Genomic DNA, 134,399 nt, shown 5'->3' on the forward strand with positions numbered 1-134,399 from the left:
GAGTGTGTGTGTGCGGCTGCACAGAGAGTAGCCTACTGGTGCTGAAAAGGTGAATAGATTGTAGAATAGCCAAAGAAGATGTAGCATTGTAATAAAACCTTTAACATCTCTAAACAATCACAAGTAGGGCAGTTCATCACAGTTCATCCATTGCAACTGGATTGATGAAAGGTCACTTACACCTGTAGGCTACATTGTATTTGGGAAAAGCAAAAGGTATCAGCATGTTATTTATTTATTTATTTATTTATTTATTTATTTATTTATTTATTTATTTATAAACAAAAACATCTCTGTCAGTTCTGTGCCGTTTTCAACAGCTATCAAAAACAAAGGTAATTTTTGGATGGATGGATTTTTTGTGAATGTTTCTTCTTCTACATAAGATGTTAGTCATCTTTAGTTCATGTAATACTTTATTGTCAATGCAGAAATTAAGTAACAGTAGTCTGAAACGTTATTATTAATGCACAAATTAAGTAAAACGAAATGCTGTTTTATATCTAGTGGTGCAAATAACTGACATGTCCAAATGGGCCTTGATGAAATGCGTCGCTAGACTGTTCATACACATTTTAACGGGCCAAAGTTGAAGAGCTGTTGTCCGTTATTGTTCGTGCAAATATAGGCTGATTCATGTTCCCTTGCATTGTGTAACTGAGGTCCATGGCTAGTCTTTCACCAGACCAACCTCAATCTTTTAAGAAATCAAAAAATAAATAGCGGGCAGATCAGGCTGGGTTCACCAAGCCTAGTCCATAGGCACCCGATATTGTTCACGCTCTGGCTATTCTAAATGCAAAAATGCATCAGGGAGTTATGACAAAACTGTAACTAACACACTAGATCAGGGGTCTCAAACTCAAATGAGCTGGGGGCCAATTCTGCCAACGTCATCTGATTGGAGGGCCGGCTATATCTGAAAATACAATGTTCTTTTTTTCAAATACCACACAAAACTGCAAACAGAAAGTGCAAGTGTTTTTATCTAGTTTTAGACACCTGTGCTAGCAACCGTAGCTTATAAATAAAATAATGATAAAATAAATATTAATACAAATTATAAAATAAATGAAAAACATAAAAACAGGTATGTGTGTGTGTGTGTGTTTCACACCAAATAAAAATATTTCCTCTCATAACTTTTTTAAACCTGGCAAACTAGGCATCAGGGTTAAGAAAGCAACACCATTGGATTTTTATATAAAAATTTCAAAAGGCCATGGCTTGAAAGTGGTCAGAGATGAAGTCCTACTGTAAATGTAAAAATCTTTGAGTAAAACAAAAGTTTATGAAGGGGGTAAATTTACCCATGTAATTTGTCACTGGATGGCAAGCACCTCAAATTATGCACCTTTCAGTAAATACTGGATGAACATATTTAAGCAGGTTTACTTTCCTTTTTTCATATTACCCACATAACAAATTAACAGGAAAACACCTAAGATGTATACCAACACCTAATATGTTGTGGTTTAGTAATAGATTACTACAATATAGGCCTACAATAAAGTATTCTGGTCAAACAGTTCCTATCGCGGGTAATCTGCAGTACCCAGAAGTTTGCATCATATTGCGGTTGACTTTGTAGTTCTTTAGAGCCCTATTTCTACTAGCCCTGCTGTCTGTACCACATCCATTACGGACACTATCATCACGATTACCATTGCAACCTCCAAGCTATGTTGGGCAGAGGGTCGAAACAAGCATGGGATGCTTAGTGGACACCGTTGTATACACGCACCTCCATTCACAGACGCACCGTGACTCACTGTCATAGACGATCGATCATAATCTCCAAAAGGATATTCTCCTAAACGATTAGGCTAAACGCTTAGTCGGAGCGATTAGACTAAACGATTTAGTCGGAGTGTCATTCTCAATTTCATAACGCAACTCATTTGAACCAGACCACCGTCTCAGATAGGCTATCTGGAACCATAGGCTGAGGATAGCTACAGATCAATTCACACAATCATTGAAGTAGGCTGTATTATGGGTCATAACTCATGGGTTTGTCAATAAACATAGAAGAGGCGAACAGCAAACAGGATTTTTTCAGCACGTATCAAACCACGCCTATGTAAATAGACAAAACACTCGCATCAAAGCAGGGTGAGTTCTTCGGACTTGCGAGTGCTGTCAAATCGATCGTATGCAGTTTGCTCATATAGTCTAGTGGTATGGTGGTGAAGTGCAGTCATGCTTTGTTCAAGAGGGTAGGTCTATGTCCAGTAGTAGCCTATATTTTAATTTAACGTCTTTGGTAAGAGACAGGGACATCACTATGATTGAAAGACAGTGGGGGCTTAGCCCCCAGGGTTGTAAATCACACCTTAAAAGGGCTTCAATGAATTAGGTACCCTTTGAGGCCTAGGCCATTTTCAGTGTAGGCCTAATTTTACTAGTAAACTCAATGTAAGGGCCATCTGTTATACTAGGCTATATAGTTTTCAAGTCAGTATAGGCTACCCATATCTGGGAAAGTATATGATGTGATCATGCATGTATTAATATAATATACAATACAAAACACTAAAAGATTTCTATAGTTATTTTTTTGTAAGGGGTTATTCATAAGTGAAGTGAAACCTGACCAGGGCCGGCGCTAGCCAGTTAACATGGGTGCCAGTTGCCATGTAACACCGGCACTGAACCTGACTAAGAGAACACTGACTAGACTTGCACAATAATCCTCTCTTGAACCATCGCTGACTGGATGTGAAAGTTGCAGAATACCATGGAATTATGAAAGTAGATGTACAGATTGAGAAATTACACACTGCCTTTTCTCTCCGCCCTTCCTCTCCTGTAGCATTTGACAGAATGGAACTTTTTCTCTGGGCAAAAGTTAGTGATACACAACCCAAATGCATTGCTTTCAAGGCACCCATAGCCCATTAATTGAAGGTGATGACGTCCAAATGTTTATCCCGAGACGAACGCTCACACCTGTGCACTTGACAGAGGTGCATGACGATGTTTATTCTACAGGCTATTTTAATGTCATATTTTGGGTGTTGTATGGTGCACTTTGGCAGAAGAGACGTTCTCCTTACACGGTCTTTAAACATCAAAATATTCGGAATGCCATGACGTGAGTCATTACGATTGGCCTTCCTTTTCATTCTCAAAGTAGGTTAAAATTTCATGTTCATCAGCCCGATTTTCAAAATCTCTCGGGGGAGAAACCCCCGAACCCCCGGACAAAAAAAGACTAACTTCTGGGCTCTAGCCCCGAATGTTTTAAATAGCTAGCGACGCCCCTGGACATAGGTGTTGATGAACAGCATATTTGACCCTGAATCAGAGGAAGAATCTGAAATAGAGGAGCAACCAATCGCCCATAGATTGGAAATGACTACTTCAGAGTGGTAAGTTTTGTCATTTACTTGAGTTTGCCACACGTAGCCCAGTTAGCTAGCTGTAATACTAGTGCAATACTCGCTAGTAGTGTGGTAGACTAAGCTAAACATTGGATTAGGATCGTTCAACAGAAGTTATTATTTTGCACACAAACAAATGTTTTACAACTTGTACCCTTGTGCAATGTTTGTCAAGATGTCCAGTTAGAAGGTAGCTGAAAAGTTCGTAGCCAGTCGTGGGCAGTTCAGGCTATTCTGTAGTGAAAGGAGTGCTGCTTGCAAGGAAAGTACTCGTTTTAGTCAGTAGGGCCAATCTCAATTCTCTATTTTACCTCTTCCCCTTCCCCCTAGTTTTGCGCGTGCACGTGAGACGAAGGGCTATCTCAATTCTCATTTCGATCGAGTGGTAGGGATAAGGGCAAGGGGTAGATACCCCTTAAAACTAAGGGCCCGTCCCAATACCTCCCCTACCCCTAGATTTTTGCCCTAACCCTCGTTTTTGCGCGTGCACGTGTAGGGCTAGGGTGTCCCATTACTTTAGGGAGCAAGGGGAAGTGCTATTTTCCCCTTAAAATCAACCCTCAAAATATAGCCAGGACCGATGCAGGCTTAAAACGAAGTGGGAGATGAAATTACCCAGGATACCGTGCGAGCTCAGCGAGCTGGCCACATTTTTTATATATTTTCGCAAATAAGCATATTAAAATTTCGAAATATGTTGGAATATGTTAGTTTGATGCACATCTGATGGACTGTTGAGTTTTGAACACTAATGTTAGAAAATATCTCACAAAGCTATCTGACGATGTTCAAGACATCTGCTGAGTGCTTTGAGAGAGTCTGCCCATCAAATAACGTTATAGGCTATATCTGATCTGGGTAGATTCGTCAATATTTAAGGTGTGTGTTCTGGCATTCATATGAACACAAATATCTTTGTTGATTAACCAGACGTAGATAAACCAGCACAGCCCACACAACAATGACCGCTGGGCATGTTCCTGAATGAAAATAGTAGCAGGCTACTACCGGTAGACACGTCGGCGCTGCGCGTGACGTAGGTGAGCACGTTCGCTATGCTAATTTGCATATAGTGGTGTCCCAATTCATAGGGAAAGATCTTACCCTCCACTTCCCTTGTCGAGGGGGCTTTAATGTTGAGGGCAATCAAAACTAAGTGGAAGTTTTAAGGGGGGAGAAATGGGACGGGCCCCAAGTAAGATCGGGAGCTTACTTGAAACCGAGGGGTAAGAGAAATACCCAACATACACCGCTCACACCGGAAAAATAAGCACACCGAGAGATTCATTGACATGAAATGTTGGCATTAATAAGGATTATAAAATTAAAATGGTAATTGTTTTATGTTGCATTCAATCTTGTGACCATATATTGAAGGTCCTGTTCTTCACGAGGAAGTTTTCAAAATATCGCTGTTTTGTGAATGTTAACAGCACATCATTATTTGCGCGAATGTCTCGCCTTTTACATATTTCCATGTCTACCCCGCGAATTGGCAGCATACCATGTCAGAAATGTAAAGTCCAACAGCAGCTAAATTCGCTGAACTTTTTTACCGCTCGTCTGATATGAATGCTGCATAGGCCTACTGCTGCCGACTCCTCGCATAGGCTATTACAGGTAGCGATTGCTTCTGATGTCAAGTAACGACCATTTGGATATTATTGTAAAATATCAAAGGAGTTGTGGGATGTTTACATAGCAAACTGCATGTTTATTTTGTCCCCCATCCCTGTTTCATTCACCCGGACCAACCCAGACAGCAAACGGACTACGAAACGCATCCGCCGCGGAGGTACGGTGAACTCCGGAACGGATCCAGAAATCGGATCCGAAACTGTGTCCACTTGCACACCGCAGCGTATCCGCCGCGATGCCGGCTCGCGGATCCGATCAGACACCGCGGCGGTCCCATTGCGTATCCGTACATAAATGGATACATCCGCCCCGGTTTCGCTTTAGATCCGCGAATGAGCCACAGATCCGCTCCGGGTCCGTTTTGGACCCGGTCATATGAGAGGCATCCGCCGCGGAATCATTTCGGACCCGTTAATCATCCGTCCTGGATACGTTTAGGATCCGTTCATTTCATGGCCAAAAACTAGCTACTAGGCCTACTACAGAAATATATAGCTTAACCTATCTGGCCAACACCTAGACTGCACTACAAAAAATAGGTTTTAATGTAAAGTATTGTACCAACCAATATGACAAATATAATACAAATGACTTAATGCATTCAGCTTAAGACATGAAGTCAAAATCTATCATGTGAAGCACATTGTGATTTTACAGCCAAATGCCTTCATTGTGAAACAGCAAGTATGAAAATAGGGGTTTTACTAGCAGTAGGCTACATCAATTCAGCTCTGCTACACTACAATAGCCTACAAGTTATCCATCAGTTACAAACTGTAAATCCTTTATGCAACTGCTAACTGTCCAATTGTGGAAACTTGTCTCAATGCTCCTCACCGCACCTCAATGCTCAATGAAAGAGGTCATCGAGAGACACTAAATACATTGAACAGGTATTAGAGGTAAAATGAAATGCAACCATAAAGTGTCAAACTTTTTTTTATTATTTAATGAATATTAAGAACATGTTCCAAAACACAGATAACCTTCATACCAGACCACTGTTTTTCTTAGTGGGCAATAACAGTAGCCTGATTTTTTTGGGTAGAGTTGCTGACAGTTAAGACTCCGACTTGAGCTTTTCCTGTTTGTTGGCTGGTTGAACCACTGACTCTCTCACAGCATCTGTAATCATAGAAGCATAACAAAATGAGTTGTTATACATAACTACCTACTTTTAAACGGAATGTCTGCTACATGAATATAAAGCCACCGCCGCCAGCAGGCTGCTATCGGCTCTGTCTAACTGTGACAAAATCTACCACCTGTAAGGCCTGGGCTACACCGAGTCCGCAAGTGAAGCACTCGGTTCGCAGAGCGTAAAAATAGTTTAAGAAGACTAATCCAATGTTTTTAAACATACTGTACGCCATCACGTCTGGTGTAACCAGTTCCATTGACTACAGTGGAAGCCAATTGTTGCAACAGATGCTCTGCAAACTGAATGCTTCAGTTACGTGCGCAGTGTAACAGTGTAACATTTTGGCAAAGACCTGTTCCCTTAAAATACAAAAAAGGCATCAGAAAAGCAGTTCCCAGACACAACTACTTGTTAGTTACACAGTCCAGCATTTGGGGGTACTAGAAATGAGGTATTTATCAAAGCTGACAAAAGCATTTTATATGTTGAGATTGCAGAGGTCTGTAGTTATTTCTCTTCTAAAACAAAAATATGTGCATTTCATTAGAGAGCATTTGAAGTAGGTGGATTTTATTACAGAAGACAAGCATATTTTTGTATGTTGAGATTTACTGTACATTGAATTCATCCTGAACTGATAAAGGCAGTTACAAAAGTATGTGGTCATTTTATTATTATTATTTATTTATTTATTTATTTTTTTTTAAGTGTGGACCAAAAGTCAAATAAATCAAATGCAAAACTGTATAGCTTACTTTACTTGGCTGGCAGGCCAGGATGAGAAAGGGTAGACCCCCAAACCAGACTGGAGCCACTGGTGAATGACCTGTAACACAGATGTAGAACATAAACAAACATACATTACTTTTATCATCAGAAAGAAACTGCCAAATATGTAACATTACCAATCTTACACTCCATTAAAAACTGAGCTTTATATCGGGATCCAGAGAATGGGATGCTTATCATTTTAGCTCACGCATGCCACAATGAAGCATGTACAGATGTGAAAAAGCAGTTTTAAGAGGCAAAAACACAGTCAAAGTCTGCCCTTTCTCGTTAAATCTTACTCCAAGAAACATTCCTCATCACTCAATGAACTCGTTGACAGCGGTATGTCCACATAAAACAAGTAGCTTCGGGATTTGTGGCCTTATATTAGATAAAAGTTAGCAAAAGCCCGGTTTTGGAACCAGGAAACGTCTGCAAAAACTGACTTTTTATATTGGCTGATCGAAAATCCTTCCCTGCTTATTTTGTGCAGCCACATAGCAGAGCCCATAGTAGGCCAGTTAGCCGACTTCTCGCTAACTTTTACAAAATATAAGGGCACTAATCCCGAAGCAGTTTGTTTTAAGTATAAATATTGTCAACAAAGTTCAAAACGTCCATTTTTGGAACCAACAAACACATCTGAGCATGCACGACTCACATCGGGCTATGACAGGGAATATCATTATAACGTTAATTAGCTTATCAGCTGCTAACCTTCAAGTTATCCAAGACAGGTAACATTAACCAATGTGAAATCAGCCCCCTACCAGAACGAAATGAGGATCTTAAGGATAGCGCCCGAGTCCATGATCAATAAGAAAAAACGAGTTTTCCTGTTAACATTATCTTTAGCCAACAAGCTCACGCAAGCCAACTTTTGTTGTTTGCAGGCAAACACATGAAGTTAGCTTAGCTCATTTTAAACGCAATTTTGAGTTAAGTTATGAAACGTTAACAAAGCTCAAGTTAGACAGGATTTAGCCCTGTGAAAGGTGAGCTAAATTAACGTGCGCAACCTAGAAACTAGCTGGTGTGTAACTTGGCAGCTAATATGAGCTAGCACTAGAAGCTACAGCCATCAAGCTGGCCATTAACGTTACGTTATAACAAATTTCTAATTAGATTATATCAGCAAGCAAAGCTAGATAAGTAAGTAACTTGTGTTATGGAAGTACATTTTCACTGGATAGACTAGGTAACTTAAAAAAATAAAGCATATAGGAGCATACTTACAGTGAGCCTTCAGACGCCGCCGTATTCCACTCCATTAGCGAGAAAACTGAGGAAAGAGCCGTTAGCAGACTTGAGAGGGCTGCTCGATATGCGCGCGATTCAAGACGGGTCCGCCACGGACCCACGGTTTGAGGGCGCCCTGGCGGAGTCTGATTGTGTTCTGTGCCCATAGCCAAATCGGAGGTTGACTGTCCGGCGGATCTGGCGGCTTGAGGGCGGGTCCGCCACAGACACCTTTGCTGTGTGGGAAGGTAGGCTCCGAACGAACATAGGCACGTTCAGCTGTTGTTGAAATAATTCCTGAACGGTTTTATTCCGAGCTGAAAATGCAATTATAGCCTATTTGACAGAAGACAGGTTGCTAGTGACAAAATATTAGCTTTCAGTGTGGTACGATCTCTAAATTACGTTAATTCAAGTGTTTCAATCATCCAGCTCTCCCTTAGGCCTATGGTTTGGCTAGTGGTATCTCATTTCCAAGGGGAATATTCTTCACCCCTATGTCTTGCCACTCGGTTTCGAGGGACAAGGGCTAGGGGTAAGATGAAGGGATAGGGGAAGGCGTAAAACAGAGAATTGAGATTGGCCCTAAGTATATTCTCCTGCTGAATAGGTCATCTGATTAGGAGGTACATACATTATTGTAGTGGTAATATGCGATCTTACAACAGGACGTCCAGTTAGCTGGGCAGGAGCTCTGTGCAGTTCGTAGGCTATATGGCTGAAGTGAAACGAGTAGCCTACTGCTTCGCCAATGAAAATATTACGCTTGTGTCAGTAGGTCTAATGTACTCGTGTAACTACTATCCTGCTGATTAAGTCATCTGATTATCGAGATTTTTACTTTCTTTCCATGTAGTAATGTATGATCTTACAACGGGACGTCCAGTTAGCTGGGCAGGAGCTCTGTGCAGTTTGTAGCCTATGGCTGAAGTGAAACGAGGTCAACGAAAATATTACTAGGCCTACTCTTGTTTGTGTCAATTCAAAAACACTTTTATTTATCCCCAAGGGGCAATTTACATAGTACCATGGAGTACCAAAAATCCTATAAATATCACTGCTTAAAATACAGTAGGTACAGTCAGTAGGTCTAATGTAATCTTGTAGCTATCCTGCTGACATGGTTGAGATTATTACCTTCTTTCCATGTGATCTTACAACTCTGGAGACATTTACTTAAGCTACTTTGTGCTTCCTGCTCATTCAAAATTACGAAATAACAGCAGGGACATTATGTTTGTTTTTACAGGTTATGAAAAGAAGGTTCCTGAGGAGCTGACCTGAATGACCATCATGGCCTCGATCTGTTGTGCCTATATATTTATTCTTTGCAAAATGCAATGAATATTTACAGAGCTGACCATGGCCGTTTGAGAATCAGAGGGATGGAAAGGTGAGGACAAACTGATACAAGTGTTAGCAGTTACAGTATATAAATAAAATATTTTTAATCAATACACATTCATTATTGGTTCAGCATATTGCAAAAACACAGTTTGATCAACACCACAAAATGACAAACTTTTTTTTTTTTTTTCAACAATCGTCCAGTGATACTCTAATGTAAAAGATTAAAAAATAAATAGTAAAAAATGTGCTTTTCCACCCTGTTCTCGTTGCAGGCAATGAAGTGACTTGGCCTACAGGTCTTTTGTGAGCAGATGCTTGGGTTTCCTTAGAAGAAGCATCCGTGTCATGATCCCCTCGTGTGTGGTGCTACGCATATGGAGGGAGCATCCGGATACTTCAGGGCAGTATTCAGACCCCTTGTCGACTGAACCGTGACTCATGTTCAGCAACAGCATCCTCTATGGAAGGTCTGTCAAGCTGAGCACACAAGTCCTGGGGCACAGGAATCCGCTGGACGGCATCCCAATCAGGTAGAGGGTCTTTGATGATCCCTGTCTTTGAGGACAAGAAAGAGGACTTTTGGATATTGGATACTGTAATACAGTGCATTGTAGGCTGTATACTGTACAATAAACAAATTGTATGGCCCTGAACATTGTGTTTTGTTTACAGTACTGATGTGACACAAGTAGCATCAGGTCTAAGTCAGCCTGTTGTGTGTGAATCGATAAGTTCTTTTTAGTGCCTATACTGTTACACATTTTGACTTGTTGTTTGTAATAAAAAAGTATATTTTATTAAACTTACAAATTGTTTGGCAAGTCTGTACATAGTTTCTCCTTGGCTGTCTTCTGTTGTGGGGACTCAGCATTCGCATTGAAGTGCATGGCTGCAAGATAAAACCTAAACCAAACAACAGAAATGTTGTAACACAAGTGAAAGTCACTTTTGCATGCACACACCAAGCTGTTAACTCACAGCAAAAGCATTTGCTAATATTCTAAGCCCAGCAAGATGCCACACTTGGAGCATCTGTTTGGCATGCTGCGTTTGTCATGTTGTCGTTCTTGTAATGGTCTAAAATAAGAACGTGCAAATAAACCCATTGTATTTAGACAACACGGTTTTCAACATATCGACTAGATATCATTTGAATTGATAACGTGAAGTTATTTCCACTTCTGACGTCAAAAACGTATGTGGGTTATATTACAGCTTAGCAACCAAACTATCGTGTTACTCAGCTTCAGTTAGCTATCTTGCTGAGAACATAACCTGTCAGAGATCTCGACAAACATGCATAGTAAAATGTTGGTTAACATGACAACACAGGTTTTATCCGAATGACACACAGGAAAATTAAATAGCCTTGCCAATGAACTAAATCACACATTCTACTTGCTAGATACACGTTAGCATGGCTAATAACTGCTTAGCGACAAAATAATACTTACAGCATGCGGTTGTGATGACCTTACGGTCGGAACAGCCCCTCGTTTCAGTAACAGCAGCGTAGCAAATCCTGCTTTAAACTGTCCAAGGTTTTGAAAACTGCCTTCGGTGAAATGTTTTGCAAATTAATAACGGAGTGTCAAACTTTGCAGGGATCTTCTGGTAGAAAAACATTATCCATGTCCCTCGAACTTTTGAATCCTTGGGAAGACTATGGAAAGTCTCCGCTTTCTTTGTAGCCTAAGTTTCAGCATGCAACACTGCATTTACGACCGTGGCTCATTTTCGACATCCTTGAAGAACTGTCTGCTTTATAATTTCTGTGGAAGTAAACGAGCAGGCAGTATAGTATACGCACACACTCATCCCGGCGCAGTGAGCTGCCTGCATCAACAGCGGCGCTCGGGGAGCAGTGAGGGGTTAGGTGCCTTGCTCAAGGGCACTTCAGCCGTGCCTACTGGTCGGGGTCTTCACATGTATAGAAACAGCCAGGAGCAAAGTGTGTGCTTGTGTGTGTGTGTGTGTGTTTGTGTGTGTCTGTCTGTAACTACATTATTTGATATTCTTACAGTTTTTGTAGTTCATACATATTTGAATTGAGTGAGTGATGTAGACAGGGAAATGTACATTGAAACAAAAATGTGTGGTGTGTGTGTGAGTGTGAATCTATGTCCATATAAGTAATTATATAAATATATATTATAGTAATTAGTATAAAGCTGTCTGCTGCCTAAATGCACATTTGAATGCTGAGTGAATGCGTTGGCACACGAATGCACCATAAAGGGAGAGGGGAGGGGTGTAGAAGCATGCTAAGGTGTAGAATAAGTAGTAGGAGGAGTGGAAGTAGGAGGAGCAGCAGAGGGAACTCAGGGCCACACTTGACAACGTGACAGAGAAGAAGAGACCTAGGTGGACAAGAGTGTGTTTGGGTGTGGGGGCAACGGGAGACCTAGCGAAGATGAGAATTTCCAAAGTTTGTTCCCTGCTTCTACTGGCCATATCTGTGGTAAGTACACACACACACACACACACACACACACACACAAGACCAGACAAAGTTGCTTTGGACACAAGTGTAACCCAAATACCATAAACATAAATGTAAAATCAGGGGGTTAAAGGTCAGTCGTGGATTGCACAGTTAGTTGTGTTTGTTTGTGTCTTTTCATAGTTATGCCAATGCCAATCCCTGAATCACTTAAATTCTTCACTTTAAGTTTCGCTTCACTTAGAGTTTTGTCTACAATCTTATCAGTGACCTGAAAATGGATGCATTGGTACACCTTATACTGTATGGCAGGGTTTTTTTCCCAGTCACATACTGTATTATACAACCCCAAAACAGAAAAAGTTGGGATGTTGTGTAAAATGTGAATAAAAACAGAATGTAATAATCTGCAAATCTCTCAAACTACTATAGTTAGGTGGGCTTAACATAATGATTGATGGCAGAGTTGCAACGGTTTGGCTTGAATTCCCTGCTACTTGAAATCAAATAAGATGGATGTTGCTGTTGGCGAACAGTCAGAGGTGGAAAAAGTATGAAAATATTGTACTCAAGTAAAAGTACCAATACTTTGATTAAATATTACTCAAGTACAAGTTAAAATACCGATCTGAAACTGTACTCAAGTAAAAGTAAAAAGTAGTTCATTTAAAATGTACTTTAAGTAAAAGTTACTTAGTTACTTTTTTTTTTTTGGGGGGGGGGGGGGGGGGTACCAGAACAACCAGTTTTACCAGAGACTTTCTAATGAGGAGATATAGCACTCAAAAAATCCTCCATAGTAATGCATGGGGTTAGTTTGTAACGCCAATATGGCAGTTGTCTACACATATCACAACCCTTCCACGGCAAAACGTCGACATGTGAATACATTGAGCCAATCATGTGGTGTGTTGTAAAATACATTGAGCCAATCATGTGGTGTGCTGTGAAGACATCGTGCCAATCATCTGTTGTGATCTTGCCGCTGGAGCAAGATTGGTGTCGTGAAGCCTTACGCACACGCATTTCTGCTGAAATAGATGCACGATAAGTGCCCAAAAAGCGTTGCAATATGGCCTGCCGAGTGGAGGGACTTGCCTAAAAGGACTTTGGTCTTAGCTCGAGTTGCTGCAGCCAGCAGCTAAGGCAGCAATGTTCATGCTCCCAGTGTGTAGCGCTGTAGCTGGAGCAACTCGAGCTAGGTAAAACCGATTGTTTCAGTTTTGTTCATACCGACAGTACTCAGTGATGTTGAGAAATGGAGATCTTTGTGAAAAAATGTGAAAGAGTTCTCCTTTAAGTTTGAGCAGTAGTTGATTTTCAAAGTTAGTTGCACTCATCCTTGATCGCTTTGCAGTGAACAGTAATCCAGCACAACTGAAATGCCTCTCACAGGCAGCTGAGGCAGGCAGGCCAATGTTGAGTTGCAGAGAGTTTTTTTAGATTTGGAAACGAGCAGAAGGTTCAGCACATTAAAGGGCGACTTGGGGAAAGTGGGAAATATAGGGCCCCAATGGAGGAGAGGGCATTTGAAAAGTGGAATACGGGGGGCACAACATTTTCACCAGACATTAGCAATAACTTAGGTAATCCACACATAAAAAATCCAAACAACTCCATAAGTAGAGTCGTGTAATGAAGTGGAATAACACAGGGAAAAAGTATTGAACACGCTAAGAAAAAGCACTAAGGAAAGGGAAGGAACGAGCTGGAATCTGTAAGTAGTTAGAGAGTAGTTATCCTTTCTATCTGTGCAAATTAATATAAGCTTGGTTAGTAGCCTACATATTGATGGGCTATAAAAAGGTTTTTCATTACCAAGGTGTCACACAAGAAACATTTCATGATGGATAAAAGCAAAAAGCTCTCCCAAGACCTTTGCAACCTTATTGTTGCAAAACATATCAATGAAACTGGTTACAGATGCATTTCAAAACTTCAGAATCTTCTAGTAAGCAGCATGGGAGCCATTATCTGCAAGTGGAAGGAACATCACTGCATCATCAACCGGCCATGCACAGGATCTCCTCACAATATTTCTGACCAGGGAGTCAGAAGGATAGTCAATTCCAAGGGCCAAGGACCACTCTGAGAAAGCTCCAGAAAGACTTGAAGGCAGCCAATTCAATTAAATTAAATTAGACAGTTCTGGAAGTAACTAAAGATCAGGATTCACAAGAGGGACCCCTGGAATCTGTTTAGAACAATGGGCCAAAATCACACCTGATACTGCGACTAATAAGTTTTGTCATACAGGAAATGTCTTGAAGCTGTCATTACAAACAAAGGCTTTTCCCCCAAGTATTGAAGAAATTTCAGTAGGCACGTTCAATACTTTTTTCCTGTGTCATTCCACTTTATTACACATAACTGTTATGTTTGGATTTTTTATATGTGTTAATATAATGTGTGGTGAAAAATTTGAATAGACTCACTAACCCTAACCCTAACCCTATGAAGTTCAGGCTAATTACTGAAAAAAAAATAAGTGTTCAATACTTATTTCCACCATTTTACCTGAATATTTTAACTTCCAAATGAAATGTCAAAATGACAGGACTGACTGGATTTTGTATACAAAACATAGTGAAAACTGTCTAAGGTCACTCTCCCTTGCTAAAGAGCTAAATGGTTTAGTCCGCCTGCACGATAATCTATCTTTTGTTTATTTAGTTGAGCATCGCTAGTAGTGGACCGCTAATTGCTACTGGTGCAATGTATTTCTCCAAGAAAGCCAAGCCAGGTTACCAAAAACAAAGGCCGAAACAGGAAAAATAGACATCAAAATGAGGGGAAACAACTAATAAACTTCTTTCCAAAGAAAGGTGAGCACAAACGCCAAAACACAAAAATCCCATAGTGTTTGCTTGAATAGGCTATCTCCAAGAATCATTAGTGCTAAAACGAACTGAGACAACCCATTGAAATAGCGGAAAATACTGTACACTTTCATAGGTTAGGCCATCACTTTCCATCACAGTCACTCCATCACTTTCAGAAAGACTGCATGGCGCCAGCTTGATTCCTGTCCTGTTGTAGGGCGCGATTTTTTTTCTCTCCCTTTCTGTTTTCGTTAGTCTTAACTTTTTTTTTTACTCAAGTAACGGATGGGATTTTTGATGTAGCGAAGTACAATACTTCACTCAAAATGTAATCAAGTAAAATACCAATTTTATAAACTACTTAAAAAATACAAAATACACAGAAAAACTACTCAATACAGTAACGTGAGTTAATGTATTTCGTTACTTTCCACCTCTGCGAACAGTGTGACACGAGTTAACCTTTTATTAAGTTGGCAAACGTTTGAACTAGCCAAATAGCTCCGCTGGTGGGAAACACATGGGACTCATAGCGCTGCCGCTGTCCTATTACGTCCAGAGGGAATTTGAAAGACAACTGATTATCCCGCCCCTCGGACTGAGCACTGCGAACACATTTTAATGTGGGTCTGGCTCGTCAGGCTAGGTGACCAGATGAGATTGGCTGAATTCGGGACACTTTTTTTTTCGGGGTTCACCCTTTATTACGACATCCCGTTATTACGACAACCCTCTATTACGACATACTGTTATTACGACATGCCTCTACTCTATTTTTTTAACGTGACTCACGTTTTTTACGTGACCTTGTGTCGGAATGGCAGGACGTTTGAAAAAAAGGTCAAGTGTCGCTACTCCGACAATGGGGAAAAGAAAATGTCGCAGTAGTGGGACGCTTGAAAATTAATGTTAATGCCGCCACTTCGACAATTAGACGCCAATGTCTAAGTAGCGGCATGTCGGAATAGCAGCATGTAACCTGGTCACCCATATGGTCCCATATATAGTTATAACTCGAACTATACTTTGCAGTAATAGCTACTAAACTGAATGCATTCCAACACACCTAAGGCAGAGGTTCTCAACCTGTTTTGTTTGACCTTTGAAGGCACATCAAAGGTCAAACCAAATTGCCAAGTCATAACGACTTATGGTTACTGATCATGATGAAGGTCACACACATTATTATGGGCTACAACAGTCGGGTGTTCATTCTCATATGCCCATATTTTTTTATCATATTAAATATGAGCGTTAGTGAGCTGAGCACAAAAGAAAGGCAAGTTATGACATTATTCACAGATTGGGAAAGGTGGTTTTATTTAGTTGCTGACAAAGTTTAGAGAATCCTCACGTGATTGTTTTGATGCTCCAGCAGGCAGTTGAAACATTTGAAAAAATAGCAATTGGAATATATCCTTCACTGACTCACAGCACACCAATGTGTGTCTGCCCACAACGATACTGTTATCATCAAAGGAAATGGCCATACATCTGCTTATATGCTAGGGGCATAGGCCTCTTTACTACATTGACCTTGGAAACTAGACTAAAGGGGTTTAGAGATCAAAGGTTTTTTTTTTTATTGTTAAATTTTGATACTGAAATAAGAAAAGTGTTTCAGTGCTTATTGAGCCTATTTTAATGTGAGAAAAGGTTACAAAGGAGTCGCATATGAGTATGGTTGTTGGTTCAATTCCCAACTTCCACCTTAATACAAGTTGCTTTGGATAAAAAAACGTCTGCTAAATGAATAAATGTAAATGTATGGAAGTGCAGAGTAAGAGCAATATCTCTTAGTGGTCACCATAGAATGAGACTAAATGGCATCACATCAGCGGAGGTGACTTCTGTGTCTTCAGCATGATGGTTAAATCAGGGAGCAGTATAGAGCTGCACATACCGGCGCCGACATGAGTGTGCTGTGTCTTGCCACGCACATCAGTGCTGATGTTTTTAACTGGGAAACCCTGGACAATGAATTTTATCGAGCAACGCCAACAAAATAGCACAATGGTTGGCCTAAGTGCAAGATGGTACCAGCATAAAGCCTAGTAAAGGTAGGTAGACTGCTGAGTCTGTGAATCTGGCACACGGTTTTTCATATTTGAACCAAAAAAGCCAAATAAATCAATTTCCCCTGTTTGCTCTCCTGAAGCAATGTGTTCACTAACTGTAGTTGTTAGAGGCTGAAATTCCATGGTTGTTGATGGCAGAATTTTCTTAACATGTTACAAAATGGGAAGATTATCAGAGAGGGAAAATGAGAAACAATAATGGTTCCCATGGGTCCTTAAAATCCTGGAAAGTCTGTGAATTTGAGAAATATAATATACCGTAAAACTTCAAATAATCGCTGAGTTCCTAAGAGACGCCTGTGTCTCTTTTAAACGCCTGGCGTGGCTACAGGTTTGGGTTAAAGGCCGGTCTCCAGTAGAGGCCTGGTCTGTTTTTTAGTTTCAGGTTATATTTAATCTTCTAAAACCCGTCAGATCGTCTGTTTAAAGATTCGCAATGACACGAAACCGTTACAGAAAGGAGGTTACAGCAGTGTGAATTAGATGTTGCACGCCGTTACAAGCCGCCGCAAAGCATTCACATGTCTGGTCACAGTTGCAAGGTTTTACAATGTTGCATCAAGTTGCTGCTCATCTCAAGGCGAATCTTGGGTGTGATTTAGGCTTAAGTATGATGCAGACTGGGCGACGCTATGATTAGATGGCATTAAAAGACTGGCGGTGGGGAAAAGCTAGAGTTCCAAATTGTATAACTTTTTTTCCAATATGAAATATGCCTATATGGTCGACTTCATCATCGTTCAATTCATCCCTTGTGTTTAAAATTTGCGGATAGGCCGATGGTAAGCTTGTTTTTATGCTGGCAACAAAACCAGAACGGTTCGCGAACGTTATTCTTTATTCTAAATGCCTTTGCGATAAAGAGAAAGAAGTCAGAAAAGGAATTTACCTTAGACTAGGCTATATCAGAGCCCGTCTATGGACATTCTCTGGCTATATAACCTACTGAAATAGGTTAATGATGTAAAGGCGCGCGCTTCTATGGGACTGTGTGTGCGCAAGACAGTTTTTATTGATGAGTCGAATGGCAAGTGCTGCGCATAGTTGCAGTGGAATGTGGCTGCCTGCCCAGGGCATTATAAAACTTCTCACTCTTAGACCTACTCATACACGGCGGTGAAATGGAGTATTTAGCTGTCTATATTCGAATCATATGCTGGGGGAGAAATCGTCGGACATCCATGATTATTTTGTTATTCAGCACCCCTGGTCAAAAATATGTTCCCGCGAGCCTGGAGTAGGCTATGAATGTAGACTGTTGTCAAATTTGGCAAATACAAAACGGGAGAAACAATATGGTTCATGCTCTCATGCTGTTTCATTCGTGCCGAAATGGAGGGAGAATGAAACATTAAGCACGTTCCACTTTTGCATAAATAATTCCTGAACGGTTTTGGTCAGGGCTGATAATGCAACTGTATTTGACAAAGGACCGATATAGGCTATTTGCTAGAGACAAAATATGAGCTTTCAGTGTGATACGATCTCTTTGTAGATTGCGTTTAATTAAAACGTGTTTCATCTGTTATGGCTATCCCTGCTATTTGGATCTTACTGTATCTCACTCAATGAACAACATCTCAACACTAAATGAATGATGATCCTTAATTGTCATCAGATAGCCTAGTCATATAGGTAGACATTCAGTGTGTTTGAAATAATTAATTCGATAATATTTTCCATCTTTGCAGAGGAAAAGTTTTGTGTAAAGGGAATTAAAGGCCTGTCTCATATAGACGCCTGTCTCTAATACTAGCCGGTGCAGTTTGGCGATTTGGGAAAATAAAAGCCCGGGCTATTATTTGGAGTTTTACGGTATTCCTGAAATAAACAGGAGTCATTGAAAAAGCAGGAGACCACATAGGATAGATAGATAGATAGATAGATCACATCTGATTTTTTTTCTTGTGTCTATACATTGTAACAATCAGATTTTTAGATTCTAACTATTACCATTTAAACACGAGTACAAATTGAATTGGCTCTAGATAAATAATAATGCTTTTCACTGACATCGGGAAAGACACCACAAATACAGTTAACAGGTAGATTTTATGTGAGCAGAAATACGCTTGAAAACCAACAAACACTTTTTTCCACAGTTTATATCGCAAGCAACGCAACCAAAGTGTCCACGCGGCCTACGCACTTCATGCGCTCTCACAGTCCATCCAAACGAAAACGAACTCCACGAAATAAATCCACCGAAAAGAAGAAAACAGTCTGAATAATCCACGTCCAGTGCAACCCATATAATCCACAAAGAAAACGTTGAATCCGACGAGGCTTTCGGTGACGAACAAAAAATAGGATCCTTCTTACCGGATACCAGCGACTCGACAACGGAGATCTCCGAGCTCAGTGCTGTCTCTCCGGTATGTCTGTGGTTCCGAGCTAAAACCACCTTTAGTTGGGAAATCCACACAGTTTGTCCAGGTCTCACGTAGACTCCCTGGGTAGGCCTACTGTTCTAAAACCCCCCGGCTCCTGGCGCACTTCCGCGTTTAAACTTTAATCATATCAGCTGACGCTTGACAGGTCCCTTGCGTCACCTGACACTTACAATCAGCTGATCAGAGCTAAGACGTAGACAACAGAATAATGGTGTTCACTATAGGGCTACAGACTTACATAATATGGAGAACTAAAATGTAGAACACTTTTATGTTGGTTATCATTTCATAACACAGTCTTAAGAAAGAATCCTACAATTATGTGGCAGTGCTACAACATTTCAACTCCATTTGTGAAAATATAAATTCATGGAATAAGACTCATGCAGTAACTGGGTCACATCGCTGTTCAGATATGTTGTATTGTGTTCACACATTCAAGCAGCTCTCTCTCTTTGTCTTTGTTGTTTGATTGTGAGCTTTTTTAAAACATAATGAAAGCCTAAGCCTTCTCATTAGAAAAGATCATCTGTATTGTACAGTGGTGGAGGAAGTACTGAAACTCAGTACTTAAGTAAAAGTACAAATACACAGAGAAATATTTACTTTAGTAAAAGTAAAAGTACCACAATGACAACCCTACTTAAGTAAAAGTAAAAAGTACCTGCTTTTAAATGTACTTTAAGTATTAAAAGTAAAAGTATTTGCATAATGATTTATTCTCTTAATATCTATATTCTAAAAGGAAAAATCAGTATGGGCTGTGGCATTTTAATCTAGTTCGTTTCTAAGCTAATTTTAGGTTATACTCGACTAGTAGTAAGTTAATGCAACTGTGCTTACCATCTGTGGCCCATTACATTCTGACCTACAATTCTAGAGACTGTAATTCTGGTTATCTACTAGGGTGATCTGCTGAGTAATATCATTCAGCAAAACACGAGAGCCTGAAGTTTAACGGGGTAGACAGGGGAAACGTCGGGTGGATCGTAATGCCAATTATGCTGATTGAACAGAAACGTTGCTGAGAAAGGTGTCTTTATGATTAAATTCAGTTTCACTTGCGCAGACGCATAGACATTGAATGAGCGCTGACGTTACGCCACAATTGTAGGCTATGCATCTTTATTTAATCACACACAATTAAGGAATATTTCCTAATCTGGAAAATGTTACGTCTTTTCCGGCCACCGGTTCATTAATAGTCTACCATTCATTTGTGCCGCAAATGATCAGACGTGTGACAGAAGCATGTGCATAGCCTGTAACTTCGCTGATCCGCGGATAGCAATCTCATCGGAGAGGAGGCCCTAACGCTGCAGATAACAGACAGAGAAAGGCCCAGAACACAGTTGCATGTACAGTGTAGCCATGGGTCTGGTGAATATAGCCTACCGAATGCAGATGGCTACAAGCTCACGCTTTGCCTGGTCTAGACTAGAAGCTTATGTTTCTAAGAATGCACGTAGCGCTCCAGAATCTTTGGTAGCAACCCCCCCGGTAAAACAAACGTGTTTATCAGAGAGAGAAAAAAACAACTGATCATAAAATGTATCGTAAAAAGTAACGATGGTGTTGTAGAAATGTAGCGGAGTAAAAGTACAGATAATTGCTGTAAAATGTAACGAAGTAAAAGTCAAAAGTATGCACTATAAATTGTACTTAAGTAAAAGTACAAATACACAGAGAAATATTTACTTTAGTAAAAGTAAAAGTACCACAATGACAACCCTACTTAAGTAAAAAAGTAAAAGTACCTGCTTTTAAATGTACTTTAAGTATTAAAAAGTAAAAGTATTTGCATAATGATTTATTCTCTTAATATCTAAATTCTAAAAGGAAAAATCAGTATGGGCTGTGGCATTTAATCTAGTTCGTTTCTAAGCTAATTTTAGGTTATACTCGACTAGTAGTAAGTTAATGCAACTGTGCTTACCATCTGTGGCCCATTACATTCTGACCTACAATTCTAGAGACTGTAATTCTGGTTATCTACTAGGGTGATCTGCTGAGTAATATCATTCAGCAAAACACGAGAGCCTGAAGTTTAACGGGGTAGACAGGGGAAACGTCGGGTGGATCGTAATGCCAATTATGCTGATTGAACAGAAACGTTGCTGAGAAAGGTGTCTTTATGATTAAATTCAGTTTCACTTGCGCAGACGCATAGACATTGAATGAGCGCTGACGTTACGCCACAATTGTAGGCTATGCATCTTTATTTAATCACACACAATTAAGGAATATTTCCTAATCTGGAAAATGTTACGTCTTTTCCGGCCACCGGTTCATTAATAGTCTACCATTCATTTGTGCCGCAAATGATCAGACGTGTGACAGAAGCATGTGCATAGCCTGTAACTTCGCTGATCCGCGGATAGCAATCTCATCGGAGAGGAGGCCCTAACGCTGCAGATAACAGACAGAGAAAGGCCCAGAACACAGTTGCATGTACAGTGTAGCCATGGGTCTGGTGAATATAGCCTACCGAATGCAGATGGCTACAAGCTCACGCTTTGCCTGGTCTAGACTAGAAGCTTATGTTTCTAAGAATGCACGTAGCGCTCAGAATCTTTGGTAGTAACCCCGGTAAAAACAAACGTGTTTATCAGAGAGAGAAAAAAACAACTGATCATAAAATGTATCGTAAAAAGTAACGATGGTGTTGTAGAAATGTAGCGGAGTAAAAGTACAGATAATTGCTGTAAAATGTAACGAAGTAAAAGTCAAAAGTATGCACTATAAATTGTACTTAAGTAAAGTACAAATACGTGGAAAATTTACTTAAGTACAGTAACGAAGTATTTGTACTTCGTTACATTCCACCACTGGTATTGTAACAGTAATACAGTAATTAACCTTGATATCTCACACTATGCTGTGTTGGCTCCTTGAGTTTGAGCATTGGGCCTAGAAAGTTCTTTGAAAAGTCCTTGAATTCCATGTTTAAGAAGGCCTGGGAGAGCTGAACTAACCTAACATGGATTGTCTTCTTAAAGGTCTGTATGATGTCAGCAGAAGCAAACAGCCACAGACGGCACAAGCGAGAATGGATCATAGCACCCACAAAACTGGAGGAGAATGTTGACTACACGAAACGAGAGTACATTGCCAAGGTTTGTTTTATGTGACAACCTAAGTCCTTGCACTTTAACAACAAACAATCTGAACACGTCTGGAAAGCAATGGTGATGATATGGTCTTTCAACAGGCCCCAGGGCAATACACTTATTTTGTTCTTGGGCTTATATGCAAATATGAAATACAGGTCCAACAGGTTTCTGTGGTGTCTGTGAACGTAAAAAGAATTCAGATGATACATTTGAAGAGATGAAACTTGTGGACCATCCCAACTAGCACTGAATGAAAAAAAAACTGTCTCCTCACTAGTCCTGCTGCTCGTTAAACTGTAAGCTCTTTTTATGAGTGTGTTATCACTAAAATATGCAGTCCTCAAAACTGTTGAAAGGTACTGACATTTAAGCTCATCACCACTTACTGCACACAAGGGCAACAACTTGTTTACAGTTGGTTTTATGCCCATGCCACTTGTTTCCCATTTACAGAGCAAGGACCAACACTGTATAGTCCTGGTTATTTAACACCTTAAACACACACACATACAAACACACACACAGACACACACAAACAAACAAACACTGGACTGACAACTGGAGAGATACAGTATGATGAGTTGTCCTTCATTTGACAAAAGTGTAATTGATTATGAATAAGGCCTGAATCTCTAAATTCATAATGTTGTTTTTGTTTGATTAATTAGATTCGCTCAGACCTTGATGAGGAGAAAAGAGTGAAATACAGCCTGAATGGACCAGGAGCCAGTGGGCCTCCTGTCAATCGCTTTATCATTGACCCTGACACTGGCTTTGTCAAAGTCACTGAAATTTTGGACAGAGAGGAAATCCATCAGTATAATGTGAGTCTCTCTCCAAGTCTTGAAAACAACACAGTGTAATAGTCTGAAGCGTTAGTGTAGGCTACAGAATCTGCATTTCACCTAAACGCTTACACATAAAATATGTCCTGGCAGCTGCACCTTGAAATGAGCTTGCTACTTCACATAGTAATACGCTGCATATGGTAAGTCCCTGCCCATTCTCATTCACATTTTAGTTCTTGACTGCCCCCTTGAGGCACAAATTGGAGTAATGTGAATGATATGGTTGACAGGTCAACCCTTCCAACTTAGAATAAAAAGGTTCTCTATATATTTTTTGTGTGTGAGTTTGTATATAAAGCAACATCAGGCACCAACAATCATCAACAAAAATCATTTAAAAAAAAGCTGTTTCCTCAAACAGCTTACTGGAATTGCCACGTTCCTTGGCGGCACTGAGGCAGAGGAAGCTATTGAGCTTACTGTCATTGTCGTTGACCAAAATGACAACCCTCCAAAGTTCGAAATCCAGAGCGGCACTGTCAGAGAATGCAGCACAGTCGGTATGGAAACAGTCTGGTCTATTTGAAAACTAGAAACTCTTGAGTATCTCCTCTGTTCTCTAAGATGTAATATGTAGAATCTGTTTTTTGGAACGTTGCATTATTCCTGATAAAACAGGGCGTAAGTGCATACGACATCACATCAAAATGGTAATTTCTTAACATTCAGTTGCTATTTTGAGTCAATATTTGAATATTTTCAGGAAAAAATCTAATTTGTTAAACCATTTCATGTTTACAAATGTAACATGTTTGTTGTAAAATTAATTCTGTTCCACTTGACAGAATGGTCCTCTTCTAACAATCTGTGCGCTAGCAGTCTCTGTTCCGAAATGCTTTTTCTCTTTTGACTCGATTGTGTTTCACTAGGAACTGTTATAATGAACGTGACCGCCCACGACGAAGACCAGAAAGGGACAGTTAATTCAAAAATCGCCTACAGCATCATCAAGCAAGAGCCTCCAGGTTCTGGAATGCTGTTTTCCATCAACAGGGACACAGGACAGCTATTTGTGAAAGAGCCAACTCTGGACCGTGAGGTGAGGCTGGCTCAGCATTCTGCAAGGTTTTTCACTGGTTATCTGTGGATCACCCTGGCACTGTGGTGTACGGAGAGATTGTTGCTCATTAAAGCGATGGTTTGGAGTAATTTCACCCTAGGGTCCATTGCACCATGACCCCGAGCCAAACACCCTCCCAGAACCTTTTTGAAGAAGTGAAAATTGAACAATATGAACTATGAATATTGAACAACTTGAAGCTACATCTATCAAGTGTGAACATGTTTAACAAAATATGGGAACAAAACAAATATAATCAGTGGGAGCCCTGGGGGTGATGGAAGATAGTGACACCCTCAGTGTGTTTGAAATGTCCAGTCGATTTGGTCTTAGTTGCAGTCATTGCCAAAAACCCGGCCTCGCATAGATAGGCCTACGTGGTGGGAAATGGTAGCAACGTTTTCAGCGCTTTTACGGCTATCTCGGGATATTCTGCTTTGGTTTTGATCCAAAAACCCGCCAGAGAGGTTTCCTCATACACACTCTTAAGACCACCGTCATTTGCAATTTCGATCAATTGCTCTTCCTCCTGCGCTGACAAGTTAGGACTATTCGGGATATTGACAAATGGGTTGCGGACCCACTCATTGGTTTGCCGTGGATCTTTGGAGGATGGGAAGTAACGCTCAAACTCATTTGAAAGCGCTACAAGGTGATCACAAGCACCAGCTAAGTAGAGAAAGGGCCCTGCCTCAGTCTCTCCCAAAACCCCTACTACTGTTTGGAACATATCAAATACACCCCGGTCCACTCGTCGTCCCCACATATCAAGCTTGGCTTTAAAAGCGACTTTATCTGCCAGTTTAAAGACAGTTGTCATTCTCCCCTGGAGTGACAGGTTGAGGTCATTAAGCAAATATGTATATATAATAACCGAATATGTCACACAGGTAAGCGAGTTTTGACACCCAGTCCTCATCACTAAAATGTGCAGCTAACGGTGACTTTTTTTCTGTAAGAAATCTCTGCAGTGGCTCTCGCAACTCAAACACTCTGGCCAGTGACCTGCTAAAGATGCTTGTTTTTTGTTGCTTATTCTAGCAATTTAGCTAACTTTGTGTGACACTACCGTTCGCCAAGAACTGATCAAGTGAAGTGAGCTGACCTGAGGCTGCGCAGCGCCGAAGGCAATATGTAAAGTGTTGAAGACAGGACAGACAGACGTAAGAAAATAGACCTTGCAAAATGCAAACATGCGTGCAATCAAACAACAATATAGGCCTATGTCATGTAAAAACGTGACATTATTGCGAATTAAATTGAGTTTAGTTTGCATGCATTTTTTTTTAAACTCATGTCGTAGGCTACGGCCCGGTTGTTGGGGACCGCTGGCATAGACCTCTCCAGAATAAGTCCTGCCTCCGTAACTTCCGTATCCATCCAACCTTCGGTCGTCAAATGTCTATGGGAAATAACATGGCGTTTTGAAAGATTGTACCTGTCAAACTCTGTAGGTGACAAAGTAGAAAAAGCTGGTGGGCATACTACTTAAACGGCACCAACAATCAAAAAATCCAGTGGAAACTAGATGGCAGAAGTGTGTAGGCCAATCTGCCCAGCAGCTTTTTCTACTTTGTCAGGGTAAAATTACTCCGAACCATCGCTTTAAGACTACTGCAAAGCTTCAACACTGTCCCTGTCCCCAACCACAACAAACCTATTCACTCACTTTGGAAATGATGATTGTTCAACCAACATAATTGTCAAAAAGTAGCTTTCTTTAACACAGAATCCCCACCTCTTGCAAACCAGAGTCTTCACAGTCAAGACAATTTTTGTGCAGTTTAGAGTGTAGTTCAAAAAACATGATAAAAACATTATGTTAACAACATTCTATCCACTAGACCCACGATTACTATGAACTGACTGTCCAAGGAGTGGATATGGATGGGGCTCCGAATGGAAACACTGCAACTGGTACAGTGAAGATTACTCTACAAGATATCAACGACAACGTCCCTACTCTCGAGAAGGAGGTGTGGTAAAATTAGACTGTTACCCTTTGGCCTGTAATAGAGATACTGTATATAGAAACTGAAAGGGGAACTTGCATATCTCTGACACTATTTAATTGGGTGCAGAGGTATTAGAATATATAATATGTACTGTATACAACCAACAGACTGTCACTGTTGCCAAAATCAGACTTAACAGTAGTTTATGACTACTATGATATTTCAAATTTCCTTTCAGTCAAATATTATACAGGTGGGAGATTTATGACATAATTTAGAGCTGATGTTTTCTTTTTTGTTTACGTTCATGGCGGTACCCCACAGGTGTTCCGAATTAAGCACAGATAGCTACAACATGTCCTGATCAACACTTCATATTATTACTCTGTGGACAAATGCTTAAAGACATGCAATATTGCACCTCTCTCCAGTACACTGGCATTGTGGACGAAGGAGCTGTGGACGTGGTGGTGATGAGAATCAAAGCTTTCGATATGGATTTAAAGGACAGTGATAACTGGCTGGCTATTTTCAATATTGTTTCTGGGAATGAAGAAGATCTCTTCACAATCCACACAGATCCAAAGACCAATGAAGGTATCCTGAAGCTGGTTAAGGTAGGTTTACAGTGGTTCTCTCCACATCTGTTTTAGTAGGCTTCAGTACCTGTGTGTTTCTAATTATCAGATCCTTTTCACCTTATTCCCACCTTCTCAATATGTCACCTTTGATTTTGTGTTAAGCCTGTGGACTATGAGAAGATCAAAAAGCTGAACCTTGAGTTGGAGCTGAAGAATGTCGCTCCATTCGTCAATGGCACAGCCTTGGCTCTTGGATTGGGATTTGAGTGGCCAGATCAGGACTTAGAGGCAGAACCTGGCCCTGGTGCTGCAGTTCCTATTGCCATTGATGTTGGTGGAGGTGGAGGTGGTGGTGGTGGAGGTGGAGGTGGTGGTGGTGGAGGAGGGGGAGGTGGTGGCGGAGGTGGTGGTGGTGGTGGCGGTGGCAATCCAAACGTTGATATCTCCCCTGATGGTAAACCTGTTAAGCCAGGTACCAAACCAGGAGGGCAGCCAGGTACCAAACCTGGAGGGAAACCAGGTACCAAACCTGGAGGGAAGCCAGGGCCCAAGCCATCCAAACCAGGGAAAAAGCCACCTAAAAGTTATCCTATTTCAATTGCGGTCAAAAACATGCCTGATGGACCTAGTTTTGAACCGGGGGTAAAAGACGTGCCACTGTCAGAAAACCCAGAAGAGATTGAACTTCACTCAGTCATAGCTGTTTACCCAGCTGTGGATGGGGATACTGGAGAACACCTAGATGATGTCAAGTAAGAATACTTCAGTATTAGAAAAGCATCATCATGCATAATGACATTCCCCATAATGATTAAATTATACACATTCCTAAAACAATTGAATACCGGTAATTAAACAACTCAATCATTAAACATTTTTTTAACTGTACAGTGTTCTTTTTCTGTGTCAATTGACTAAATGTGTAGGTATGCTGAAGGATTTGACCCTGACAACTGGTTGACCATTGATGAAGACACCGCAGAGATCAGACTGAACAAGATGCCAGATCGAGAATCTCCATTCCTAAAGAATGGCACATACTATGCTGAGGTCCTCTGTCTATCCCAAGGTGACTATGAGACCTCAGAAGCCTCACTTATGCTCTATCAGTTTACATGTATTGACATTTACATTTATTCATTTAGCAGATGCTTTTTATCCAAAGCGACTTACATCAATTATACTACAAGGGCCGTTCTCCCCAGAGCCATTCAGGGTTAAGTGCCTTGCTCAAGGGCACAACAGTGGAAACTGAGAATTAAACCCATAACTTTTTTGGCTACTGCATGCTAACCCAGCTCCTTAGCCACTATGCTACCACTACCCACACTCTACAGAGATTAGTCATCATGTTGTTGGATGCCTGAATTGATTTCTTTACTGTCTGAAAAACATATAAAGTATGGCAATTTCATTTTCAGTTGGGTTTGTCCATTGACTTCATGATTAACTCTTAATGTTTCACACAGATGGATCAGGAAGAACCGCCACTGGAACCATTGCCATTAATGTACAGGATTCAAATGACAACTGCCCGAAACTGACGAGCACATACCAGAATATCTGCACAGATTCTAAAGTTGTGTACATGTCTGCCATTGATGAAGATTTCAGCCCCAATGGAGAACCACTTCACTTCTCCATCATTTCAGAGCAGACCACAGGACCATGGGAGACGGAGAAGCTCAATGGTGAGGAGCATTTCAAATCCTTTACAAAAGTTCTTACAAGCATACTGTATCTTAAAGGAGAATTCCGGTGTGATATTGACCTAAAGTGTATTGAAACATGATACCGAGTGTGAACGTATGTCTCATAGCCCATCTCAGCTTGTCCCCTGCACTCCAAAATCTGGCGCTAGTTAGCCGATGCTACCAACAGCTTTTTCAATAGTGGTGCTTCGGCATCGGGCTAGCCATGCAAATAAATCACTGTTTTACACCCATTTACGAGGCTCAATGTATCTCCACACTTCATTGGTAGACTTCCGAGGGCCCTGACATTTAAAACGAGACATTGAGAACTGAAAAGCACTGGTAGTTTACTTACAAGATGATTTATACAGACAGTATCTTCACAAAGTTTAGCGTTTGCAGCCATCTTGAATTTAGTCACGATAAGTCGAGCAACGAGTAAGAATGAACAGGTATGATAAGGGATCAGATTCCAAAAATAATTCAGTGGAAATGCATGGATTCCAGTTGCTGCTACTCGGTATCATGTTTCAATACACTTTAGGTCAATATCACACTGGAATTCTCCTTTAATTTAAGCATATCTGAGGTGACACTTTTAGTCATTAGAAATCATAGCCGGTCATGAAGACGTTTTAGAGGCTACCAGAGGTGGGACAAAGTCATTGTTGGCCAGGCAGTGAGTCTTAATTTCTAATGTTAAAGCACTGAGTCAAGTATCAAGACAAGAGATACGAGCCCTAAGCGATGTGACCAAGCCCACATCTGTTCGAGGTTTCTTGTGATGGCTGTTCTTCTGATGGTTCCCCCTTAAAGGTGCCATGTGTAAGAATTGAGGTAAAAATATCCAAAAAATGAGCTACACGCATCAAAAGAATGAGAAGAAATAAGGGCGATGATGTCATTAAAAAAATGACAAGGTATAGTGCTGCAGAGAAATCAACCTAAATTAGCATGCTAAATTACTAGCCACAGCCCGACAGGTGTCATAATACCAGTTTCGGCCATGGGAGGCGGTATGCGGGCAACATAACCGCCAGCCAAACTGCAATACACGTGTCTCGGTTGTTACTCTAGGGTAGACCAACTCACTTTCTGGAGGTATACTGCCCCATCTTTTATGGAATGTGGAGTATGAATTGATTTTTTGGCGGACATTACACATGGCACCTTTAAGGTACATTTCACAGGAAGTGAAAAGCGGATGCTTTTGTCCAAAACAGCGTAGATTATATTTGAACCAAGGACCAAATGAAAAGTGCTTGATCTAAGGTGATTTCAATTATTATTGGTGCTGCATTCATCAAATAAATACGTTTGAACAGACTTGCAAGCCTGCTTTTTTTGAGATGATTAAGCTGTGATCAAATGGCCAACCTGTAGACATGTCTGTGTTCCCTGGCATTTGACAGGCACAGCAGTGGCCCTGCATCCAGTGGAGCCCTTGTGGCCAGGAGTCTACACAATCACGGTGGAGGTAACCGATGCTCAGGGTCTGTCCTGCCCAGACAAGCAGACGCTGGAGCTGGAGGTCTGCACTTGCACAGATGGATATGGCTGCAGTCTCAGAGGATATAGGGGTGCTGATGGCTCCTCCCCCAGTTCTGTCAGTTTTGGAGCACCAGCTATTGGTGTTGTGTTGGCAGGACTGGCCGTCTTATTGGGTGAGTCAATACACACAGATACATGTTGAAGGAACACGACAACATTTTAGGGAATTAGCTTATTCGCTGTCTCTCCCATAGTTAGATAAGATGATACATACCCTTCTCATCTCGATCGAACTAGCCTATAGCTCCCAAAACATACAAAATAACTCCAACATTTTCCTATTAACATATTGTAACTACTATAATTACAATGTGTAGAAATACTGAGGCAATATTATTATTATTATATATTATAAATATTATATATTATAAATACAATCCTTAGCGAAAAGAAGTTTATGGAAATGTACTGTTGGTCTACTTATTTTGAACTAAGTATATGTATAGCTTACTTTCTGTGTACTGATCAGAGATACACTAAATTGAATAATACTTGGCTTATACTGGTAAGTATATGTAGCCCTCTAGCTCTCCATCCGCGCACGCCGCCGGCTTCCAGCACCTCCACTGCTAGTTGTGTTATTATTGTGAACGTGAGGGTGCATCCGGTATGAAGGGAGACACGGACGGGATCGTGGCAGACCATAGTTTACTGGGCTTCATAAACAGCATCTATAAGGTTGATGGTATATACTCCATTTATAACCAGTATGAAAAAATCCTAATGCACTTCAGTTGTACATTCAAACGTTAATGAATCCCCATATTACATTGAACGCTAACGCATACCAAAACACTAACTAACTAGCACAGTTACACATAGCTTAGCACTGTATTAGTGGCCACATTACACTCGATCTTATAACGAAAATAAAAAGTGCTTTTTCTCAAAATGACTCATTTAAGTCTTCAATAACTAGGTATAAACAATAGCTCAACAAAACGAACTTTCTAAGTAGTATTACCCAAGATAATTTCTATTTTATAAACTCATGAAAATAACGTCACTTACCTATAAGAAAAGATGGCGTTCTAGGCTAAACACGCATCAACCCTACGGTGTATCAAAAGGAACAGAGTTAAACTAACGAAAATATAAATAATACATGGTCCTGCAGTGACACCTAGTGGCGCTACACATACACTGCCTTACATATACATAATGGTTTAAGTATATATAGCCTATACTTGGTACTTATACTTAAATATACGTTATATACTTACCGGTATACTGATGGAAAAGTCTTAATATATATATATATATATATATATATATATATATATATATATATATATATAGAGCAGTCAGTCTCTTTAATTCTCCTTTAATATCATTTAACCAAACGTGACAGTACAACAAATCCTTGCGATACTGGGTTGGAGGAGCTGGTAGGGGTGCAGTTGGTAAGTGTTGGTAACTTAACAGTCTCATGTAATAAACTCTGGGTTCGCTAACTACGTTGTTGGTGCTTCGTTTTACGTGTAGGTACCCTGAGCAATACTGGTTAAAAATGCTATTTGGGAAGCGTTTGCTCACCGCCCTTAGCTAATCCACTGTTTAGGATTTGGGGCTATAGCGTATACCGGGGTAAGCTCTGTAGTGGTTGATCGATGAAAAGTACTGTCTCCATAGCTTATTTGATATGTTTTAATGCAGAAAAACACCCTGGGGTCAATTTTCGCCGGAGTTACACTTAACCTTAAAAGTACTCCCGATGTGCTGGTTGGCGGCTTGCATGGGGGCCTATGCCATTGGTGTGTTTGTGTGTGCGTGCGTGTGTATGTGTGTGTAACATAAAGGCAGTATAAATAAGCAATATAAATGTTGTTTATTAGTAAACATTTGTAGTGCACCTAAAGGTTTACTACTTGTACACCTTAAAAATACGTAACAGAACTAAAATGTGTACTAGAAGTATATAAATAGTAAAGTCAGAAAAGGAATTTACCTTAGACTAGGCTATATCAGAGCCCGCCTACGGACATTCTCTGAAATAGGTTAATGATGTAAAGTCAAGTGCGCTTCTATGGGACTGGTGTGTGCGCGCACAGTTTTTATTGATGAGTCGGAGTGGCAAGTGCTGCGCATAGTTGCAGAGGAATGTGGCTGCCCAGGGCATTATAAAACTTCTCACTCTTAGACCTACTCATACTCGGCGCTGAAATGGTGTATTTAGCTGACTAAATTCGAATCATATGCTGGGGAGAAATCGTCGGACATCCATGATTATTTTGTTTTTCAGCACCCCTGGTCAAAAATATGTTCCCGCGCACCTGGAAGTAGGCTATGATTTGAAACTCTGGGGGAGACTGAGAATAACTTAATTTCCAAATATGTTGGTGTGTTCCTTTAATCACAAACCCACACAGAGTTAAAGCTCTAGCTATGCACAGTGTGCCTTTAAAGGTTTGACAGTGAAGTCTCAGCCACCACTAAACTCAAAGTATCTCTGACACTCAAAACCTGATGGTTAGGCAAATCTTGGTGACTATTCAAATTCATTTTTAAATCTCTTTGTCCTCTCTGTTTCTGTGTGCTGTTGTGGTGTTGTGTGTGTTAAGTGGTCCCCCTACTGCTGCTGTTCTGCCAGTGTGGATCTGTAGCCGGCATGGCTGACCGTTTCATGGACTTGCCTTTTGATGTTAAAGAGTACCTGATGCCATATCACACTGAGGGCAAGGGTGAAGACAAGGTAATGCATCTATGTATCCCCAACAGTTAGGTCCAGTTGAACAATTTATTAATTTAGAATTGGACAAGCTGCATTCCCAGAGTGGGGATATCCTAGCCTGGGAATACACATACGAACCTTTGGCAAATTTGGAATTTGCTCTGCAGGTCTGTCTGGCCAAGAGGCTGTTGAAGGCCATTTCCAATATCTCTAAAACACTGGCACGCAAATACAATTGCTAAATAATACGGCATGGACGTATATTTCTTTGGAATTGAGTAAACACCTACATTTAAAACCTTTGTTTACAACATTGCTGCACTTCTGAAATTATTTGGTAAGAGTTTAATGCACCAATTTAAGTTTCATTTCACTGCTAGTTACGCCCTGCTGGAAGTCGTAAGTCAGTGATCCTTTGACAGACCCATTCTCAATCTTAATTGAGAAGGATCTGGTGTCAACGAAGCTAGGGATATCCTAGATTCTTTACCGCTAGTAATTACTCCACGCATTAATTATCTGACATTAACATTCCATTTATGGAGACAAGGAGAGAAGGTTAATTAAGTAGATTAACATATAACATGAAGACAGCCAAATGTACTAGCCTCTCACCCAACTTTGTTACAGTGACAATGTTCATTGCTTGGCACCACCAGACACTATAAATTCACACAAGAGTTACTGTATTTTGGGGGGGAGACCTATGGCCAAATCACTGCCGTGAGGATATCCTTTACCGACACTCTCACTAGTACCATATTGCTTACTGTATTTCCTAAATATTAACCAAGGTTTACACATTTTGATGTTTGATTTTGCAAACATTTCTTCAGCTATGAGGTAGCTACACTGGGGTGGGCTATACAGTACATGGGAATATGTTTATTTTCTTCATTCTTCTTTATGATTCTGATTCTGATATAAAATCTGATTCTGATTCACTGGGCTATTGGGCACTGTGGTCAATACATAGTTTAGTTTCTTTTTAATTTGCATAAAACACTTGACACGATCGTCAAGATTGCAATACAGTATATTTGTTTTGTTTGTCTCTTTGCTTTTAGGGGGTCCCTACCTACCTGCTGCCAGTTACTATAAAAGAGGCAGCACCTGTGGCCCTCAATTCTGCAGTGGAGCAGCAAACCACTCAAATGTCCAGCAGCACCTACAGCCAGATGATACAGATGAGCCAGTTTGAGCCAAGTAACACGCTCAGTGCTCATCAGAGAAGCTCAACGTACCGCGCCGTCACCCGGCAGGAGAGCAGGCAGGCAGGCTTGGCAGACCTCTATGAAGATATTGCTCTACCTGATGATTTACTGATGAAGTACTTCGCCCAGGTGAGAGGCAGAGACTGGGAACGGCAGTGCCAGGTGGTTGCCGGTCTCACAGTCCATAATGAACGCATTATGTATGTAAAGCAGGTAGTACTTCTGTATGTACAGAAGGTAGTATGCAAGTAGTACTTATTGCTGCATGAATATGTCCTAGTTACACTGTGCCTTGATTGTCCCTTTTTGTAAGTCGCTTTGGATAAAAGCATCAGCTAAATGAAGAAATAAATGTAAATGTAAATGTTGGTGACAGAAAATTAGATGAGGGACAGGAAGAAGCCTATGAGATCCATAGTGTCTGTTCTTGGAGGTTTGTTGCCTCACAAACCACCATACAAATCGTCTATCTGTAATCTGTAACTCAGCTTCATCTTAATGTTGCTTCAACTCAACTCTTTACCACCTTTTGTGACAATTTCCTCCAGAATGCTACTTGACCTTTCTTCATCCTCACTATTTACACAAAACCTATTTGATCTTCCTTCATTTTCAATATTTACACTGGTAATGATAGTCAGTGTGCCACTCAGCAGTGTGAGAGATACAGCTGGATTGAATAAAAAAAGCCTTGGCCAGGAAATCCCTCTTTTTAAGAAGTTACAGTTTTAGTTTTGTCTTATGTAAATGGAACACATGACAAGGGTGTCTTTGTGTGTGTTACAGAAGTCAGCATGCATAGCTGTGCAGGTTCCTCAGAAGGACACGTTGCTGGATTATGGCTATGAAGGGCAGGGATCACCTGCTGGCTCTGTGGGCTGCTGCAGCCTCCTGGGGTCTGATGATGACCTTCAGTTCCTGGATGACCTGGGGTCAGAGTTCTCCACCCTGGCCCAGATCTGCAAGCCACTAAAACTGATTCTGGAACAAAGTGAGACGTCGCTGCAAGCAAAAACAGAGCGAGAAAGTTCTATGTCTGTCAGCACTGTGATGGTTTCCGAGGCTGTTCCTCCTCCTTCTCCTGTCCACACTGAAACCACAGAGATCTGCAGGACCATCAGCAACTCCTCTACTCTTCCCAGGATTCAGTTGTGTGAAGCCGTTTCCGTGCCGACCCAGACTGTGCTGGTGCAGCAGCAGCAGCCCCTGTACTACATGGTGGAGCCGCAGCAGGTCCAGAGCACAGTGCTGCTGGCTGAGAGGCCCCAAGTGGGTCTGGGTCAGGGAATGATCCTGGTCAACGCGAGTCAGACAGCCACAGAGGGGATGCTGCTGCAGGGGGGAGACCTGGTGCAGGGAGCCCAGGGGCTGGTGATGGCCCAGGGGGGTCAGGGATTGGTGTTACAGCAGGGTGGGCACATTCAGATTGGTCAGGGTTTGGTGTTACAGCAGGATGGGCATGTTCAGGGTGGTCAGGGTTTGGTGTTACAGCAGGGTGGGCATGTTCAGGGTGGTCAAGGTTTGGTGTTACAGCAGGGTGGGCATGTTCAGGGTGGTCAGGGTTTGGTGTTGCAGCAGGAAGGCCACGTTCACAGGATGGGCATGTTCAGGGTGGTCAAGGTTTGGTGTTACAGCAGGATGGGCATGTTCAGGGTGGTCAGGGTTTGGTGTTACAGCAGGATGGGCATGTTCAGGGTGGTCAGGTTTGGTGTTACAGCAGGATGGGCATGTTCAGGGTGGTCAAGGTTTGGTGTTACAGCAGGATGGGCATGTTCAGGGTGGTCAGGTTTGGTGTTACAGCAGGGTGGGCACATTCAGATTGGTCAGGGTTTGGTGTTACAGCAGGGTGGGCACATTCAGATTGGTCAGGGTTTGGTGTTACAGCAGGATGGGCATGTTCAGGGTGGTCAAGGTTTGGTGTTACAGCAGGATGGGCATGTTCAGGGTGGTCAAGGTTTGGTGTTACAGCAGGATGGGCATGTTCAGGGTGGTCAAGGTTTGGTGTTACAGCAGGATGGGCATGTTCAGGGTGGTCAGGTTTGGTGTTACAGCAGGGTGGGCACATTCAGATTGGTCAGGGTTTGGTGTTACAGCAGGGTGGGCACATTCAGATTGGTCAGGGTTTGGTGTTACAGCAGGATGGGCATGTTCAGGGTGGTCAAGGTTTGGTGTTACAGCAGGATGGGCATGTTCAGGGTGGTCAAGGTTTGGTGTTACAGCAGGGTGGGCACATTCAGATTGGTCAGGGTTTGGTGTTACAGCAGGGTGGGCACATTCAGATTGGTCAGGGTTTGGTGTTACAGCAGGATGGGCATGTTCAGGGTGGTCAGGTTTGGTGTTACAGCAGGGTGGGCACATTCAGATTGGTCAGGGTTTGGTGTTACAGCAGGGTGGGCATGTTCAGGGTGGTCAGGTTTGGTGTTACAGCAGGATGGGCATGTTCAGGGTGGTCAAGGTTTGGTGTTACAGCAGGATGGGCATGTTCAGGGTGGTCAGGTTTGGTGTTACAGCAGGGTGGGCATGTTCAGGGTGGTCAAGGTTTGGTGTTACAGCAGGGTGGGCACATTCAGATTGGTCAGGGTTTGGTGTTACTAAATGGTGGCAAAGTGGTCAGGGTTTGGTGTTGCAGCTGGTGTCTTAATGGAATTGAAATTAAACATTAAAGATCGCTGACTAGTGTGTTGAGGAGACTTCTTTATACTAAAGATTAGGGAGACAGGCAAGTGAGGACTTTTGATGAGTTGAGCTGTCAGAGAGGAGGTGGTCGGACATATACCTGTAGCTTAATCTAGCTTCCCCCATGGTCACACAGCAAAGCAGAATATTCAGTCTGATGATGCCTCATTGGAAACTCGGTAATACTGATGCAAAAAATGTTAATGAAATGTAATGAAATACAACCCCATTTCCAAAAAAAGGTTTAAGATAAATGTGTATATTTTTCATACAGCAGGGTGGGCACATTCAGATTGGTCAGGGTTTGGTGTTACAGCAGGATGGGCATGTTCAGGGTGGTCAGGTTTGGTGTTACAGCAGGGTGGGCATGTTCAGGGTGGTCAAGGTTTGGTGTTACAGCAGGGTGGGCACATTCAGATTGGTCAGGGTTTGGTGTTACAGCAGGATGGGCATGTTCAGGGTGGTCAAGGTTTGGTGTTACAGCAGGATGGGCATGTTCAGGGTGGTCAAGGTTTGGTGTTACAGCAGGATGGGCATGTTCAGGGTGGTCAAGGTTTGGTGTTACAGCAGGGTGGGCACATTCAGATTGGTCAGGGTTTGGTGTTACAGCAGGATGGGCATGTTCAGGGTGGTCAAGGTTTGGTGTTACAGCAGGGTGGGCATGTTCAGGGTGGTCAGGTTTGGTGTTACAGCAGGGTGGGCACATTCAGATTGGTCAGGGTTTGGTGTTACAGCAGGGTGGGCACATTCAGATTGGTCAGGGTTTGGTGTTGTTTGGTGACAACAATATGAATTTTGCCTTTTTAAACTAATTATATATAAAAATAATGGATGCGTCTCTTCTATAAAATCATGTACTAATAATACGATTGTTTGATGTATTTTAGAAGTCACGTTTCATATAAATACGGGTAAATCAATGTAGTGTTGATTGTGTACTTGATTGATGTATTGATTGAGTGATCTGTTAAAATTCTTTACTCTCTGTACTGAGTAAATATTTAGAGCCAACTCCTGGCAGCGGCTGAATACAGGGCCTACAATGATAGAGTGAGGTGGGAGAATTCAATTTCAATTTCAATCTCAATTTAATATCACTTATAGAGCGCCAAAACATTACACATGTCTCATGGTGCTTTACAGAGTGTTAAAATAAAAATCAGAGAGAGCCCATGAGTGACAGGGGCGAGAAAAAACTCCCTAGAATTGGAGATACATATAGGAAGAAACTTTGAGCAGATCCACAACTCAAGGGCCTGACCCATCTGCCTAGGGTCAGTTACATGGCAGCAAGGTCTGTATACATGATAAGTGAGGTTAGTTAGGTGTAAAGAATAGAACATGGTGTTTAAAGCCACCTGAGGTGTATGTTACAAAGAGGTGGGAGGGTTACATATCCAGTATGATAATGCATGAATCCTATTTAGTGTCAGAGAGTTCAAATAGTCCAGTGTAGGGAATTAATTGTCCATAGGGATTAGGAGTTGTCGTAGGACAAGTAGTGGGTCACTAGGCTGCGCGGGCCAGGAGTCCGGGTAAGGGGACAGCAACAGGCGATGGTAGGTCAGTCACAGGGATGGGACTTCAGGTGAGATGAGGGCCAAACACAAGGATGGCTGATGACTGGTAATGGTTTGGAGGGAAGAAAGATATATAGAGTGAGTTAGTATTATTATAAGTCATGATGGTTATGGTTAAGTATATGACTATATAGTGTACTAAAGAGAGAAAAGGCAAGAGAGGAAGAGTTGAGAGAGAGAGGCGGAGAAGAGGGAGTTGAACGGCAAGACAGAGAGAAGAGGTAGGAAGGAGAGTTGAGAGAGAGATAGGGAGGGGGAGAGAAGAGGGTTGTACGGCGTGACACATGAAAAGTCCATGACAGCTCTATGCTATAGCAGCATAGCTAAGGCATGGTGGGGGGTAGTCAGCACCAGTGCAGGTATGGTAAGTGACCACCATTGGACGCATGACTGGGGTGCCAGTCACACGACGACACAGCAGAGTGGTCCATTCCAAAAAACCCTGAGGTGGTTGAAGTTCCACACTGCACCATACCTAACTATGGGAAGCACTAAAGAGGTATGCGCGGTAGCAGAAAGCTCTGCCTCCTACAGAATGGGTGGAATGAATAGGCATGTATGGGCGAGAATGTGTGAGTGAACTTTTGAATGCATGAGTGTCAGGTAGTGGATGAGTGGGGGTTGGAATGGCTGAACGTGTCTGAGAATGTGTCTTATGGGAGAGGTTTTTGAGTCTCAAAGACCCTTCTCAATCTCAGATGTAGATAATTAAGTAATATGGCACAAGTAAGAGTGGTGTTGGTAAAGGATATCGCCACAGCTGTGATTTACAGCCATTTACATCTACAGTACATGTATTAATTTAGCAGACACCTTTATCCATAGGTCTCTATAAAAACTGCAGGGGGATCTTCAATAAAAAGCTAGCTTTGAATAGATGTTTTTTTTTCCCAAGGAGAGCAGACAACGCCCAATAAACCCCACCATTCTAAAGTTGGCAGTTCTTTAGTGTTTGTTGGGGCAGTGTGCAAGCACCAGCAAAGGAATCTGTATCTGTTTTCAGTCGCTCAAGGGTATTTTTTCTGTTTGTCAGAAAAGTGCTCATCCCTGAAAGAATATCACAAAACATAACAGACATTGTGAGTGTTAAACAAACAACAACAGCAATGTTTTACTCTGAGAGTTGCCCAACCAGAAATGACCACAGATACAGAGAGTTCATCAGCAGCAGAATTCCTGACATTCCTGGAGATCTCTGGGAAACTCACACCATGTGACCTGACTGAGATATGGCTTGGTAAGGAGTGCCCCCTACTGGGACATCGGTGATAGCATATATATATATATATATATATACACACACAGGTGATAGTGTCAATGCATCCAACACTACAAAGACGAAGGCAAGTTTTAAAAGCAAATATATTGCTGTGATCACAAACGTGACGTGTGTGTTCCCTTCAGACACACCTGTGTTCTCTTACAGACACACACATTTTTGATCAAACACCCATGAAACCCATTTGTTTTAAGCAGTGTTGCTGGGCAGCCACATAACCAGCTCCATGAAACGTTCTGATTGGATGATCATGAAAAGTTGCCTACTGATGGTTGAAGTTCTTTAGAAAAAATATATTGATCAATGGAACTTGCCAGAACCACAATATTTAGGATACTTGCCCAGCAACATTGCTCAAAAAATTTGCCTTGTGTATCATCAGCATAAGTGTGTCTGTTTGGACACAAAGTACATTCATGCCCTTTCACTATTCCTCCCATTCACAATACACACAATATTCAAAGCTTTTTTAAGTCAAGTTCCTGCACAAATAGTCTAGCTGTACACCCCTGTGTTATCTACAAATGCCACCGCATCAAATATGAATGGCAAACATTCATGTTGTTGTTTGCATAGTAACACAGAGAAAGGATAAGATAACACAGAAGGGAAGACTAAAGGAAAGGAAGTGGTAGTGGTGGAGAACTAGAGCAAACACAGCCATGTGAGAGACCATAGGCTGACTATTAAAGGTTGGGTAGGCGGAGGCTGATTTATGGCCCATGGTATTTGGCTGGCTTTGCTGTGCCTCTGGAAAGGCTAGAAGAAAGGAGCAAAGGAGAGGAGAAAGGACAAGAGGTGGAAGGGGGTCTGGAGCAATTGCGATGGGAGCAGAAGAGAAGCTGGAGGGGAGGAGTGCACAACGTGCTGAGCCGGTCAAAGTCTAGTAGTATCAACACGTTCTGTGCCAGTCAGTCTCTCAGAGAGCACACACTGTTCTTGTGTCTTTTGTCTTCTCTCTGCTGCTGCCAGGTTCAGTGCCTAAGGCATGTGATTCAAACAAAACACACAAACACTTAGTCCCCCCCCACCAACACACACACACGTATGTAACACATAAGACAACAAAAACTCACATACATACCCATATATGTTCTCTCTTTAACTGTCACACACACACCCCTAATCCCCCCACCAACATACACACACACACGTATAACATAAGACAACAAAAACTGACATGCATACCCATACAAGTCTCACTCTCTCACACATACACAAGTTATCTCACTCTCTCACACATACACAAATGAATATGAAGTAGGCCTACTTTTCAAAAATATTAGACACGTTTGAACCGTTGCTGTAAAATGAGCATGCTTTCAGAATGACATGAATATTTTTACTTATCAATCAACCACAAACAAAACACACCCAAAAGAATGTTTTGAAATTCATGGACAAACATGGGTACACTAATGCAAAAGGAAAAAATACATATACAGAATAACTGTGTTAAAACAAATTTCTACTCTGACGCCCTGCACACGCTCCTGTTGCTATATATATATATATAAACACAGACTCAAAAACCAGTCAGACAACTCAGTTATGATTATCAGTCAGCATCTGATGACAGTGGAGGTTTCAAAAGTCAACAACAGAGATAGAGAGATAGATGGAAAAGAGAAGGAGGGAAAGTGAAAGGAGAGAGAGGAGAGGAGGGAGGGAGAGAGAAAGGTAAAGAGAACGGAGGAGTGGGACGGGGCAGTGGGTGTGTGAGAGCGGCTGAAGAGGGTGTGTCACTGGGTGTCTGCAGAGAACACCCAACCCACACACATACAAATGTTTTTCACACTAGGGTGTGTTCATATGCAGCCCCTCCTGAAACCCCCAACATACAGACACACAGAAGAGCAAAGAAACAACCAGAAAGCAGGGAAAGAGGGAGAGAGAGAGAGTTAGACACCTTTTCCCAGAGCTCTGCCTTAGGCTGCCATGGCTCCATGTGGGCTTGCTGGGATTTGCAGTCTCCTGCTGTTGAGCCTGAGCCTGACTGTGGTGAGTCCCTTCCTTCCATAACAGTGAATCGGTGTTTTGTGGCAGAGAGAATGCGTGCAAGCTATGTGTTTTGTGCATATTTGTGAGTTGGTGAATTATGGCCTCCTGTCTGAACTACACTGGCTTTTGCAGAGCAGACTTAGTAGACATCCTGGATTCACTTTCTTTACTTTGGGAAAGTTTCTGTGTCATCATGTGCATTCTAAGCAGCATGCTTTTCTGCACGTGGTCCACCATCTACAAACAGACATCTAGTCTGAATTTCTGGCTCTGGTTACATGTGGTTAACCCCAGGGACACAAATGCACTTGCTGTTAGCCACTCATCCGTATGAACATTAACAGATGGTAGAATCAAAAAGGCTTATGGTTTGGATGCCCTTTTTATTATTTACAAAAACTGTAGGATAACAATGTGAGACGATATTGGCACAACCTCCCAAGCAGTTCTTGCTTTAGCAACAGTTTTGTACATTCATCCAAACATATGATTTATGTTTGTTAAATATATGCTGCCTCCACACCATACTAATATATATATATATATATATATATGATTAATATCTATGGCTAGAATAATAGCATATATGTTTAATATCTATTACAGGCCTGTGAAATATAGTAGCCATGTGTATAATGTCACTGAGGTGTGTGTGTGTGTGTGTGTGTGTATAAGAGGTTGTAAGTGACAGAGTGTGTGAGGGTTAGGCGAGAGTGGGCAATCTTCCTCAACTCTAACCCTGGTCTGCCAGGGAGATCAATGATAGCAGGAATGGCCTGCAGGCAGAAGTCATATTCCAACATACAGTCATAGCTGGCCCAGACTCAGTCACCAGTGGGGGGGGGGGACTCCTCAGAGAGCAGGGGTCTATTGCTCTAAGCAAATGTAAAGCTTTTAAAGCTTTAAAAACCGTTTTACACAAATAGCACACATCTATGAATGGGGGTCGGTTTGACGCAAGATCTTTTCTAGTCTCTATGAATATTTTTTCCCATCACCATCAGCTTAATCAGTAAGAGATGAGTTAAAGAGTGGTCTTCAATTATTTAATTAAAATGTGGGCAACCCAGTCACATGCGTTTCATTTCCTCAATGTCTGATAAAAAAAAAAAGAATTTTATTCTTTTTGTTGTTTCATTTGCTTGATATTGTTTTTTTCCCCGATGGATGTCCCTTTGGCATGTTGTTGAAGACTGTTGCGTATATAGGTAGACAACAGCTACAGCTAGCAGGCAGGTACAGTGCTACACTCTGGGGGCTTGAACATGGGGGCTCATGAACATGCCCCCAGATTGTAGCTCTGTAGCTGCCTGGCTGCAGCAACCCAAGCTAGGTAGAACTGATTGTTTTCATTTTTTTAACAGTACTCTGTAACTTCGAGAAACAGAGATTTATGTGAAAAATTGCCGGAATACTCCTTTAAGTTGGTCGATGCCTGAGAAAACCACCCGCACATATGGACAAATTGTTCCCTCTGCCTGTCTGCACCCATTTGCTGGAAGATTCATGACATGCCAACACAAAGGCTCTTTTGTTGGCAAGCATGATGAACTAGTGGTACAGTCAACTCAATCTAAATTGATCAGTGCATGACTTCTGACGGAGAAAAGATTAATCACTAACCACCAACTCGCACACACACTTTACAGTAATTGGCTTGTTGTTTTGAAAATAACTGGCAAGTAGTATATTTGCTTCACTGAAAATGAGGACTACCCTCAATGAACCTCCAAGAATAAAAGTTGAATAAATGAATGAAAAAAAGTAGTGTGATGAGGCTGTTATCCCATAACTGAATGATGGAGCAGTAAGGCTGTCATCATGACTCCAGTCCTCTGTGACATTTTGAGTAGTGAGCATGTAGTCAAGGCAGGTGTAGCATGTGGCAAAGTCATACTTTTAATGAAACTATTTATACATTTGTAGTCCATTTAAACTTTTTGTAATCACGAAGATGACGAGACATTGGCCTACTTGTATACAAATACATTTTCCTGACATCCATAAGCAGAAAACACAACGGTGGTTCCCGCTTTGGTTATTAGTCAACAAAAACTCATTTAGAGAGACATACATAAGTAGTAGTTTGCAATAACTATCTGTAAGTGGGATAACGATAATGTTAGCTTTACTGTACATGCCAGAAAGGGGTAATGTTAATGTTATGTGTTAAGATATAACTGCAAATAAACCTGGCATGGGTTTATCATAAACTTTATTGTTAATTAGGCCATGACCCATCATTGAATTATGCCTATATTTTGCTGGTGCTAGCTAAACTCAAACTGACTTTCACAGTGACAGCCATACAATTTTTTATGCCAGAGAGGCAGCTAAGTCAGTCATGACAAACGGAGGATGCTAACGTTAAATTTATTACACTTTCATGTTTTATTTTGTCATTTTCTTACATCAATATGATCGTCACTTACATCATTAAAGGGATATTCCACCATTTGCATGATCCATAATTTTCTACTGTCTTAGATTTTAGTTTCACATTGCAAGTACTGTAACGCTTAACATGACCAATAGGGCTACAAATTGTGGTTAACTAGTGTCGATAGCATATTGCGAGTAGTTGTCAACCATAGGAACTTTAATCGTAGCCTATATAGCCAAATTGAAATAAATGCGAATTTATGATGATAAGCCTGTCAGTTCGACTGGCGACCCAAGCGGCAACATTCTAATCTGAAGTTCTGAACAATGAAGCCTACCCGGAAGTTCGAAAAACTGCAATACATCGCAAATCCGCTAGGGACTGGTCCCAAAAGCGAGCAAATGTCCATAGACTCCCATGTTAAAATGTCCGTTTTCACAGCCGTAAATACATGTTTTAAAGCCTGGTCCCATGGACTTTTATTGTACTTTTCGGTAGTTTCCCAGTGCCTGACAACTGTGAGGGGGGTGAATTTTTTTCTAACTCATTAGTTTAGATCACATTTAGATATAAAATATATGAATAATTAAAGGCGTGGTCGGCTTGATTGACGGCTGACGTCGAGGTATACAGCAGCAGACGTTGCCAGCTGAGTGGAAACCCTGAAACTTTGACGTCTCAACCATGATTATACACAAAGTTACCACATCCTTTCTGAACATCTTTATTCAAAAAGCTGACATAAAATGGTTTGCTAAGCTATTAATTGAAGCCTACTAACCGACACTTTCAGAAGACTTCGTTCCAGTTTTTTCAGGTAAGTGACATTCATTCCACTACTATTTCACGTAGCACTAGATGTTAGCATTATTTAGCATCGAGTGGGCACTAACGTTAGGCTACGTTAGCGTCATATCGCCTCAAATAAGTTAATGTCGAAAATGATGACCGAATGGCAGAAGCACACACATACATTTAGTTAACTTGAATAAAGTTAACGTTAGTGAAAACCATTGTGCTCCCGTTATGAGTTAGCTTAACGTTGGTCATACTAGCCAGGTGTGAGTCAATGAACAGACAGCTCTAAAGTTAACGTTAGTTCACAAACATACTGGGGCAACAAAGCATGTTCTCGTCAAAAACCTTTTGTAAATACGGCTCTGTGGGAATGCTTAGTCCATTGACAATTTATACAGTCTTTGGGTTGTCACGTTTAAGATAAAAAAAACTTCAGCCGAAGCATTAAAAGGCTTGTTGTCGGCTAGCTGAGGCAAAATTGTGAACCGCTATGAACCATTGACCGTATACTTTGAACATGGAGCTGTGATAACAAGCGATAGTTATAACTGACGTTTGAAACTCTTATTGATGCCATTTATTTGTTAAACACAAATTTGAACGAACACTTCTTGTCTATGCAAAGTTTCCCTGTAGGTAATCCAGACAGGCTGGGTGCTGGAGAGGGCTCTGGACTCCTAACTTCAATTCTCGTCTGTGCAGTCGACACTCAGAAGCATCACTTCAGCACTGATTCCATGGTACTTTGACATTTTTCATACATTTAATTGGAGCAACCTACTGGTTGTATATTCCAGACATCGTTACCATATACTGAACAAACATGAATGCATTTCAGACATTTAGAGTGGCCTTTTATTTTGAGCAGTCCAGGGCACATCTGTGCAATAACTATCAAAATAATTTATCATTAGCATCTTTTGATAAGTCACACACAGAAAGTAGTTGCATTATGCCTTCAAATCAGCAGGTTTTGGTTGGACACAGATTGCATAATTAAACAATATGGCACCAGTGGCTGGCTATTGTTTGACTGGACCTTGGCCTAACTATTAATAACTACCTTAATAGGGTGTAGATATGAGCTTATACTGTTTCACTGAAAACACAAGAAATATTTATTCTACATTACTTTAAATACACCACATTTGTTTTTGCTTATTGCCCGCATAAACAGGGCATGTGCAATAGTTGAATACGCGTGTCCTGTCCCCATTCAGCTAAGTGTTCTGTGAGTTTGTTGTTCATTATAAATATTGGGAGTGAGTCTGCAAATCTTACTTCGTTGTTGTCATATATTTTTAGCTTAATTTGTGAGCACTTGTTCATAGTTTACAGTAAGTTCAAGGATGTGACATACCAATATTTCTGTTTTTCAGATCTGGAACATTTTGAAATCCTACCAGATGGGGCAGAAGTCATTGAGCAGTGGCATCTTCTGATTTCAAGGACTTTGTTCACCTTTATTTACAGCATTTGCATCTGTGTCTTTAAAGTGATCTAATATGTATTGACTATGTACTAGCTTAGTACATATTAGTTTTTGTTATTTTAGTTTCACAAATTCAGTGGTTACCTGTAATGCTCAAGATATACAAGTAAAAAATCACCTTTACTTCTGCATCTGGGTCTTCAATTCAACCTACTGACTGAAGCTGGACGGATTTGTATAAATGTTTTTTGAAAGCACAGGCAAATTGGTTTGGCATGAGTTTTAATGTAATTCACAGTTCAGAAAAGTTCCATAAACATTTCCAAGTGCAAGTTCAGTACCATCAACAGTAAGTTTGCTTTCTGATATTTAAAGAACAGAAATGGGTTTGGCATAAGTAAAGGGTAGGTGTAACAGTCCATCAATAGACATAAAGTGAAATGTACTGTATAGTCTCAATGGGTTCAATATCACCACACCCCAGCCAAACCACTTCACCTGGACCTCTAGTCCCAGGTTAGAGCCCATGGACCTCCTTGCCGCCTCCTCCCCATGGCGAACTGCCAAAATAGAAAGGTAAACTTTTCATTAGTACCTATATATCTTACAAGATAATACAATAATGCAAACCAACACTACTTGTTGTAATCAACAAAAGTACAGTTATTGTACAATGCTGTAGTACTATTGTGCGATTTGAAATGGGTCTTCAGTGACAAACTACACTAATATTGGCATTGTTATGCCAAACACCGGACACTGTAACTGGATTTAACGTTTTGATAATAGCCTGACAAGGGGAAATAAGGCAAGCTAACCGAACATGAACGCTGGATCGTGAAATGGCCACCGATGAGAAATTTCGATGTCATCTTAGACCAAGCTACCACTGACAACTTTAGAGCAATATAGCGATTTCAAAACGTGATATTAAGAGTTAATCAAAATGAATTCATGATGTACAAGTTAACTAATACCCTACTACGATTTGTTATCAATTCACACCACACGTTGACAGAATACAGCGAGCTGGCTGATGTTATCGTAAATTAATTAACGTTACAATGATGGCTGCCACTGAGGATATGAGATGCTAACGTTAATCACAAAACAATAAAGGCAAAGATACATTTTTGTCAGTATGAGTTGCTGAACCTGTAACGCTAAACTACTCTACGTTATTTTACCGTAACTTCAGCAAGGGAGGGATAGCTAACGTTAGTTTATTTTACCTAGAAGCTAGAATCTGCAAACTCAACTCTTCATTCTCAACTTTTCAACCGTTCACCCGAATACCTTTCAGCATACAAAATTAAAAAGTGTCTGAACATGGAATTAAGAAACATACATGAACTTCACGTTAGCAGATCAAACTTACCAGCAAATTATGTTACAGCAAAGTCTGTGCCAGTCCATCTTGTAGGCCTAACGTTACAGATAGTAAAGGTGTTTAAGTCGTGATTCACTCGGATCTTTCACCCGTGTCTTTAAATTAACCCATGAGTCGCGAGTCTCTAGTATCATTAACTCGGATCAGTTGAGTCCTACTACAATTCAATCTAAAACGATAAACAGCGCCACACACAAACCTCTTGCAACATTAGCTAGCCTCCTAGCCCTAGCCATCGTAGCTGCCAAAAATGTAACAATTTCGTAGGTAACCACAACTCCACAAATTAACTCAAGCGACTGAGTGAGCAGGCAGTCCGAGATAACTGGTTTATATGGCTCTGGGTTTCGCGATTTGATTTCAGCATACGCTCATTTTTAAAAGATGCATTTAATCCGAAGTCATGTCAGCTCTCTATGCAGGGAGTAGGGCTGTCACTTTTATTCGAACATGACGTGAAATATCCGTAGTCGAACTATAAATAAACTATTCGGTTTTTAGTGCTGTGTAGCGCATTTCCCGGTGTTGACAGGCGAGTTTCGAGATTTGAGTTTTTCATTGTTCAGGTGTAGGCCTAGGCTAGGTGATAATGATTGCACCTGGGAGAGGTAGGCTACATTCCCTTTATTATTATAATCACTATTGATAACGCATTATATATGTAACAGGCGAGAATGCATCTCGATCAGCAAGTGTTACTGGGTTTCGCCTGAGCGTTGTAGACAGATACCTTTATATGGCTCTGGGTTTCGCGATTTGATTTCAGCATACGCTCATTTTTAAAAGATGCATTTAATCCGAAGTACTCTCTATGCAGGGAGTAAGGCTGTCACTGTCTATGATTAGTTTTATTTTATTGTTTACCATCTCATTCAGTGCTATATGATCCAGGGCTCATGACCAAATCAAGCCAATATAATAGCCAGTAGCCACAATGAGCCCATGCAGCCACCCTGTTTCGACAATCAAAGGTAACGCACAGAACGGCCAGCAGACAGATAATTACATCCCCAACTCATCTAAAATGTGGTGTCTTGAAATACTTTGGGTTCTACACCATAGATGGTAAAGTGACCGTTAAATATAATGTTAAAGAATGTATCTGTGGATTGTGGCTTTACATCGGTCGAAGTTGACTCCATGTCGTGGTGTCTCACGTAACTCAAAGCCAGGCAAGCTGAGGACAGGCGCTCTGTTCCATCGTCGTTATGGTAACCAAACAAGTCTTCTTCTGTCTAGGTTTGTTTCTACGTTTAAGTGTTGTTCTTCTATGTGGTCCACCTACTGGAGGGGAGTGTTTACAGCAGTTCCGTTTCACACATGCGCAGTCTACGCGTCAAAGTGATGCGCGGTCTCAACTTTCGGTCGACTCAAAGACGCGACGCATGCTGTAAAAATGACGCAATTCTCGTCACGCGCTCACCAGTGCCGCGTGCGCGTGACGCAGACGCGGGACCATACTTTAGGCTTTAGAGCTGGCCCAGCACGCTATTCTATTCAGCGCATGAGCGCAGCCCAGGGCAACGCAGCCCATCAAGTTGCTACATACTGTACATCGGTAACACTTCAAATCCCAAAATGCGTTGCATCGTTAATGTCGCCTTTTCTGTTCATAAACAAAACACGTATCCATGCAACCAGACAAACTATCAACGAAAATGGCGAAGCGAAAGATTGATAATCGGAGCTTTCAAGATAGGTGGGAAAACGATTATACGTTCATATTATTCAAGGACAAACCCGTTTGCTTGGTATGTGGATTCACCGTAGCTGTCACTAAAGAGTACAACATAAAACGGCACTACGAAACTAAACATGAAGACAAATACAAAGATCTGGATGCGAAGCTTAAGCTACAGAAGGTGGGAGAATTGAAAGCAAGTCTGCTTTCAAGGCAGACTACCCAAGCCAAGTTACAAGTGATGATGCTGCAAAAGCGAGTTTTACTGTTGCACAGGATATCGCGCAAACAGCACGGCCATTCTCAGAGGGAGAGTTTGTTAACTGTTAATAGTTACAATTACAATTTTGATAATTGTTAAATGTTATTTACAATTTTTATAGTTCACCTGCAAAAAATAGGCCAATATATTTTTTTCTATTCAGATATTCAATATATTTTTTCTATTAGGCTATATTCAGAAATGCCTGCATTCTATTTTTTTCTTGTGTGTATATAGTTTTAATTCAATAAAAACATCGGTTATTCAATAAATGTTGCGCTTGGCCCGCGACATACTCCCAGTTCTTAATTTTGGCCCCATGTGAATTTGAGTTTGACACCCCTGCCCTAGACCATTTCAATCTGTTCCTGGAGGGTATCTGATTGAAACGTTCAAAACCAATGCAGATAGCCTACTTTGAAATAATGGACTTTAGCATAATATTCTGCAAAAAGTTGACTCTCTTGAAACTCTATTTTACATTTTTGTTTGTCCCCAAGTTACTATTAGCTCAATGTTGTTTTCTGTGCCATGCACCAGAAATGCCTTAAAAACACACCTGTCTGTTTATGCAGTTGAATCATAATCACAGAGCTCATGGATCAGTGACTTCTCCAACGAAAACGGTGACAAGGCGGAAGTAAATAGGAACTGAATGTTTCGAGTTGGCAGAGGCTGGTGGGACTGCAACTTCAGCAGGTCCAGTCAACAGCACTGTGATGTTAGATGTGTGAAGCCCATGCAGTATGTGTGAACACACTGTGGTTATTGTATTGTCCAGATACACTGACTGAGCACCGCATTCAGACAGGCAGACGAGGGTATTTATATATAGGCTACTGATGATGAGTCTGCCTTACGAAAACATGATCTTCTCTCCAGCACAAGTGCCAGTAATATTTCTGACAGCCGGTGAATCATTCTCTCTCAGTAAAGAAAGATTTCATCTTGAACTGTGACACAGGTACATACCAGCATAATATCACATGTCTGTAGGTACAGTATATACAACACGTGCATTTGACCAACCACAGTAGAATCCAACATTACATAACTTTATTTTGAATTCATCCAATCTGATTTACACTATAATCTGGCTAACAGTACAGATTTTCTTTCTTTCACATGTGCAACATGGGTATAAAAACCTCATGATTGAGGCACTGTTGGGAAAGAAAAGGGACACACACACACAATCTCCACAAACACGTGAACACAGAAATACTAAATCAGCATTCCAGCCTGAACACACACACACACACCTGGAACAGGTGTGGCCATGCTGAATCGAATGAAAACAAACGTGTACCTGCACTTTGCAGACAAGATTATCCTTGTTTTAACAAATCACTCAAGTACTATATACATATGGATTATATGCTCCATTAAAATGCATTATTGCAAAAAGCTCCCAAAGTATATACTTTTAAAATAACTTATTCAAGACCCATCTTGGACCAAAATAGTCTAAGAATTACTGCCTACTGGTGACAGACATTATAAATGACAAGCACATCTGTTTCACCCCTGAAGTTTTTCCGAGTAGAAGCAATAGCTGGGAAGAATGCCACACTCCGGCGGCAGAAGAGAGAATGGATCATCCCTCCAACCAAACTGATGGAGAATGTTGACCACACCCACAAAGAGCATATTGCGAAAGTAAGGACTCTTGAGCTATGAGAATTTGTATGGGGGCTTTCCTTTGTGAAGCAACCTGTCTGTGTTGTGACTTTGGTGCCTGTTACAATATATTTCAATTGCATACAATATTGAAAATGATACATTTTTTCCCTGTGAATGTAGAAATTAATTAGTCTACTACCTAGTCATTAGTCAACCATATATGAATGTCTGTATACACATGGGTGTTGGTTACCAACATTGTTTGTGATCAGTTGAGACAACAGGGCCAAAACAACAATATCTCTATTGAAAACATCAGAACCACTAAACATCAGAACATCAGAACCATTAAAACTAAATTTTCACCAGATTCGCTCAGACTTGGACTCGAAAAACCGTGTTAAGTACAGCTTGTCTGGAAGAGGGGCAGACCAACCACCAGTAAACCTCTTCATTGTAAACCAAGACACCGGCTATGTTACAGTCACAGGAATTCTGGACAGAGAAGAATATAAGCAGTTTGATGTAAGTGGTTTATGGTTTTAAGGTAACTTTTTTATACCAGTTACTAGAAGAAAGGAGAAAGTAACATGTTTTTTTCCCTCCCACAGCTGACAGCATATGCAAGGTTGCCTGATGGGTCCTTGGCAGAAAATAAGATTGATTTAAAGATCACGGTCCTAGATCAAAATGACAATCCACCTGTATTTCAGCCCCTATCAGCATCAGTAAGAGAATGCAGCCAAGTCGGTAAGAAGGATTCATTGCTCTTAAATCTTAAAATACATGTACAGTTTATCAAAATGCTTGATTTCTCACCCATCCCGGTGTGTCATTGATGGTGCACTTACCACATGACTCATACTGAACGCTCCAGGCACCTATGTTGCGACAATGATGGCCATGGACGCTGACGAGGAAGGAACCCTCAACTCACAGATTGCCTACAGCATCCTGAGTCAAGAACCTGCAGGGTCGGAGCATGTGTTCACTATTGATAAAATGACCGGAGCAATCACTGTGATGAAACCCATCCTGGACCGAGAGGTAAGAACGAGCTAAACACACTAAGGACACAATTAAGTATAAGTAAGTATATATACTCTTTTGATCCCGTGAGGGAAATTTGGTCTCTGCATTTATCCCAATCTGTGAATTAGTGAAACACACACAGCACGTGTACATACAGTGAGGTGAAGCACACACTAATCCCAGCGCAGTGAGCTGCTTGCATCAATAGCGGCGCTCGGGGAGCAGTGAGGGATTAGGTGCCTTACTCAAGGGCACTTCAGCCGTGCCTACTGGTCGGGGTTCGAACCAGCAACCCTCCGGTTACAGGTCCGAAGTGCTAACCAGTAGGCCACGGCTGCCCCCGTTTGGCAGCAGCCATCAGGGGATGTTCTGCAGGAATGGGGTCAGTAAATCTGTTTACGACCGTGCAGTTCTGCGGGAAAAATTCCAGTTCCCCAAGAGATATCTCATAAAGACCACCCATCAAATCAGTGACTGACAATATGAATGACAATATGACAGTATGAATATGAACTGACAATATGGCCTTTCCAGGTCATTGATTTGTACACAGTCGTTATCCAGGGAGTGGATGGTTTTGGAGCTCCAGGTGGAAACACAGGAACTGGGACGGTACGCATAGAGGTCCGAGACATCAACGACAATGTCCCTACGCTGGAGAAGGACTTGGTGAGAGGACAGATGCATGTGGAAAAGGAAAGAATAATGACGACATACAGTATAGATTAGATTCTTGTAGATTCAACTTTATTTTTTTCTTTTTTATTTATTTATTTATTTATTTTTATTGGTATCCAGAGCATTACAGAAAATATTCAGCATTAAAGTAGATTCAACTTTATTGTCATTGTGCAGAGTACAAGTACAAAGCCAACGAAATGCAGTTTGCATCTAACCAGAAGTGCAAAAAAGCAGAAAAGTGCAATGTGATATACAAAGTATAGAAAAGTGGTGCATAGGCAGGTAAAGAAATGTAGTGCGGTATAGACAGTAGTATGCAGTTGGTTTACAGAAGATGGTTTAGAGTAATATAAATTAGATATAAATATGTGCAGTGTATTTAGCAGTTACTTTATAAGAGCAGAATACATATGGCTGTGATATGAACAATGTATGAACAACATGTACAGATATGTGCAATGTAGTAGCAGTAACAATATAATAGTAGTAAGAATAATATAGATATATGCAGTCTATTAACAGAATATAATATATAATATAATATAATATAATATAATATAATATAAAACAGAATAAATATGGATATTCAGTATGAACCATATAGACAGATATGTACAGCTATGTGCAGTTTAACAGTACCATTGTAGTGCAGATATAGTAAGATTATAAGAGTATTAAGAATAAGTGTATGTGCAGGATGGATAAGAGTAATTACAGTGTGTACATCTGTAAATAAATAACACTATGTGGGTGAGATGAGGGTAATGCAAACTGTCCGGGGGGCAGGTACGTTGCTGGGGATGTCCGCCTCCTTGTTGTCCCTGTCAAGGTTGCCAAGTTGTGGACACCTCAACAGGCACAGGCAAGGAGGCATCGGGGGGTGGTGGGGTGGTGTTGAGGGTCCAAGAGAGGTCCTCAGAGATGTGGACACCCAGGAACTTCAAGCTGGTGACACGCTCCACCTCCCGTTGATGAGAATGGAGGTGTGTGTGCCTTTAGACTTCCTGAAGTCCAAAATGAGCTCTTTGGTCTTTTTGGAGTTGAGAGCCAGGTTGTTGTCAGTGCACCATGATGTAAGGTGCTGGACCTCCTCCCTGTAGGCCGTTTCATCGTTGTTGCTGATGAGACCAATCACCATAGTGTCGTCTGCAAACTTGACAATGGTGTTAGAGCCATGTACAGGTGTACAGTCATAGGTGAAGAGGGAGTAAAGGAGAGGGCTGAGCACACATCCCTGTGGTACGCTGGTGTTCAGGGTGATGGTTGAGGAGGTGTGGTTATCTAACCTAACAGATTGAGGTCTGATGGTTAGCAAGTCCAGAATCCAGTTACAGAGGGAGGTATTGATGCCCAGTTCACTGAGTTTGGTGATCAGTTTGGAGGAGATGATGGTGTTGAATGCTGAACTAAAGTCAATGAACAGCATTCTCATATAGGTGTTGTTATTGTGGGAAAAGGCTTGGAAGAGCGAGTCGATGTGGAGTTAGCTTTAGCCTCGCTCAAACTCCTCCACAAGGTATAAGAGATCTGTTTGATAGACACAACACATTTTGTTCCCAAGTGCACAAAAAGATTGTAGTATAAGTATATATACTCTTTTGATCCCGTGAGGGAAATTTGGTCTTTGCATTTATCCCAATTTGTGAATTAGTGAAACACACTCAGCACACAGGTGAAGCACACACTAATTCCGGCGGAGTGAGCTGCCTGCAACAACGGCGGCGCTCGGGGAGCAGTGAGGGGTTAGGTGCCTTGCTCAAGGGCACTTCAGCCCTGCCTACTGGTCGGGGTTCGAACCGGCAACCCTCCGGTTACAAGTCCGAAGCACTAACCAGTAGGCCATGGCTGCCCAATAATTGAGGCTAAAACGTGGTAAAAGAGTGATTCAGTTATCTCGTGAGGTTAAGATACTAGGAGAAAACTCACATGCTTTAATGTTTTTAAGAAAAAGCATTCCTCAACAAGTCTGTTCATATTTCCTCCCAAGTTACATATTATGGCAACGATCAAAGTGCACACTCAAATGAAAGTATACCTCTGTATTAATGATTGTCATGGGGAATGCTCAGGGGCCCTGTCAGTTAAATGTGACGCTGAGGATCTGAGAGACAGCGGATTCACTCTGAGTAATGCACTGCATACATAACCCTGCTGCTTTATCACCTGATATGTGTCCTTTCTCCGTATTCATCCTCAGTACTCTGGAAATGTGGATGAAGGAACAGAAGACGTGGTGGTGGTGATGAGAATCAAAGCTCTCGATGTGGATTTAGAGAACAGCGATAACTGGCTGGCAGTGTTTCACCTTGTGTCCGGGAACGAGGAAGGCCTGTTCACCATCGAAACTGACCCACTGACTAACGAGGGCATCCTGAAGCTGGTTAAGGTATGCAATTTCAGACTTGCATGCTCTGAAATGTCATTGGGGAAGCATTTCACAACAGGATGAAATGCAAGCTTCAAAACAAGCGGTTTCCTTTTGTTTTTGATGAGCATCCTCTCCATCTAATATTGTCACATTTTTCCCACAAGAATCTAAGCTGAATCAGGTAGCACTAGGCTGGCATTCAGCTGTTCAAATGGTGAACTTTTAACAAATGTAATGGAAAAAAATGTTAAACAAGTCATTAAAGACATTCTGTATTTGATTACTTGTATTTTTTTACGTACCACATTACTTGTTAACTCGAGTGAGCTGCAAAGTTGAAGCTACTGTTAGTGTCTTATGTATCTTCTCCTTTCCCCTTTCCCCTATGTGTCATGAACAACTCCAAATAATCCCCAATGCCTCAAACAGCCAGTGGATTATGAGAAAATCAAGAAAATCGACCTGGATATGCTGGTTGAGAATGTTGCTCCTTTTGTCAATGGAACTGCTGTAGCTTTGGGCTTGGAGATAGATTTAGCTGGACCAGGAATAAGCCCTTCAGGAGGTGGAGGAGGAGGTGGTGGTGGGGGTGGAGGAGGAGGTGGAGGAGGAGGTGGTGGTGGGGGTGGAGGAGGAGGTGGTGGAGGAGGAGGTGGTGGCGGTGGAGGAGGAGGTGGTGGCGGTGGAGGAGGAGGTGGTGGTGGTGGAGGGGGTGGAGGAGGAGGAGGTGGTGGAGGAGGAGGTGGTGGTGGTGGAGGAGGAGGGGGTCCTGGTGTAGTCCCTATTGGACCCGGGGGAGCTGGAGGGACTGGTATAGTCCCTATTGGACCTGATGGCCCAGCTAAGCCTGGCACAAAACCAGGCATCAGCCCTGGGGTAAAACCAGGAACCAAACCAGGCACCAAACCCAGTCCAGGGCCAGGTAAAAAACCTGGGAAAAGTTACCCAATAAAGATTGCAGTGAACAACAAGCCAGATGGCCCAGGCTTCCACCCAGAAGTGAAGGAGATATCAGTGCCAGAGGACCCAGAGGTGGTGAAAGTCCCCATGGTGATCGCCACCTACCCTGCCACAGATGGAGATACTGGAGAGGTGGCCGAAAATGTAAGGTCTGTACAACAAACAACACAAACAATAACTTTGCTTTTCACTATATCAGGAAAGATTTTCTATATAAACACTGTATAACATCTAAAATTATGCAGATAAAAATAATCGTTGAATAACAATTATTATTTTTTGTAATCAGATATGCTAAAGGTCATGATCCTGATAATTGGTTCACCATTGACGAGACAACAGCGGCGATTAAACTAAACAAGGTGCCAGATCGAGAGTCTCCATTCGTGGTCAACGGGACTTACAAAGCCTTGATCCTTTGCATGACAGATGGCAAGTTAAGCATAAGTTATATCAAGTCAAATGATTTCTGAATGGATAAGAGGTATATAATGTATGGGGATATTCCTTACCTTACCCTACTCATACTTCATGAGTCATATTGGTGGCCTACATGCAGAAACTGTCGTTGGCATGAACAATGTGGAATGGCAGACAACACTTAATGTTTAGAATCATAAACATAATGTCTGAAAACATTGTGGCTGTTTTTGTTTTTAGATATGCCAAGTAAAACTGTCACTGGAACTATAGTCCTAACTGTGGAGGATTCAAATGACCACTGCCCCATGCTGACAAGCACTTACCAGAGTGCCTGCACCGATGCCAAAGTTGTGAATATTTCTGCTTTCGATGCAGACGACAATGCAAACCCTCTGTCCTTTAGGCTCATTGAAAAGGAAACCAAAGGAGCATGGGAAATGAAGTCGGTCGATGGTAAGAGTAACATTTCTCAGGGCTCACAAGATTTCTTTTGGGAACAATATCTTCCATATATCTTATCTAAAATCTAAATACCATGTAGTCTTTTTTATTTTTGCCTAGACCAAAAAACCTCTAGCTAAAATGTAAGCATACTTTCAATAAGGCTAGCCAAAACATGGCTCATCATTCTATTGTAAAAGAGCTCCGTTTCTTCTCCTTGGCAGACACCACAGCTGCTTTCTGGGCCAAGGAGCCCTTGTGGCCAGGGATGTACCGTATAACAGTGGAGGTGTCTGATGCCCAGGGTTCAACTTGCCCAGACAGACAGACCATGGAGGTGGTAGTGTGCACATGTGACGAGGGAGGAGGATGTGGCTTCAAGGCAGCAGCAAACAAGCAAACCAGCTCCTCAGTCAACGTGGGGATGACCACTATTGGTCTAATGATTCTTGGACTGGCGCTCATATTGTGTAAATAGACACATACACACACACACACATCTTACACGCTAGTACGCACACAAACACAAATATCCTTGCACACAGGACGTAGCACATAACTCGCATGTGGCATTTGATGTAGGACCACCGGTAAACACCTTTTTTTTTTATTCCACAAGCCCCCAAGCAAAACTGAACACATACAATTATCCTGTGGCAATTGTTTGTCCTAGTTTTCCACTCCGGGCCTGCACTAGCACTAGGGCTTTCAGACATATGTGTAAGGCCGGAGGTTCTGCAGATGTTAAACGGTTGGGCCTTATATCTGAACAACATAAACGGTCATATGGAAGTCCGAACTTAGCCAGCTGTTCTACTTCTCCCCTCCTAGTATTTCCTCCGGACATTATGTAAATGAGCTATGTCTGAACGAAGCAAAGAACATGCGGTTAAGATTCACACCACATGAGGGCGTGTCAATGTCCATGTTGCGGGAGCACTTAAATGCCAGGGTCATGATGGAGTGGCATAGTACTGTCTATGAGGGCAGACAGCGTCGTGAACACATGAAGGGAACGGCAAGAGACACATTGATGTAGGCCTACAACCGCATCGCAAGGAATTCAAAAGACTAAATCATCATAAGCAGAAGGCGCTAAAAAGGCAGTACAACGACGTCGTTGACGACAATAACAGGAGTATTTTATAAATTGTTAGCCAACACGGTCGGTTTTCTGTTCATTGATAGCCTTCTCATCTCACTGCTGTGCCAGATATTTGTTGAGAATGAATAATGCCTAGCTAGAGAAAATGAAAACGAAGAAAACCCAACTTAAATGCAATAAACACATACAGGGCTATATCTTGCACTTTAACGCAATTGACTTCGTGCAAATCGCTTTGTGGGCGGATCTTGGGCGCTGTTTCTATTTTACCGGCGGAAAATTGACTGTTGCGCCCGACGCAAATCTAAAATGGGGTGGTCTGTAGCAGCTACATTATTCATGGGTGTGGTTTGGGCGTAACGTGCAATAAACCAATCAGAGCGTCATCTCACATTCCCTTTAACAACAGGCACGCTTGTTCCATAGCGGATTGCTATTATGATGGCGGATTAGCCAGGCGCAACCAGGAACGGTTCACAGTGCTATAGTCAGTTGTGAACAGTTTGCTATTGATTTTTCCTCTTGACAAAATGTAATACAGAAATGTCACTTTCCGATGTTTTGGGATCACTCTCACTCAATCGCGAGCTTATGAATGCATGGTGATATTTTTGCAATGTAATCTAACATTACCTCACTATAGACAATGCAGATCTGTCAGATAAGCTCTCCTCTCCCGTGCTGCTGCTGGGGCATTTGGGTTAAATGGAATCGCATGCAATTAGGTCTCATTAAGTCCTCTAATATTTCCTAATTTATGTCATCAACACATCCGTGATTCGTGGAAATGTGTTCGCAACACAGGCCTAAGCAAGCAAGCTCCTGCAGGTGTAAGCTACGGCTGTACCTTACCAACAGGCAACGAGAAACACTTCCCAAGTTGACCTAACTTTCCAACTCTGCACAGTATCCCATTAACTGCATGACAGTGGGCTATTTACAATATTTATTTTATGTAAAGTGGAGTTTGTAAACACGTTATCATCAACTTAATGCACGCACAACTTTTGTTTGAGCAGGAGAGAGAATAACAATGAATGGACGCAGCAACTACAGAAATTGTAGCGAAGGCTACTTGCTGCTTTCTTTTACTGTCTATGGTTGCTGGTTAACAGCACATAATAAGCTTATTTAAGCGAATTTACAAACTCAAGACTTCAAGGCGAATTATTTCAGATGGGCTACAACAAGGTAGGCAAATTTGTGGTGCTTGTCAAAACCTTAGCGCAGCTGGAATAATGCTTATAGGCTGATGTTAAAGCGCACATGATGTTTAAAGCCATACACAACGGTAAATTGGAACAAAACTAAAGGTAAGTTTAGCCTTTATAGGGCTGTATAAAGTTGTCAGCTTCAAGTATGCGCACTTACGTGACTACTTCTACGCACAATAGATTTTTCTTCTTCAGACTAAATAATGCATAGATTTTGTAGGCCTAAACAAAAACCGCAGCTGTGACAGCGGCCGCATATATTCTGCGTCATATCACGCCTCTTGCGAACTCTGTAAGCCCCCACCCCTCACTCGAAAACCACACAGAAATTCTGTAATGTGCATGTATGTCGTTCGTTCACACATAGGTCAGTATAAGGTCAGTAGGTTAGCATCTTATCTGAATCACCAGAAGGATAGGACCTCTGTTTGACAAACCTCCGCATATACTCCGGAGGTTATGTCTGAAAGCCCTAACAATGAATATGTGTTGCACAATGCTTGCCCACAGTCACAGTTCTATCTACCGTTTTGTTTCCGCTGTTTCTCATTAGGTAAAATTAAATCCAAAATGTTCCCACACACCAGACTTATGCGCATCCTCCAACTCCGGGCTACCTTCATTATCTCTTCCCACTCCACACGTGACCCGCAGCACTCCACACCTCCGCTTTCAGGCAAAAGGGGAAAAAATGTCTGAGGTCACATATGGGCATGAGGCTACATTGCACATGCACACGATGCACACATGCCCCGAACCGAGACAAGCGAACCGAACATATAAGATTTTTTTAAAGAACCACCCCTAAGTTAACAGAATTTTCTTTTCTGTGTGTGCTTCTGTGTAGTGGTCCCTCTTCTGCTACTGTTCTGCCAGTGTGGAGCAGCGGCTGCACATTTCACTGAAATCCCCTTCAATGCTAAAGAGTACCTCATTCCATATCACATTGAATCAAATGGAGAGGACAAGGTAACATAATGGAGTGCACTAGATTCATACAGAACATCAATTCTCTTGTCTTTGTTAGATGTAACATTCTAAAACAAGTGGTTATGTATTCAAATCAACTAATTGTTTTGACATTACAACAGTACGTAGGACCCATATAATCCTTTGATTAGACACTAACAAAGTTCTTCATTCTAGTTGAGGATTCTAAATTTTTGAAATCTGTAATTTTCTCCTTTAGTCTTGAGTTATGTTCTATTGACATTAACTATTGGTTAATGTCTTTTTACGTGTAGGAGGTCCCTCTCTTCAGCAGCCCAGTCACCCTTGCCAATGCAGGCCAACCTGTAAGTGCTGTGAATGTCGCTAATGTTGCCACCAAGTCCTCAACGGGTCTGCTCGGTAAAAGCTCAGGAAGCTTCTATGGAGAAGCCGGAGGGACATTTCATCAGGAGATGATGGGCGGTATGCAGGAGACAGACTACCATGGATTCCATCAGAATTCGTTTGGCTCAGGGAGGAGGCAGGAACTTTATACTTCTCATACCCACATGGAGAGAGACATCTTTGAAGGGATTACACTACCTGATGATTTACTTCATGGATATTATTCTCAGGTGAGAAAGAATTCACAGCCTTAGTATGAATTCACAGTCTTAGTATATGTAGGATCGGATCAATGAGACTGTGAAGATGCTACTGGAAGTTAAACCTTAGGGCCTGTGTCCACTAATCTCGTTTTTGTGGTGACAGCGACCTCAACCTAATTTTCAGAGCGCTTCGGTCAAGTGTTTATTGTTGCTATGTTACCAAAACTGTCTGCCTAGCTAACTAGCTAACTGAAATGGCAGCAATCGTTCAGGACTCAGCTCACTAAATATGACTTTGACAGACAAAAGAAGTTCATTTGGCATTACAATAGAATAGGTCATCCCTCTAGGCTTTGTAATTTGCGTTTGGTTTGCAGCAGTGGTTTAATATTTAGTCACATAGGACTTGGCTGATTGAGTTTTCCTCTGCCACTACAAACATTGTTGACAGTGTAGGTCCCGCCCCTTCCTAGATTTCAATTGGCTAGCATGAGAGAAGTGACATTGACGAGCCCAGCGTTGTTCTAAAAGTTGAACAGATTTATACTTTCAGCGCTCTGCAGAAAAAAAACGGTCAGCGCCGAGGGCTTTTTTCCGCCGAGGGCGCTGAGCGCTGTGAATGCTGAACTTCATAGGAATTGTATAGAAAATAGCCGCCGTCGGCACAAAAAATATGATTGGTGGACACAGGCCCTTAACCGTGAATATGTCGGCAAATAAAATATATTTTGTATTGCTTCCACAGAAGGCGATGCATGAAACTCAAAACAAATTAAATGACTGTCTGCTGGTGTACAACTACGAGGGGCAGGGATCTCCTGCTGGCTCCGTGGGATGCTGTAGCCTCCTTGGGTCTGATGATGACCTCGCCTTCCTTGACAATCTGGGGCCAAAGTTCACCACCCTTGCCCAGATCTGCAAACCCCCAAAACCTATTGCTGTAAGCAAGGTTGCATCTCTGCAAACCGATGTCAAGAGAGAAAGCTCCATCTCTACCACCACGACAAAGGTTGCCCAGAGTCCTCCCCCACTGCCTCCTATCCAACCAACAGTCACTGATACCACCAGGACCATCAGCAGCTCTGCTACACTTCCCAGAATGCACCTGAGTCAAACTGTGCCTACCCAGACTGTGTTAGTGCAGCAGCAGCCCCTGTACTACTTAGTGGAGCCACAGGTTCAGCACAGAGTAGTACTGGCTAAGAGACCTCCCGTGGGACTAGGTCAGGGTGTACTTCTGGTCAACAGTGGGCCTGTGATACAGGGAGTTATTCCTTCCCAAACAACCACCCCAACTAGCCCCACACTACTGCTTCAGGGTGGTCAGACCCTTGTTCAACACAGCACTCTCCCAAGGGTGACTACTGCTGGGTCACATCGTGTGGTGCTGGTGCAAAGGCAGCCAGGGGACGTGGCAGTGGCGCAGGGCCAAACATTCACCCATGCTCCCCAGCAGATATATACCCCCGCACAAGAGAGGGTGGTCCTACTGGACAGGCAGGTAGGAAAGAAGCCAGATGCCCCCGAAAGCATCAGGACACTGTGGCCAACAGGTCAGTTCAAAAGTCCAGCAATACCAACCTATGAAAGTGGTCAGCTGAGCAGCGAGAGAGTTAACATGGTGCAGAGCAACATCACCCATGTTTCAAGGCCACAATCCCAGCAATCACTTTTCAGCACAAGGTTCACTGAGGGCGTCAGCAGCCCTGGTCTGGCCCCTGCAGGATTACCCATGAGCCCTTTCCCAAGCATGGGAGTAGAGGAGACCTTTTCTGTTTCTACCATTCCCCAAGTTCCTCCTATAGCAACTGGAACTGTGAAGGAGTTATTTGAGGGACCCAGTGTGCCTGCTGTGGATGATCTGGTCACATACACAACCCAACAAGAGGAGGTCTCAGAGGAGATACAAGGGATTGATTTGGCAGAGGAGCATGTGGCAGTGGTGGTTGAATCTGACAAAGCTGAATTTCAACTGGAGATAGACAGCACTGAGAAAGTCACAGTTATGTCTGAAGATGTGTCTAATGAACTTGGTGGTCCAGAGGTGGAAGCCATTGTGGACCATAAGGAAAGCCTACCTGTCTCCTCGCAGGCCTTAGATGTGACCGCATCACCAGAAATGTCAGAGACTGAGAAGGACATTACCCACCACATAGTCCCTGAAGTGACAGCGGGGAATTTAATAGAAACTATACTTGAAGAAACAGATGCGGGGTGGACAGTGGATGAGTATGCATCTGACACAGTTCTTCTCTCTAAAATATCACCAGGGGACACTGACATCATTGATCTGGTAGCAGACCAGATCAGTGCTTCACACTTACTGCAAAGTGAGTCAAAGGAGGTATCTGCAACCCAGGGCACACATGCTGAGGAGATTGAAGATGAGGTATCCAGCATGACACTGGAAGACAATATTGAAGCAGAAGAATCAGGCCCTGGGGATGGAAAAGCAAGCTATGTCGATGGACACTCAGAATTTACTCCTTCAACAAACATTACCATTTCACATCAAGAGACAACTGCTGTTTCAGAGACTGAAATAGAGCTGGATACAGCCAAGAGCCCTGGCCCAGTGGCATCACTGGATATGTTTCAGGGCACTGAACCAGCAGAGATAGAGGCTTTGGAGATTACTCACCTACAAATGCAGCAGGTTACAAGAAGCCAAGTGCTGGTGAAGACCGCACTGGAGGAAGCCAAAGATGTGGCCACAGAGAGTGATGGTGTAATTTTGACTCAAGTAGTATCATCTGAGATGGAGGGGGTCACTGCAGAAAAATCTCTGGAGTCCAATGCTGCCTCTCTGGAGGAAGAGAGGGAAGTGGAAGAGATAATTGAATACATTGGACTAATGCCAGAGAGTGAAACATCAAGACATGATGAGGAGGAGCATCAAGACCTACTGATTGAGGAAGGCTCTAAAGTGGAAGACGTAGAAGCAGAGAAGTCAATGCAAGAAGAGAAGGATCTCTCTAGTCATGAACAGCTGTTGAGAGAAGAGGAACTTGGTTCCACACTGGATGTAGAGATATCTAATATACCTTTGAGTGAAGGTGAGCAAGACTTAAAGGGGGAATCTTTGGATGCATCTGAAGACCGAACAGAAAAGAATGAAGATACACAGGAGCCCATTGATGAAGAATCTCTGGAGCCCAATGTTGTGGAGATGCAGATAGTAGATCCAGCCTCTGTGGAAGAAGAACGTGAGGTGGAAGAGGTAAAGAAATACACCGGACAAATGCCAGAGGCTGAAACATCTAGTCAAGATGTGGAGGAGCATCAAGACCTACAGATTGAGGAAGACTCTAATGTGGATTTCCCAGAAGCAGAGAAGCCAATGCAAGAGAAGGATCCCTCTAGTCATGAACAGCTGTTGAGGGAAGAGGTGGTTGGTTCCACACTGGATGTAGAGATGCCCAATGTAACTTTAAGGGTAGCTGAGCAGGACTTACAGGGTGGGTCTTTGGATGCATCTGAAGACCAATCAGAAAGAAATGAAGAAGAACAAGAGCCCATAGATGATGGGGACATGTCTGACTCAGGGAGTATGTCGGTACAGTGCTCCACAGCCTATTCAGAACAAACAGATGATTTGAGTGAGTCAGAGTGCGTAGAGGAAGATGGATATGATGAAGCAGTATTAGATGCAAATGTCACACCAGTTAAGTCAGAGGGGGTGCAACCATGTGACGATGAGGACATGATGCTGGTGTCCGTGGATGCACAGCCTGCTGCTCCTATTGAATCTGAGATGTCCATGCCAACTGTGAAAATACAGGCAGAATCAGTGGTTGAAGAATCACCTGAGCATCCTGTGCCAGATGTAGCAGGAGTAGAGGAGGCTGGAGCTTCCTTAGTGGCTGAAGGAGAATTAGTAGAGGCTACATTTGGACTTGACAAAGTCACAGAAGCAGGGATTGATTTAGAGGTGGCAACAGCAGAACAGTCAGACCATCAGACAGGCACAGAGGGAGAAGAGGTTCAGACTGAGTCTGAAGGTGTGGCGGCAGAGACATATGAGTCTGAGGTGAGCACAGAATCAGATAATGGTGATGCCGATGTAGAAAGAGAACAAGCAGAGAGAATAGTGACCACAGCAGTATCTGATGAAGCAGAGGAGCCAGTTGGCTTGGAAATAGCAGCGGAAAAGCCTGAGACAGAAGCTGCACTAGAGACAGAGCAGGCCAACCCAGAGTCAGTAAGTGTAGAAGCAGAGCAACAGCGAGCTGAACCACAACCAAGGAGAATAGAGATGGAGATTGAGGAATCAGAGAAGACTCTGGAGATTCTACAGACACTGGAAGTGACAGAAGACCTAGATTTACAAACAGAAACAGGGGAAGTTAGCAGTGCCTATCTGTCTGCTGAGGTAGGTGAGGTTTTGCACAGTGTAGCATCTTCAGAAGAGATGGAAGCTGATTCCCCCATAGCTGAGAAACCAGAGGAGGAAGAGGGGCAGGGGACACTACCCCAGGGGCAGGAACTGGGGGCTACAGCTGAAGTCAGTTCCAGCAGTGTGGGTAAAAAGCAGAAAAAAGCCAGCAAGAAGGCATTAAAGGGACCCAAAAGCCCAAAGAGTCCTATGGGGAAATGCAAACAACAGTAAGCAATACAGCAGAGAGCCTAGCTTTGATCCATTTGATGGCTCGTATGCCAGGATAGTTAGATGGTTTTTATGTTTTCTGCTAGCCATTTTGATCACCTGAGCCTCAACATTACATCGATTCAATGGTAAATACTGCCTACTCGTCTAGTTTTGGGTACATTTTTAAAAATGGGTTTTTTGCTAATGCTAATGTTAGGTTGAGTCATTTTCTATATCTAACCCCTAGAATTTCAGAGGTTTAAATGTTTCTGAATGCTTGTATAAGCTTTGAGAATTCTTCAGATATAATGTGGTGTATGGACACTCTTTCCATGACAATGTGATATTTAAAGTTAGGCAAGCACTCACTTGTAATTGGGGTTCTGTAAAATGGGTTTTAGACATGAGCTTCAGATTTTTTATCAGTTGAACGCCTATTTTTTATGAGCGTTCTGCTTTTTGTCTGGGAAATACATTTCCTTTTGTTTGCTTGAATCTGAATAAAAAATATATTGCACTCAATAAAAAAACATAAAACCAGTGGTCACTGCATTTTATATTTACGTGTTAATGGGGTAAAATAATAAAACCTTGAATGTAAGTTTAGTTAAATAATTGAAGAACTTTCTCATGATAAAATATCCAGGTAAGCCACAAGAGGTCATCATAGCACAGTGTACAGCTCTGTCACCTGCCATCCAACTGCTCTGCTCCACATTCATGATCATCCACATTCCATAAAGAGACCAAGCAGAAAAAAACAACCGCCGCATAATCCATCAAGTAATATAAAGATGTGGGTCTTATTGGGGAGCAACACAATGAAATATAAGTAAACATATCAGATATCATGGTTTTGGCTGTAGGGCCTACTGTGTGCACAAAACATATTCATATTTACAACTTCACAACCAACCACCTCACACTTCTGACGGCAAATTTGAGGAAAAGTTGGTAAACCACCCTTCATACCTAATTTGAGGGTGCTGATTCTGAATATTTTGTTTACCAAGCTCAATTCTGAGTTCTAAGCCGCATAATCAGCATTTTAACATAAAATAGCGATTATTTTTGCTTATTTTTCCCTAAATTGGGTTGATTTCAAAAGTAATCACTAAAACCAAATAAAAGTGTTCTCTAAATACATGTTTGAGCATTAAAGAAGCCATACTATAGTTTATTAACGTATTTAATGGGAACATGATTACAGTTAACATGTAATAAACTCGGAAATTCTAATCAAAACACAACCATATTTTTATTGCTAACATAGTGAGTCACTCGTAGTGTGTATAATGCATTTCATCACAATAACAAATTGCACAGATAACCTTCAACTCAGAATATATCCTACAGTACATATGAACTTAGATAGCGGGAATAAGCCTAAAGCAGAACTGCATCTACCGTCAGCAACAACCGTCAAGTAAAAAACATTTTACTTCTAGTAACACTGGATTTGGTATGTGTGCTTGCCTCTATACTAGCTTGATAATGTGCTCTTCTAATATGCCATTGAGCAGCATCACTTGTTGGTGGTAGAGCCTCCGATCCTCAACAGAGAACAGAGTGGCTCTGGCATAGTGTTGTCATGATACCAAAATTATGACTTCGATACAATATCTGCCATAAATATCTTGATACTCGATACTGAAGCGATATCGAAATCCTAAAATATCTGGAAAAGAAAGGACACAGGCCTCCTCCAAGTGTATTGAGTCATTTGTGTTGAATTTGGTGCACTTTTGGTCAATTCTGGGTTTCAAACTTCTAAACTTCGTACATAATTATTATTTTTGTAGTCAGATAAAATAGTAGTTTGTGTGAGATTAAGTCCTTTATTGTTTGTTATAGCTCATTTATATTGTGTGATGTTTTGGCAATAAATTACCTTTAAATACCCAAAGTAGGCTAGATCGAGGTCAGTGTTCAAATTACTGCATGCAAATCACTTAATGCTATGCAGAAGAGCCTAATCTTTAGGCCATCTGATGTAGGCTACCCTAGGCCTTCCTGTTTTTATGGGATTTCTTTGACAGTTGCAAAGGGAAAAAAGTGAAGATGGTCTTCTTTGCTCCAGTGTAATTATATAAGTACGTTTCAACCACTCTTTGGGTCTTAATCAGATATGCCTACACCATTATTACATAACATTTGGCTGACGCATTTTTAACCAAAGCAACTAACAACATGGTAACAGTTATGTTTTAAAGCAATTCTCTCAACAATTTTAGGACAATTTAAAAAACGGTAGAGTACAGTAAGAACTAGAATGTAATGCCAGGAATTAGGAATAGAGGAATTACAATAGTAGATGGAAATCTGCTGGCTTAATGTTGGTGGGGAAATTCCTTGGAAAAAAAAAAAACATTAAATCACTTAATCTTTGAGTTCATACAAACCCTCGTACCAAAAGACCTAGTGTGTCAAGGCGTTCTTGAGATATAACACTCAAGGTGTTTTTGACCTTGACATTTAACCTTTGACCTCCAACATCAATTAACTTCATATTTGAATCCATACAAATACTCATACCAAATTTCAGGCATGTATGTCAAGGCATTCTTGAGATGTCGCACTCAGAGTGTTCATTGACTTGACCTTTGACCTCCAACTTCAACTCTCTTTGAGTCCATACAAACACTTTTGAAGCACATGCGTCAAACCGTTTTGGAGATATAATGCGCAAAGCATGAGATATGGCTGTGACTTTTATTTTGACACACGGGAAACACTTAAACAGGATGTGTTGTTTTACTAGATTGTATGCATTAGAAGCTGAGACAGTTGATTTCACAGGTGACACCTGTGTCAGTGTTCTAATTAGCCCGGGAACTACTCTGGGAGCTTAACGAGCGCAGCTGGCTTTAGGCCATTATGACATCACAGCCTTTGAAGTCTAAGGGGGAAAAATGAGCTTTTTAACATTTTTAATCCCCCATTTCTCAAAAAGTATAAACTTTTAAAAAAATCTGAAAAAATAACTCTCTTGCCCCACTCCAGATCTTCGCAACGGTTATTTCAACATGTCTGTACGTTAAGCGGTTAGAGTCGCATTAATTCTTGAAAAGGTAAAAAGAAAAAAAGGTTATAATTATAAACTAGAAAAGCATTTCCTGAAGGAAATACAGTGCATGAAAATGCAAAAATATGATGCAAACTATATTGGTTGCTAAGTAGATGAGGTTTAATATAGTTGGAATGACTGAACAGTTAAATAGGTGGATATTTTAAATGGTTAAATTATTTAGGTAGATAGTTGACGATAACTGACAGTTGGAATGGCTCTAATGTTTGCAAATATGTTTACAAAGATAATAATGCTAACCAAGTTACTTTGCTAACTAGCATGTTAACAATGTTAAAATGTTAACTATGCTAACCATGTGACTTAGCTAACCTAGCTAATCATTTTTAGTAGTTATGCTAACTATGCTAACTAGCATGTTAACTATGCTAACCATGTGACTTAGCTATCTTAGCTAATAATTTTTAGCAGTTATGCTAACTATACTAACTGGCATGCTAACATGCTAGCGTGCTAACTATGCTAACCATGTTACTTAGCTAACCTAGCTAATAATTTTTAGCAGTTATGCTAACTATGCATTAACTATGCTAATGCACTGGATAATGTTTCTTTTTTGTTGCACTATAAAGGATAAAAAAAATATTTTTATTTGCAAATAATGCAATCTCCATAGCACTCTTCAGCAACCCTCAAACATGCACACTCTTCCATTTTTTGCATGGCTGGGATTTGAATGATAGGAAAGAGCACCAGTGAGATGTTTTAACTAGGCAAGCACAGTCGCCTTTACAAAAATACAGTGTAAATCCTCTGTAAAGACTGACAACTGTCCATAATAGTTAGTGACACGTACTTTCTACAGAAAAAAGTTAGTGACAAGTACTTTCTACAGAAAAATGAGCAGTCACCTACTATTCTATCAATTTATAATCAAGGAATCTATTTTGCTTCTAAACGTCATACTGAATTTTAGCTATTATTTCAATTTATATTTTAATTTTAGCTTATTTTAATTTGCTACTTGAGGATCATTTGGGTAATTCCTGTCCTGTCCCACTACATATCTGATACATAAAGAGTATTATTATAGAATATTAATGTCTTATATTTTGCAATTCCTATGATATCTGATGGCAATACCAAACAAGTATGTGAATTATGCTAATTAGCAAGCTTAAAACTCAAAATTGAGCTTGGTAAACACATTAGGCACATTTCTGGAATAAAAATGACTAGATAGGCCATTCTACCCCTTAGCTTTGCTCCTCATATCAAATGACTTACTAAGATTGTTTTTTTTCACCTCCGTAACATTGCACGCCTCCGACCCTTCCTCTCTGCTAGTGATGCACAGACTTTGGTTCACTCTTTCATTATGTCCCGTTTAGATTACTGCAACTCACTTTTCCTTGGTCTCCCCACTAAAACCCTTCAAAGACTACAATATATTCAAAACTCTGCAGCTAGGCTCCTCACCAATACCAGACGATCAGCACACATCACCCCCATTCTCCATCAACTCCATTGGCTACCAGTTCCGTCCCGGATCAAATACAAAGTACTACTACTCACCTTCAAAGCCCTCCACAACCTTGCTCCCCCCTACATCTGCGACCTCCTGACCCCTTACACTCCTTCCCCGCCACTCAGATCCTCTGACCAAAACCTTTTGGCTATCCCCGCCCAGACTCTCCACCCTGGGTGGCAGGTCCTTCAGTGCCTTGGCCCCCAAACTCTGGAACTCCCTCCCCAACCCCTTCTGTGCCTGTCCTTCTCTTCCTTTCTTCAAAGCACATCTCAAGACCTTTCTGTTTAATGATCACTTCTCCTCCACACCCAACACATAGTTCCTACAGATAACTTGTCTTTGTTGTATTGTTTTGTTTATTTGTTATTGTATTTCCCTGTCTTTGTCTCTGTTGTATTGTTTGTTTGTTTGTTATTGTGTTTCCCTGCCTTCCTACTATGTAAAGCAACCTTGGGTTTGAGAAAGGCGCTATATCAAATAAACTAAATAATAAATAATAATAAATAAATTATTATTATTATTATAAGTGTCTGTTGTTGTTGGTATGAGTTCTTCACACTGTAAAATAGAGGTGCAAACCCCAGTCTGGCATCGTCTGAAACAGTTACTGGTGTGAATGCTTTAAATTATAATCATTTATTCATCGTTTCTGGCCCAAATTCCATATCCAAATTTCTTGGAACAGTGGGAAGTTACATACTAACACATTTCGCCACAGAGGCTTTCCGTCGAATGGCTTCGCCAGGGTCAGAGGTGATCAAATCCGACAAAGGGGCCGTACCTGAGAGGTAAGGGGAGTTCCAGAGACCACTACTCGACGTGCTTGCGGCAGAGGAGGATGGAGGCTTACGATTTGCTGGGTTGGCCATATTTTTGACCCCCTTCTAGGTTAATGGGGTGTTTAAATTTCAGAGAGGGGGCAGTGCCAGAGAGGTAACACCATGCGAACAGTATCCCACTCAGCCTAGGCCAAAGAGCGCTCCTCCACGTACGTGTTTGTGGAGGATGATGAGAGATTATGGTTTGTAGGCTTGGATGTACCCCACCCACCCCAATGTCTCGCCTGGTTGGGGGAAAGGGAAAACGATATGGGACTGAGATTAGCCTGCAGACGGCTGCCGGTGAATTAAGCCTCTTTCTAATAAGAGCTGCCTGCCACAAAGCCGACTCTGTACAGAGTTACTGATCAGCCTGGTATTTACCTAGTCAACAGAGGGGCAGTGAGTGTGTTTCAGGTCAGCTGATGCCTGATGCCGCCCGCATATAAGAGGGCACGCGCACACATGTTCAGACAGCACAAAGAAATCAGCCCTTGCAATGCAAAAGAGTGCGGTCTGTGTGTTCTTGGCTTCTGCATTGCTCATATGCAGCGCTGCCCCTGTGGTAAGTACCTGAACTGCACCTGTGTTGAATGGTGAGGGAAATTTCTGAATTTTTGGGGAACTATGAAGTAGCACTGATGGTCTCCCAATTGTAATTATATGCAACCACAAGGTTGGGATGGTTTTTGAGGTAGATTTGGCATAACATGTTTTTTTTCTGCTGTGTGAGATCTCATGCAACACAGAAATGAAGGGACTCCAGCAAATAAAATCATTTGGGTCATCAAGCAACAAAAATGTACACATACACACATACAGTATGTTGGTTGTATGATGCAGACCAAATCTGTTTTATAATTTAGGTAGCTGGTTCAGTCTTAATTAGTTGATTAGAGCTCTTCTCAGGTCAACATCTTTGTGTATTATAAATTCTTTTCCATGAGCTGTAAACCATAATCATACAGATTAAAACAAAAAAAAGGCTTGACATTTGTCACTTTATGTGTAATAAATCCAGATTATATGAAATAAACTTTAAAATAAATTACGGAAGCACCTGTAATGTATGATTTGGCATGATGCATGTTCAGTTGAATCGAGTCAAATCCAGTAATGTTGATGTGAAATGCAGCTGTTTACGTAGATTTTTACATCAGTAATCAATACTGTGAATGAAGACTGATGTATGGCAAGTGTGGGCGTACTCAAGAGGGCACGCTGATGACCACTCCATGGATCCAAAAGGGCACTGGCCTGACGCACTTATTTGAACAGATAAACACACATTACTCTTACAAACACATATTATATGTTTTTATCTCTGATTTACAGGAATTAGTCACAGTCAGCTGATTTAGGAAGTAGCCTACTCCCAACAACAGTGTTTCTCAAACTTTTTCAGACCAAGGACCACTTAACCAATTAAACAAAAACTCATGGACCACTTTGTTAAAAAAAAAAAGAGTAGACCTACTTCAACAGTACTGTATATTACACAATAGGCCTACTCACTGAACCTCATTGCTTATTGCCTTTGCACCTTGCTTATTGTGTCAGAGGATTCATATGATTTAAACTGGCATAGCTTACTTTAACTGTTTGGATTAACATACAAGTTGGTTCAACGTTGCAAACTCATCTATATTATATTTTACCATGTCTGTTCGCGGACCACCAGTGGTTTCCGGACAACACTTTGAGAAACACTGCTCTACAACATTGACTATTTACAACAAACATAGCCTATTCTAGCACTGTTCACATGCCAGGACTTTACCTGTTCATTCTGTAGTTTCTTCAAAAGCCATCATAGATGTCTTTATCATAGATGACCCACAATGAACAAATCTGTGTTGACATTTAAAGACCAGTACTGCCAATATAAATTAAGATGCACCCTAACCAAAACAATAATAATACTAATAATAATAATAATAACAACAATACTACTACTACTACTACTACTACTAATAATAATAATAATAAATAAGCTGCAAGCAGCAATGAGGGGGCCAAGTAGTCAAGTGAGAGTTGCCATGGCAACTCAATGCTGTTACATCAGACATATGGCTGTAAGCAGTCACAGCAAGTTTCATGTCTAGCAACAAAAGTTTGGCTGAGATATAAGGTCACTATCTGTTTGGTGGCTTCACTGCTAATTTCGATTGGCTTTCACAGCCAAATTTATTCTGTGTCCTCAAAATGGGATCCTGAGTCCATGTACTGAGTTTGGTTTTGATACGTGAAAACATTGCTGAGATATAAGTTCACTTCCTGTTTGGCTGTTACGGTCGAACAGTTTTAGATATGGCCAAAAAAGGGCAAGTTTCATGAAGATCAGACAAAATTTTGGGCCTGTGAAATGTTTTACATGTTTTTGATGAAATTCAATATGGCAGCCACGTTGACGTTATCGATCACAAGTTGGCATGTGTCGGCCTTAGGACCTCCCACAGTATCAACAGACACCACTTTTAATTACTGTATTAAGAGACACCACTTTGAATTACTTTAATTACTTTTACTTTTTAATTCACAAAACACATCAACAGTTACAGCCCAAAATGAATTGCAGCAACCCCTTGAGGTCAAAGGTCACCACATTTGCTCAAATCTTTTCCTAATTGGGTCTTTAGTCCATGTACCAAGTGTGATAAATGTAAGGGTTGCTGAGATATAAGCTCACTTCCTGTTTGGGCGGCTTTGTCGCCAATTTCGATTGGCTGTTATGGGTGAAAGGTTTTAGATATGGCAACAAAAGGCACAATTTTTGTCTCTAGTCTTGGTCTGCAGATCATATGGCGGAAAATCCTTCCGGAAAATTACAGCTTCGCTGCTTGGCGCCCAATAATAATAATTAAGGATCCAGTGGGCTGTCAGGAAATTGGCTAGAAAGACTTCCTGTTCTGCTCACGATAAGACTCCAGTATCTGACCTCTGCCCCCAGGACCCCCATGGTGGCTCTGACGCCAAATGTCCGCTGATGGTGAAGATCCTGGACGCAGTGAAGGGGGCACCTGCTGGAAGCGTGGCACTGAGTGTGGCCAGGCGAGGTGCTAATGGCGAGTGGGCACAACTGGCGAGCGGGTAGGCTGCAAATGGGACACGCTTGGGATGTGTAGAGCTTGATGCCGAAAAACTTTAATTAAAAAGGTTGCAATACGAATGGCCGAAGATCTGATTGTGCTAGACTGGAACAAAAAGTGGATTTATTTTATTTTCTCTTGTGTGTGTGTGTGATTTATCTGACCTAAGATATTTTTAATAGATTAACGTGAGTGATGGGTCTATGCTCCATATTTGTTTTATTAGGTCCAATCTGCTCAGTGTTTTCCACTCTCTCACAGAGTAACAGACCCGACTGGTGAGGTCCATGAACTGATCACAGAACAGGACTTCACAGCAGGAGTATATCGCGTAGAATTTGACACCAAAGCATACTGGAAAGCAGAGGGTCGAACGCCATTCCACGAGGTGGCTGAGGTGAGTTTATCAGAAATGCTTCGACAGCAAGCTTACTTGGGCTTACTTGACATGTACTACCTTAGTTCAGCATCAATCAGTGAGCTACACAGTTCCTTACATAACCTTTGATCCACATGTACTTGCACACGCACATTGGGGTAGCTTTGACTAGCTCTCAGTAGGGAGCGCAGCTAGATGGTATGTCTGTGTCAGTTTTATATTTCTCTCACTAATGTTTCATTTGTGTGCGGGAGCGGACAGTAGGCTATAACATTTTTATTTCCATCTGGAGGAAATCCTGAGCTAAAATGCACAAAACTAAACAGCTGTGAATTGTTGGCTATTAATACTTCTGTTTTTATTATTACCTGCGGTAAGTTTTGTAAGTTTATCTATCTATAAGCAGGATGATGCAAAGCTATACTGGCCCAATACCCATGCAACTTGGTGAGCTTGAGTGGGCTGAGGAAGAACCCATTAAACTTAATGCAGATATGAATTTATTTAGTTTCACTTTCACCAACCTTGATGAGGCAATTGGCCTTAGCAGAGTGCATTGTTTCTTTTATTTATTTTGCTGTACATTTTTGTTGAAAAGTAACATCAAAAGTTCTCTCACACAAGTGGCCTCTCCCTGTTGCACTAGCAATGAATACAGCCAGGGCACAGGAGAGATCATGTTAGAAGCTTGCAGGAATAGACTGCAGTAGCAAATGAATGCTTGAAGGCTGAACTTAATTTATTTGCAGTCGTACCCTCACCATCATAGGCTAGTCAAATTCCAAATGTTCTCACTGTGGATATGAAAGACTCCAGTGCTGTCTCACTAGTCCATACCTTTCCATTGTAAGTCAAGTTGGAGCAGTCAACGGTGTTTGCTCATACTCTAAATACACACTTTGGAAACAATAGAAAATAAACCATGTTCCTGCAGTTCACCTCTGCATATCGCACTGTAGGGGGAGTAACGTTTGGTTAAAAAATGTGATGTGCACCGAGGCTTCCGTAGTATGCGCACGTACGGTTAGCAGCTGACATTTCCAGATGAGTAAAATCCCTTTCTAACAGAGTGCATCTCCTATTGCTATGTGTGTGTGCTCAACAGGTGGTGTTTGAAGCACATGCAGAGGGACACCGCCACTACACCCTCGCCCTGCTGCTCAGCCCCTTCTCCTACACAACCACTGCAGTGGTGGTCAAGACTCACGACTGATGCTGAAACACACAACCACACATACCCTCAGCTTATGTGGGGGAATAACACTGATGATGTTCCAACATGCTAACAAAACAAATAAAACAGATCACATACAAATGTAGAAAGTAGTCTTATTGTTTCCTCAATCTCCTGCATCTTCAGCAAACACAAAGCTAGGTGTACAGTACTTCTGAATTTGATTACTGTGATGTTGTCAATGTTGCTGAGAGTGTAATAGCATTACTAGCCTACCACAAAAAGGTTGATTAAATACAATAGAACTCATAAAAAAGACATCAGACAAGGTTTCACCGATATACTCTTTTTAATGATCAGTAGAGCGTACCGCAGTGAACAGACCGGCATAACTGAAAAGATTTCTGGAAAAACAATAGTCGTACCGGTCAATCAAGTCAGCCAGTCAGAGTTGTGAATTTGAAATTAGTGTTACAGTAAAACGGGCCCATAGGGAAACGGGTGCTTACAGTGAAAGAGTGCCCCCCACCACACCCCACCCCATCCAGACCCAAGAAGCAACAGATATACAGATAGACACCCATCCATGACCATAACCCTCAACCTCGGCCCGAACTCAACTATTTAACACCACTCTCATTGTTTTTTATGTTTTGTTTTTTTTAAAGGGCCACAGACTGACACCTTGACAGATAAATGAGTTATTGTACTGTTGTATTGTCTTTATTTTCGCTCCTTTGAAAAATAAATGTGCACTCTATTGGCATGTGAAAGCCCCAGCCACACTAGCACACTGCATCTCAGCAACCATGCAGAAGTGAAAAACAAAACACCTATCATTTCAAAATAAAAAAAAAAAGTGAAAAAATAAAATAAACTCAAGGCACAAATATGAATACTGCAAAAAATGTAACGCTCTACATTACAGCTTTGTAATAGTGAATACGTCCTTATAATCTTCTCTTTTAGCCCCCCTTTTTTGTTGTTTATTTGTATTTTTTGGGCTACGTCATTGAACACAGGACATGTGTGGAAGAAAGGTGGGGTTCCATTTGCGGTTCAGACAACATACTACTCTTGGCAGTGAGTCCCACATACACCCATCACAGGAATTTTACAAATGTGTGCGTGTTGGCCCTCTATCGTGATGAAAGGCTTAGGAACACACAGCCTCTACTGGCCTATGCCCAGTCCACCACAAGGTCCTTCTCAAACGGTCTCCCCACAACCCCTTCCAAGCTCCTTATGTGGAACTGGGATATGTGGAGAGGTTTGGCAGAATCTCAGTGCCCATAGAGATTAGGGACTGGGGGAATAACGTTAACACACTGGTAGGATTCTCAACTGTGCCTTTTGAGACCCAAAACAAGGCCCCCAACGAGGTCATATGTATACTAGGACAGATGAATACTATTTCTGTCTGCAATATGTTTGGGCTTCCTGTATATGCAAACAGTACACACACACACACACACACACACACACACACACACACACACACACACACACACACACACACAGTCATCTAAAAATATCAAATATCCCATTATTAGATTAGCTTTCAGTGCAGGAGGAGGAGGAAGAGAAGAGGGAAAGGAAAAAAGGAAACCGACTTTGGCACCGGACACACCAACACAAACAACATATGTGCACTTCACTGTTTTAAAAAATCTTTTTGGAATAATTCGTCGTCCGTCATCATTGGTCAGATGTGTACGCTGACGATTGTGAAACCCGTAGCGACAGGGCCAAATCAAATACAGACTTTACCTCTCCTGCCTTGGCAACCGTTACTATGTAAACAGCAGGAGATGGCTACCCAATACTACCCTTAGCCTATTTAAAAAAAAAAAAAAAAAAAAAAAAGAAAGAAGCACCAAGTCCTTCCTCGTACCTCAAAGTACTTCCTGGAGCTAATGCGCCTGGAAGAAGCAAAACACATCTGACTGCAAAGCACCCTGGGATGCTTGCATTAGCAGTTATCGCTCACCAATATGATAAATAACACAAACATCAACCGAAGAATTAAAGGAAAAAAAAGGACAATCAACGGCTGAACCTCTCTCTCTCTCACTCGCGCACACACACACACACACACACACACACAAAGATAACTTTAAAAACCTTAAAATAGAGAAAATGGAAAAAACTATATACAGACAGACAGACAGACAGAGAAAGAGAGAGCTCTATCTGCTGAGCGCTGGCACACTGGTCACAAAAAGCTCCAAGCTTCACAGGGCCCAGGGGCCACTCAAGAGCGCGAGCAAGCGCTCCCTCATCCTGGCCCAGCTGTCCAACAGACCGCAATGCAAAGCAATCACACACACACACAAGTACAACTGAACACAGAGTACACAATGCACTCCACAGACACACATACTCACACACGCTACACCCAATAAGAGGTGTTTAGCAGCTATGACCCCTGTTACCCCCCACCCCTCCAGAGCAAGGAGGGACCATCTACACTCCCCCCCTCTGCTTCTCATGTTCCATAGTGCACTTTAAAAGGAGAGAAGACACTACAGCTGAAAGAAAGCTCAACGCTTCTCCAATGATACGATGTCAAAAAGAAAAAGAAAGCAGAGAAGAGTAAGGCATGCACAACAGTGTTGTTGTTGTTGTTGTCGTCGTTTTAAACGGCCCCCCTCTTGCTTTTTCTCTTTGCCCACTACACCTGCTCGCTTTGATGGTCTCATTCTCCTCTTAAAGAGGGGACGCGAACAGAAAAAACAAATTAATCTACATAGCTGCCAAAAGAAGAGTGGAGAGTGAAACACAAGAATGTCAAAGGCAGAGGTGTGTGTGAAAGTGTGTGTGACGCACGCGCGCGAGTCTGCCCATAAACATCTACACACTCACACACACAGAGGCATATACACACACCAATCCCTGTTCACGGAATGCAACACGACACAGGAGTGCTTCAAATACTTAAATAAAACATGAAAAAATAAATACAAAAGAAAAAAATTCTAATAAAAAAAAAAAAAAAATCATCAATTTGCAACACATAAATCAAACCATTTAACTTCCTGGCAACTGAAAGGTCTTTTTTTTTCTTTAAGATATTCACTGCAACAAAAGAAAATAAACAAACAAAAAAGAAAAAAAGTCTGTTGGCTTCTGAGAGGCAGCCGAGAGGTGGCACGTTCTGCTGAGTGGGTGAAAGCAAGTGATTGACAGGAAACAGCGGTGAAAGAGCCTATGAGTGTTAGGTTAAGGCTTTGCAGTAAACATCCGATTGGTTGATTCTGGCACTCCTCGCCTCTTGGCTTGTAGTGTAATGTGGACATAAGTCGCATAAAGCCAGCAATGACATGCAGTGAGAATCAGAAAAGCACAAGTACTCCCTCACACACAGGCACAGGCGTACACGCACACACACACAAATTCATACATGAGGTATTCCCACACGTCAACCAAGTCTGCAAACACGCAATCAGACAGATATGTTTTTTGCTTTTTTCCCCCCTCTCTTGTTCAGCTAGCCCATCCAACACCACCCCACATTATTTACACACTGACATTTGGACGAGACCAAGTGCCCTGTACGCAATACACAAACGCCATGAAATCCTACAAGACACGCACAGCACACACACACACACACCTTTACTTTCACCTCTCAATATGACTCCATACACATACAGAAACTGATAAGACACACCTTGGACCAAAAAAAAAACAAATACACATTCAAAACGGACTTGAAACTGAAATGCGTCCAAACCACGAACACTCGGATCAGTTTAATTTGCCTACCCTTTTCCTAATTATCCTTCACCCTCTTCCTCTCTTCCTTTCTCTCTCACTAACACACACACCCCCCCGGGAGGAGCATATCAGACATGAGTGTGTGAGTGTATGTATGTATGTATGTATGTATGTATGTATGTATGTGTGTGTCATGCGTTCAGTAGTCTGCAATCGGAGCCAGCTCAGGGTGCAGGTTGACACTGATGTTCTTGTAGAGGCTGGAAGTGGACACCTCTGGCGTGTAGTTCAGATTGTTCAGGCCATCCAGGTGCTGGCGCTCCTTTGAGTAGCGCAACAATTTATATCTGAGAGAGAGAGAGAGAGAGAGAGAGAGAGATGGAGAGAGAGAGAGAGATGGAGAGGGAGAAAGGAGAAAGAGAAAGCGAGAGATAGATAGATAGAGAGAGAGAGAGAGAGAGAGAGAGAGAGAGAGAGAGAGAGAGAGAGAGAGAGAGAGAGAGAGAGAGAGAGAGAGAGAGAGAGAGAGAGAGAGAGAGGGGATAAAGACAGAGAGGGACGTAGAGAGTAAAAGTGACAGGAAGGAGTGGAAGAGAGGAAGAAAGCCAATTAAAAAAAGACAGACCAGTTTGAGTCCTACCCGCCTCGCACCTCTGAAGTTGGTCACTCCTCCGCTAATGCTACTAACCGGAAGTTGCAAAAGGAACACCCCTAAATGAGAGCCGTAAATATACCGGTACTCTGTTTCTAAAACTGATAGTTCCGGTCCTTGATTGGTTGAATCACATTCGATGCCATTGTATAAAGGCTGTCACACACAACCAGCGATCGCTCTACTACATACACTAGTGGTGACGCGATCACCCATTGCTTCAGTGGCAATACACTGACCAGACAGCTATTATGACCTATCAAAATCGCCCTGAAAACTAGAAAGGTGCCTGATTAGAGCGATGCGGCGGCGATGGTTGCCCGTCGTTCCACTTGCCGTGCGTGTTGCCGTCGCGTCATCGGCCGTGTGTGTAGGCCTTAAGGAGCAGAAACGCTCACCTTGACCGCATTTAGTTCTATATTGCTGCGCTGCCACAACTTGATACAAAAGTTACAGTTGCTGTGTCTCGACATTGCTTGGCAACCACTCTGATAGAGGAAATATATGTATTGGCGTAAGAATGATGATCTATGAATAAGGTTAAGTTATTGATTGAACTTTGCCAGGTATTTATAGCAACCATTTAAAAAATAAGCCACAAGTCCGTAGGTTCCACTGACTATACAACAGCTAAGGGGGTTTTAGGAATGCAGCATAAGGTCACTTCAAAGGAATGAGACATGCATCAAATGGAGTCTCTCCAACAATGACATGGGAGACAATGACTTTGCCGTCCTCAATGTCACAAATGAAAACTGTACAATAATTGCGAAGAATTGTGAAACATGACTTATCTCTAACAGTGATTCCCAACATAGCAAAAACAGTGAACATGATTGTGATGCAAACGTTAATTTTGCAAGGTGACAGTGCTCATGATCAATTATGGAAGTTTGATGGTCTGTCGACAATGAACCAGGTGATTTAATGAAGTGCTGAGTCCCTTTGTATAAGGCACTTTGCCATTGCAAAATGTCAGGAAAATCAGCTTACAAAGTGTCAATTTAATTTCCTATTATTTCAAAACCAAAACAGACAATCTTTTGCCATTTCAAACAATGACTAAAGTTATCTCACTCTCTCTCTCACACATACCATTTTCTTCTCAAAGGGATGGCCACTATCATATACAGAATGGCAAACAAAGGTCACGGAGACAGACACTTAACAGACACACTTATGGACTGCAAACGGCATGTGCCAAATCAGCAAACAGAGAAATGATTAGTGTCCTCAGGGGTACAGGGGAACAGAACTTCTTATCACAAAACCATACCCCCCCCCCTGGGAAACACACAAACACATGTGTGCTTGCCTGGGATGAACTGAACCGCAGGTGAGTGAGACATATAAACCGGTCATGTCAGTGAGTGTGTGAGTACATGACATGTTGGGTGTGTGTGTGTGTGTGTGTGTGTGTACCTACCTGCCCAAGAACTGCACCTCCCCCCGATGATGGTGTGGAATGGATTTGTATTTGCCAATCTCTCCCTCAGGTCGTGTTACATTGTAGCCAGCATAGGACACCCTAGGACAGTGGGGAGAGAGAGGACACATTACATCACACACTATTCTCTCTCTCTCCATCTCTCACACACAGACACACTCATGTACAGTACACATGCATGTCCAAACGCACGCACATGCACATACCTGTTCCACAGGTCGTCGTCCTCTCCTCCCCAGCCCCAGAATGCATTGGGAAAACCGTTGATCTTGCGGAACTGCTCCACCGTCAGCCCACTGACGCCCCCGAAGAACCCATTATAGGGCAGGCTGAGGACAAAGACAAGGCATTAGCGAAACACACTCCTCGTGTTCCCTCACAGAGACACAAAGAGACAAACATTCTCACACACACACACACACACACACACACACACACATACTGCGGAGCTCCTTTGAAATCCCACAGCACCTTAGCCCTTACAGCTGTTGGCTCAGAATGAACAGAACAAAATAAAATAAAAGGGAAAAGAAAGAAAATAAATTCTTACCCTCAGCTGTCACCTGCCAACAAGGGGTGACAAAAGACAGGGCTAAATATTACTGAGTTGCATACCTGCACACACACACACACGTGTGTTACACGAGCATGTGAGCGCACACGCGCACACACACTCCCTCACACACACACCTACACCCATCCTTCATGTTTAAGGAGAACACAAAGGGGATTGCGAGTTTCACACATATACAGTAGGCCCTTCTCCAGTCAGGCAACTGTATGTATGGCTCACATTCTACATACAAGTAGCCCAAACAACCTACCACGGACGAACGGACAGACGACACACACACACACACACACACACACACACACAGCCAGTTGGGTCCCTCTGGCCTTGAGGGGAAGAACAAGGGGACAGGTCCACTGCATGAGAGCTCACCAAGACACAAAGTACTCAAAACACACACACCAGCTCAGCATGAAAAACAGTAGAAGATTGAAGGGAGAAAAATAGAAGAAACGCTTCTTTGGATACAATACAATACAGTACAATACAATCCCTCGGCGAGATAACAAGGTGCGCCCAATGACCATGTCTGCATTGGCGAGTACTACAATGTGCAGATCAGCGTTTCACTTTCCTTAACCTTCACATTAATATCAGCCTACTTTTGTTAAAGGCTCATTAAGTAAACTATTCAAAACATGATGTATTAACAATCTAAGCATAAGTATCTGAATTCCAATTAGGCTATAGTATACCATATTAGTCAGAGTCTGGACTAGCCTACTACGCTTAGCTTAGCTATGCTGCACACATTTACACTTGCGTGCATGGCGGGGTTTAAAACATTATAGGCAAAGTAGTCTGTTTAACATCCAAAGACATTGTACTTCTCAAGAGTCAATAAACAATACAGTGAGCCATTTGAGATGGGAGACCAAGAATAAATAGGCGGTCAATAGTAAAACGACACGTCGCCTAAAAAAATTGCCGTCGACTAATTTTCATGGTCAATTACGACGACTAATCGCGGCAGCACTACTCTAGATACATGAGAATACAACAGCAACTGTTGGAAAAGCCTCTATCCAGGCATGATGACCTCAGAGAGAATTTGCTCTTTTATTTCTGATGAAATCTAGTTGAGGCATCATGACAATGTAAAAACAGGTAAATAATATGACATTAGGCATACACTGGTGGGAGAAGGACCTCATCTCTAAAGACTGCCTGGAGTGAATATTTAACAACCAAGCAGACACATTGCCACTGTATCTGCAAGGAGGGAGCTTGTGGCATTGTAAGACTGTGTGTGTGTGCGTGTGTGTGTGAGTGAGTGACTGCAAAAGAAAGTGAATGAGACTGTGTGATTGCTTGGAGACTTACATGTACATGTACTTGTCCAGCTTGGCAGCGAAGTGCCGAGGCATGTTGGTGCAGCCGTAATAGTTGCGGTCGTTCTCGGGGATGTGGTCCACGTCGTGGAAGACCAGACAGTCCCAGTCCAGGTCTTTCATGGCCTCACGGAATCCCACATTAAACAGCATCGCACGGTTAAAGGGCTGGGTACCCGTCTACGCGCACACACACACACACGCACACACACACACACACACACACACACACACAAAAACCACCAGACAGGTTCGGTTACTGTCTGAAACATTTATCAAGGCAAAACTTAACTAACCACCTTGTTCCCAGTCTATGGTATTTACATGTCGTCTTAGTGACCAGTGAATCGAAAATGACAGTGTTGTATATGAGAACACAAAATACAAAATTAAGGAACAGAAGCATGGGCTTACATGAAAATGGGCTTGCAAAAGTCTTCACATTCAAGTCAAATGTGAGTTGTTTACATTATTTCTACGGACTGTGACAGATCTGTTCAAGATGAGGACAGTTTCCTCATCCTAACAGAATCATCTCTCCTCCCCAGAGTCTATTAATAATGCACATGATGTGACTCAATGTGGCAAAGACTCAATGGAAGAACACAATCGAATCATTAAGTGATTGATGGTAAAGGGTTAACGCTAATTTGATTCTCAATCGACTGCAGTGGCAACCCCACATTCATTACAATAACAAAGCAATTACACTGAAATTCAACTGTCGCCTTCAGTTTGTTGTGATTCTGATGTGAACAGCAGCCCCTTCAGAGTCCAGCAGGGGGCAGCACTGACAGGGTGTCCAGGCAAGTGCATGTTCAAGTAGATGCGTACCATCATAAGGAAGGAGGCAATGAAACAGAGTGATACTGTGTGTGAGTGTGCGTACAGTATACACATGCTCAATGACACAGAAGACAAAGTTTCAGGCACTGCAGCAGTGGTGGGAGTTTTGGGCTCTCTCAGACTGTGCATGTTGAGAGTTTATGATTGCGTGTGTGTGTGTGTGTGTGTCTACCTGCTCGATAACGTAGAAGGCAAACTGAAGTCTCTGGCGCTGCAACATGGGTGTGAGGTGCAGCAGCAGGATGGGCAGGTGTTCATGACGATTCCTGAAGGGGATGAGAACAGCCACCTGAGAGAAAGAGAGAGAGAGATACAGATAGACACAGAGAGAGAGAGACCGACAGAGAGAGAGAGAGATAGAGAAAGAAAGATTAACCAAGAGAGGAAGAGACAGACAGAGAGAAAGAAAGAAAGAGATTAACAAACACTGACAACTATTATTCTCAGATGGATTTATTTCTGTCTGTGCAGGGTTTAGAGCAAGAAAAAGCGGTATACCTGACGTTATCGGAAATGTTAAAACCCACTATGTGTAATTGCCTATTTTCAAATCTTGACCAAGTCTGCCCATGTATGAATTCCAGCACAGTGCCTGAGAACTTTGCGCCCTGCATACTGAACATACTATGCGTATATAGAAGTGTTACGGACCTTCCAGCGGGGTTGGCAGTCCGTGGGTCTCCAGTGGCCTCCGTACTGAATGCCCAGCTGCTTGAACTTGATCTCCAGCTCCTCTACAGGAAACTCTGTCATATTTACCTCAATGGGGCCCTCTGCAAATACACACACGATACATCAAACATAAATACATGCAGACAAACACCATGACAAATCAACATACTCACGGGCCTTTGGCAGATACTCACTCATAGAGGGCAGGCGTTCTGGGCAGGGCAGGTTCAATGAGTAGGTGAAGTTCTCAGGGAGGTACGTGGTAGGCTGGACCACATACTCACTGGAGTTGTTCCCATCTGGGTAATCTGACACACACACACACACATTATTCATACAGGCCGCAGTGTTCAGAAGCATTGGAGGAATCCGAGCACTAAACTTGAATGAAATAGAGCTGAAATAAGCTCATCCTTTCATGCCTTTAGCACAGCACTCGGGATTCCGACAGAGATGTATCTGCCCGATAAACAAACTGCTGAATGCCACTTAATACAGCTTGCCTGCAGACTTATCTCAAAGTACCACCCTTCTTCAATGTCAGACTAAAAGGGCTGAAATGGCTGACTGTGGAGGACCAGCAGATCAAAGTGAGCGACAAAGGGAGGAGAGAAAAGCTGGCGATGGTCCACTTTTAGTCTGTCAGAGGTCCAGACGATGGCATCAAATGACATGGTCAGGTTCTGTGATAAGCTGAGGAGTACTGGGCGACAACTCACCTGTCCCATTGAGCGTGCTGTTCTTATTGGTGTAGAGCCGGATCATCTGACCAAATGTCCGCACGTTATTCCTCAATATTATCCCCTGAGCCTGTACCATGAAGTAGTATGTATTGGCTGTGGGAGAGGAAGAGAAAGATACAAGACACTGTCAGTGAGAGAGAGAGAGAGAGAGAGAGAGACTTTCTCACCTGACCCAATCACCCCATGTAGAGAGACACACACACACGCAGGCACGGAACCACTTTGCAGGTGCACATGTTCTCTCTCTCTTGCAGCAGGACTTGTCACCACTTAAGTCAAATTATGCTAGGTGCTTCTAAATCAACTGCTAACTGACAGGAAAGGAAAACAAAAGTTTAGCGATCAGGAAATTTTGCAAACACAGAAGGATTACATAGAGTGGCCATGAGACGCGAAGGGACATGAATGTGTTCTCCATTTGAGAAACGTAATCGATTGCGGACGTGCACAGACAGTTACAGACAAAGAGCGCATCGTTGGCCTTGGTTAGGCTACTTTCACTTTCTAGAGTGTGCATTCATTACATGAAAGATGCTTCATACCAAAACAGTGATCAAATATTATCAAATGCATCATGACGTGTTGTCACAAACACTTGTTCCTATTAGAAAATCAAAACCAAAATCATGTAAGTAAATACTATGTTAAGTGTGTTCTTTTATTGACGCCTGTAATAATGCGATTTCAGTTTGTAAAATGTATGCCCCCCAAAAAAAAAAACTGTATTAATCCCCTATGTGAAGCACTGAAGTGGGGGAATTCCCCCCCCCTTTAATTCTGAAGACTGGTCACTGATATCTATGGCAATCACAAAGGAGGGCTTTGCTTGCATTAACTATACAAGGCTAGTGTCACAAGACCACATGTTTGAAAACTCCAGCTTTGATTTTAATGTGGCATTTGAATCCGCAAACATCGGATAACGATGACATAGAAACCCATGTCGTTCCCCACCACCATGTTTTTAAAATGAAAATGGAATAATATGTATGTTCCCTAAGGCTTTTGCCAGTTTTATCTGTGAATTAGTACTGATGAATTTCTATTCATCCTTACAGCTACATATTGCAGTGGAATGGGTTTGAATGAGTTGTTTAATGTCATTATGCTGGCATGTAAATTTCATCACTTCAAAAAATATTATTTTCTTTCCCTGTGTTGATGCAGAATCACTCACTTTCGCATCTCAACTAGTCTTCGGTAGTCTGTACCTCATACGCAGCGCATCTTATACCAGATGCAGGGGCAGTGGAAAGTGGAAGTAAAGGGCTACGATCACACCGCCCAGGCTACTGGAGGCAGGACGCAACAAACAACTTTTACAAATAACAAATCCACTCGGCTGCTGTCTGGGGCTTTTGCCAAATGCACAAAATACAACCCTTACAGTCTTCTGAAACTCTAAAAGACATGGTTTCTTTTAACATGGTGGAGAAGAGTGCATTTGGCGCTTCAGTACTGTAGCCTCAGAAAAATATTAGAACTGTATGTGACAATCAGTAAGAATATCCTCTAGTTTTACAATAATAACAATTCATTAGGACTATTTTCTGCTAAAACATTAGCCGTATTTCAAGTTCAATGTACAGTGTGAGACATGACATCACAATCAGGAATTATTTGAATGAGACGGTAGTTTCACATAGATAAGTCTTTCATTTTTGCACTCTCTGGCTGACAGTCTTTGAAGTACCTTGCATATGCATCCGTTCTAGGCTCAATTTTAGCCTATGTTAAAATAGGGTCTACATAATTAGTGCATGTCTGGTTTGTGGGGGCGTGGCATTACGATAGTTGCTTCCCATGGTGATGTCAGTCAACCACCACGATGGACAATGACATCATCCATAGGCCCAACCCTACTCTCAATGCACCTTAAAATGTATTTCCCAAGTTTCCACAGAGACGGGAATGAAGCCAAGTGCTGCTTAGGTACATCACACCTCAACATTCATTATCTGCTACATCCCACAGAGGAGGATGGGATACAGACAGTCTGCTCAACATGGTTTAATCCCCAACGTACGCTTTCAGATTTCAGTACGATTTCAGATTTTTCCACCCTGGGACCAGGTTTCAAAAAAGTGCGGTTTCGAGCAATGCGTTTACAGGATTCGTTTGGACGATAGGCCAAGACGAAGCAAAACTGGGGCGTTTAACCCAAAAAGCGTCTCCGTGTGGACGGGGCCTAATGTTCAATGTTAAAATGATAATGATGTCAGTGATCACTGTATGGTTGCCTGTGTTAGAAATTGTAAGCTGATTAAAACCAAGCCACGGTTTATTTTTAAACGAAATTACAAACGTTTTAATGAACAAGCTTTTCTTCATGAAATCTATCGGAGTGATTTACACTTAGTTAGTGTTATGGATGATCTTCAGCTGGCCTGGTCTTATTTTAAAAAGACCTTTTTAGGCATAGTTGACAAACATGCCCCTATTAGAAGATATAGAGTGAGGGGCAGAGATAATCCTTGGTTTAATGACTCTATTGCAACTGCTATTAGAGACCGGAATGAAGAATGGATCAAGGCAAAAAGAAATAATAATGATAAATGTTGGTTAGATTATAGGGTATTAAGAAACAAATGCACACGATTAATAAAAAGTACAAAAAGTGCATATTATCTGAATTTAATAAATGAAAACCTTAATGACCCCAAAAAGTTTTGGAAAGCAATTAAATCTTCTTCAGGGGAAGTGCCACCCTCCACTATCCCCGAAGTTATAAAAACAAGCCAGGGTGAAGTAAGGGGTAAACAAAATATAGTGGATACTTTTAACAAGCATTTTATTAATGCAGGAATAGCCACTCAGTCAACACTCCCAGCCAATCCCACAAATTGTGTAACCCCCATTACAGACTCGTCTAATGTAAGTTTGAATAATTTCAAATTCATTTCTATATCTGTCTCTGAAGTACGAAAGGCACTGCTGGGCCTGGTACATTGGCAAGGAGGACTTGCACTCTGAGAGACCAGTAATCACACAAGGTTGGTTATTAGACCACTGTAGGGCCTGGACCATAAAAAGTCTGCTGGCCCAGACCAGATTGAACCGTATTTCCTCAAAACTGCTGCAAACTTGATTGCTGGTCCTATCTCCTCCATTTTCAATCTAAGCCTGCACAGTGGTTCTATTCCAAAGTCATGGAAATCTGCATTTGTACTCCCACTTTAAAAAAAAAAGTGGAGACCCATCAGTCTTAGACAATTACCGTCCAATCTCCAGACTATCCGTCTTGGCTAAACTATTTGAATCTCTTATAAATGAGCAATTAAAACAGTTTTTTAGCTGACAACTGTATTTTAAGTCCTACTCAGTCTAGTTTCCGACAAGGACACAGTACAATTACGGCTGTAACCTCTGTTGCAAATGATATTGTTAATGCTTTGGATAACAAAAATGTGTGTGCTGCCCTATTCATTGACTTATCTAAAGCATGACACCGTTGACCATAATCTTCTTCTGCAAAGACTGCAAAGCATAGGTTTAAGTAGCACTGTGCTAAATTGGTTTTCTAATTACCTGAGTGATAGATCCCAGTGTGTGGCATTAGATAACTGCACCTCATCCTTGCTAGAAGTAAAAATGGGTGTCCCTCAAGGATCAGCTTTGGGTCCTATATTATTTTCTATTTAATTTAGGTATGACTTTGAACCAAACTAAGGCTCATCTTTATGCAGATGACACTATCTTGTACACCTCTGCTAAATCATTGAAAGAAACAATTAATAATTTACAGTCTGCCTTTAGTCAGGTACAAACATCTCTGGTAGGATTAAAATTGGTATTAAATGCTAAAAAACCAAATCAATGGTTTTTACACGTTCTCATTCTCCTATAGATTTGTCTATTTTAACACGAGATGGTACCCCAATAGAGTAACTTCCTACAAATACCTAGGTATTTGGTTGGATGAAAAACTGTCTTTTGGGGTACATATTGAGAGCCTTTTAAAAAAACTCAGACCCAAGTTAGGTTTTTATTTTAGATTAAAGAAGTGTTTTCCTTATTCAGCAAGGAAAAGGTTGGTGCAGAGCACATTCTTATCATTCTTATTCTTATCACATTCCTATTATACGGTGACCTCATTTATATGCACTCCTCTTCATCTTTATTAAAAAAATTAGATGTAGTATACCACTCAGCCTTGCGTTTCATTACAGGTGCAGCAGCCAGGACTCACCACTGCATTCTGTATGAAACTGTACAATGGTCCTCCCTCTTCCTCAGAAGGAAGTTCCATTTATTGATTTTCATTGCTAAAGCTCTAATGGGTAAATTATCCCTCCACATTTCATATTTGCTTTCTTATCATAATAGTGTTTACAGGACAAGGTCGTCAGAAAAAATATTATTAGTTCAGTGTTTCCCACAAAATTGGATTCAATTTGTGGCGGTAGCTGACTTGGACGGGGGTGTATTAAGATCGTCTTGGTAGTGTATAGGTCTAATTGAGTGCCTGTCACTTTAAGACGTTTGAGGGAACCCTTGCAATTGTAACACAGTTGAAAGGCTGCTGATGTGTGGATGCAATTCATAACGTTTTCTACATTTGGGACAAGCACTTTTGAACTTTGGAAAACACTTTTCCATTTACATTGGGATTTTGCAAACATTCAGTGTCAGAGTCAATAAAATGAGCCCTTCAACGAAATTGACAAGCAGCTGTAAGTAGGCTAAGCATGCTAAATTCGACATCCAAACAGTATTCTAACGTTAGCTTTGAGATACTGCTTGATTTCATAACTTAACTTAGTTTAGTCTCTTCAATGTAGCCTACTATGTTGTGATAAGACCTTAGCAGAGTTCACTTCAATGCAGCAGTTTTGAACAAATTTGCACAGCATGGTCATGGATGCTAAGCGGATTTAATAGCAATTTAGCCAGACGTCTTCTATGCAATGCTTCTATGTGGCAACAACAATCCTTCAACAATCGTGAATATTTTGTTAATGCACATTGGCAGCGGGCTACAAGAGAGAGCGGGGCGGGGCAAGGAAAGGCTGCGTGCGTAAAAAGCGCAGCTCAATGGCAATGCAAGGATCTGACCTTATATTTAATTTAAATTAAATTAAATTAAACATAGAATATTAATCTGTGGCGGCCAATTTTTATTTCGTGGCGCCCCGCCACAGATTAGTCAATGTATGGGAAACACTGTAGTTATTTCATCAACAAGAACAGAACTTGGTAAAACAGCTCTCTCATCATATGCACGTAAAGTTTGGAATGAACTTCAAAACAGCCTAAATCTAGAATCACTTCCATCTTTCAATACTTTTAAAAATCTTTTAAAGTCAACTCTGACAGAACAGTGTAATTGTTTTTAACTGGTGCCCTTTAATGTTGTATGTCTGTATTAGCTTAAGTTAAGTGTAATGTCTTCATTGTGTTTGTATAGTGTATGTACAGAGATTTGTGGTGTGGTATGTAACTTTGTCCTGTCTTTTATGTATATATATTTTTTTGTAACTTTTTGCCGCCAGTCTTGGCCAGGACTCCCTGGGAGAAGAGTTACTGTAACTCAATGGGACTTTTCCTGGTTAAATAAAGGTTAAATAAAATAAAAAGATTGAGCTTGGTCTGGTGAAAGCCAGACTAAGACACTCTGGCAATGAGTAATAATGCACGTTACTTTTACCCCTTGCATCGCGAGGAACCAATCACATCGGTGTATCTGATGGGCGGGCCATGAGGCGAGCTAAACAGATGACGACAGTACTGCGCTAATGCAGCGCAAATCAGTCAGTAAACATTTGTCGTAGTGTTATCCAATTGCGTCAAAGTCCGGAATCAGTCAGTAAACATTGGTTGTAGTGTGATCCAATTGCGTGCAATGAGATTTTCAAATGCATGCTTGGTGCCACCCCTTGAGTTGGGCCATTTTCATTATTCGTGGCCAGATACAAGGATACAAGGATACAAGGAAGTTTATCGTCACATGCATATAGTTACTGGAAGTAAGAAATGCAGTGAAATTATGTCTGGTGTCAGCCTATTTGTGCATTAATGGGGGTAAAAAGTGCAGTAGAAGAGGGGTTAGATCCTTAATCTTTCTAGATTACCAGGGTCTGGATTTTCCAGGCTATAAATACAGCACAAAACAAGAAATTTGGCAAGAAACAAATAGTTTGTGTGCTACCAAAGTTGTCCAATAAATATTAATAATAATAATAATAATAATAATAATAATAATAATAATAATATCTCAATATTTTTTGTGATTTTGACGATAAAGTTAATTAGTCGATATCCTTTAAAAAATTGTTTTTGTTAAAGTCTGAGTTACTTTACAGCTCATTATTTATGAATAGTATCATTACAATAATAACCAATAACCTAACCTGTGACTTTTTAACTTAATCAACCAATGCATTGTCACTCTATGACACATTTCCAATTCTGCCCCACTTGGGTGTGTGTGCGGCAATGACATGGTCTAGCCAGCTACATTAGAGAAGATGAATAGGCCTAACAGTTTCCCAAGAGAAAGTCTGAAGCTGAAGTTCCTTTCAAACCTTTACATAGGATTCACTGTAACACTACGAGCAGACCAACAGAGTAGCTTACATCTCAGTTATTTCCTTCTATGTTTTGTTTTAGAGCAATCACGTAGGCTAGCATTCCAAGTTACAGAATAGAAACTAATGCGTTAGCTTATGGCTAATGTATATGAGAAATCCCATAGAGATGCTAAAGGTTAGCATAATCGGTAAACGTAGATATTTAGAGTTTAACTTCAGTCCATTTACAAAAGAGTTACATGAGAATAGTTATTTGTTTACAACTGACTATTAAAATACTCAAAGGCTAATGTTTTCTCTCCATATAATACCGTGTAGGAAAAAACGTGACTGTCTCATCAATGCTACTTGAACAGAAGTAGCCGCATTAAAATCCCAAGTAGGCTACTCTCGCTGCACAAAATAAACATTAGGCTGCGTGGGACAACGTTGTGACCCACTAGTGATCACGTGACACTTGCTCTGCTGCACTTCTCCCGCATAGCCTACCTCCTGGGAATGTATGAGTCTTCCGTGCGTGATTTCGAGTGTAATTTAAATACTCGATAATGTCAATTTGCACATTGTTAAAACAACAATCACGATATTATCGCAGACAATATATATTGCCCACCCCTAGTTTGTACCTGGGTGCATTAAACTATTGTAACATTTCTACTCCCAGAGGCCTTCCCTACCAGAGGATAGGTGTGAAATGGACCCTGTCTAAGCAGTGAAGTGAACTCAACCGCTGGTCAAGGACTAGTGCCGTCAAAGATGCTCCATCTAAGTGGCTTTTATCAAAACACACACTTTATGTTCCGTGCTTTGGCAGCATACCAAAGCCAACTTTTTACATTACTCCTTCAGGTGACATTATGGGTTGCATGAACTACAGATGGTCTTGTTTTCTGAAGTCTGTTGCTGTGAGGCCAAAAAAGACAGCTTATGTCATTGCAAACTATCAAACATTTAACATTTATGTTGTGCTCTACTCTCAATGAAGTATATAGGCCAATGCTTATTATGTCAAGGAAATGTCTGGTGCTCTTTCCAAAGACAGAATTGAGACTGCAATCTGAAGACTTAAATGCCATTTGGAGTTGTATTTATCGGAGTCAAGTGAAATACTGTACATTCATCGTCTTCAATATCAATATTATGTTGTATTTCCCGATACAACACAGGCTGGTAGACATGCCAAGCACTAAGACAGTAATACAATGGTGGCCAGCAGACTGTGTTGTTGTTGTTGTTAGGCCTATCATTGCCTTTTGAAAATTTCACCAACTCAAATTCTTAGTCGCTGTACTTTATTCTTAGTTCCTTATAATTTGCATTGCTAACTTAACTTTCACAACTATGATGCAATACCACTAAAGAACAGCCATAAAGAAAGCAACACAAAATTGAGCGAAAAACTGGGGAAGTTCATCTTCCGGCTCTCTCTATAGCCTTCCTACCACAACTATGACTAACCAACAGCAGCTTGTGACTCCATTGGTTTGCGTCAGCTCATCAAACTACTAAAGTCAGCGGCCACAGTTCTGTAAGTAGGCCGTCACACACATAACATGTCACCATTCAGACACAAGAGCAAGAAAGCCACGACAGGGTGGCTGAGTGGTGGTGACAAAACGTGCAACACTTTTTGCTCTCCTCAGGCCATCCTTAAAAATATTTTCGTTTGCCGTAACCCGACCGACCCTGTCAATTTAGAACCGACCCAAATATTATTTTTTCCCCTTTTTAGTCCCGACCGACTTGCGGGTTGTAAATTTGCGTTAATACCGACCGATTGTTTTTTTACTCTAAACAACCAATACAAATGCAATAAAATAATAGTTCTTTTTTAGTAGGCCCAAGTATTGTGAATATAAATTGCCTACATGCAAAGCGTGGCCCAAAAAAAAAACCTGTGGCGCCATCTCTACACCATTGGTTTTACGCGATGTCACTTCGTTTCATTCACACAAACTGATAACGCTGTTACGAAGTTCTGGAAGAACTGTGGCCAGATCTTTTCTCATCCCTTCTCCCCTAGTCTAGCGGTGACCGTGGTCGGAGTATTGAAATTGGTTGTGGTCTATTCAGCATTTCTCAAAATATGGGTCCGCAACATGGAGACTGCTGAGTCGTGGAGTGAAATTAGGCCCGTGCTTCATCTGATAATTTGCTGCGAAGTTGATCAAGAAACCGATGGATCGAAAAAAAGAAAACAAACGTTTCTGCTATCGATGTCATTAAACATGGAGCCCTACAATTAAGTGGTGGTATGAGCATTCATTCAATGCGCTGCCTGCGCCTTGAGAAACTGAAACTAATCGATAACGCGTTGGTATCAAAGCTCCGCTTCAACCTGTTGGAAGGCTATTTATTTATTTATTTAACGAAACTTAATAGAACGACGTTTTTTTTGGAACTTCCTTAGAAACAGAGCAGAGACTGTATAATACACTGTATAGCATTGAGTATTGTATAGTCAAATGTCAATATAACGTGGCCAAGAGCTATTGTAGCCTTCTTTCTGGGTACATGTAGATGAGCCCTATGACCCAAAAGTCTGCCATGACCAGGCCTCAGGTCAAAGAAGTTTGAGAAAGGCTGGTCTATATAACCTGCATCAGAATTAGGTTTGCAATGGAATTTGAAGGCACGGGTTGAAGACCGGTTACGTCAACGATATGCACATTTGTGTAAATTCATTCCTAGGTAATCAACATGACCAAAATTGAACTTTTTTTTTTTACTTTGAATCTTGAAAAAAAAAAAATATTGACCTACCTAACCCACCCATTTTTTTAATTTTTTTTTGGCTGTTACTGCAAACAAAAATATTTTTAAGGATGGCCTCAGTTCATGTGTCTGAGAAGGGTAGATCCGCAAATAATAATTTACCAATGTCAGTGTTTCCCATACATTGACTAATCTGTGGCGGGGCGCCACGAAATAAAAAAAATAAAAAAAATCGTCCGCCACAGATTAATATTCTATGTTTAATTTAATTTAATTTAAATTAAATATAAGGTCAAATCCTTGCATTGCCATTGAGCTGCGCTTTTTACGCACGCAGCTTTTCCTTGTCCCGCCCCGCTCTCTCTCGTAGCCCGCTGCCCCTCCTCTGCATGTGCATTTAACAAAATATTCACGATTGTTGAAGGATTGTTGTTGCCACATAGAAGCATTGCATAGAAGACGTCTGGCTAAATTGCTATTAAATCCGCTTAGCATCGTGACCATGCTGCGCAAATTTGTTCAAAACTGCTGCATTGAAGTGAACTCTGCTAAGGTCTTATCACAACATAGTAGGCTACACTGAAGAGACAAAACTAAGTTAAGTTATGAAATCAAGCAGTATCTCAAAGCTAACATTAGAATACTGTTTGGATGTCGAATTTGGCATGCTTAGCCTACTTACAGCTGCTTGTCAATTTCGTTGAAGGGCTCATTTTATTGACTCTGACACTGAATGTTTGCAAAATCCCGATGTAAATGGAAAAGTGTGTTTCAAAATTCAAAAGTGCGTGAACCTTTATTTTAACTATGTAGAAAACGGTATGAATTGCATCCACACATCAGCAGCCTTTCAACTGTGTTACAATTGCAAGGGTTCTCTCAAACGTCTTAAAGTGACAGGCACTCAATTAGACCTATACACTACCAAGACGATCTTAATACCCCCCCACCCCCGTTGTACAAGTCAGCTACCACCACAAATTGAATCCAATTCTGTGGGAAACACTGAATGTGCCAACTTCATGCAAATTTGCTGATGTCTGGCAGGTTTAAAGTAAAAAACATAACATCCATCCACTTCTGTCCAGGTTCTATAGAATTTTAGAATACTACTCACATTTCCAGTGATATAGAATGCGAATTTGGATTTTGTCCCAGGAAACAGATTGTCAACCGAGAACAAGTTCTGACAAACAGCATATGGCAACAGGTAGGCCTAGCCCTTCAATTCTTCAGTGTTTGTTCCACTTGTATGCAACACAGACATACAGTATAATCCCCTGGCCATTTCTGAATTCTTCTAAACATCCGCTCAGCAAAAGGACCAATGCTAAAACACACTAGCAGATCTCAGGAGAGACTTTCGCTACTTTAACATCTGTCTGCCTAAAGCACATCTTCCCTGGCTCTGGCTCTCTGCTTGCCAAGGGACAGCTTAATACAGCTGATTGCAAACTGAGCAGTCCTAACAAGTCCACTGCTATATCAAAACACCAGCAGCATGTACACATTGGCAACCCAACATCTACTCAACAACATGAGGCCAACTTTAAAGCTTGCAAAGAGTGATGGGCTAAAAACTGTCCAGTCAAGTGGTCCGTCTCCCACATGAAGCCATGTTGATGCAGGCCGCCTCAAATCAGCCATAACTAGGCTACTTCACACATATGCATTGTGATGAGGGTTTGGCGCACTATAACTAGTGCACTAAAACAACACACTCCTCTCATTATAGGCCACACCTTATGAGTTAGGGTGCAATTAGCTAAATCACTGGGTGCTCTGGATGGTTGGCACCCAGAATGCAAGCAATCATGAGAACAGACACAAATGCTGAAATGTTTGGGTCACATATATGCCGAGTCAAGCATTGTTTTGAGATGGTGAAATTGCCTGCAGGTTTTTCCTCATGGCTAGGCAGCAGGAGCACACATACACAGACACAAACACACAGACACACACACTACCTGACCCCTCCCCGGCCCAGTCACTTAACCATATGATGCCCCTCTTTGCTCCACCGCATCAATGCACCACATGTCAATGCTCAGAGGGAAATGACCTGTCAGTGGCAATGACTTGACCCCCGACATAACTTTTGCTTTAGTCAATACATCTTACTTGACTAGGAACAACCAGAAGGTCTAAAATCAAACTGAGGTAATTGCCAAAAATTATGGGTGTGCGATCCTTTTCTGCCATTCAACTAGTATGCTACAAATAACTACAAAAACAATACCCTGCTGAAAAAAACAGCTAGAAACCAGCTTATGCTGGTAGCTGATTTTAGCTGGTCTTTGCTGGTTTTCTTCCAGCTCTTGATGGTCTTTGCTGTTGTAGCTGGTTGGGCCACCAGCTGGATATGCTGGCGTGACCATCTGAGGAAGCTGATCATGGTCGTGTAGGATACAGCCGGTGCAAGATGGTCATGCTGGTGACCAGCCTGTCAAGCTTAACATTGTTGGTGTAAGATGGTCATGCTGGTATGCTAGAATGACCAACATAAGCTGGCATAGCCAGTTAAACCAGCAGTGTAGACCAGCAACACCAGCTAAAATTACCAGCTTGAAGTGGTATGACAAGCAAAACCAGCTGAATTACCATCGTAAGCTGGGTAAACCAGCTGAAGGTATGTTTTTGCAAGAGTTTTGCTGGTCTAGCAGGTCAACCATCATAGGGTGGTCAAACAAGCTGGTTAACATGCTGGTCAACCAGCAAACCACCTTAAGCTGGTCATGCTGTTTTTTTCAACAGGGTATGGACAAATTTACCTTAAGAGCCATAATACAAGCAGCAACAAATAATATAAGCCATCATCAGCCCAAGAGAACTCACAAACTAAGAAAAGGGAACCACTCTCATTTTGCATGGTCATGCTTTTTCAAGATAAGACTGTGGGACAGCCTTACCTGTGTATGACAGCTATCTATAACATCTACCTAACGTTATCTATAATACTGTTAAAATATACCGTAGGCGTACCCTAGAGTTAAACATTTTGACGACCTGGATAACGGTAACGTTTCCTGTTACTATCAGACTAATTTACACCACAGAAAGGTTAGGGTTACACCAATGAGGCGTATAATTAAACAGTTAATTAGATAATCAAGATTACACTCAGCACTTCACACCAACAGGCGGATACTAGATGCTGTCCACAATCCGCAAATAAATCATTAACTTTACAACCACCTAGCGAGCCTACTGGATAGCTAGCGCCATAGTTTATTACTTCTGTGATTTGCCATCTCAGAACACCGATAACAGCTGTGGCTACATGCAAATGACCACGACTCGACTGATATCTGCCGTTACCCAAATACTACATCAACGATAAAAATGAATGAGCTTGGATAATGTTTGCAAACAGCTGACTAGGTGGAACGCTAGCTGACAAGCTAGGATACCCATCTACATGCTATTGCTAGCGCTACTAATGAATGAAGTCCAGCCAATTGGCTTAGGGGTAATTTAACTAGCGGGAGCTTAGCAATGGTATGTGTTTGATTGTATTAGCTAGCTAGCTAGCTAACATTGCAAAGTGGTTTCAAACAAGCAATGAATGAAGAGCTCATATGATAACATTAATCAACAATAAAGTCAGTAAAAAATGAAACTCACCTATACCAGGAGCCACATAAATGAAGTACAAGCAGGTCGTAGACATTGAAAAGAAAAAAATGAAGGCCAAAAAGGAGCGGTTTGATAACCGCAACAGCCGTCTCAAATTCAACATTTTGCTGCGAGCCTACACTAGCTAATGGACAGGTCCATAAAATACTGCTCACTAAATACAAATGACTTTGCTTGATATGACAAAAAGCGGATATCAAAGACACCAAACAGGTCCTGCGAAACTCAATGCATCCATAAAGTCCGCATCGTTCTGCTAACGGTTATAGCCAGGGATGCAGTGAAAATGCTAGCTAAATCTATGCTAGCGATCTAGGCTAGCTTGCCAGGGAAAAAAACGAATAGCTACTCCACTCAGGAAATTTCCAGATCGAAAAAGCAGGCCCTGATCAGTCACTGTTGGGGCTTTCATAGCATCGTCGATCGGGCATTCTGAAATTGGTGATGATATGGTTCGATATTTAAAAATATTATTTTATGGATACCCATGATAACGTTTCATGTTTCGATGTCATGCTTCGCCGGCAACGAATGACCACGGGGGATTCGGGTGTGTGCGCCGCCTCCTCCCACTCGCAAGCCTAGCGATGTTTCCAAAACACTACCTAAGCTGACCACTTAGGTAACTAGCGTGCTGAAATCTAACACCGGTAATTGCTTTAATCTTAAAGCAGAAGGTGAATCCCGCTATAGCATTACGACATTAACATTAAACATCAAAGTAGGCGCAAGTTCCGGTATAGACTAAGCTCAGTTTTCGTTCCATCTCATTTCTGCTGGCGATACAGCCATGGTGGGTGTTGCCAGCCGTGCCTTCCTCCTTCTCCTTCACTTGTCAGCTTTCTCCATGGCAACCACTATACTGCAGTGAATTGTGGGTTCATAAGGTTGCGTTGCTGTGATGACCGGTGACCGCCTGACCCGCCGGTCACATCGTCTTAACACGGGATGTAGTTCTAGGCTATCAGCAGAGAGGGTTGAAGCGGATCTTTGGTATCAGAGTGCCACCGGCGTGAATCGTCTGTTGCAACAAAACAGTTGGGTTGATTATGTGTCATAAGCTAAATTGTGGAATGGGACAACACGTGGGTTAAATTATGGCGACACTTCCCTTGTGAAAAGGGAAGTGTCCCTTTGGGACAAAATATAGTAGGCTAATCTTATGCATACGCCCCATTTTGAGTTTTTTTGCCCGACATTGGATCTACTTAGGAGATAATTGCTCCTACATACTTTGGCCTATAATCAAATAGATAGCAAGGTGACATTGATATGATGTTGATTTTCCATCCAAATCATCATTTTGTTTGAGATTGAAATCTCAATGGTAAATAGACATTGAATCAGCATTACAATCCTGACATCCCATACAGAAAAATAATATATTCACATATATGCAGCTTGAACATATTCCAGTATAAGAACATGTATGTTAAATAAATATATTTACATCTATGTTAAATAGATATATTTCCATGTATGTATCAATATTTTTCAAAATATAAGTAAATATTCAATATTGGCCACTTTCTTATATTTTATGCATATAATTAAATATATTTAAATATATGACACTAAGAAGCATGATCACATGACCCTTGATGAAGATTCTGATCACATGATCTATATATTTCAGACATATATTTCTGTAATATAGTTCATATTCTACTATGGTTTGATATTTTCCGCATTGATCAATAAATATTTCACTATTGTGTTTACTTAAAATCAGTATAAAGAGGAAGCAGGGTTTCTACACATTTTCCATTTCAAAATTCCAAAAACTTTTTCCATACTCAAATTTCAAAACTTCTCGGTAGATTTTTCTGACCATATTCTCGACATTGCGGCCACTTCTGGTTTGGGATAACTCGGTGAAAACAAAGGTATGGACAACTGAAGTGAATTAAAAAATGACACTTAATATTTGTCCATTTAGCTGGGTCATTTTTAGTTGTATCATAGTTGTATGTTGATGATGGGGACTGACAGTTACACTACACAACAGTAGGAATGGTTCATTATGACCTGAGTGAAGTGATTAGTACTGCAAATGCAATAGTCTGGAAACAATTTCTCCATACCCTTGTTTCTTTTTTCCATACTTATCCAGACCTGGAAATTACTAAAATCAAATTCCATACTTTTCCAGGTTTTCCATACTGCGTAGGAACCCTGAGGAAGAAACACAAAACACTTCTGTTATCTTTTATTCTATTTTATTGAAAATCTTTGTTTTTGTTATGGAACCTCAGTTCTGTCACTTTGGCATTTATTGCCTGGCCCAGCAATCTGGAGTGAGTGTCTGGCCAGGGAACTACTTTAGGGTGGCCTCTGAAAGACAGAACATATACAAATAGAACATGCAAAATATTAGTGACACAAGTGCAAAAACACTGTTGAGTTATCACGATAATTGGAGATAAATACAAAGTGAGTTGGAGAGAAAGACATACAAATAAAATAAACTCACCAATTATCGTCTTAGTCCTCTCAGGGTTCAGGTATAGAAGTGCCTCCTAAAAAATAGCACAATCAATGAGGACCTCAAATAGTTACAGTTTACTAGCACAGAAAAGATCTATGATGGTGAGGCTAAAATGTGGAGCACACATTATGTTACATTGCTGGGTCCCACATATACTTACATTCTTGTACTATATGTATTAAATATATTGTAGCCATCTATTTAAATATAAGCTGGATGCAGCTGCATGTGAATATATTTTTCCCTAGATTTTTCTGTATGGGAAAAACCTGACAAAACTTCCTGATTAAGTGCCTGGAGTACCTGCTGCTATAAAACATCCTGCCACATGTAAGCCCACATCTGGATCCTTTTCAATTCGCCTACAGGACCAAGAGAGGCACTGAGGATGCTGTGGCATGCCTGCTGCACCTCCTCCTACAATACCTGGATTGCCCAGGCACAACTGCCAGGATCCTGTTTGCAGATTTCAGCTCTGCATTCAACACCATTTAAAGACACAATTACTGATCCAGAAACTGCGCCACCGCAACGTCCCCTCCCGCCTGATCCATCTCCTCCACAACTTCCTCACCAACAGACAACTAGTCAGGGGGCCTATATGGTTTCTGTGGGTTTGAAATGTTAATTTTTGGAGAGTGGTTGGACTGTCTTTAGAGTTCATTGAACATGGAGAAAAATGATGTCTCCATTGTTTTACCTGTTTCAACCCTATTTCTTTGAAATTGTATATTTCACTGTAATTAACACCATCAATTTCGCCTTAATCACTGGCTATGTTGAATAAAGTTAAGAAACAGTTATTTTCAACAGTATGATTGTATGTCAGTATTATGATTGTATGTCAAACAATTGAGAGAAGAGAGAAGATCAATAACCAATTAGTTTCACCAAATACACATACTCCATTGCTGAAAGATAGTGAAAACATAACAGAATCACAGATGAGACCTCAAACAACATTTAATTAATTTACATATACACAACATATTAGATCTCACCTCCACAATTTCCTCATCAAAATCTACAACTAGTCTACTAGACCCTATTCCTACTCACCTTCTTAAGACTGCTCTCCCCTTCCTGGATAATGTTTTGCTCTAGATTATAAACAATTCAATGCTATCAGGGCATGTACCACAGTCGTATTAATCCCTCCCTTAAAAAACCTAGCCTTGTATCAATACTGGTCCTTCTGGACCTCAGCGCTGCCTTTGACACCATAGACCATGACATACTACTTAGGCTTGAAAATTTGATTCATCAGACTCAGCACTCGCTTGGTTTAGGTCATACCTTCCTAACCGTCAACAATTTGTACAGGTCCATGATAAACCATCTATCCAGATTATGGTAAAATATGGAGTGCCTCAGTACTGGGGCCCCTGTTGTCTATCAGATGATACACAACTATACCTCTCCATAAAACCTGATGAATTAACCCTGTTAGCCAAACTTGACTAGCCTCGTGAGACCATCCTGATCTCGCAAGCTTCAGGTTTTCACTCGCAGATCAGTCTGGCAACTTTCCGATAGAGAAAATTTGGAGCAGTTCACCAAACGAACGGCCAATCAGTGTTGGTTTTGAGGCGGGTTTAGATGTGACGCAACGAACAACATGACTGCATCCACAGATGATATGAGCATAGCTATCGCGCAAGTTTTATTAAAATTAGAAAGTATTCCTGGGTAAGCTTTGAAGCTATGAGTCTCAGCCATGCAGCTGGGAGGAATGAACGACACAGACATCCTCCACAGCCGATTCCAGTTCATAATAGTGTAGGGCCTACCGTAAAAACTTGATGGGAATTGTCGTTGATTAGGTTCTTGTCACTTACAAATTGTAAGTTAAAACATCTTAACTTTAGTATAGTATAAGTATATATACTTTTTTGATCCCGTGAGGGAAATTTGGTCTCTGCATTTAACCCAATCGGTGAATTAGTGAAACACAAACAGCACACAGTGTACACACAGTGAGGTGAAGCACACACTAATCCCAGCGCAGTGAGCTGCCTGCTGCAATGGCGACGCTCGGGGAGCAGTGAGGGGTTAGGTGCCTTGCTCAAGGGCACTTCAGCTGCGGCCCACTGGTCGGGGCTCGAACCGGCAACCCTCCGGTTACAAGTCCAGAGTGCTAACCAGTGGGCCACGGCTGCCCCAAAGTGGGCATAGTTACGTTACCTAACTTAATTGTATGTTAAATGAAAGCATTAGAAGAACACTTTGTTAATCTAATTGGTTGATTTGGCCCGTCGAAACCAACAAATGTGGTGATAGACAGATGGTTTATCCAATCAGCTAACCAGTATTTCTGCCCCTTCCCAAAAGTTCTCCAACGGAAAGTTCCCAGATGGATATGTGGAGCAAATCCATCTAGCGGAGTCAGGTTAAAACTTGACACATGTATAAGAGATATAAAGACATGGATGACAAATAATTTCCTGCTTTTGAACTCAGATAAAACAGAAGTCAAGGTTTTAGGTTCTAAAAAGATGAGGGATATCCTATCCACATCACAGGCTACATATAGTGATCTTCCACTGACCTCATCCACAAGTGTTAAAAACCTAGAAGTTATAATTGACCAGGACCTAGCACTAAATAATCACATTGTCATGAGCTCTCTCACTGCCTGGTAACACGCGCTGATTAAAGTCTGATGACCTCCACCTGTTCCTGCTCTGCTCTGCCTCACCCTCGTTTACCTACCAGCTGCACTGCATTCACCACTCATCATGCCCGGTATATAAAGCCTTGCTTTTCAGTCCACACTTGTCAGATCGCCTGCAAACCCGCACCAGTTACCTGCCTGTCTTGAAAACGACTCTTACTTTTTGCCTGTGAACCCAGACCCGGCTCAACTACTTCTTTGATCTCCAGCCCCGTAATCTTGACCTGCCTTCCGCCTCTCTTCTCTTAATACAGCCTAGCCCTTGACTACTGCTGCTTCGTTTCAATTGCTGTTGTGTGTGTGTGTTTCCCCAGGACTTCCCGGATCATCCAGCTCCTGCCATTGCTGCTCGGCTATTGGGGAACACACACACGCAGACTCTTGGAACTCCCGGAACCCCTGAAACCCCTGTAACCCCCAAACCCTTAAATAAACATTCTAACGTGGACGCTTTTTGTGGTCCTCGCCCTGTTTGGTGTCTGACAGTACGATCTGACCAAACATGGACCCAGCGCACGGTCGAACCAGCATGGAAACCGGCTAACCAGAACCACCCACCGCCATGCAACGCCTGGAAGAGACTGAGAGGGAGGCAAACCGCAACACTGCTGACACTGCATCCCTACTTCAAGCCGCCTACCAACAGCTTCAGCAGTTCCAGCAGCAACAGCAACAACTTGCAATGATCATTCAACTTCTCACCGCCCAGCACCCGAAGTCTCCTGCCCAGTCCACTGCTGCCCGGGCTGCCGGAGCCCCAGAACCCAGGATCGGCAACCCAGAGCGGTTCAGCGGCCACCCAACCCAGGTGCAGGCGTTCCTGACGAGCTGCCGGTCCAGTTTACCCTGCAACCCAGGACTTTTGCCACTGAAGGGGCGAGGGTCGGTTACGTGATCACCGCCTGACGGGCCGAGCTCGACTCTGGGGAACGGCGGAGTTCGAGCGCCAGACCCCAGCATGTGCAACCTTCAACCTATTCGCAGAGGAGATGCTCAAGGTATTCGATTTGGAATCCACCACAGCCGAGGCATCTCGGACCCTGATGAGTATTCGCCAAGGCAGAAGGACTGTTGCGGATTACTCCATTGACTTCCGAACTGTGGCAAGTCGGAGCTCCTGGAACATGGAAGCATTGGTGGATGCCTTCCTCCACAGCCTGGCGGACTACATAAAGGACGAGCTGGTTTCCCATGATCAACCCCCCACTCTTGATGAAGCCATTGCTCTGGCTGTCCGCATCGACCGCAGGATCCAGGTCCGCCGTCGAGAGAGGGGCCAGAGTCCATCCACCAGCACACGGAGTGTCCCAACTGCCCTTCTGTCCGCACCTGCCACACCGCTCAACCAGCCGGACCAGTCTGAACCCGATGGAGATCGGCCGCCTCCCTAACCCCTGCAGAGCGCCAGCGACATCACCTCCAACTTGTGCCTGTACTGTGGTGGTGATGGTTATGTCAGTCGCCACCTGTCCAGCAAAGGCCGGAGCTCACCAGATGTAGGAGGAATCCGGATGAGCTCAATGAACATTCTGCCCTCCATCAGCCGTAAACCCCTCATCCAAGTCTGTCTTTACCTGTCTGATTCCACCCACACCCTGGCAGCCCTGGTGGACTCTGGCGCAGAAGCAAACATTATTGACACAGGACTTGCTTTCGTCCAGCTGGGCTTGGAAAGCCATCGCTTGTCCACTCCTGTTCCAGCCCGGCCCTGGACGGTCACGTAATTGGCACAGTTACCAGCATCACAGCCTCCATCTCAATGATGGTGTCAGGAAACCACCGAGAGACCATCCGCTTCCACCTGCTCAGCTCCCCAGGCCAACCCCTAATCCTGGGCTACCCTTGGCTCCGTCTCCACAATCCTCACCTGATTGGGCCTCCGGAACTGTGAAAGAGTGGGAAATGCCTGCCACCTGACCTGTTTGCGTGCTGCCCGCTGCCCCCCGGCTGCAGTACCCCCAGCACTGCCCCCGACATTTCTAATGTCCCTGAATGTTACCATGGCCTCCGAGAGGTGTTCAACAAGACCAAAGCCACATCTCTGCCCCCCCACACCGTCCGCACGACTGTGCCATTGATCTCCTCCTGGGACTGCTCCACCCAAAGGTCACCTCTACTCACTCATCCCTCCTGAAAGAAAAAAAACTATGGAGGTTTACATCAGGGACTCCCTGGCAGCTGGACTCATCCGCCTGTCTTCCTCGCCAGCTGGTGCGGGTTCTTCTTTGTGGGAAAGAAAGATGGTTCTCTTCGCCCCTGCATTGATTATCGAGGTCTGAACGATGTCACAGTGAAGAACCGTACCCTCTGCCTTTACTCACCTCTGCTTTTTGAGTTGCTCCAGGGATCCACTATTTTCACCAAACTGGACCTTAGAAATGCTTACCACCTAGTCCCGAGTAAGGGAGGGTGACGAGTGGAAGACTGCATTCAACACCCACACCGGCCATTATGAGTACCTGGTAATGCCATTTGGCCTCACCAACGCCCCAGCGGTATTCCAGGCGCTGGTGAATGATGTGCTGCGGGACATGCTGAATAAATTCGTCTTCGTGTACCTGGGCGACATCTTAATTTTCTCCAGAACTCTGTCGAACACACTCGTCATGTCCAGCTGGTTCTTCAACGGCTCCTGGAGAACTCCCTTTATGTCAAAGCGAGAAATGCGAGTTCCACGCTCAGACTGTGTCGTTCCTGGGATACATTGTCGCTGAAGGCAATATCCAGATGGACCCCGCAAAGGTCTCGGCAGTTACCTCCTGGCCAGTTCCGGGGAATAGGAAGAAGTTGCAGCAATTCCTCGGGTTTGCCAATTTCTACCGGAGATTCATCGGAACTACAGCTCCGTCGCCGCTCCCTCACAGCTCTGACCAGCATCAAACACCCTTTTCCTGGACCCCAGAGGCCAACACAGCCTTTCATACCCTCAAGGCCCGGTTCACCACTGCCCCCATCCTCCAGATGCCGGATTCAGACCGGCAGTTCGTTGTCGAGGTGGATGCCTCAGGCGGGAGTCGGGCCATACTCTCTCAACGGGCAGAGGAGGACAACAAGTTGCACCCTGTGCATTTTTTCTCTCGCCCGGCTTTCACCTGCAGAGTGCAATTATGATGTTGGAGACCATGAGCTGTTGGCAGTCAAGCTTGCCCTGGAGGAGTGGCGTCACTGGCTGGAGGGGTCCACAGTTCCGTTCCTGGTCTGGACCCATCACAAAACCTCGAATACATCCATAACGCCAAACGCTTTAACCCCAGACAGTCCCGCTGGGCCTTGTTTTTCACCAGATTCAACTTCACCCTGTCATACCGCCCAGGTTCTCGGAACACCAAGCGGACGCTCTCTCCCGTCAGTTTCATAAGGATGGCGCCCCTTCCCAGGAACCTGCATCAATTCTGCCCGATCCCCTGCGCCGTAGCTGCCCTGACCTGGGATATCGAGGAGGAAATTCAGGAGGCCCTCCGTGACCATCCCAGTCCCAGTGCATGCCCAGGCGGTCGCTCTTTGTCCCAGAGAATTTGAGGTCCCGGGTCATACAGTGGGGACACAACTCCCGCCTTGCCTGCCACCGGGCTCCGCCCTCCACCTGCCATCTCCTTGCCCAGCTTCTGGTGGTCTGCTTTGAGAAGGGATGTCTGAAAATTCGTCCATGCCTGCCCCACCTGCAATCAGAACAAGTCCTCCACTCGGCCCCAGCTGGTTTACTCCAGCCCTTGCCTGTGCCCACCCGACCCTGGTCCCACGTCTCCTTGGACTTTGTAACTGGCCTCCCACCATCAGGTGGGATGACGGTCATTCTCACTGTGGTTGACCGGTTCAGCAAGATGGCACACTTCATTCCCCTCCCTAAACTGCCATCTGCCAGAGAGACTGCCCAGGCTGTTCTTGATCATGTCTTCCGTCTACACGGGCTGCCCAGGGATGTTGTCTCTGACCGAGGTCATAATTCACCTCCACATTCTGGAAGGAGTTCTGCTGTCTTCTAGGGGCCACAGTGAGTCTCACCTCTGGGTTCCACCCCAGTCCAATGGTCAATCCGGCGGGCAAACCAGGAGCTGGAGAAGGCGCCCGGTGCATGGTTTCTCGCAAACCCCAGGCTTGGGCACAACAACTGACGTGGATAGAGTATGCTCACAACTCCCTCACCTGCTCTGCCACTGGTATGTCACCTTTCCAGTGTGTGTATGGCTACCAGCCCCCCCTGTTCCCCAGCCAGGAGGGAGATGTGTCCTGCCCGTCTGCCCTCGCCTATGCCCGCCGTTGCCGTCGTACCTGGTCACAAGCTCGTGCCACGCTACTCAAGTCAGCTGTCAGCTATGCCACTGGGGCTAACCACCGAAGATCGCCGGCACCCGCCTACCTTGTTGGCCAGAAGGTGTGGCTGTCAGCCAAGGATCTCCCACTGCGGGTGGAATCGCGTAAACTGGCACCTCGATTCCTAGGCCCGTTCCCTATTCAGAGGGTCATCAGCCCAACCGCAGTCCGGCTCCAGTTGCCAACCTCCATGAGGGTGCACCCTACTTTCCATGTTTCGAAAGTCAAGCCGACGCATGAAAGCCCGCTGGTCCCCGTGCCGCTTCCTCCTCCTCCTCCTCGCCTCGTTGACGGTGGGCTGGTGTACACCGTTCGACGCCTGCTTCGGTCCAGACGGTGAGGTAGGGGCCTCCAGTATCTCGTCGACTGGGAGGGCTATGGGCCTGAGGAGAGAAACTGGGTGCCAGCCAGTCGGATTGTGGACCGGACACTCATCGCCAACTTCCACCGTCTGCATCCTGATCAACCTGCAATCCGTAGGGGCCGCCCCAGAGGGGTCCCTAACCGTCCTGCCCGCCCGGCTTCCTGTCCTGTGCCTGACCCTGACCCTGTCTCGGTACCTGTCCCGTCTTCTGTCCACGACCCTCCAGCTCCCTCCGAGGATGAGGATGTTCACTTTCGGACCGGACGGAGGAATTCTAACCCTCCACGGCTCCCCTCCTCCCCCCCCGGCGTGGTGTCACTCTTGGGGACTTCTGGGGCCGTCCCTTAGGGGGGGGGTTCTGTCATGAGCTCTCTCTCTGCCTGGTAACACGCGCTGATTAAAGTCTGATGACCTCCACCTGTTCCTGCTCTGCTCTGCCTCACCCTCGTTTACCTACCAGCTGCACTGCATCATGCCCGTATATAAAGCCTTGCTTTTTCAGTCCACACTTGTCAGATCGCCTGCAAACCCGCACCAGTTACCTGCCTGTCTTGAAAAACGACTCTTACTCTTTGCCTGTGAACCCAGACCCATTTCGACTACTTCTTTGATCTCCAGCCCCGGTAATCTTGACCTGCCTTCCGTCTCTCTTCTCTTAATACAGCCTAGCCCTTGACTGTACTGCTGCTTCGTTTCAATTGCTGTTGTGTGTGTGTTTCCCCAGGACTTCCCGGATCATCCAGCTCCTGCCATTGCTGCTCGGCTATTGGGGAACACACACACGCAGAGAACTTGGAACTCCTGAAACCCCTGTAACCCCCAAACCCTTAAATAAACATTCTAACGTGACGCTTTTGTGGTCCTCGTCCTGTTTGGTGTCTGACACACATATAAAACAGATCACCAAAACTTAATTTTACCATTTAAGGAACATTTCAAAGATAGGGATGTCCTTATCCTTACCAGATGCCGAGAAATGAATCCATGCTTTTGTCACCTCAGGGATAGACTATTGCAATGCTATTACGCTGGCTGTAATAATACCTGTCTAAAGAGCTTACAGCTTATACAAAATCCAGCTGCTCACACACACACAAAATATTAACATATTTCCCCCATCCTAGCATCTCTACACTGGCTGTTAAAAGTCATTGACTTCAAAATATTACTTATATCTCTTGGTTGGTTGCCTGCATTGAAAGAGGACACCTCATGAAGACGCTCTTTTGTCTGCTTCTGACAGAAGAAGCACTTATCTATGCTGGCAGCAGCTGCTGTTGAACAAGTGTACAAAGTCCCTCTAGATGGACTTGATGCAGTTTGAGGTGTTGCTGCAGGTTCAGAAGATGGTCTACCACGTCTTTTCTGAAAACACTGAGTCCTGCCTGCTTCACATGATTTCTAGTAGTGAATCTTAGCATGCTGCAGATGCTCACTGTTCCAGGTGGATTTGTAGCAGTTCCTGTGCCAAACTGCTTTGTTCTGTTGTAAAATAACTGCACTGTAACATTGTAATCGTTGGCTGATCTGTGATCACCAATCTCCATACTCTCTCATGGACAAAAACAAGAAATTTGGCATATGTCTCTAGTGATGCAGTCATTCACCAGTCCACATATATCTGCCACTGGATACATAGCCCAAAATCTGTTTCTTTTAGAATATGTGTGCCATCACCTGACTAACAGAAAGACACACCTCAGAATATAACCTAACTAGACTGTGCCACCATGAACTATGAAAATATGCTTGCTCAAATGTAGAAGGCTAGAAGGTCACTAATATCACCAACCATGAAGAACAGAGCACTATGTGCTTCAGGTTATTCGATATTCTAGACTCTATAACTGCCAGCTGAACAGCCAACTGTCACTGCTAGTGTCTCTCTTTCTCTTTCTCTCTCTTACACACACACACACACACTATCTGTTTGTCTATCTGATCCTTTTACTCTTTCTTTACACTTACATAGGCTACTGAAGGCCTTACAAACTTCAGCTGATACTAGCTATGTAAAAGTCTATTAAACTTGATTTAACAGAGATCTCTGCACTTTGTGCTCTGAATGGGTGTAGACAAGAACTGGCAGAGCAGGCTAGGCCTACACTCAAGCACACTAATAGGCATGAATTGATATTCACAGACACTCATTCAACCCAAGAATATCTCAACACAGTCTCTCACTTCACTCAGTGGTGTGGAAATAACTATCTCAAACTCAACATCAGCAAAATAAAAGAAATGGCTTTTGGATCCACACAAACCCTCCACCCCATCATCATTTCCAATGAAACAGTGGAGACAGTAGTAGACCATCAAATACCTTGGACTCACAATTGACAATAACCTCACCTTTGAACATCACACAACAGACATACAGAAAAAAGGAAACCAAAGACTGTCGGCAGTGTGCAAACTAAAAGGACTTCATGTTGCCCCTCATCTACTCCTACTACTGTATACCAACCAGCATTGTCCAATCCATCCTTTTATACTGTTCCACCTGCTTCTTCAACATCCTTACTGTAAAAAAACGTAACAAACTCACCCAACTAACCAATACTGCCACCAAAATAATAGGTCTGCATACCCCAAACCTACAAGAACTAAACACTAAGGCCATCGCACGTATTGCTCATTCAATATCCCTGGACATTACCCACCCACTCAATCGCTACTCACCCCTACCCTCTGGCAGGAGGTTTAAGGTGCAATAAAGCCCGCTTCAGCAGAAGCCTAATCCCCTTAGGAATCCAAACACTCAACAACACAAAGCCCCACAGATAAATATGCAGTGCAATAATGTATGTTTTTCCCATGAAACCCCCAATAATTTATGTAAAAGTCTGTGTCAATTGCCTGTGAGGTGTATGTCTGTATGTCATTCCTATGTCTGTGTTCATGTATGTGCCTTTCTGTGCCTGTGACCATGCAGGATGAAAAGCTGTATTGAAAATGTGAAAAAGAATTTCCCTAAGGGGACAACTAATAAACTAACTAACTAACTAACAGTGCATGAATATCGATAAGAGAGATATCGAAACAACATCGGTTTATAGTTTATGTCGCCATAATCGATAGAGCATCGATACATAGTTCACTAAAAGATATTGAAAAGTCATGGATTTATGGTTGACTGGGAAATCTTAACATGGTGATTGAAAAGTAGTGGTTTTATAGTTGACCGTATGTATTAAACATACACTAAGGCTATGTGTAAAGTAGGCTATCGCATGAGTTCATGCATGTCAGTGAAAACAAATGCATTATGGGCTCAACTCTCTAGAGATAGAACATGAATGCAAAACATAGTTTCCAACCGTTTTCTCACTCTAATGGCGATCGATTTGTCTTAGAAGAAGCAACCCAGCCGCCCTAAGACAATTTTAAGTGTTAGTTAATATTACTAGACCTAGTGATTACTAGCCTACTGGTCTTCTTTGAGATTTGAGTCATTCTGTGTCACTGCTCATGTCATCAATATTTTATTTATCAGGTGACAGAGGCCAGGTTGTTGCTCAGATAGGGAAGATTCAGGGCTGAAGGTAAATTTGACATGGTGTTTTGACTAAATGTTTTACTGTTTGACTGCTTACAGTAAGTAATGCATCATACATTATTTCATTTCATTTTTTTGTGGAGTGTGTGTGTGTGTGTGTGTGTGTGTGGGGGCTGTGGCTGGGTAGTGTCCCCACCAAAGCTAAGACCAAACCTACGCCCTTGACTATGTGTGATACAAAAATATCCCAAGCAGAAATGGATTCTACATGAAAAAGTATTATAAGATCAACTGAGAAAAGTTTGGTAGTGACCTTAATCAGATCGTTGTAAGTTTTGCCTAAACTAAGAGATGGGTGCCTCCATCAGAGGTTCTTGCCAGATGTCCCTAAACTGTCATCCATTCTGAGAAGACTTTTGCTGAAGCAGAGAATGACAGAGGACATACAGTAGGTTACTTCTTGGCTCTGTAGCCTATACCTAACTTTTTATTTGTAAATCACAGTTTTTGATTGATTGATTTTCAGTGCCCCTAAAAGACATTTGCCACATGTGTGGGCAGATGTCCAAGAAAAGCAAAAGTGGTAGTGACTTATGTCTTTTTTTACTAGGCCTATAAAACACTGAAAAGAGCAAACTTACCAAATTTTTCTTTTATGGTCCATACAAAAAATGACCATGTTCTTTTCACAGATTTGAAAAGAAAAGAAGTTCACACACACAGTACTGCTATGAAATATCTTTCTGTTTGAAAGGCCTGCAATGAATCAAATTTCAGGCAATGGCTGTGTCCATTTTGCAGGGACAATAATTCATATTCGTTCCATATATTCATGTCCTCATCCTGTGACTTGACATTGAAATGACCTTTTGGCAACATATTTTAGAATGGTCGTTGTGGAACGAACAAACTGAGTGCTTTTTCATGCTCTTAATGCATTTCCGCCCATGTATACTCAGATTTTTTATTTATTTTTTGCCAATTTCTTTAAAGTAGAAATTATCAGTCTCTGTCCTAAAAGTCTGTATTTCTGTTATAGTTGTTTGTGTGACCTTAGAAACCCTTTTGCCCATTTTCAATCAACTGTTTGTTTCTGTCAGTATTTGGGTCCTCATCTGCATCGCTGGTGTCATGCTTTGACATGTATGACAACTTTCACAGTTGTATTCAATTAATCAATACTAGGGTGATATTGTTGCCTGAGTGAACACAGATGAACATGTTAACAAATTTAAATTTGCTCTGCATGCTCATCTGGAGAAACCTCCCATTGAAGCTGATTTCCAAATCACCAAAAACCCAGGAACCAATCCAAACCGCTTATCCGGCATGGGGCGTACTTTATAAGATGATGGACAGTGGAGTGCAGTTTAGCACATAACACAGCCAGTGGCTGCACTGATGGCGTCAACCCAGGCTAGTGGAATGATGCATCATATACATTATGGAACGATGTGACTCTAAAACAATCTCTCGTAGCCTCTGTGACATCATGCTCTGACTGCCACTCATTGTCTGTAGCTGCATAAAATGACAAAAAGCTTTGAGTTAAGAAGACTATATGTTTAGCCTATTGAATAACTTGATGATAGACAAAACAAAGCATTTTGTGGAATGATGCATCATCATATGAAATTTGCCTCTGGTAGCCTATAGGTGACATCACGCACACGCTCTGTCTGTCACTCGTTGTCTGTTGCTGTTTTGCATGTAGAAACGTCCTTAAATTCGGGACCATTATTGCTCGTTTCAATTTTGGACCTTGCAGTCGGAATTATCTTTTGCTTATTCAAAGTCTAAAGACAGTCCAAAGTAGCCATGGGCTATTCGAAGTGTCAGTTTATTGCACATCATTTTTACGTAGTTCTGAATAGCTAATGCATGTCTTTTGGCGTGTTGTTGCAAAATCTGATTAATCATTTTATGCAAACTGCATACAGGGAGTCTTTATTGTTGAGGTTGATAGCATATTTATTACCCATTTCTCTGGAGACGATGGAACATCAGGAACAGGCTTTTATTCTTTTCAATGAGAGGCCAGTCCCTCTCAAGGGAGTGATATGTTTGTGTCACCCCATGCATGGGTTTCACCAGTATTCTCTGACAAAACAAGTCTTAACCGGGGGTGGTGTGTGGGAATGTGGCCTCTTGTGGTGGGGTCACCAGGTCTGGTCAGCATTATTATTCTTTAATTAAGCTTCAAAGCGTGGCCACATACTGTTTTAGCAGCCCAACTTGCTCATGGCAAAATGGTGACAATAGGAGGTCTGCTCCCTCCATCCTTGGAACAAAGGATGCTCTGAATACAGTCCAAGGACACACACAAGAGACTCACCTGGGTAAAATGACCATATAAAGCTGATTTACAATACTTTCAGGTCAGACAAGATCCACACATCTTGCACTCGCTTACATTTTTACCCGTGTACACTGATTCAGTTCTGCCAAAGCCCTGCTCCTATCCTCTGTGGTAGCCTACAGTGCTGTATGAGAGGGGGAGGGGCTACAGTAGAGCAGTAAAAGCCAATGGGTGCTTCTTTTTTACCGATATATTTACTGTAACAATATCTTTTGCATTTCTTATCCAAACAACGTCAAACTTGGCACTGCACTTACTCGTGCCCATAGCAAGACACCTGCCACGCTTGACAGTTCGACAGATATGCAACACACACACACAAACACACATACAGACAGACGTTCCTGTAAATTATAGATTAGATAGATAGATAGATAGATAGATAGATTAGATAGATTAGATAGATAGATAGATAGATAGATAGACGGTGATGTTAACGTATTAGGTGAAAAGCAGTCTAAATCAATTAATCAAGAGGATAGGCCTGACCTCAGAGGTTAACCTTAATAGTCTCCCTAAAATTCTTCCGATTTCACAAATTTCTAACAACTTTCAGAACTGTAAGTTTGTGTTTATTTCAGCAGGGTGGTATGGATATAAACTGAAAGCAGATGTCTAAGTCAAATTGTTTTTTCACACTTTTCACACATTTGTGATATTACCATGTAAGAAGAAATGTAAAAAAAAAATCTGAACATCCTTCAACTATTCAAGTCAGTAGAACTGGGCCTTGTTTGCATTTGTGCTTTTTTATAGGATGCATTTATTTGTGAAATATAATATTTTTTGTACTGTATGTTTTCAAATACACATACAGTACTGTACATACATACATACATACATAAATACATTATACTGTTGTGCAATGGGCAACAGTTATACCTGTAGACTGTTGAGCTGTCAACAATACTTAAGTTACACTGGTTACAGTGTCTATGTTTTGTTTTCAGTTAATAAAACTTGTTTGACAACACTGCACCTTCATATGAAAATGAGCAAGTCAGTCAGTGTAACATGCTTTATTTTGGTATTCAATGAAACACAATAGTAAAGAAGCTTCGATAGCCCCTGCATTGTGATGCAGTGAGGCAGAGAAACAGGGCCACGAAAGAACCTCAGGGAGAAAAGTGTGTGTTAGCTGAGATGATACGGTGTGTGTGTGTGTGTGTGTGTGTGTGTCTGGGGTGTGGAGCAGATTTGTGGTCCAGTGGAGTTTCAGCAGGACACAGTGGGGTGGTAATAGTGACATCTTGCTGTGATATGAGCCATGCGCCTGAGATTCCCAAATGAGTCAGAATGTTGGAACCAGTCACAAATATAAGATTGTGAGTGAGTGACCCTCTTCTGTTCTGCACAGTCTGAAAGGGTTTGTGGAATTCAAATACGGCTTTGAAAGCAGATGGAGACTGGGAAGTAGATTATACATTATTATGGTGCGCAAAAATAATAACATAATAATTGAATAGTATGAAGGCCAATGTTATGTGGCAAATCAGTTATAATTAGTCAGTGTGTGTGTGTGTGTGTGTGTGTGTGTGTCTGGGGTGTGGAGCAGATTTGTGGTCCAGTGGAGTTTCAGCAGGACACAGTGGGGTGGTAATAGTGACATCTTGCTGTGATATGAGCCATGCGCCTGAGATTCCCAAATGAGTCAGAATGTTGGAACCAGTCACAAATATAAGATTGTGAGTGAGTGACCCTCTTCTGTTCTGCACAGTCTGAAAGGGTTTGTGGAATTCAAATAACGGCTTTGAAAGCAGATGGAGACTGGGAAGTAGATTATACATTATTATGGTGCGCAAAAATAATAACATAATAATTGAATAGTATGAAGGCCAATGTTATGTGGCAAATCAGTTATAATTAGTCAGACAAGTCAAACAAGTCAGGGGGACCTGAAGCTACTCTATTCTCTAGCACACACAACACACACACACACACACACACACACTGACAGGGTTGAATTTTACTGTGGAGTGATTTGTCCAGTAACTGATCCATTTCTTCACACCGCAGCAAGGTGTGGAACATTAAATGATTATAGAGGAACACACATACACGCAGATCCCACAGGCCCTGTAGTGGCAATAACACAGCATACACACACACCGTATAAGAGTCCCAATAGCTGGTGAGTGTGTGTGTGTGCGTCTATCTGTGTGTATTTGTGTATGTGTTTGTGTGGGTATGTCTATATGTCTATATGTGTATTAATTAAATGAAAATGTACATACCATCTGACTGAATTCTTACACATCATAGATATACTATACGGTGCCAATATTTAACAGTAAACAATAGATTGTTTTTGTGTAAAATAGATGACAATTACAATTGGCTATCATTTTCCTTCTAAAACTCAGACGTGTATCATAAACAAAAATGAGATAAGGGCTAACCTTGTCTTTACCTTATAATTTCAGAATATGGCAGAAACATTGGAAAACTAAAACAGTTAAAACAACTTCAACCTGTGTTGCAGATGGTAATATCAATTAGCTGACTCTAGATGGCAATATCACATAACTGAATATTTCTCGATTGCACCTACTTTATACTTTTCTACAGCTATTCATCTATGTCCTCTCCTAGCACTGCCAAAAGTAAGGCATTTTATTCATCTGTGAACTTCTGATTTAATCAACTTTGAGGACCTTAAATAGGCTATAGACACAGCTTGATAACCCCAGTAAAATGCTCTTGAGGGCTGTGCTGTTAGTGATGTGTTGCTTTGTTGGTGATTTTGGGGTTTTCTCATCTGTCTTTTTGTCTATCCTTCTTTCCTTCCTTCCTCCCTCCCTCCAGTCTTAGCTCCTCCTTCTAATTAATTTTGTGAAGGAACGATAGGATGGTCTCTTCCATTTCTCCATCCTCCTATCGTTCCTTCACAAAATTAATTAGGAGGGGCAAAGACTGGAGGGAGGGAGGAAGGAAAAAGACAGATGAGAAAACCCCCATGTTTTTGGTGGTAAATTGCTTGGTTTCTGATTAGCCCCTTTGGGAAATCCCTATAGCACTAGGAAATTAGCACCTCCCTACAGACCCTATGTCCACATTCTCTACAAACTTCCAATCTACCAATCTACTTCCTCTGCATTAAGATAACATATGGAATGTTAAAACGGAAGTCTTGTGGGGCCAACTATGATGCTGATAATGGAACTCTCTTGAAAGGGTCCATAATAAGACAATCAGCCAATTCTTTGTTAAAGAGTGTTCAATGATTTACCATCCACATATCTAAAGAGACAGTATGCAACAATTGTTGCATGTTTTTTTATTTAAACAATAGGTCACACCGATATCACCTTCATGTAGATTTTCATGGTCAACAAACCTTGACAAACACCTGTTCCAATCAGAAACAGTGGTGTCCAGGTCAGACCACATGTAAAAAACAGGTACGCTTTTGCACTACAAAACACTACCAACAACCCAAGTTCATTGGACGAGAAAGTTACTTAATATCAAGGCCAATCAACCTTCCCACTAAGCATTCCCACCCATGTCACACGCTGATCGATGACCAACAAAAGTAATGAGGTGGCCAATGAAACGGCCCCAGGGGGGCAGTATAACAGATCTCTCTTGCGTCCATTAGCGGATTGAGTTGTTTGTTTAACTGCAGACAGAGATTGAGTTGCTGCTCTGTGAGACTCGGTTGAATGAAGGTCAAAGTCATAGGACTCTAATGTCACCTGGGAAGATATCGAGCCAGTAGGGAGGAACTGATACGGAATTAAAGCCAGTTAGAGAGGCAGTTAAATACCTTTGTGTTTATAGAGACATAAACCAGCCCATTAGTGGAAATGAAATCTATATAATTAGCCAAAGAAAGATCTGTAGGGTACTGTGCTACTCCTAATTCTCTCTCTCTCATTTACTCACACACACACACACAATTCAGCGACTCCTGTCTCCAGTTCCTTAGACCCTAGCCTACCTTCAGGAGAGATACTGATAATGAATGAATTTAGTCATCATACCAGCAGCAACGACTCCCCCCCCCAGACACACACACACACACACACACACACTTCCTCCGCCACATGTGACTCACTGGTCTTCTCCCGTTGAAACGGAAATTGTGAGAAAGGACGTCACAAGCACGTGTTGCCAAAGTTGAATTTTAGATGCTCTCCGCAAACTCCTGTCTCTCTCTCTTTCTCTCTCCCACACACAGACACACGCACACATGAGAAAAGCCCCCATTTAAAGTGCACAGCTTTTACATGCGTCAGCGAATGGTCGCAGCTCTCCAGATGCGAATGTGAGGAATATCGAGGGGTAGGCTATGTGAACACACGCTGTGTTCTTTTTGCCAATGTGATGGCTATGATGGTGTATGTGTGTGTGTGCTCATACGATTAAGAACACAATATGTGAAAGATATGGGTGAACCTCTGCCTTGAGGATAAAGAGTGTGTGTATGCACTGACAAGTTTTTGAGAGATAATCTTTATCTGTATTCTGCATGTGTTGTGTGTGTATTTGCTGTCTGCTTCAGGAGAGCTAAATATAGTCTCACGTGAGGCTGGGGAGAATAGGAGCCTTTCTATAAATAAACGGCACTCCTCCTTCCCCCTCCCACACAACCGCCCCCCCCCCTGTCTCTACCCTTCTCATCACTGCTTTGAATTTCCTTGGACTCTCTTTTCTGCGTAGCCTACATCAATTCCTTCTTTTGCGCTTTTCTATTCATTTCCTGATCTCAAATTCATTCATCACTTTTAATCTCACCAGCAGACACAGACTCACCGACACAGTCCTCATTGAAAAAAGGGGTCTTCTTGAGGATTTATAATTAGCTACTCTTGATTGGGCTGTTAAATGGATGTGTAGGCTATGTGTGTGTGTGTGTGTGTGTGTGTGTGAGGGACAGAGGGGACATTCTTTTATTCATATCAGCTCATCCTGGATTGATAACTAAATCCTCTCAAATTGTATAGTCATAGGCACAATGGTGCATATATGCACATACATCAGATGTGCTTGTTGGTTTATGTGTATGTGAGCACCTGTTGTTAAAAGGACAATATTACTTAGGTGTGTGTGTGTGTGTGTGTGTGTGTGTTTGTCTCTATATCTCTCTCTCCTTTCCATTATTACGTGTGTGTGTTTGTGTCATACCGGATGTTTGTTTGACTGTGTCCCTATGCCACCCACACAGCACGTGTCTCCAAGCAGGATTTTGTCTTTTTTTTAACTCCAGTCAATGAATCCCACTCATTTGTTCTGTCCTCCACATCTTTCTCCAGTCCCGCTCTTTATTCTCATTGTATTTCTCTTCTCAAAGGAGTGCATTTTCACATTTGTCTTCCTTGGGGTATCCCTCTCTTTCCCTGGTTTATTTCGGTTGAAACTCCACTCTCTCTATTTCTCTCTCAGTCCCTCCATCCTTCTCTCACTGTCAGTGTCTTTCTAGCTCTCCCGCTCCTGCCTCAAACTGGATCCCCTCACAGTTGAACCCCACAAACAGCCCAGTTACCATGGTGACTGCACTTTAAATGCTGAGACACACACTTCTGAGACTTCATGTCCATTGACACATTGGCACAAACATAAACCCACCCACTACTGTTCTAAAAACAGCGCAATTGTTTTATTTTGTATTTCTTTACTGGGATTTGATTGGGCTGTTTTTCTGGTCTGTGTTATTATTTATTCATATTTGATGAAGATTATTTGAGTTTCTGTAATTGATGGGTATATGTGTACTGTGTAAGACCTGTAAGGGCAATGGCTACTGGGTGAGTATGGGTTGAGCAGTAATATTTATTCATTCTCAGATTGTTGTCCACTCTTTTATTCCTCCTGTGATAAAATCATAATAATAATTATGGATAAAGAACAGTGTCACCGACACCCATGTATGTACAAGAGGTTTAACAACAGCACCAAATACATCTCTGCAGAGAGTGTGTAGGACAGACGTGCAGTCACACACTCACACATACACCCAGAAACAGTTTGATTGCACCTGCAAAGTCATCAGTGCAGCAGCATGATAACACAGTTTATAAAAAGACAACCGTTCCCCCAGCACACACCAGAGCCCCAGGTGGACATAGACTATCTCTCTCCCCCCCAAATCTGTCAACACCTGTCTGTCCTATTACCTAGTTTCTTTCCCCCTTCTCAAACGCCTCTCAGGTCTTTCCTCGTGCTTCACGTCTCATTTAAATTTGCATACTCCCCAGAGTGAGTGAGTGAGTGAGAGAGAGAGAGGAGGGAGAGAGAGGGAGAGAGATTGGAGGTGAGAGTGAATGACAGAATTAATGTTATTCATAAGTTTGATTTTGCTTTTAAACTCATCTGTGAGGAATGCAGAGGATATAGGGTTCTTTCTTTCATTGTCATTTCTTCTTTCTCTCTAGGTCACGAACGAAGGAGAAGAAAACATTGCAATATAAAAGGTAAGAAAGTAGGGAAACACCTGACTTTACAAAATCAAACTAGTTTTGTCTTTTGGTCACACCACAATGTGTAGTTTTGTCTTTTGCTCACACCACAATGTGTAGTTTTTGTCCATTATTTTTTCTTTCATGCTAGGATAGAATAATAAAACATCCTGAAAATATTAATACAATGTAGACAAATACAAAACATTGACAATATGAATAAAAAATAGCTGCCTTCTTAAATGCAGGTAGTACAAATTCTCCCATACTCTACACACACTTCACTGATACACATGTAGAGGAGGTCTTATCTTTGTGTTGGCATGCTTTCTCCAGCATCATCTACACATACACATGCAAACACTCACACACACGCAATCAAAAACGCATGCTTTCACCAATACACACTAGAAAAACACACACACCGACACACATTTACACACACTCAGGAGGACGACTGCACCCTCTCCAGTGTGATCTCCAGACTGTCGATATCTGAGCTCTTCTTCCCTCGCACGACCACACGCACTGGGTGCTGGGGATCTGTGCCTGAGCGTGTGTGTGAGTGTGTGTGCGCGCGCCCGCGTGAGTGCGAGGCATGTGAGGGTGATGTGTGCACGGGCTCTAAGGAGAGTTGGACGGTGTTGACGCTGAGCTGGCAGCCGCGGGGGTAGCGCCTGAAGTGCTCGAACGGGTCGCGGCAGTGCTCACACACACACTGCTCCTCGCCACTCTGCCCAGAGGAAGGAGAGGAAGAGGGAGATGGAGAAAGAGAGGAGAGAAGGAGGTGGACATAAGGGCACGGAGGAAGAGGAAGGAAGGGGAAGAGTGAAGAGGAAACACAGGGCAAGAAAAGAGTGGAGGAGCAGAAAGAGAGGAGTGAAGGGGGTTGGTAAAGAGAGGAGAGGAGGGGAGGAATAGAGGAAAGAGAGGATTAGAGAAGAGAAGAAAAAGAAAGGATATGCACCTTGAGGAGAAAAGTATTTCAAATAGTTACAAAAAGCAATGGACCCAAGTGATCCTAGCAAGTGAGCCTTTAGCAATCAATAGACAGTGACACAGTGTCGACCTGTAAGGGAAAAATCTCTCTCTCTCTCTCTTCTCTCTCTCTCTCTCACCATTGGTTGGCCCAATCCAGCAGCAGATTCAGCCCTTTGGTGCATAGTGTGCAAGACATGCATGCAGGTGGAGCATGGGTGGGGGCACAGCAGCTTGGGGCAAGCGCAGGCCTCCAGTAGGGAGGGGAGGTCTCGGCGGAAGTTGGGCTTGAGCAGCAGGTAGACCAGAGGGTTGTAGAGGGGAGACGACTTGGCGAAGATGGCCGGGATGGCGAACGCCATTGGGGGGATGTCATCGAAGTGGCCAAACGCCGCCCACATGGACACCACGGCATACGGACTCCACGCAGCCAGAAAGCCAATACACACAGCCACACTCAGCTATGGGAAGGAACAGATTAACAAGCTAGCTGTGTCTGTGTGTGTGTGTGTGTGTGTGTCTGTGTGTGTGTGTGTGTGTGTGTGTGTGTGTGGGTGTCAATGTTATCAATGCTTTCAGCGTTTGGAATTGCTCCGTGACTAAATGGATGATATCATTTCATCTGCATGTGGATGTGTTGTCACTCTCTGTCTAGACGACTACATTAGATGACTAGAAAGGCGATAGTGTTGCCTTACCTTGACTATGACGATCTGAATGTTGCCCATGCGCGTCTGCGTGTGCAGATGGACGCGGGCGTGCGAGTGGCGTCGCAGGGCGCGGCGCGAGTGCCGCATGGTGAGCAGGATGAGCGTGTAGGACGAGCTGATGAGGCCGCAGGGCAGCACGTAGCAGCAGAGGAACAGCGCCAGCGTGAAGGAGCGCGCCACGGGCTCGCGGCTGGACCGGCCCCAGTCGACGCAACAGGCAGTGCCGTACGGCTCTGGCCCGAAGCTTCCCCACTGGGCCAGCGGCGAGCAGGCGAAGATGAGCGCATAGCCCCAGGCGCACGCCGCCAGCACGCTGCCGTGCCGGTGGCTGAAGCGGTTCCCTGAAGAGAGCCAATGTGTGTGTGTGTGTAAGGGGAAATTAGGGGTTGCTCACACAGGAGGCAAGCTCCCAATCACACTCAATCATGTTGCATGTGCATGTGTATGTGTATGTGTACAGTATGTGCATGTGCATGTGTACAGTATGTGTATGTGTATGTGTATGTGTATGTGTATGTGTATGTGTAAAGTATGTGCATGTGCATGTGTATGTGTATTAGGGGTGTAACGGTTCATGTATTCGTATTGAACCGAAATGGTACGGGCGTCACGGTTCGGTGCATGAATTTACACGGAGAATACACGGTATAAAAAAACATAAAACTCGTGTGCGTGTTTTTTGTCAGGTCGTTGGTCGAGTCAGTCAGTCAGAGATAGTAGCACTAAGGTGGCGACACACATTAGAGGATCCGCTGGTCTCTTCGCAAGTTTGAGAACTTCAGTTACAGTAGTACAGGCGTGGTGGATAAGAAACTGTGTGTCGGCGTTGTTCAGCAGTTGTTGGGTATGTGAGTGGAAATATATGCTACACATGTTCGAAGCAATCACCCATATGATGTAGGCTACCAATCACCGAAATGAGAAAGAAAAAAAAACTTCCCCTGCGCTTCACCAGCCTTTGGATACACATACAAATAGAGCCAAAACCTATGGCTTAAATTAAATGATTTCATAATGACAGCTTTTCCCTCCATTGTACCGAAATCGTACCGAACCGTGATGTCCAAACCGAGGTATGAACCGAACCGGGACTTCTGTGTACCGTTACACCCCTAATGTGTATGTGTATGTGTATGTGTATGTGTATGTGTATGTGTGGGCATGTGAAATTGTGCTTTGCTGAGTGTATATGCATGTCTGGGGCATATGCGTACAGTATGTGAGAGGAGATAATGAGGATGTCTAGCTAGCAGTCTCACCGTAAACAGGGTAGCAGACCTTCAGACAGCAGACTGTGCTGAGAATAGTTAGAGTTGTGAGGCTGCAGATTCCAAAGAGAATCCCACAGAATGCGTACAATACACAAACAGTCCGTCCGAACAGCCACCTACACGGACACACCAAGTGGGAAAAAGGAGAGAATCCAGACACAGTCAGAGGCATGGAAATATAAGAAACTGTTAAGAGTGGGAGTGACTACTGTTACAAACTCCAAACTTTGCTCATAAACAAAATGTCAAATTCAATCAATCAAATTCAAGTTACTAAGGCTTGAAAACAAAGTGATGGCTGGGTCTGCTACCACCCATATAAATGCTCTCATAAGGCTTATGTTGCCCCTCAGCTGCTGTGCTCCTCCCAGGAACGCTGTCCGGTACTGTCGCCCTTACAGGCATGGCAATCCAGACTATTTTCATTTGTAGGCTAGTTGAACGATGGTCAAACGACTTGAGCTCTTGAAGACCCAACTCTTCCAAGAATGTCACCTCTCCTAACACTTTCAGCAATCTAATACACCTAGCATGCACTTCTCTCTTCTCTCCTCTACCTCTTTCTTCTTCTGGGCTCAAGATCCCAAGAGCCCAGACAAACTTATATGGGAACTCCCATAACAAAGAATACGGTTCAATCACCTCCCATTTCCATGGGACGTCACTTGGGACACCAATTAAAATGCTTTTGGACACAATTGGTTGAAGGAAATGACATATGCAGAGCAACATAAAAAAACAAACAGCCGTTTTTCAAAAACTGCTTCGATGTCATCATGTTAAGCCTGCCTCAAACGTTTATGATTGGTGCTGCCTGGGTTTTAAGAACATTGGAAATGGGAGTGAATGGCCTCTTTGCCAGAGGGACCTGCAGAGCGTTTGTCTGGGTTCTCCCAGGGTAAGGAAATTCACACTAACAAGTGTGGTCCAAACAAGTAGTCAACTGGAATTTGCGGCTCAAGTATGGTGAATTTTTTGCCATCAGCTTTTCTTCAGGGCCTTATAAAATATGAGGCCAGCAGGTATGCCAGAAGCAGGTTGGAATGAAGAGGAGGAGAAGGATGATTATGATGATTATAATGATGATAATGGTGATGATGAAGATGGGTGAGGTGTGTTTGTGAAAGTGTACTGTTCAAACTGTACTGTGCAAACCTGTTTCAGGAAACACCACAGTCCACAGTAAATGTAAAAAATGCCAACTTCTATGCTCAGCTCAGTGATAAGAAATGTCAAAAATGTGCCTCACTCATCTGTGGGATCTAAAGAAGATTTTATCTGTCATCTGCTATAGCCTGGGAGAAGTTTACATAACACGCACACTAGGAGTAATGTGTGTGTAGTGTTTAGCTACGTACATGGGCAGATACTGAATGGTGTTCACCACTCTAATGTTCACCAATGTAAGCTAATGAGCGTGTGTGTGTGTGTGTGTGTGTGTGTGTGTGTGTGTGTGTGTGTGTGTGTGTGTGTGTGTGTGTGTGTGTGTGTGTGTGTGTGTGTGTGTGTGTGTGTGTGTGTGTGCATGTATGTGTGCGTATCTGTATGTGTGTGTGCATCTGTATGTGTGTGTATGTGTCTGTGTGTGTGAAAGAGTATGTGTGTGTACCTTACCTGTGATAAAAGCTGGAGGTGACTGCCATAGGGTAGAGGGAGAGGGTCATACCCAGATCACTAAGGGCCAGGTTAACGATGAAGAGCTCAGCAGGCTTCAACAGGTGCCTCTTTCGATAGGACACGTACAGCAACACACTGTTTCCACACAGGGAACATACTCCTGAAACACACACACACACATACACATACAGAGAGAGAAAGAGAAAGAGAAAGAATTGATCTAATGTTACCATAGCCAAATTCCAGCATATCCCAACAACAAAAAAACCCTTAATGGCCCAATTAGAAACATTTTCAGTTTCATGACATTGTCATTGACAAGAGGCAAATTATTTAGTGCATATAGAAATAAATGGAATTTGAGGTTCAAATACTGATCTTGACACAGACTAATTGAGGTGCACACACAGACATTAGCAATCAATTACATGACAACTTTTGTGCCAGTGTGATGAAAAAGGACTCATGAAATCAGTGAACAAGCTGCTTCACAGTTTTCACAAGGATCTTCAAGTGACACTCACATTTGAAAGAGGAAATCGGTTGTCCTCTGTAGGCTACTCTAGCACTCTCAAGAACACTCTACCAACTGGGTTTAAGTACACTGGCATTACAGCTATCTGCTGCCAGAAAAAATATGCTTCCGAATGCAAAATATGCTACGACAAGTGTAATTATTACGAGTATGCATGTGTGTGTGTTTGTGTGTGTGAGCTTGTCCTTGTGTGTTCATTTGTGTTGTACGTAATTTCAATTAGTAAAACTCTAATTACATGTTGCTGTGGGGTCACCGCCATTGTGCTGTGTAATTACCACTTTAATACAATCCCAGTACCACACAAGCGGAGTTTCCAGATCCACGAGGTGGCCACTGAGTGGCATCCCTTCAGCTCCTCAAAGAGTGTTGTTATTCTTACACAGCAAGACACTTCTGGAACCCTCCAACAGACAAATGGCATGAACATGAGATAACACACAGTAATGGTGTTCAGGACAGTAATGGTTTATGAATGATATTGTATGTCTTACGTGAGGTCACAGGTATGGGTGCATTTAGAGTAGGCTGTAGCTAGATGAGTGTAGTTATGTTTATGAGTATACCAGGTAGATTATGGCCATGACTATGTGGTTGATTATGGAAAGTGATTAGGCCTTCAAAGGGCTGAAGTGGCATTACCAAGTATGGAGTAGATGACCCCCACAGAGAGGTCTGCAGCCGGCGGGATACTGGAGTCGAAGGAGACATTTTCAGCCAACAGCCCCATCTTCATAAGAACAACACACACACACTCAATGGAGAGAGAGATATAGAGAGAAAGACTGAAGAGAATAAAATGCAGCTTGTTCACCTGTTTAAGCTCCTACCTACAAAAAAAGGCATTTCTTGATTTTCATTGAAAGCCTGTGCAATCCCAAGCCAATCTGACTTGCACAGATCCATAAATCCCGTGAAGCACAGTTTTCCTTTATTTTTTAATATTAAATCAGTATAGGCCAATATAGCCTACTACCCATCAATGTAGGCAGATGATGTTGTACAGCAATTTGTATTCAGTTTTAAGTATAAGTATATATACTCTTTTGATCCCGTGAGGGAAATTTGGTCTCTGCATTTAACCCAATCCGTGAATTAGTAAAACACAGCACACAGTGAGGTGAAGCACACACTAATTCCGGCGCAGTGAGCTGCCTGCAACAACAGCAGCGCTCGGGGAGCAGTGAGGGGTTAGGTGCCTTGCTCAAGGGCACTTCAGCCATGGCCCACTAGTTGGGGCTCGAACCGGCAACCCTCCGGTTACAAGTCCAGAGTGCTAACCAGTGGGCCAATGCTTTCATTATGTGCATAATGAATTTTGTATTTTTTGTATTATTTTTATATATTTTGTATTAAATTAACTAAATGTTCGTCTTTGTAATAAACTATAAACATAACTATCATACAATATAGAGGGAATGCACCGACAGCAATCTGTAGAAAGAGAGCTCCAAATTTCTGTAAGTAGCAGTAGACTTTTGGGGGCCTTTCTGCAGCTGTGCCCAGTTAGCCCAGTGGCTCATAATCTGTCCAACCCTTTGCCAGAATTCCCGACTTCCACTTTAATCACACAATTTTACAAATGTTGAGAATAGGAGGACGAGATGGCACCAGTTTGTACCACTGAACCACCATTTAACAATATGCTCCTCCTCAGCTGCATGCCCTGCTCAGCTGACAAAGTTGACCAAACTTGAACGGGACGTACAGTAGGCTACTGTATACCTCTGGGGAATAAAACTGACCTTGCACTATTTACAGTGGTCGTGCCAGGCACAGCAGAATCAGTTAGTAAATCACAGAACTTTTCCTATTAACCTCTGCACAGAGCAAACCCACAGCAACTTCTCCCCAGTCCCCATAGCAAAGCCTCATGTACGCTGCTTCAGCATCCATATCATTTCAGATAAGCTAAACAATGATGACACTGAATTTTCTGCAAACCTGCCAAACCAGAGCTGTTGTCATTGCTGGGCTTCAAATGAAAGTGCCCCCTTTGCTATCACCTGACACTCCTCAATACTCACAGATGATTGGCATGGAGCAAAGTCGACTGGGTTTAAGCACCCCTTAAAAGATTTCCCAGACTGTTTTCGTGTGGGGTGGAGGCTCAGACTGACCATAACAGCAGCTTATAAACTAAAGTTAAATTTATGTTTCACAATAGACTAGTGTTGCTATTTTTATCATGTAGGCTATGTATATAGGCACAGGCAACAGATAAACATTATGTATTATACAGTACATCATAATTGAATCGATGGCAACATGCAAAGTAGCCTATGCTTTGTATGACCTAAAGCTAATTTAATATAGGCAGAATCATTTTGCTACTTAATCCAGGCTGGCTCTGCCCATGACAGTGTGTGTCCACACATAGAACAGAGCATCGTTTCCCAACCTTGGGGTCACCTGATATTCAAATGGGGGCGGCTGAGATACTGGGCATCTAACAATTAACCAGCACATTACATAAAAATATACATAAATAAAATAAAATATATATATAAAAAAACATGATATCCAAGTCAAGTAATGGATCCTTTATTACATTCTAGCTAAGTAAAAATACACTTAGAGAGCCCGCATGAGATGTTTAATTGACAGAATAATGCTTGATCAATGTTCAAAACAAAGTAACACAACAACCAGAAGTGCAAGGACCGTTCTCGTCTGGATGTTCGTCTGAATTGCGCTCTCTCTCGCTACATGTGAATTTGGGGTCATTGACATCTTGTGACATCAAAATAGGATCACCTGCCAAAAAAGGTTGGGAACCCCTGGCTGGGGAACCCCAGCTTTAAGCCGCACCTCCTTAAACTTGTAAATGTGGGGCAGACTCTCCAACCTGTCATCAGTGCCAAAGCTTTTTAACATACGTCTAATTTATGTAGAAGCAAGGCCAATAAATCAGGGAAAATGCTTTTATTTGGACCACAACACAGTGGAAGAATCTACAGATCCAAACATTGATGGAAGTACTGTATACATACTATGTTACATGGCATCGTCATCCCCAACTGGATACATTCATTCATTCATTCAACCTTTATTTATTCTCGGAGGTTCATTGAGGGTAATCCTCATTTTCAGTGTTTAAGTATATATACTCTTTTGATCCCGTGAGGGAAATTTGGTCTCTGCATTTATCCCAATCCGTGAATTAGTGAAACACACTCAGCACACAGTGAACACAGACTAATCCCGGCGCAGTGAGCTGCCTGCAACAACAGCGGCGCTCAGGGGCATTTGGCTTGCTAAATCCACACAGTTGCAGTCCACATAAAACAAGTTTGTGCACATGTCCAAGACTCCAAAACACAAGGGGAATTATTTTGCATTGAAATCCCAGGTTTGTGATACTACCAGCAAGTGGCTCATATTTTAACAGTTTGGAGTTGAAACAAGTTTCCATATACTTAAGGAAATCCTATCTCAATAGTCACGCTCTTACTAGTCATATCTATATAGTGACACACACACACACACACACACACACACACACACACACACCCAGCTAATATAGAGGGGTCTTGGGGGCATGCTTCCCCGAGAGACCTTAAAATCATGTTGATGGCATATAAACTCTTAATAGGATGAATGGTTCTTCTGCTGCACTCTGAGCTGATAGAAATGGAAAAGAGCTGTTATACTTACAGGAATTCGGAGTTCTCTTTCTACAGACTGCTGTCGGTGCATTCCCTCTATATTGTATCATAGTTATGTTTATAGTTTATTACAAAGACGAACATTTATTTAATTTAATGCACCTCTCAACTGTAGGGGGACCCTGAGAGCAAATATTCTTTAGATTAGGTCTTTAGGTTGAGACTTACAAATATGACATAACCATCAACAGATTCAAGGCATCTTGCTGTGAAAAAAGATGCTGATTACAAAGCATGATTATCACACACAGTGGGGCTCCATTCAGGTATCAGAAGTAGGCTAATGTGTTGATTGGCTGGAATTGTTTTTGGCTGTGTCCGAGTCCCTCTCTTTTCACCATATCTTTTGTGTGTGCACGTGCTGAACAGACAGAAGACATTGAGGAGCAATGCATTGAATTAGACACACACACACACACACACACACACACACACACACAAACACACACAAACATGGTTAAGTATGCAGAGTAGGCCTACTTCTTTAAAAAACAACACATTCTATGTTGCTTTGGGCTCATCACTATCATGGTGATGAATTATTATGAATTATGAATCAATGTTCATGTTTTCATGATGCATAAAAACATGGCTAAATAATGAACCAAACACAGGAATTTGTATGGTACAGCATCTTCCACTTTCTAAACCCAGCCGTGGCCCACTGGTTAGCACTCTGGACTTGTAACCGGAGGGTTGCTGGTTTGAGCCCCGACCAGTGGGCCATGGCTGAAGTGCCCTTGAGCAAGGCACCTAACCCTTCACTGCTCCCTGAGCGCCGCCGTTGTAGCAGGCAGCTCACTGCGCCGGGATTAGTGCACCTCAGTTACACCTCACTGTGTGTTCACTGTGTGCTGTTTGTGTTTCACTAATTCACCGATTGGGTTAAATGCAGAGACCAAATTTCCCTCACAGGATCAAAAAAGTATATATACTTATACTTATATACCCTGCAAGAACACTGAAGTGCTAAAACTGATTCTACAAAATAAATTGTAATGGGTAACAAATGTACTCAGGTAAACTATGTCACATCAAAACAAACCAAAATGTAGGCCAAGAAGAGAGCTAAGCACAGCTCACAGAATTTTGTGACAAAAGTCATGATCCACAAAGAAAAAATATCAATTATTATATTATTCTGAAGTTATAGATCAACAGTGTTTTGTTGTCAGCAAGCTATCACTCCAGTGGATTTTTTAAAAAAGAAAAAAAGACTTGAGGATGCAAAGATCTGTGTACCCAAAGCGTATACGAAGACATACAATTTCTGGCATGGTGCTTAAAATAACAACACTATTTAAGAACAATATGCACAAACAAACACATTCACACACACCCGCACACACAAACATGAATCAGTAAGACTCTCTACACTGCTTGGAGACTGCTGTCTGAAAGGATTAACCATGTAATCATTTTCATGCTCATAATATATTCCTGGTCAATAATGGCAACACACACACTACTCATGTGCATTGTGCACATGCATGTACACATACACACACACACACATGCACACACCAGTTTAGGTGGTCACTTGCACTCTTATCTCCCTTCAACCCTCGCAAATGCACACACACACACACACACACACCATCAGCTGCTCTGAAAGTTTACATTTGACAACCTTCATGGTTACATTCTGCTCAAAGATGACGCTCAGCCAATTCCTTTCTCCATTGCTTTCAGTATCTCAAACAAGCACAGAAATGTATTTACTAACCTCTCACTCCAATTACTCCAATGTAAACACACTCACTCACTCACACACTCACACTCACACACACACACACACACACACACACACACTACTCTAATTTGCATGACCAATAAATCACTCACAGAGACATGACCAGGAGGGGAGGGAGAGGAAGAGGGAGTTGATGGGCGATCAGAAGTGCAGAAGAACAGTAAACGAGAAGGAACAAAGATGGAGAGAGAAGACAGGAAGACAGGGATTAGAAGATAAGGGAAGACCGGGAAGAGGAAATTTAAGGGGGGTGGAAAGAAGCTCTTTTCTCCTCCCTCTGTCTGCCTCACTTATTATACCTTTAAACAAATTGGTATATGTATGTGACCTAAAGACAGGTGTATGTTTTTTACAGTATGTCAGGTATGTAGGAGAGATAACATCCATTTGTGCTCAGGAATGGGTGCTTTTTCATCCAAATTACATTATGGATGTATCCTGTCTTTCCCTTTCCAACTCCCCACCTGTGTGTGTGTGTGTGTGTGTGTGTGTGTGTGTGTGCGTTCGCATGTAATTATTTGAGAGAACAGGAGATAAACAGCTGTCCTATTATTATTATTATTATTATTATTATTATCATCTAAATAATAAAAGCCATTTCCAGGTACCAATGATATATATGATAACAGTGCAAAAAATATACCCACACAGCCATCTGTCAAATATATATACATATGTCCTTTACTGACTGACAGCATCTGCTTACATAGCAATAAACCAAAATCCATGAACTGACTACACAAACAGGTACACAATGTATATATGTATCCATTATCCTCTACACACACACACACAACCTGACATTGTGCCAAGACTGTCATATATTTCCCTGTAGTATAAAGGGTGTCCAACAACACCAAAAAAACAGGCTTTTTAGACCCGCTACAAAACGCAAGGGACTTCGTTCTACTTGAGCCCAATCCTGCTCAGCTGTTCATCGAAACTAATGCGTGAGCTTTAATGAAGGGCAACCCCATACCCACCCACCCAATAAATAAACGACCTTAACATTGTGACATTGCATTGAATGGCAACAGAACGGATGCGTTTCGCCACACCAATGTGCTCAATGTAGAGGACACCTTGTCCTGTGTTTGTGTGTCACTCTGACTCCTTCTGAGGACTAGTGCGCATCAGACTCCAGCCGTGCGCCAAGGTGTTCCTTCACATAAAAGTCTAAATGCTGGAGAGAGAGAGTGTGTGTGTGCGCGCGCGTATGTACAAGCAGGCACACACGCACTTCTAATTGGAAACTATACTTCCCCAGGCATTCCACTGTTACGAATAATCCACACCCAGGGCGCAGTCAACTTACCTTGCGAACCACCGTTGAACTCTTGCTGAAAGTCGCCCAACTCCTCCGTTAGTACCGTGCTGCTCCCACATCAGCAAGTGCCTCATCTGTGGGTAAGAAAGAACCTCAATCCAGACCCACCTGCGAGCGCGCTCCTTGCGCCTTCCACATCTCTGCCAGCGGTCAGTTTGCCACAAGGAGTATAATGTGAGACTGCGCGTGTACGCAAGGATACCTGATTCTGCCAGTTTACGCGCGCAATTTGTGTGACAATTGACGAGTTAAAACACGCCGGAAAACCTCGTCCGCTCCGCTCCGTATTTGGACTTGATGGAGACGTCCGGGGACTGTGCGCCCTCACGCCCTATTTTTTTTTGAAAGAGATGAGGGAGCGGAATGATTAGGCTAGTATTGAACCACTAATCGATTTCAGCCTTATTGTCCCTTTTAACCGTGCTATGCCAACAAATAAGAACATGGCAATACATAAGAGAAGATAACACCACCAATTTCATTTTTATAATGAATGCGCGTCTTCTAATAAATCAATTTGTACTGGTACATTGTATGAAATAAAGTGTAGGTATAAGGACAGTATTATGTATTGCTATTCCTTCTCCAACAAGCCGACATTGTGTATTTTTTTCGTACGGTTAGGTTAATTTTGTATCAAGAGATCATTACAAACATGCATATGAAACCATCCACATGGAACTTAAATCCAACCTACAACTCAGTCAGCTGAATCTAAGCGTTAAAATTAAATCCATTTGCAACGCAAACTCAACACATCGAAAAGTTGCCCTAAGCCTAACGAAGTTAAATCGTCCGTGTTTTTGAAGACAGCAAAGGGATGTAAAGTGCGAAATAATGCTGACAGGTGGTACGGACACAGCGCGCGAACAGGTCACGTTCGTATAGACGTTCTGCTCTTTCCCGCCCTCTGCTGCACCAGTACAGCAATGCTCAGCATTTGTTTACTTTGGAATTAATTTACATGAAAAGCGCATGTGACCAAAAACGTCCCATGCTGACAGACCTGTACTATCTGGAATATTTTGTATGTTACTGTAGAAAGGATAAAAGGTGTGAGCAGCAAACAGGCAGGGCACAGCTGGTAAGGGGCCCATCATCTTAAAGCCGATGCTAAGCTTTGGGTCTCTTGGGGGTATCTCATGCTCAATAAACACAAACACCATGCATATTATCCTCGTTGGTTATTGGTTATGTTTTTATTATATTTACAGTCAATTTGTTATAAATATAATACATCATTTTGGAAGAGCTGTCATGTCTTCACACTTATACAGCCCAATAGTATGTGGGAGAGGGAAGAGATAGATAAACCAATGATTAATTTGTAGAAAATTAAAACAATTCATGTGGAAATAGCACAGCTTAAACGCACAAAACACACACACACACACACACACACACACAAACAGCAGCCAGCAGTCCGGGGTCACTGGGCAACAGTTGTACTGTGATTGTACAGTGTCCTTGACAACCGTGTCTATTAGCATCATATGTTGTCATGGAGTCCTTTTCCTGTGAGAGGACAGTGGCTCTTCTTATAAGCAGATGGAGGGCAGTTTGAGCTTCCGCGGGCACCGTCAGCCACTTACTCACACACACACACAAAAAAACACCCTACCATCATCTGATGAGTGGAAGAAGAAAAAAAGATCTTTGTTCCAGAAAACCTGCCAATCATTGAAAGTACACCCCATAGACAAGTTGACATACATTCATGTGCGCCACACACACACACACACACACACACAGCTGTCAGCATGATCACGCAAGGGTGAAATGACATACATACATGCTTAAAAAAAAAAACCTAAATCAGATGGAGGGGTGTTTGTCTGTGCTGTAATGTCCCTCTGAAGGTGTCTGCGAGATGACAAACATCAACGTTATCGAGCCTCACATCTGCAAAACATCTATGTGCCACCAGAATGCATCTGGGCTCCAGAGTCCCTCTAACACAGGACAGGTCCAAAAGCTTTTCAGTGACTATTAGTAAATCGCAACCACCATTATGCTGCTTATTTTGTCTGTCCATTCATTCACTCCATCATTCATTGACTCACACACTCATCGACAGACACACGCACACACACGCTGTCGTCATTACAATTTTGAATTCCACATCCAGTTTTATTCATGAATGGAAAAGAAATGTCTCG

General features: G+C 42.3%; 5 protein-coding genes and 5 long non-coding RNA genes across 11 annotated transcripts; 5 read left to right on the forward strand and 5 right to left on the reverse strand.

Annotated features, from left to right (window-relative positions):
* Positions 1-4,476: 4,476 nt before the first annotated feature.
* LOC125300558 lies at positions 4,477-10,305 on the forward strand. Of its 2 annotated transcripts, XR_007194579.1 has the most exons (4): positions 4,477-4,612; positions 8,345-8,423; positions 9,425-9,568; positions 9,798-10,305. It is a non-coding gene; the product is annotated as an uncharacterized LOC125300558 (long non-coding RNA). The 2 variants fall into 2 exon arrangements; XR_007194580.1 differs by lacking the exon at positions 8,345-8,423 and having other exon boundaries at positions 4,497-4,612.
* LOC125300557 lies at positions 6,657-8,252 on the reverse strand. Its single transcript, XR_007194578.1, has 3 exons — positions 8,173-8,252; positions 6,921-6,991; positions 6,657-6,683 (listed from the first exon to the last, which is right to left on the reverse strand). It is a non-coding gene; the product is annotated as an uncharacterized LOC125300557 (long non-coding RNA).
* Positions 9,990-11,100, reverse strand: LOC125300559. The gene is made up of 3 exons (XR_007194581.1): positions 10,980-11,100; positions 10,333-10,428; positions 9,990-10,080 (listed from the first exon to the last, which is right to left on the reverse strand). It is a non-coding gene; the product is annotated as an uncharacterized LOC125300559 (long non-coding RNA).
* Positions 11,101-11,806: 706 nt separating this feature from the next.
* LOC125300241 (desmoglein-2-like) lies at positions 11,807-40,468 on the forward strand. Its single transcript, XM_048251977.1, has 16 exons — positions 11,807-11,986; positions 22,261-22,377; positions 23,043-23,198; positions 23,584-23,722; positions 24,092-24,261; positions 26,127-26,258; positions 26,669-26,854; positions 26,981-27,253; positions 27,311-27,570; positions 27,745-27,887; positions 28,288-28,509; positions 29,925-30,176; positions 32,625-32,755; positions 33,802-34,077; positions 34,735-35,651; positions 40,456-40,468. Exons 1-16 carry the CDS (start codon positions 11,939-11,941, stop codon positions 40,466-40,468), a joined length of 3,435 nt encoding a protein of 1,144 aa, XP_048107934.1. The 5' UTR covers positions 11,807-11,938.
* An 883-nt stretch (positions 40,469-41,351) lies between these two features.
* LOC125300242 lies at positions 41,352-65,943 on the forward strand. The gene is made up of 15 exons (XM_048251978.1): positions 41,352-41,484; positions 50,964-51,089; positions 51,423-51,578; positions 51,665-51,803; positions 51,931-52,100; positions 52,620-52,754; positions 54,964-55,152; positions 55,564-55,699; positions 55,934-56,243; positions 56,384-56,526; positions 56,755-56,970; positions 57,183-57,428; positions 60,125-60,246; positions 60,522-60,842; positions 61,561-65,943. The coding sequence occupies exons 1-15, from the start codon at positions 41,422-41,424 to the stop codon at positions 65,422-65,424; spliced, it is 6,336 nt and encodes a 2,111-aa protein (XP_048107935.1). The 5' UTR covers positions 41,352-41,421; the 3' UTR covers positions 65,425-65,943.
* On the forward strand, positions 44,486-46,280 carry LOC125300877. The gene is made up of 3 exons (XR_007194624.1): positions 44,486-44,684; positions 45,291-45,405; positions 46,045-46,280. It is a non-coding gene; the product is annotated as an uncharacterized LOC125300877 (long non-coding RNA).
* Positions 46,363-47,633, reverse strand: LOC125300878. Its single transcript, XR_007194625.1, has 2 exons — positions 47,476-47,633; positions 46,363-46,657 (listed from the first exon to the last, which is right to left on the reverse strand). It is a non-coding gene; the product is annotated as an uncharacterized LOC125300878 (long non-coding RNA).
* Positions 65,944-71,238: 5,295 nt separating the features above from the next.
* On the forward strand, positions 71,239-75,567 carry ttr (transthyretin (prealbumin, amyloidosis type I)). The gene is made up of 4 exons (XM_048252803.1): positions 71,239-71,345; positions 73,731-73,870; positions 74,131-74,266; positions 75,354-75,567. The coding sequence occupies exons 1-4, from the start codon at positions 71,280-71,282 to the stop codon at positions 75,459-75,461; spliced, it is 450 nt and encodes a 149-aa protein (XP_048108760.1). The 5' UTR covers positions 71,239-71,279; the 3' UTR covers positions 75,462-75,567.
* A 185-nt stretch (positions 75,568-75,752) lies between these two features.
* Positions 75,753-99,209, reverse strand: b4galt6 (UDP-Gal:betaGlcNAc beta 1,4- galactosyltransferase, polypeptide 6). The gene is made up of 9 exons (XM_048253076.1): positions 98,274-99,209; positions 85,381-85,497; positions 84,856-84,969; positions 84,641-84,762; positions 84,162-84,278; positions 83,136-83,323; positions 81,448-81,570; positions 81,221-81,322; positions 75,753-79,489 (listed from the first exon to the last, which is right to left on the reverse strand). The coding sequence occupies exons 1-9, from the start codon at positions 98,386-98,388 to the stop codon at positions 79,342-79,344; spliced, it is 1,146 nt and encodes a 381-aa protein (XP_048109033.1). The 5' UTR covers positions 98,389-99,209; the 3' UTR covers positions 75,753-79,341.
* A 21,604-nt stretch (positions 99,210-120,813) lies between these two features.
* On the reverse strand, positions 120,814-132,360 carry opn7a (opsin 7, group member a). Its single transcript, XM_048253059.1, has 7 exons — positions 132,229-132,360; positions 126,135-126,222; positions 124,955-125,117; positions 123,329-123,456; positions 122,058-122,410; positions 121,500-121,820; positions 120,814-121,114 (listed from the first exon to the last, which is right to left on the reverse strand). The coding sequence occupies exons 2-7, from the start codon at positions 126,220-126,222 to the stop codon at positions 120,827-120,829; spliced, it is 1,341 nt and encodes a 446-aa protein (XP_048109016.1). The 5' UTR covers positions 132,229-132,360; the 3' UTR covers positions 120,814-120,826.
* Positions 132,361-134,399: the final 2,039 nt, after the last annotated feature.

The sequence above is a fragment of the Alosa alosa genome, chromosome 9 (assembly GCF_017589495.1).
Source record: "Alosa alosa isolate M-15738 ecotype Scorff River chromosome 9, AALO_Geno_1.1, whole genome shotgun sequence".
In the NCBI taxonomy this organism is placed as follows: domain Eukaryota; kingdom Metazoa; phylum Chordata; class Actinopteri; order Clupeiformes; family Clupeidae; genus Alosa; species Alosa alosa.

Bases quoted from the DNA above. Each gene is read 5' to 3' on its own strand.
- LOC125300242 (XM_048251978.1), top strand. From the start codon at position 41,422: ATGGCTCCATGTGGGCTTGCTGGGATTTGCAGTCTCCTGCTGTTGAGC. The intron at 52,101-52,619 runs GTAAGAACGAGC...TGGCCTTTCCAG, and splicing joins AACCCATCCTGGACCGAGAG to GTCATTGATTTGTACACAGT. The intron at 56,244-56,383 runs GTCTGTACAACA...TTTTGTAATCAG, and splicing joins GAGGTGGCCGAAAATGTAAG to ATATGCTAAAGGTCATGATC.
- b4galt6 (XM_048253076.1), bottom strand. From the start codon at position 98,388: ATGTTGAATTTGAGACGGCTGTTGCGGTTATCAAACCGCTCCTTTTTG. The intron at 84,970-85,380 runs GTGAGTTGTCGC...TGTGTGTGTCAG, and splicing joins CAGCACGCTCAATGGGACAG to ATTACCCAGATGGGAACAAC. The intron at 84,279-84,640 runs GTCCGTAACACT...TCTTTCTCTCAG, and splicing joins ACTGCCAACCCCGCTGGAAG to GTGGCTGTTCTCATCCCCTT.
- opn7a (XM_048253059.1), bottom strand. From the start codon at position 126,222: ATGGGGCTGTTGGCTGAAAATGTCTCCTTCGACTCCAGTATCCCGCCG. The intron at 123,457-124,954 runs GTAAGGTACACA...GTGTCCGTGTAG, and splicing joins ACCTCCAGCTTTTATCACAG to GTGGCTGTTCGGACGGACTG. The intron at 121,821-122,057 runs GTAAGGCAACAC...TCCTTCCCATAG, and splicing joins TTCAGATCGTCATAGTCAAG to CTGAGTGTGGCTGTGTGTAT.
- LOC125300241 (XM_048251977.1), top strand. From the start codon at position 11,939: ATGAGAATTTCCAAAGTTTGTTCCCTGCTTCTACTGGCCATATCTGTG. The intron at 22,378-23,042 runs GTTTGTTTTATG...TTGATTAATTAG, and splicing joins AACGAGAGTACATTGCCAAG to ATTCGCTCAGACCTTGATGA. The intron at 27,888-28,287 runs GTGACTATGAGA...TGTTTCACACAG, and splicing joins GGTCCTCTGTCTATCCCAAG to ATGGATCAGGAAGAACCGCC.
- ttr (XM_048252803.1), top strand. From the start codon at position 71,280: ATGCAAAAGAGTGCGGTCTGTGTGTTCTTGGCTTCTGCATTGCTCATA. The intron at 71,346-73,730 runs GTAAGTACCTGA...CTCTGCCCCCAG, and splicing joins TATGCAGCGCTGCCCCTGTG to GACCCCCATGGTGGCTCTGA. The intron at 74,267-75,353 runs GTGAGTTTATCA...TGTGCTCAACAG, and splicing joins CATTCCACGAGGTGGCTGAG to GTGGTGTTTGAAGCACATGC.